At 45.1% G+C, this 144,179-nt stretch overlaps 1 protein-coding gene and 2 pseudogenes across 5 annotated transcripts; 2 read left to right on the plus strand and 1 right to left on the minus strand.

Annotated features, from left to right (window-relative positions):
- The first annotated feature begins 8,937 nt into the window (after nucleotides 1-8,937).
- Nucleotides 8,938-99,674, plus strand: FGF1 (fibroblast growth factor 1). Of its 5 annotated transcripts, XM_036314360.1 has the most exons (5): nucleotides 8,938-9,326; nucleotides 76,481-76,683; nucleotides 91,645-91,748; nucleotides 94,432-94,489; nucleotides 96,413-96,514. In XM_036314360.1, exons 2-4 carry the CDS (start codon nucleotides 76,515-76,517, stop codon nucleotides 94,444-94,446), a joined length of 288 nt encoding a protein of 95 aa, XP_036170253.1. In that variant the 5' UTR covers nucleotides 8,938-9,326; nucleotides 76,481-76,514; the 3' UTR covers nucleotides 94,447-94,489; nucleotides 96,413-96,514. The 5 variants fall into 5 exon arrangements, with proteins under 5 accessions (XP_036170253.1, XP_036170249.1, XP_036170250.1 ...); XM_036314356.1 differs by lacking the exon at nucleotides 94,432-94,489 and having other exon boundaries at nucleotides 96,413-99,674; XM_036314357.1 differs by lacking the exons at nucleotides 8,938-9,326; nucleotides 94,432-94,489 and adding an exon at nucleotides 19,125-19,352 and having other exon boundaries at nucleotides 96,413-99,674.
- On the minus strand, nucleotides 50,252-50,844 carry LOC118657885 (annotated as a pseudogene).
- Nucleotides 66,220-66,343, plus strand: LOC118659466 (annotated as a pseudogene).
- Nucleotides 99,675-144,179: the final 44,505 nt, after the last annotated feature.

The raw sequence follows: 144,179 nt of genomic DNA on the forward strand, positions 1-144,179 counted from the left end.
GCTGCCAAGGGCTGAGGGGAGGGGAGGGCTGAGAGGAGGAGTTATTATCTAATGGGCACAGAGTTTTGGTTTTGCAAAATGAAAGAATTCTGTGGATGGAGGGTGGTGACGGTGGCACAACAGTGTGAATGCATTCAATGCCCTTGAACTCTGTACTTAAAATGGCTACAACGGTAAATCTTATTTTATTTTATTTTTTTTTAATATATTTTATTGATTTTTTAGAGAGGAAAGGAGAGGGATAGAGAGTTAGAAACATCAATGAGAGAGAAACATCAATCAGCTGCCTCCTGCACACACCCTACTGGGGATGTGCCCGCAACCAAGGTACATGCCCTTGACCGGAATTGAACCTGGGACCCTTCAGTACGAAGGCCGACGCTCTATCCAGTGAGCCAAACTGGCTAGGGCTACAACGGTAAATTTTATGTTGCGTGTATTTTACCACGATTTAAAGAAAAACAATAAAAAAAAATAATGACCCAGGCCATTTAAAAGGGGCCACTTGGCTCCTTGTTCTCATCTAGGATTAGTTCTGCTCAGCTTTGCTTTCTGTAAAGGAAGCTCAACCAAAAGCAGGGCATCGAGGAGCTGGGATCTGGAAAGGTGGGCGATAGAGATGACAGTTGTGAGTACAGTAATTCCCTGGGCTCTAGGCTGTGCTTTAAGAAAGGCCAGGTCCTAGGCTCCCATCTTAACCTAAGGGGGACCACCTGCTGGCTCCTCAATAGCAGGAGGAGAATGCGAAGGAAGGAAATTCCCCCCAGACACTTTGGGAGCTGCTTGAGGGAGGAGGGGAGACAGCAGCTTCTGTCTACTTTACCCATTGCCTGAGGGTTGCTGGACTAGAACCCATGGAGTAATAAGATTGCACACTTATTACTAACTAGAGGCCCAGTGCACAAAAATTTGTGCACTCAGGGGGAAAAGGGGGTCCCTCAGCCTGGCCTGTGCCCTCTCGCAGTCTGGGACACCTCGGGAGATAACGACCTGCTGGCTTAGGTCTGCTCCCGGGTGGCAGAGGGCAGGCCCAATCCCTAGGTGCAGCCCCTGGTCGGGCTTAGAGCAGGGCCGATTGGGGAGTTGGGGCGCCGCCCCCTGTCATGCACAGAGCAGGGCGGATTGGGAGGTTGCGATGCCACCATCAGTCACGCTCAGGGTAGGGCCGATTGGGGGGTTGGGGCACCGCCCCCTGTCACACTCAAGGTAGGGTCCATAGGGAGGTTGCAGCGCCACCCCCTGTCACGCACAGAGCAGGGCCAATCCGGGGGTTGGGGAGCTCCCCCCTGTCACGCACAGAGCAGGGCCCATCAGGGGGGTTGAGGAGCTCCCCCCTGTCGCTCACAGAGTAGGGCCGATAGGGGAGTTGGGGCACCGCCCCCTGTCACACACAGAGCAGGGCGGATCAGGGGGTTGGGGCACCGCCACTCTCACACTCAGGGCAGGGCCAATGGGGAGGTTATGGCTCTACCCTGTCACACACAGAGCAGGGCCCGTGGGGGGTGGGGGGTGGGAGGGGGTTGGGGTGCCGCACCCTGTCACACACAAAGCAGGGCTGATCAGGAGGTTGGGGCGCCTTCCCCTGTCAGGAACAGAGCAGGGCGGATAGGGAGGTTGTGGCCCCACACCTTGTCACACACAGAGCCGCAGGGCGATCAGGGGGTTTGGGCACTGCCCCCTCTCACGCTGATCCCAGTGCTGGGAGGCATATTACCCTTTTACTATATAGGATAGAGGCCTGGTGCATGGGTGGGGCTGGCTGGTTTGCCCTGAAGGGTGTCCTGGATCAGGGTGGGGGTCCCCACTGGGGTGCCTGGCCAGCCTGGGTGAGGGGATGATGGCTGTTTGCAGCTGGTCACACACCCTTCAGGGTGGGGGTCCCCACTGGGGTGCCTGGCCAGTCTGGGTGAGGGGCTGAGGGCTGAAGCTCCCAACTGCTCCTTTTTTTCTTTTTTTTTTTTTTTATTCTGGGCCAGCTTTAGCTCTGGCTCCAGCTCTGAGGCCTCTGCTGCTGAAAGCAGGTATCTGGTTTGTTTGGGTTCTATAATCAAAACAATGTATAACTCCAGCTCTGAGATCCCGGCTCGCTGAAAGCAGGTTTCTGGGGTTTTGTTTAGCTTCTATATTGTAACTATGTTTCAAACTGCAGGCTCAGAGGCCGGCAAGGCAGGCGGGGAACATTGGTTTCCTCCGTCACTGAAGCAAGCAAGCCTCATGTTAGTTTCAAGCTGCCTGGCTGCCGGCCGCCATCTTGGCTGGCAATTAATTTGCATATCTCCCTGATTAGCCAATGGGAAGGGTAGTGGTCGTACGCTAATTTCCATGTTTCTCTTTTATTAGATAGGATTAGGCCCCATGACTCAGCAACACTGACTTGTTTAGAAAACCTTCTCCCAGATCTCTCCTCTCACAAGCTGGTGTAAGAGGGGCCCAACCCTTGTCTCAAAGTCAAGGGCAGGTGTGAGGATGGTGAAGCCACACCCACAACCGGCAGGGACGGGGGGGTGGGGGGGGCGGGGAGGGAGGGGATACTCTCAGGCTTGTGCTGGCACCTCCTCCATCAGACCTTGGGAAAGAAATGTATTTTGGTCGGAGAAACGCAGCATTTTAAACCTCTCTCATTATTGAGCGAGCCATAACTGTGATACTAGTGTGGAAATACTCAAGGAAGAACCTCCAGCTTGAGTCCCAAGCTTAACAGATGCTATTTTTATCAAGTGCTTTCTATTCTGCGACATGCCTTGCCTACTTGTTTTTATTAGACAAGTCAGGAAAAGTCCACATTTGATCTCTCTTCTTTCTGGCTTCTCACCCCCCATTTGTGGGAGGGGTGGTGGTTTAGACAGGGGTCCCCGTCCTTTCAACAGAGTGTAAGCTACAGCCATCTGAGAACTCACGTTGGTGCCAAAGCATCCAGAAATGGGCTCTGCCTCCTTTGCAAATGACGCCTCGTCTGGTCCTGGCTTCACCCCATCCCAGATGGCAGAGCTGAGGAGACAGGAAAAAACACATATTTCAGAGTCTTTACAGCATTGTTCCTCCCACCCCCACTTCCTGTGAAGGAGGATTTCGTCTTGGCCAGCTAACTTCTGAAGCTTTTCCGGTGCAGAATGTAGGAAAACGTGGGAAGGGATTCCGAATTGTGCAGTGCTGTGGGTGTCATGGCTTGGTGGGCCCACCAAAAAAAAAAAAAAAAAAAAAAAAAGCAGGGCGTTACCTACTAAAGCAAAATAGATCAGAAGGTGACAGACATAAGAGCCAGGGATGGGTTGAACTTGAGGGAATTCAAGAGATAAATTAAAGGGGATTGGAGTAGCCGCTGAGCTATCACGAGGAGGATATGGGAGATTTTTCAGAAATGCTGTTGGTGCTATGACTGGAATCCATCCTCCCCCTTAGCATCTTGGAAATTTCAGTAAAGAAAAAAATTGGTTTCAGTGCTATTTTTGTCTGAGGGACTGGATTTACTCTCTCATTCAAACTACTGGAGACTAAAGTTCATGATGAAGGAGAACCAACCTTCACCCCTCTTCTCCCATCAACACAGACTATAGCCAGATATTTCAAACTGGTATCTGAGGGCTGGGTTCAACATTGGTTGCCAATCGGTGGTCAGCGGACCATTGGTGGTCCATGAGGTCCGAAAGGTTCGACAGCAGATATGTCTTGTTTGGTTTATTGAGAGTAAATTTTTTTAAAGGCACCATTGAAAATTGGGATTTCACATTTTAAAAGCCTGCATTTCCTACTTCTCAAAAAATTGAAAAATCTGGCAACATAAGACTCTCATTCCCATAAGGCAAAAATAGGCTTGTGCTCTCTAGTTAACCCCGTACCCACCACCCACATCAGGTGTGCACTTGCGCATACACCTGGCCTTCTTCCTGAATTTGTATTTCCTACCATCTGGTAATGCCAGGTAAGATAATTAGGGCTTGCTCTCCTGCTGAGAACAGTAAGAAAAGCTGAACAAAAAAAATTAAAATAAAAAAGGCATCAAAAAGTTAAAAATATAATGAAAAACTTGCCCAACCAAGACCTGGGAAAAGATGGACCTTCAGGGAGGTGAGTCCAACAGCTGGGGATTCTTTTCCCTTTGGGACATTTACTGCTTCTGGAAGGACCACTAAGAAGCTAAACATCAATCAGCTGCCTCCTGCACGCCTCCTACTGGGGATGTGCCCGCAACCAAGGTACATGCCCTTGACCAGAATCGAACCTGGGACCCTTCAGTCCGCAGGCCGATGCTCTAGCCACTGAGCCAAACTGGTTAGGGCTGTTCAGGATTGTTTACCAGAAATAAATACTACAGGGTGTTCTTTAAGCAGAAGGAAAATGATGTAAGACAATAGGGTATAGCTGCAGGAAGAGAGGAAGAGCAATGCGAAGGTTGGTTTAAGGGAATTCAAAAGCATTAGACTGTAAAAAACAACATAACCATGTCCACCCAGGGTTAAAAAAATTAAAATATACACAAGTACATATAAGTCAAGGGGGGGGGGGTGAAATAAATGGAATTAAAATGTTCTAAGATCATGGTATTATTACAAAAGAAGATAAAAATACCAATTGGATTAAACTTTGATAAATCAAAGATACATATTTTGATAACTAGGATAACCTCTAAAAGAATAGTAAAAAAAAGGATACAACTTCTAAGATTATAGAGGGGAAAATAGAATATCCAACCATTCCAAAAGCAGGCAGGAAAGTAGAATAAAAAGAACACAGAGCATGTGAGATAAATAAAACATTTAACAAGATGGTAGATTTAAATCCAAATATATCAGTAATTACACTAAATGCAAGTTAACAAAATACTTCAATTAAAAGTCAAAAAGTATTAAACTGGGTAAAAGAATCTATATACTCTTTATAAGAAACATCTACAGTTTTAAAAATGCTGAAATTAAATAAATGGTGGGAAAATATATTAATATTGATAATACATGTTAATATCAAAGTAGATTTTAAGGCAAAAAGCATTACTACAGCTAATGAGGGATACATAATGATAAAAAGTTCAATTGTACATACCTTATAAGGCTGCTTTAGAAATCTGAAGCTAAGATCGACGAAAACCACAAGCAGAAGTGACCAGACAACTGAGTAAGGATGGAGATTATGAGAACAAAATTAGCAAACTTGACCTCATGGACATATATAGAATATTGCACCCAACAATCATAGAATTCACCTTCCCCACATATTTATGACTCTCCACTTTCCAAGCAAATAAGAGGATTGAAATTCTCCACCCCATTGAATGCTAGGTGTGGCCATCAAACTTGTCTTGGCCAATGAAATGTGAGTAGAGGTAACTTCCAGGTGCTGGTGTGTTAGTAAGCATATCTCCCCTTACCCTCAGCTTAGGTCCTTGATTGAGAATGACAGGGAGCAGAGCTTGCCAGCCAACCTGTCAATGGACATGTTAATGTCAATGAATGAGAAATAAATAAACCTTTGTTACTTTAAGTCACTGTCATTTGGGGATTATTTATAACCACAGTATAACCCTGTCTATCCTGATTAGCACTGGTACAAAAAGAAAAGGACTTTTTTTCCAGCCACAGAGGTGACCCAGTTTTGATAGAGTGATGTGTTCTGGTGAGTTCACTGTGGCTTAAGCTCCAGGGAGGTGAGGTGGAAACAGGGCTGGGGCAGTGAGAGCAGCGCCCAAGAAGAGCCTGTGAAGACTGCTAGATGCAAGTTTGGAAGCGCTTGGACTTAACAATGAGACATGGATATTGTGCTGGAAGTTCAAGGATTTCTAGAAGTGGTGATGAATGAATATTGGTAGTAACGGAGAGGATGAGCTGGGGAGAATCTAATCAGGCGAAAGGAAGAAGTTGGGTAGAGAGCCCATCTCAATGAACATGTTATAGGGTTTTCTTCTGCCCCCTAGAGGTAGCTGTGCTTAAGAATTTGGTGAGAATTTCTCCAGGAACTGCATGTACATGCAAACACACACACAAACCAATTTTAAAAACACAGATCAGATCAATTATATTCTATCTACTATGCTGAAATTTTTTCTATTAATAGTACTTCATGGTTATTTTCAGCAGCATCTCAAAGAGATGTGCCTCTTCCTTTTATTGGCTGTTTAGTATATCATTGTATAGCTGTACCATAATTAAGTAACCATTCCCTGTTAACAGACATTTAGGCTGTTTTCACTAGTACAAACAATGCTTCGGTAACCATTTTGTGAATGATATTAATACATTAATGTCTTCTTTCTATAGACAATAAGTCCAGTTTTGCTACCATTCTAATGGTGGAAATTTTAGGCTAGTGACAGAAACACAACTAAGACAGGCCATTTGAGGCCATGCTTTTAGTTAGGAGGTGCCTCATATGGCTGGATTAGTATCTTAAACAAAGTGGGCACTGAATAAGGATTTGTTTAATGAATGAATGAATGAATGAATGAATGAACAAATGAATCCACATCCACTGTAGACACTTGTTGGGCCTGCCCTGCCCTCATCTGTAACAGGATTTCTCAACCTAGACACTACTGACTTTTAGGGCTGGACATTTCTTCATTGTGGGACTGTCTTGTACATTGTAGAATGTTTAGCAGTATTCTGGCCCTGACCCAGTAGGCGCCACTAGTACAGTCCCAGTTACAGCAATCAGAATGTTTCCAGAAATTGCGAAGTGTCCCCTGAGGAAACATGGCTCCTGGTTGAGAACCACTGTTGTATAGGTTGTATTTGTCTAAGGGCAAAGGTCCTTTCTAAAAACATCCGACCATAAAGTTTGATCCCATTTCTACCCAATTCTCCCACATTAAAATGACCTTTCTTCATGGATGTTCACAGAGATTCCTGAATGTCTTATTCTTGGTCCAGATTTCACTTCTCTAGGGCCACCTGGCACGTCCCCCATGAGTTAGGTCAACCTCATTATACATTGTAAATCCCCATTATGCATTCTCTAATTTCCAAATACCCCTCCTTAGAAGTACTTATCAAAGTGAATTCTTACATTTATTGCAGTAATTATTAACTTATTCTGTGCCCCTCACTCAACTTCCTAGAATTTGGCATGTTACCTATCATTTTTTTTGTTCACCATTTTTATATCTAGTGCCTGAAACAATGCCTGACACATATTAGGTGCTCAGTGTGTGTTGGATGGATGGATGGCAGCCTGTAATTAGTCAGCACTAGGGTATAGCAGTCTTTACCCACTTTTGCTTCTGTGCTTTTTAAAACGTTCATCATTAAGTCCATATATATTCAAGATAACTTCCAGCATATTGTAATATTGGAATTTAAAAGTTATACTGTGACATCATTTTTAAAATGTATCTATTAATTTGTTATCCTTTCCAATATTTTCTACATTTGCTTTCATAGTACTGTTCCTCAAGTTCAAGGGATGGAAGAAACAAGGCTGTTAAATAAAAAGAAATTCCTTAAATAATTATTAAGGGGAGCTGAATTAAATTATTAAAGGAAGTTTCCAGTTTGGGGCCTAGACCTGGAGATTTTTACATTTGGTGCAATGGCAACTTGGCAAAACTTGTGAAGAGTGTGAACCCAGACACATTCTCAGGCCAGCCAGCTTGAGGGAAGAGTCCCTATAGAAATCGAGAACCTGGACGGTGATTCTCTAAAAGAATCCTTGGTGTGCCCCTTGGAAAGTCTTCAAAACCATCACCCTGGGGGTAATGCAGCCTAGTGGCCTGCAGAGGGCAGTGTTGGACAAGCCGTTGGGCTCCATCTCAGGCTCGCCCTCAGGTTAGCAGAGAGAAAGGGCAACTCACTTTGAACGCTATAGGGAGCCCAGCCTGGGCGGCCCAGCCCTGTCCTCTCCGCTGTGTGCTGTTTGCACAGTGAATTATTCACAGGAAACCGGGAGAAGGAGGCCAGAGACTCTCCATTCTGTAACTAGAATCACTGCCTGGGACTGTAAACAGATGAAAACCTCATTCACTCTTTCTCCCCTTCGAGAACTGAGTTTGGGGGGGAAACATTGAGGACTGAAGTCAAGGGACTGAGTCAACCGTGAGGTTTTTGCTTTTCCTGTAATGAGAGGAAAGTAACAGCGACATCTCAATAATGTGTTGCTTCAGGAGACAGTGAGCCAAGGGCAGAAAGCATCTGCCCTGGAGTCAGACAGAGGGAGGCTCACCTTTGGAGCCAGCCTCTGCCTCCCCGATGTCAATCAGAACAAGGCAGCCTTCCTCACGGGTTGTCGTGAGGACGAGGGGTACAGTGCAGAAAAGGGGGGCAGCATATGACGGACATGTGGCAGGAGCTCAGTAAGTAATGGTGATGATGGAGAAGGGCATGACACTCCATGGGCACTTTGCCAGGCAGGAGTGTCTCCGAACTTCCCATTCCAGTCTGAGGAGGAAGGATCGGAATCAGGCTGTTCAATAAATGTCCTACATTTTACAAGCCTATGAGTTAGAAGCAGAAACAGCCGGAGGAGGAACACAGAGTCGGGGGAGTCAACGTTGGAGCCTAGCTCCTGGACACTGTGCCTCCCAGGGCCGGGGTCCCCCACCCCGATGTTGCTAAGAGGGTCTGAGTGTCTAAAGCAGTGTGTCCGTGACGGCCCTAAGTATGTGGACTAGATGACGTGTCGCCACCTCCGACATAAAAGCAATTGCTTTGTTCACTGCACTTATCCTCTGTGAAACCTCCAAGAAGGGGGTGAACTAGTGAAAATAAAGTTAGTCATTTGGGCCAATTGCTTGGCTATATTCAAAGTAAGGCTCCGGGCGAGACCCCTCCCCACTGCCTGCCGTGGGGAAAGGTACCAGGGACTAGTTCCGAGGGGCATGGAGACAACTTGGACGAGATAACTGTCCTTTCACCTGGCAGCTGGCCAGCCCCCAAATAGCTCTCGTGTCCAGTCCAAAAATAAGATCACATGGGAGGGGGAGAAATAAATACACAAGTGCTCGTCCTTGAGCTTCCCGTGGGTGCACCAGCATCGGCCGCACTGACAGGCACCCCAGGAGGGTGACCTGGGGACCCCTCTGCCGCCTCCTCTCCAGGCTCTGACAGGGGAAAACAACCTGTAGCGGGGAGGGTGTGGCGTGTGGCTGGCACCCAGCCCATCTCTTGGGGCTCCCTTGGCTCCACTCACACCAGAGAAGGAGCAGGAGGGAGAAGACAAGCGATCCAACAGCCTCGAATCCTCCTTTTGTTGAAGGACACTCCCTTCTGATGGCGAATGGAAACTCCCTTCCTGCTGCAGCGGCCGGCCGGCCCTGGCCCTGGTAGGACAGGGCGGCCGCTGTAGACTGTTGCGGCTGCCGTGGCCCCAGAGAGAAAGTGCCCCAGAGCCAAAGCAGAGAGGTGAGTACATCCGTTTCTCCAAGGGGCTCAGACTGCCCTGGACTCTGCCTGGCTTCAGGCTTGCCTCAGCATGAATGCTCTCCCCACCCCCTCCCCCCTCTCCTCCCCGATCTGAGTCTCTGCGGCAGACTTGAGTCCGTGATGGATGCTAGAGTAAATATCCCTGGACTCCCTTTTTGCATTCGGAGGCCCATTTGCTCCCGGAAAGAATGGGGTAGGTCTAGTTCTTAGCGGGGGAAGCAGGAAGCGATTCCTACCGAGTGAATTATCTTTGCTGAGACCCACGAAGACGTTTCGCAGGAAATCGTTAGACAAATCCCATTACAGGAGAGTTAATGCTTCGTGTTTAAAAGCCCTGCATGAAGTAGGAAATGAAGGGATGCCAGCCGACTCGTGGTAATTGGGCAAAAGGGGAAAGCACGGAAATGGGGTATGTGGAGCTTCCTTTCCCCTCAGCCCCTTCTCCATCTCTTCCTGGCTTCTCAGGGCCCCGCAAAACCTACCTAACAGATCGAAGAATGCTTTTTTGTTTGAGAACAAGAGGAACAAAACCAAAGGTTTGGGGAGAATTATTCTGTCAGCAGAGTCAAAGCACCAAGAAGAGAAAGATATTTTGCAGAGTCTTGGTTTCTCCTTTTCACATCTGCTCACTCCCAAACACGTGACATGTACCTGCGCGCATTTAGGGACAAGTATAGAGGTCTCCATCACTCGTGCACAGGTACCATTATTCCTGGTCGCACACTGTCCCTCGGCTATGGACTACAAATGTCTACGCTAGGGATAGGCCAACACAATGCTGGTGGGAGCAAGACAACTGACTGAATAAGTCAGGATTCTTTTAGTAACAATGGACTGAAACCTCGCCTGTGGGGATGTAGGCAAAACAAAAAGGAAATGTTCCCCCTTGTGTGACTGAAACGGCCAGGGCTTTGGTGTGGTAAGATGCAGCTGTGCAGACAGTGGCATCTCGCATCCATCTCTCCCCATTTTTTGGCTTCGCTTCCCTGTGTCCTATTCTATTCCCAGGAAGACTTACCTATCATGGTGGCGAGATGGCTGGCAGCCAAGTCCAGGCTGACACCCTACTGGCACGGCCACTCTACAGCAGTTCTAGCTACCGTCTCGGGGGCATATTTCAATGAACTAGTGTGGGTACTGTGCCCATCCCTCCCTGGGGCTGTAGTCATCCCTGTCCCCAAACCACATGGACTGAAGGCCATGAAGGGCTGGGTCCCCACAGATGCTGAAGGTGCTGGGCCTGGAGAAGGGGGCAGGATAGCCAATGCTGTGTCTCTGCTGCTCTGTGCAATGGTCTCCATTAAGAGTCAATGCTCTTGCCCTAACCGGCTTGGGTCAGTGGATAGAGCGTCGCCTGTGGACTGAAAGGTCCTAGGTTCGATTCCGGTCAAGGGCATGTACCTTGGTTTCAGGCACATCCCCAGTGGAGGGTGAGCAGGAGGTAGCTGATCGATGTTTCTAACTCTATCCCTCTCCCTTCCTCTCTGTAAAAAAATCAATAAAATATATTTAAAATAAAATAAAATAAGAGCCAAAGCTCTCCCAACTCAACTCTTCCTCCTTTTCTCTCTTATAGCCCCACACACTTCTTAGTGGCAGAGGTTGCAATGTAAGGACAATGATCAGAATGGGTGAGCAGAAGAACCCAGGGCATGGCATTTCTTCTAGAGACCCCTGGCAGTGGGAAGTGACTGTGGCTCAGTCCTCAGATCAAACGCCATGTCCAGACCCACTGGACACCCTGTGCTCACGCAGGTCTCCCCTCCCCACTCCTGTCTCCCTCTGCTCTGCTGCTGTGAACCCATCTTGCCTTTCAAGGGCAGGGGTGCTGCCTCCCCGAGGCCTCATCGGGCCTGCCTGCCTTTTCGGCTGTCTCCCTCTCTGAGTAGGACGGCACTGACTCTCTGCATTATCTGTGCACATGTTTGTGAAGAACTTCATGCATCTAAGTCTCTCTCGCAGCTTGAATTTTACATTTCTGGGGGGAAATTAAATTCCGTCCCCAGCCCTCTCTGTGGTGTCTAACACATAGTTGGTGCCCGATTAAGGGCTTCCAATTAATTGAGCAATAGAAAACCTGCCTTACTGAACAGCTTAGAGAGGATGGCTAGGTTTCTTGAGGTCCTTAATTCTGATTTAAAAGTAATATGATAATTATAGCAAACATTGATTGAACTCTGAAGGTATGCTGGAGTCCCTATAGGCATTGTGTCAGATAATCCTCACAATGACCCTAACGGGCAATTACTGCTACTATTCCCATTTACTGGATGGGAAGACTGAGTCTGAGAGAACAGACTTGTTCTAGATCATACAGCTAGTAATTGGTGACATGGGAGTTAGAGCCCAGGCATGCCTGCCTCTCATTTCCTGTTAAATTAATCATTTACATGTTTATCAGTGGGGCTTCCTGGTGCCTGATTTTAAAGAGCAAGAGGCACAAATGATTGGTCAGGAAGCATGAGGGAGCTCAGATATTTTAGATCCCTCTTCTGCCACCTGTGCTCCCAGTGCCTCTACAAGGAGTCCTTATTAGATGTACCCAATAGTGCAGGGTCACACCCTACCCCAGAGCCACAAGAAGGTCAAGAGCACAGCGACTGTACAAAATGAGGTGCCTCCGGGGTCTGTAGAGAGCAGGTGCTTTTTAATTAGATGAGGGTAGACTAGTCTTTGGGGAACAGTAGCTGGAGCGTGGGCCTTAGAATGCAGGCTTGCCCCTCTGGCTGCCCATCATTAGGCCTGACCCTGACCTTTCTCCCGCCCCCAGACCAGGGGGCCCAGGCAGGAGGCCTTCCTCCGAGGTGGCTTGCAGGATTCTGAAAGCAGCCAAATTCTGTTCGCAAAGAAAGCCAAACTCTTGAGAAAATGGTCACTGATTTTTTATACCATCTGTGCCTCTACACCCAGACACTGGCCTCAAGGCTGGTGCAGTCACCTGTGGTGCAGGGGGTATCTGCATACTAACCTGTGGGTGAGCCTCTTCTCAAGAGCAGATCCTATCTGATTGATGTCGGGAGTCCTCACAATATCCCGTGAGAGGGTCCCAGTGCTGGTGCTCACAACTGAGTCGCCGTGAGACTGAGCCACATACAGATCACACAGGAGCGGAGAAGGGCCCGGGCTGGGGATAGAGGAGCTCTGAGTCTTTAGGATCCAAGCCTGCTTGCTTCTCCTGGGTTTTATAATAGAAAAAAGTGAAAGCCAAAAGTAAGAACAATTCTTTGGATAAATCTTTAAGAGGAAAACCACTGCTAAACCCAAGAGAAATGAAAACATGCCCACACCAAAACTTGCACACTGATGCTCATAGCAGCGCTATGCATGACAGCCAGAGGAAAGGTGCCAAATGTCCATTCACTGGTGAGTGGATAAATAAAACGTGGCCTAGCCATGCGATGAAATATTACTCAGCAATAAAAAGGAAGGACGTTTGGGTACATGATGCAACACAGATGAACCTTAAGGACATTATGCTTTTTAAGGGAAAGAAACCCAGACTGTATGATTCCATTCATCTGAAATGGCCAGGACAGACAAATCTATCAAGACAGAAAGTAGATTAGTGGTTGCCTGGGTCTGGCTGGAGCGGGGAATGGGGAATGGTTGTTAATGTGCCTGGAGTGTCTTCTGGGGATGACAAAAATCTTCTAAAACTAGTGGTGAGGGCTGTACAACTTTGTGAATATACTAAGACCATGTAGTTGTATACTTTAAATGGGCGAACTGCATGGTATATGAATTATATCACAGTGAAGATGTGAAAAACCCAAACCATGGCTAATGAGATCATGAACCCAGTGACAGGGCTTCTGAAAAGATGTGGTCTCACCCTGTTTGCCTTGACTCACCGCGTTGGCCACAGGCCACCCAGACACTTCAGGTGGAAAATATATAGATGGGAAACATCGGATCCATAGATTTCTCCACAGTCTAAACTAGGGGGAGCTTTTTCCTTCTTCTTTGTACAGATCATTTAAAATTTTATGGCCTCAGTCTCACTATTCTATTTCCATTTCTGGGTTTCCAATCATGCCTCCAAAAGCATTCCCCATTCGACAATGATAACGATGAGTTCCTCTCATGCTTTTCTGTAATGTTTTCCTTTAAGGTTTGTCTTATTATAGTTAAAGCTGCAATTCCTCGGGAATTTGAGCAACAAATGGGGGATCCAGTTTTTTTTTGTGCATGTGTAGTTGTTTCGCCAAATAGCTAACTAATGATTAGAGTGAGAATTTTAAATGTGGGCTTAAAATGAGTTTAGGGTGTCTTATAACTTTCTGAAATTAAATGTAAGAAAAAAAGTGAGTGAGAGAGAAAGTTTGTACACAGGGAAAGGGTTATAGATCTGTGAGAGTCTCAAGGGTGTTTTTGTGACTCACAAAAAGCCACCGTGCTCTCTGTATTTCATAACCTGGGGTCCAGGTAGACCAGCTGAGCACCTCCCAGCGACTGACACAGAGTCCGAGCCAACAGATCTGTTGTTAAACAATTTCAGGGGAGGCCTGATCGATGAGTCCTGGGTCAAGTTCTCTGTCACGTGTCAGGTGAGGGTCACACCACCTTTCAGTTTGACATTTTACTGAGACGGAGAACCAGAGGCAATTCTAACTGGGCCCCCGTGGACCAAACTGTAGGTTTCTAATCATCCGCTGACAAATCAATGGAGCTGAAAAAAACCTGGGGGCCTCCTATCACTAAGAATGTATAAATAAATATAAAAGTGGAAATAGAACTACAAAGTGGAAATGCCCCTACAAAGAAGGTGGCAGATCCTATGTTCAGACCCATGCCTTCGTGCAACAAATACATATGCAGCACCCATGTGTGTCTAATAGGCACTATCTAGACAGGTGGTTCCGAAGTGTGGTCCCTGGACCAGCAGCATCACCTGGGAACTCGTTAGACATGCAGATTCCCAGGCCCACCTAAGACCTACTGAATTAGATACTCTGGGGTTGGGGCCCAGCAATCCAGGTGGTTCTGATGCACATTTGAGTTTGAGAAGTACTGGTCTAGGGACTGGGACTATAATGGTGACAAGACAGATAAAATTCCTGTCTCCCTCATGAAGTTTACATCCCAGTGTGTGTGTGGTAGGGGGAGACAGAAAACGAATAACTGAATACAGTAATTTTCAGATCGTAGTAGGATCTATGAAGGAAAAGATCTATGTGAAGGACAGTGGAGGGCCAGCCATGCAAAGAATTAAGAGGTAGAAAATAAATGCATACACTTTAGACAGAGGAAACGGCAAGTGCAAAGGCCCTGAGGTAGGACCATGCTTGGCTTATATGAGGAGCAGGGTGACTGAGCACAATAAGCAAGGGGTGAGCAGGGGAGGGGCTTTGAGAGGCAGGTGGTGGTAGCAAGCTCAGCTTTTGTTCTTAGTGCAAGGGAAAGACAATGGAGAGTTTTGAGCAAGTAGGGACATGATCTGTTTACCTTTTAGCAGGATCCCTCTGGAATGAACTGTAGGGGTGAAGGGTAGAAGCAGGGAGGGCAGCTGAGAGGATATTGCAATAATTAAGACAAGGAATATTGGTGCTTGGATGCACTAGACCAATGTGCAAAGATCCATTATTAAATGAAAAACAAACAGCAATGCAGGACATTGTGCATAGGAAATTTTTTTTAAGCATACGCACATTCAGGAGTACAAAGACATATTTTTTCCTTGAAAGGATCCAGAAAAAAAAAAAAGTTAATAGTGGTTACCTTTGGGGAAAAGGGAGTTAGTGAGGGTCATTTTATACCTTTCAGTGTATTGTACATTTTTATGATGTGCACAAAGCATTACTACTCTTTAAAGATAAAATATTTTAAAATAAAGATTGAAAAACTGAGATAGAGGGAAACATAAAACAGAATAAGTGATGGGTGATCAATGTCAGAGAGAGGAAGCCCACCTCCCATGGGTGTGGCCCTTGCAAGCATCCTGCCCACAGGGTGATGGAGGGTCGGGCTGACAGAGTGGTGTGACTCCTGTTCTTGTATTATAATGGGGACAGGGCGAGGCATCTTCCCACTGGAAACCGCTGGACCCCGTGTCAGCCCTGCAGCTCCGGTGATATTTGCGGTTATGAGGTCTCCTTGGGCAACTACTACAGTTTCCCGTGGACGTCTGCTGCATTTCCCTCTGCCTGTTTGTCAGATCGCTCCCCTCCTTCTTCTTGGCAGCAGGTTCACCAGGAGGCCAGCGTGCCCTTCATCTAATTGCATGATTGGGCATAAACAGGAGAAATCCTTCGCTGGAGGGAGAGAGTGGCACGCAGCATCTGATTTCCCCTGTCAGCTGATGCGGATTTGTTGAGTCCCATCAAGGTCAAATGAGATTAGAAAGAAAATGCAGTGTGTCTGGTGTGCATTCCACCTAACTGTGTCACTTAGGTAAACAGGATGAACAAAGGAGAAATTTTACAGCAAATATTGAATGTCAGCTTTAAGATCCAAGGACAAGAAGCCAGGGCTTACATATGTTATACCTGGAGAGAAAGAAAATGTATTTGTTGGGGACATGTTGGGCCCTGCTGATTCTCTCATGCTCTGATTCTTTTTTCTTGTTGGTGCAGTTAAAAAGTGGTCCTCTGCCCCGACCAGTTTGGCTCAGTGGTTAGAGTGTTGGCCTGCAGACTGAAGGGTCTCGGTTTCTATTCCCATCAGGGGCACATACCTCGGTTGCAGGATAGATCCCCACCCGGGGCCAGTGCAGGGGAGAGGCAGGCAACCAATCGCTGTCTCTCTCTCACATCCATGTTTCTCTCTCTCTGCCTCTACCCCTCCCTTCCACTCTCTCTAAAAGTCAATGGGGGGAAATATCCTTGGGTGAGGATTAACAACAACAAAATCTAAAAATGATTGTTTTATGTCCTGATTTTCAGAGGCACTGAGCCCAGAATAAGTAAAATCGTGGAAATACCCCATCCTCTTTTATTATCCTTCTGAAGTGCTTATGAGAGGGTTAGAGCCACTTTCTAAAATAGCAGCTGTGGAAATGCTCGGGGGTGAGTCAATCTCTTAGGATGCGGAAGGACAAAGTCTCACCTTCGGCAGCGGTCACATCTCAGACATGGATGACTCGCCCAAGGCCACACCTCTGTGGATGAACCTACTGGGCTTCTACTAGGACTTTTGTTGGTCCTCCAAATCTGTCCTTTTCTTCCTGGCTCAGACCCAGCCTCTGCAGCGCTAGCAGACTTGATTATAAGGTTTTATTCACAGCAGCAAGGTCATTAAAAGTGGTCTCAGAACTTTGAGGGGAGATGGGGTTTCTGTTACATTCTGTGTATTGGGTCTAGCGTGCTGTGGGTGCCTAATACATGGCTTCCACAGCTATTATTTCAATCGACTATTTCTTGGCCCAGAGCTGGAGCTATTCTGAGTCCAGACTTTTAAACTAGGCAACCTCCATGTCCCTTCCCACACTAAATAACGGTGAGGCCAAAAAGCATTAACATATTTCATGACTCAAACCATCTGACTGTATATTATTGAAAAGATAAATCTAGATACTTGACCTGGAAGTTGAAATAAATAGGGAACCTGAGGGATGTTAAACTGCAATTTTAAGAAATTTCAACACTGAAGGGAATTCTCTTACAGTAAATACTTTAAGGACCCAAGACGCCATTCTTTCCCAGCATTTGGACAGGATCATTTCTGAACACCTGATATGCAGTAAGGAAATTCATTTTTCTCAGTAGCGAGGGGGCGATCCTTTGACCAAGAGCTGCGCAGTTTGTGTTTAACAGCATCTCGCAACTGCATGTAATGGAGAAATAAAACTGCAGTAATGACTTACACTGCCTTGCAGTTTTAAGGTGCTCTCACACTTTAGCACGTTTGATTGTCACAATAATCCTGCCAGCTTGCAGGGAAGAAGTGGTTACGAGCATCTTATTCATCTCTGTGAAGAGGGAAGAAATTCCAAGTCCTGGAGGGCTGAGTTGCCCAGGAATGGTCAACCCCATAGAGTGGGCAGGTTCAAGGGTGTTAACCTGGTTTCAGGCACAGGGAGGACTTTAACCAGGGGTGCACCCTGGGGACACTCAACCACATCTCTGGCCTCGGACTTTTAGGGTATTTCCCCATTTAAAAATCTATCATTCCACGTGGTGAGAAAGAGTTAACATACACATATACACCACATACACCAATGCAGCATAATTCTCCAATATTGAGAAGACAATTATCCAAAATATTTTTATCTTTCTATTATTCAGAAGGCCCATGGGAATCATGCAGAGACTCAGGGAGATTATTATTTTTAATACTCACCTGAGGGTATATTTTTCATTGATTCTAGAGAGAGAGGAAGGGAGAGAGAATAATCGATGTGTGAGATAAACACTGATTGGATGCCTCCCATAAGCACCCCAACCGGGGATCGAACCCACAACCTGAGTATGTGCCCTGACCGGGAATCGAACCTGCGACCTTCCAGTGCATAAGACAACGCTCCAACCAACTGAGTCACCCGGCCAGGGCAAGATTATTATTTTTCTAAGTAAACTGTCAGTACCTGACTATGTGGAAGTAATTGGCAGTTCATGGAGGTTCCAGTTAATAAAGTTTGGAGAAACAACCTTTTTCTGCTCCTTCAGGTCCCTTTTAGGAGAGCTGCTGCTCATCACGATCCGAGTCACGTGGTGGGTGTGCCTCTAGCTCTCTGTCACAGGAGGTGAGACGAACTTCTCCGAGGCTCAGCCCTGCAGAGGGCACAGGAAAGGCTCCCCGGGTGACCCTGATGAGTGTGGAGAACAAGCTTCCACCTCCAGCTTCCCCGAGGAGGGAGAGGCCAGAGAGCATGTTTCCAGTTCCAACAGGTCAAGCTGTATCTGCCTGACTCATCAGGTGGGGAGGCTTGCCCACACGCACGCACACACACAGCTCTCACACTCACACCTCCCAGGCTCACATGAACAAGGAGGGGACTCTTCATCCTGTTTCCATTTGGTCTCTTCAAAGACACTTCCAGGTCCATGCCTTTCAGCCCATCTTCAGTCCCCACCTCCTAGCCAAAGAGTGATTTGCACAGGCTGCTTCCTGCCCTTCTTACCCCATTCCTGGCCATGGCATAACGATGGTGTGCATGGTCCTCTGAAGAAATCCCCACCCCTGCAGCTGGGCTCACCTGACGGCCCGCCTGGTGCAGCAGGGACAGGCTTGACCACTGGTGCGGAATAGTCTCTCTGCAGCCCTAACCTAGATGGCCACTGCCTCGCGTGGCTTTGCAAAACATCCTCTGCAAGGCTTGGCTCTGGGAACGCCACAGACAGACAGACACACACACTCTGCCACACACAGACACCTACACCCTGTGCAGCGATGCCAGATGACAGAGCAGCCTTCTGATTCCAGAGAAGCATCTCTGAGCCGCGACCTGCTGTTTCCCTGGCAACCAAGGCCTCAAAATAAACAGGATTCTGCTCAGACGGGCCAGTAGTCCGTTCGGTGCAGCCATTTGCCCCTAGACAAACCACGCTAAAACAACACCCGGATGGTTGCTGCCACTGTCTGCTGTCTCGGCCTCCCTTCCCTGCTGGCCAATAGCTCCGCGTTCCTGGGCCTGCTGCTAGCTGTCCAGAGTGGGGAGCGCTTAGAGCTCTGTGTACGTTTCTGTGGGTGGTTGTCTAAAGGCAGGTCCCCTCTGCTGATAAACAAGGCCAGGAAGAGACCCAAAGGCTGACACCTCAGGTCCGCTCCCCCTCCCAACTGCCTCCCTGCCTCCCACACAGCCCCGTGGGCTGGTAGCCGGCTCTGTGGCATGGTGTCTGGAGGCGGACCAGCAACCCGGTGTGCATGCCACGGCCCGTTCCCTCTCCCCACACAGAACTGCGGGGAGAGAGAGGGAGAGAGAGAGAGGGAGAGAGAGAGCGAGCCGGCTTGAGCCTGCCAGGGAAGCACTGCAGCGCAGTGACAGTGACAAACACAGCAGAGGACGCCAGGCGGATTCCCTTCCCCTCGGAGGGAGAGAGGCACAGCCCTCAGCCTGCAAGCCCTCAGGTAAGAATCAGGCTTCTGTTCTGGGGAACAAGAACAGGTTATATCCAAATGTGAGGGTGTGAGTGTGCGTGTGTGTGTGTGTGTGTGTGTGTGTGTGCGCGCGCGCGTCCGAGTGCAAGTATAAGGCTCCATGGAGAGGGAAGATAAAAGGGGAAAATGAAGGCAGTACGATGTTTTAAGCAGATACCACTGCAAAGAGCATGCCTGCAGGTGAGCACCCAGGGGCTCCCCTCTGGCTGGGTGTAAACTGTGGTACAGACTGCTCTGGGGGGAGGGCCTGCCAATGGCACCGGCACATAAAACCAGCACTTGGAGTTCAGAGACTGTCAAAACGATCCTGCACCAGGCTGCCCCATTATCTCCATCCCCCCTGCTGCCAGGCCGGTGACTGGAGGGGGCGGAATGTTCTCATTTACTTAAAGTGCTGGATGCGGCCCTTGTGGTTGGCAGAGTCGAAAGCTGTGGCCTTAGCGAGTGGCTGGCATTCTCCTGGTGTGTCCCACTCACCCACTCGGGGAGCCTGGAAATTCAGCTGCCTCAGAAAGCTTGTCCACTGGGTGGGTGCCTTAGATTGTAATCAACCTGTTCCGATAAAAACTGGGCTGACATGTAGGATTACCTGCATGTGTTTCGATAGGGTGGCATTCTGAGGGCCCCACCGGGTCACCTGCATTACTTCTCACCTGGCCTTCTGATTTTCTGGGAAAATCACATCCTCATTTGAGATAGGCACTGGCAGAGAAGGAGCAGGAATGGCTAAGCCAGTGGGCACATTCTCTGGCACGTACGCCAAGCCACACCCACATCGCGATTACATGACCAAAGTATGCAAGGCTTCCAGACAGGAGCGCTCAAAAAATTCAGACCTCTGGGTGCTGGGGTGGGAATTCCAGGCATCTGACCAAGTACACATTTTTCGGAGACCCAAGAGGGCAGGCACCCCCCTGATCCCACCTCTCAGTCCAAGAGCTCTCTCTGTGCCCCAGCAGAACGCAAGCACGGTGCTTTTTCTCACTGTGTCTATCCACCCCCTGCTGTGTCTTCCTTTCTGCTTTGGTGACTAGCACTTTCCCTTCCCTTCGCTACAGGGATTGGATTGTTTATGAGTTCACTCCACAAACACCAGTGGGAGGACACGAGCGTCTGGGCAGAGGGCGAGCCAGGCTCTGCGTGGGGATGAGCCAGCCCGAGGGTGGCCAAGGGCTGAAAAGAAATGGGCTTTGCAGAGCAGTGTCTAGCGAAGGGCTGGCCAGCTGTTTACTGGGGCCATTAGTGTGAACAAGTGTGGATTTTGGTTCAGACTGTGATTCATAGTCACAAATTCCCTTTTCCTTTGTTTTCTTTGTGTTGGTCACTGAGGGCTTCCTAGGAAAGTCCCCTTCTGAGATTGTGTGTCTGAAGGCAAGATCACCAACCCTGCTGCTGAGGGCAGCTGGCGGGCTGCCCTTCTCCTGCAAGGCCTGCCTTTATTACCGGAGTAGATGGATTTGCAAATGAAGTACTTGATCAACGGCGAAGTTAACACACACAAAAAAAAAAAATGAAGGGAGAAAACACTGTGCTTCTTGTAAACTCCTAAATCTGGTGTGCACTTACCCATATGTGGCTTGCCTGGTTCAAAAAAAAAGGATTTAAGGAAGCAGAATTCAGTTAAGTGGTTTGAGTTTACGGCAGCACCAATCATGATGATCATATTTTCAGTGACGATGGTGGATGGACACCCATATGCTCCTTCTACGCCAGCAAAGGGACAGACGGACGTCTGATCCCAGGACAGAGTGTGTGCTGGTTCACTTTGCTGGCAAGCATTCTGCGGTCCCCGACTCAACTACTACAGCTCATGGAGCAGCCAGCCCTGTAGTGCTAGCTTCCGGATGAGGGGTCCTGCAGAGTGGAAGGTCCTCATCTAACAGGCATGCCTGGCAAAGGCAATATCCTCGGTTTAAGATATGGGAAAGATAATATTCAGTCGTTTCTGCCACAGACATACCCTGGTTTAGGTAAATTTAACACCTATACATGACATATAAATTGGACGGGAATGAATATCTTTTCCTCAAGAAAGGATCTGCTAATCAACAAATATTTATTTAGTACTGACAAGGTGTCCCAACTCAAGATGTGACAGCATCCAGCCCACTCAACCATAGAGAAGGGAGGGGACCTACCTGGGAGAACGAGCTGGGCTGGCAGAATGTCCAACTCAGGTGGGAAGTGAAGGTGTCCAAGATATAGGAGTAAGGACAAACACCGGGCCAGTGGCCTACAGGGAGAGAAGAGGGCGAGTGTGAATACTGATTATTTTGATTCCTAAATTTTATTATGTAAGAAAGGCAGCATAACATAGTGGCTGAGTGTGTAGATTTTGCAGCCAGATTCTCTGAGGTTCAAATTCAAATTCTGACTCTTATTAGTTTGGTGACCTCGTGCCTCAGTTTCCTCATCTGTAAAATGGGGTAATAAAATACCAACCTTGTTGTTGAAAGGACCAAATAAGTAATGCTCTTAGCACAATGCCTAGTTTATAGTGATTACTATGTATTTGTTATTATTGTTTATTGTTGTTATTACTAGAGGCCCGGTGCATGAAATTCATGCATAGGTAGGGTCCCTAGGCCCGGCCAGCGATCAGGGCCAATCTGGGCCTTCCAGGTGACGGCCAGGGCCTCCCTTCATTCTGCGCTGCTCCCTGGTGGTCAGCTCACATCATAGCAAGCGATCCGTCTACCAGTTGAACTCCCATGGGGATAATTTGCATATTAGGCTTTTATATATATAGATTATTAAAAGGTGAGCACTGAAAAGGCTGCCCACAGGTGGATTTGTTCCAAAGTCCAAAATGACACTCTGTGAGTGACCACTAGAGCCACATTTTGGGCAGCCTGGAGGTGCTGTGTGGAGATTTGCTGATTATCAGCGTTTCTTGAGCCTTTGCTTTGTGCCAAGCACTGTGCTTGACTTTACGTGTATGACCTCACCGAATTCTCATAACAACCCTATGAAATAGGGGTGTTGTAGCTGCAGGAATTAAGGCTTGTTGGGCTGGACCATTTGCCTAAGGTCACACAGTTACCAAGTGGCAGAGCCACACCTCACACCAGGCTGTGTTCCTAACCGGTATGCCATCTGTGTTCTGGGGGAATCACTGGAGGTGTCTTAAGAGGTAGGTGGAGTTTGGTGACAAGAATTCAATAGCAGATGATATTTGAAGATCTAGAAGGTAGGCCAGGATTTGAAGCCCTGCCTAGAGGTATAGGATTTGAAGCCCTACCTAGAGGTACAGGGCAGAATCGCCGCCACCTTGAGGACCTACAGTCTTTGGGACCAGGTCTTCAGGAACAAGACATGAATGCAGGCAAGGTGGCCTCAGGTCCTCCTGAACCAGACAGTGATGGTGTCCAAGAAGAGAGGAAATGGTACCTAACAAGAAACAGAGGCACAGAGGGTGCTGGGCCAGGGCTCCTTATCCCTCAGGCCTAAGGTAGGAGGTCATCTTGAGCTAAGCCTGAGGTCAAGACTGGATGACTCCAGTTATGGAGGGAGGAGAAATAGACAACCCAGAACTTAGTGTCTGGGTGCAGTGAAGTTTACACTGATGTAAATGACTTGACTTGCCAATGCAATCCCTCAAAGTAGAACATTCAAAATGTGATTTACAGAAATTTGTTTTATGCATAATTGCTCAAGACCACTTCTCTGACTCCATCAGAAAGGCGTTCCCACCTTGCACTAGGGCTGTGTAGATGTGGGGGTTTCTAGTGGACAAGACTCACCTTTGCCCCTCTAGGACCTGTGGTCCAGTCTGGGGGTTTTCAAGCTTCCATGTGCATAAGAATTATAGGGAAGCTTGCTTAAAAATTAGGTTTCTGGGTCCTGCCATAGAAGTCTTAATTCAGCTGGGTTCCCGAGGGACCCAGGGTTCTGCATTTCCTGAGTAGGGGGAGTGTCTCTGATGCTTTGGCCCACAGACCACCATTGTGGACGCCCAGGTCTGACAGTTGTTCTGGTTCCTTTGTCTTCATTACTGTTAATGAGAACACAGAGTCGTGTGGCCTGAATACATAGCAGTTTAGCCTCTTTGTTGTCATCACTTTTTCCTGAATTACCACTTTTCTTGGACTAGACCTCTACTTATAATAATAACAGTGACAGCACACCTACTGCATACTGCGTTATCATGTACCTGGCACAGCACTAAGCCCTTCACATATGCTATCCTCTCATTCCATCTTCACAACCATCCCATGAGTGAGGTGCTGTTATTATCCACATTTTACACGGGAGGGGAAAGGTCTGACTGCTAGTGACTGGCGGATTGGGAATATGAACTCAGGACTGGCAGATGACCAAGGCACAGGTGTGCAGCCCCTAGACTAGTCTCTGAGAGTAGTTTTTGTTCTTTGTCCAGTCAACTCTTCTTTCTCACTTGTGGGTGTTTCTCTGGTTCACATTCCTAACTTGTTCACCCTGGTTCCCAGACGCCCATGCAATTTCTTCAGAAGATGACGTGTCCCTGTGCTTTCCTACTTTTACTTCATTCAGGAAGTCAAAAAGGATTGGGGCAATGGGCAGTGGAAGGTAGGTATTAGGAGTTGAATGGTGTCCCCCCTCAAATTCATGTTAAAGCCCTAACCCCGCAGTATTTCCAAACGTGACCTTATTTGGAGATAAGAGGTAATCAAGTTTACATGGGGCCATTAGGGATGCCCGGTGTCTGTTTGAAAAGGGGAAATTGGGACACAGAGACACACATAGAGGGAAGATGACGTGAAAAGATGCAGGAAGAAGGTGGATCTCTGGTACTTGTTATGGCAGCCCCAGAAAACTACTACAGGAGGAACCTGGGTTCTCTCTCTAGTCCCTCACTTGGGGCGATGAAGTTGAAGGCCAATGCATTATGCCAAATTGTGGCAACTTTTCTTTTTCTTTAACTTTCAGTGCTTTTCTGTTGGCTTAAACAATGTTCTTTGGAGCTACAGGTAGGCCCAAGGCCTAGGAAGGAAGAAGGAATGAATAGAAAGGATGAAGAGGAAGGAAGGAAGGGCAAGTAAAGAAAAAAAAGGAGGCAGGAGGAGGAAGAGGAGAGAGAGTGGGGTCTGGGATACTTGAGGGCCATTAATGACCACTTCAGGTTCATTCAGCTCTTTTGTGGGCACCTCCTACATGCCAGGGAGCATGCTAAACTCTGGGCTGCAACAGAGACTGGAACTGTTAGTCCCAATCTAATGAAAGTTTGAGACCAGATGGGGTCGCCAACATCAATCACACAGTAACTCTCCTGAGTGGTCCATAGTAGCATATGCAGAAGGCCCGACCCAGTCAGGGGGTCTGAAAAGCTTTGGAGAGGAGGGGTGCGATCTGGAGGGTCAGGAGGCATCAACTGGGTGAGGGCATACTGTTTCAGGGGGAGGGACGAGCACGTGCAAAGGTTACATGGTGTGAGGAAGTGTGTCATCCCCAAGGAAGCAGGTGTGTGCGTGTGTGCATGTGTGTGTGTGTGTGTGTGGGGGGGGTAGTCAGAGCTCTAGGGGCAGGCGAGGGCCAGACCATGGCAGCTACAGCCCCCAGGACACCATGATCTGCTTAGTTATATTATTCATGCTGAGAGATGAATAACTTATTTCCAAAGAGGCCTCCTGGCAGCTTTCTCACCTTCTTGAAAATAACCTCTTCTCCAAAGTGTGGCTGATGTACATCAAAGGCAAAGAAGTGATGCCGAGAACCCAGCAGGGAGTCATTGATGTAGGGTGTTCCGGCCCTCGCACCCATGGAGGCAGACAGAGGGCTCGCCTCCGCCCCCCTCATCAGTCTGATGGGAATAGCAGAGGCAGTTGGCATTGATTAATCAATGTGTGCAAAGTGCTGCACCGATACCTCTGGGGACATAAAGAGCTTCTAGAAAATGAGGCTCTTCTTGTCCTTCCTCAGAACTTCCATCAGAATTTAGAAACTGGCAACTGGGGGAAAGCTGAGAATATTCCAGAATCACTCCCTGGAGTCTACACAGCAGGAGAACACCTCCCTGGTTGGGAGTCACAGGCGGAGTGGGCGCAGGTTTCCTGGCCTGCAGCGATAGGGCAGTGTCCACAGGAGCCAGCGTTCCTCCTAAACGCCTCCATCCGAGGGTTTTTGTGTGTGTTTGTTTCTTGATGTTCGAGGTGATAATGGAGATGCAGGTCGGCTTCAGAATACTTCTTCCCAAGGATAAAATCTCCACTAGGTTGGCCAACAAAACTTGGTGCCCTTCTCCCAAGTCGGTCCTGGATGTCGTTGCTGAGGGCTCAGGAAGCAGCAGCCAAGTTTGGAAAGAGAGCTGACAGGGGAGACCAGAAATTCTCCTGACAGTTCCAATTCTGACCCATCTCCCATTACCCTGTCATGATTTCAGAGTGACGGTCTGTGGGATGTATTGGCAGGACAGCATAGAACTGAGAGCATGGGCCCTGGGGGAAGACTGGGTTCGAATTCTGGCACTCAATAGCTCCACAGCCCTGGCCAAGCTACAAAGCCTCTCCATTTCTAGAAAATAGAGATAATATGGCACATGTATCCTAGGGTTGTTGACAGGAACAATAGGATACAGGTGTGAGTTGATACAGGGGAAGTCTATAACGCATGTCAGTGTCATGTCATCAGTGTTAGATGTTGCTATCCCACAGGGTTGGTTTAAGAATTTAGTGAGATAAGACATGTAAAGCACCCACAATGTTTTAGTACACAATGCATAGCGCATAGTATTTTATCAATAAAGTAGTAATTATCATGACTACTGTCAAGCTTTGGAGTCTGGCTAAGGTTGTTTGGAAGCCTCCATATGAATGCATTTAAAACAACAACAACAAAAACACACATAAAAAAAGATCCTGAGACATGAAGGTCACCCACTGCCCTGCTGTTCCTTGTTAGTCTTTTTTGTTCCAAGGGACAATGACCAGCCTGTGCTTTTCCAGCACTTAAAATCCTCATGTCAGGAACCTCGAACTAGCAAAACAGCAAAAGCTCCTTAAAGAGTTGAAGCGCCGAGCAGACACAGGCTCCTTGTGCAGCAGCTTTAAACTGCCGGCGTTTCCAACCACCAAGGAAAGCAGCGTGAACTTCAGCAGGCTTCTCTTACTGGGCTCACAAAAAGGCTTGGGACTCCCAGCCACCCATCCAGTGGGATGGGTGCAGCTCTTCAGGCTCTCACCCCGGCCCTAGCCCTGGGCTTTGAGTTAAATCATTTGAAAACGGACTGCCGGGATGAAAGGGATGGCCGGCTGTGGATTGTGGAAATTGCACCGACATTTAGCATGTGGGCTGCACCGTGCTCCGCCCGTCCCGAGTGAGCTTGGGTAAGGAACTGGTCCTCTGGCGCTTTGGTTCCCTTCTCTAGGGAGAGTGGAGAGCGCCTTTCCAGGGGTGGTTGTAGAGGTTCCCTAGAGGTGGTGTGAAGGCTCCAGCTGTCTCTCTCAAGGTACTTGTTTATTTCCTTCCCTCCCTTTGTGGCCCTCCTGACCGTCACATAGCTGCGGGTGTGGGGAGAACCTGGTGGTGACCACTGGTTTAGAGGCTGTGAATATTCCCTGCACCAGGTGACCATGAGCAGATCCCCTGGCTTCTAGAGCGGCACAGAGAGCTGCGTGGGCAGGGGTCCCTGTCACAGTCTGGAGAGGGGGTGCTGGCAGCCTCACACTCAGCTCTGCCCCTCCCTGCACCACCAGGGTCAGGCTCAGAAATGGGTTGTCAGCCTGCTGCTCGCCTGTCTCGCCAGACCTCTTACCAAGTAAAGTCTGAAGGTCTCCGGTTAAGGAGGTGGACCTCTTCCCGACCCATCTGACCCTTCCCAGAGCCCTCCCCACCTCCCACTGAGGCCTGAGGGTTAAGCACACAGCTGGTTCTGGGTGGGTCCGAGTACAGGCAGCGCGAGTGGGGGAGAGCGTTTCCAAGGCGATGTCCGAGTTGTTTCTGGTGACCCATTGACCCTCCCCTCCCCTCCCCGCGTTGCACTGCCCCAGAACCGAGCCAAGCCCTTGGAAGGCGGCTACACCTTGGGATGTCTGGCTGGGGCTCCACTGTGGTGGGAGGTTTGGATCCCACGCTGGGATGGACCCTGGGGAAGGTCAGGGCAGGCTGAGCCAAATCAGGCCGCGTCACCTCTGTTACCTCCAGGCCTCTCCCTCTTCTTCTGATGGCATGGCAGTCAGATGTCGGTGTAGAGGCCCCTGTTTTAGGAATTGTAAAGAACACCTTTTAAAAAAACAACACGACAACCTCTAAGCACATCTGACATTTGTCAATCGCAGCCCCAAGTCAGTACGCTCCCCCTGGTCAGGTTCCTTTCCCTTCCTGGCCAGTCCCACATCCTGCTGGGCCTGCGTTGGCCGCTCATGTTTCTCATTATCTCTCTCCCATCCTCTTTAAAGGCTTCCCACTCCAGCCAGGGTTTTATTTTTAAACTTGCACAGTAATGCTAGGGCTGAGCGGGACACACTGCCCACACTCACGGGAAACTGGGCAGCCTGGAAAAGCAGCCCCCTTTTCGGAGACTGCTTTCCTTCCTCCCTCTTTTCCTTTCATGTTTATTGGGCACCTTCTCCTTGAGGGGCCCTGCCCTGAGAATTCAAAAACACAGGACAGATATGGTCCTTGCCCTAGAGGAGCTTACATTCTACTGGGGCAGTGGAGAGGGGGCAAAGTGCGCACACACACACACACACACACACACACACACACACACACACTAAGCCAACAAGTAAATAAGTAGAAATTGTGATAAGATCTAGTCTATAAAGGTAACAAACTAGGCATTGGAACAAGAGAAGCTGTTAGAAATAGGTGGAGAGAGAGAGCCTCTCTAAGGTGACGCAGACTGAAGACCAGGATAATGAGGGGCGCCCTGCCTGCAGAGAGGAGGGGTGCAGATGATCTTCGTGGAGGGAAGAACATGTGACAATGCCCTGAAGTGGACATGAGTGTATGTCCTGGAATCCAACAGAAGGCCAGGATACCTCAAGCAGAGTGGGCAAGGCTGGGGGAAGGGGGGTCAAGATGGGGGTGAAGAGGTGTGCAAAGAGTTTGGAATGTGTTCTGAGTGCAGTGAAAAGGCATTGGGGGATTAGAATCTGGAGGGGACATGCCAGGATTGACATGTGAAGACCCTCATTTGGTCTCGGGCAGAGGGTTGACTCTAAGAGGGCAGGAGGATGGCAGAGACATGAGTTAGGAGACCTGGGAGTCATGCAGAAAGGAGGTGATGGCGGCGGAGGCTGGAGGAAGCAACGAGAAACAGGCTGGCTCTCTCAGGAATTAGCCTGCTACTAGACATTCTCCTTCCAAAGAGCTCATAGCACAGTATCTCACGCTTATAAACAGAATAGAACACTCCGGCCCAGAGTTATAGCGTTGGCCAGGATAAGCAATAGAGTGGAGCTATCCTATTGCCTGGAACTAGTCATGTTTATTAGGTTTCCAAACACAATTAAGATCTTTATCCAATGTTGGTTCCCCTGGTTTTCTAAAGGTGCATAAACACTCCAGTCTCTCTTTGAACCATGGCAGCTCTCTTTGTCCTTTATGGCTTTGGCTGGAGTATGAGGCCAAATGGCTGTGACTGAGTGATCTCACCTACGTGCAAAACTCACAGGTGACTGTATGTGCCTGAATGACCTGAAGTGGTCCCTGCTCTCCAAGAGAAATACAACTGTGCTATTGCTCTTCTGAAGGAAGGAGATGGAACATGAACTAATCCAGCAATGCAGCCATTCTACATAGAGTAATAACAATAACAACAACAACAACAACAATAATAATAATAGCAGCTAATATTGTTGTGTACTTTGAGGCACTTTACTTGAAGTAATTCATTTAATCCTCAACAAAGCTGATAAGGTAGGCACCACTCTTAATCCTTTTTACTGATGTCAGAGCTGAGGCTGAGAGGGAAGTCAATGGCATCAGTGGTGAAAGAGGCAGAGTCAGTTGGCCTCCACTGGAGCGACGCCTCACTATGTACCGGCTCGGCTGCTGTCTGCTTTCATCACTACTGTGTTTTTAAACCTGCACAGATAAGACCTGAAGGAGACCATCCAACATGTAATGACATTGTTGAGTTAATGAGTATGTGTTACTTAAAAATTATTTTACATACTTAAGTAATATTTCATTATAGGAAATGTAAGCAATGATGAAAATAAAATTGAAGAAATTTTTAAAAATGAAAATTTATCCATCAGCCAGAGATAATCGTTGTTAAAATGTTGGTAATATTGATGCCTTTCCAGTTATTCCTCTTGTGTTTTTTATGTCTGTCTGTCTGTCTACCTCCCTATCTATGCATATGTGCGTGTATACAAAAAAGTGGAATCATACTGTATTTATAGACTTTAACTTACTTCCTCACTTAGCACTATGTCATGGGTGGGCTCCATGCCTCTAAAAATTCTTCTAAGATAGAAATTTTAATGGTGGCAGCACATTCCTCTATAATGTATTTAATAAGTTCTCTGTTATTGGATATTCAGTTTGTAGTCACTATCTATAATAATAAAAGCATAATATACTAATTAGACCAGAAGTCCTTCCGAATGACCTTCCAGATGAAGCTGGGGCTGGGAGGGAAGCCAGGGTCTCGGGTGCCAGAGGGAAGCTGATGCTGGCACCCAGGGGAAGGAAGGCCTACTCTTGCATGAATTTCGTGCATCAGGCCTCTAGTTATTAATAATGCTGCATTGAATATTCTCAAATCATTTATGCATAGCTTTATCACTATGAAAGACAAAAGAACATTAAACAATATACTGAAATACAAAAAGGAGAAAGACACTTAATTTTAGGGTTCTCTTGGGTAGGCCAACTAGCATGTTTCTTGCATGTATCCTTCAGTATCACTTACATCTTAAGAGATGTCATTTAGAGTACTTCCCATTTTCCCAGGTCCTTGTCATTACTCACCTTTCAAATATATTTTTGGTGCAATTCTACCACAATGCAAGTGAGTTAAGAAAAATCCCAGTTGTGGCTAAAATACGGGTCCTGAAGTTATACAACTGGGTTTAAATTCCAATCCTACCTCTAAGCAGTGTGTGGCCCCAGGCAAGTTCATTTTTTGGAGCCTCCGTTTCCCCATGTGTAAATGGCACACATCTCAGAGGATGTAAGGAGGTAAAAACCTTACAGCTCTCCTGAGTACCTGCCCAGCACGGAACAGATGCTCAGAAACACTGATGACTATTGTTATGAAGGTGAAGGGAGATTTCCTCACAAGCACAGTGCTTTGGACAACTCCCTCCCAACCTACACTGCGAGGTCTAAGGGAAATGAATTTAAAAATCACTCAACATATGCTCTGGCTATATTACCTTTGTGTGTCTGTGTGTGTTGAAGTCTAAAGTGTTAAAAAGAAAACCAATTAAGTCTTTTTTCCCTTTCTTGCCAAGAACCAGGTTTGTTGGAGTAGAGAGACTATATTTAAATTCTGTTGTTCACAGCTGCATAAGCAATGTAGCCTTCCTTTCCATTTAGCCAGCTGTGTTTTATAACTGTCTACCCTAAAATAAAAACAAAGCAGGCAAAGAAAGCAGGACTGTCTGCATCAATTCTGAATTGCTCTCAGTTTTATATAACAAAGTAAAAAATATATAACCCCGAAAACAGAGACCACAGGAGGAACTAATCTGACTCATGTAGCATACGCCGTTTGTTAACACAGATTCCCTACTGGCACATAGTGGGGTGCTCATTGAACCATGTTGACTACATCTCTTGAATGTATGTTTTCCTTACAAACAGCAGGCTGGTGAGAAATAAATCAGTATATTCATTTAATCTCAATACTGTTGGGGCCTGTTCAGAGGGTCAGAAAAATATGATAGATGATTAAGAGAACAGATGCTCTTTGAGTTTGTAAGTTGAGTGTTGGGAAACTTTTTCCTCCTAATTCATGGCTCTTGAAATATGTGTATGATCTTAGTGGAATTGTGTAGGGATTTCTCTAAACTGCCATCATGGGGAACCTATATGAGAAAGTACTTCTGACGGCCAGGCCAGGTTTTTCCATTTCTGTCTAACTATGGAAAATGCTCAGAAAAATCTGAGTATATGTGTACAGTGTATAAAAATGGCTCTAAAAATCATAGATAACACATCATGGTAAGGCAATCCAGCATTGGCACCTGTGAATGCCAGGTGGCATGCTAAGTGCTCTACTGGAGTTGCTTCGTTGCATCCTTATGCCCTACATGTGGGGTGGGCACTGCCCCTGGCTTCATTATATAGGTGGAGTCGTTGAAGCTCAGAGAGGTGAACTGACTTTCTGGACTTATGTCTAGGAAGTATGACGTCAGAGCCCACGCTTTGGACCACAACTCCCCCTTTATTTCCTTACTGTGTCTTGTCAGGTCCCTAGTGCTGAAAGTCCTCAATAGGGGTGGCTCAGTGGAGTAATGGGGACAGTGAAGCCCAGAGCAGGCTCCTCAAGGTCATATGCAAATCGCAATTGCTGAGAGGTGGGCCGCTTGTTTCCTTACACATAATAACTAGGAAACAGAGGCACTTTTCAAAAGAAAGCTAAACATTTCAGACTGAGTCAGTGGTAAAGGATTAGATGAAGGCTAGTTGAATCCAGATTAATGTAATCTGATTTGATCTGGGTGGTGACGTGCCTCATGCACACAGCCCAGTCGGACCAGGAGTCCAAAGCAGAAAACTTTCCTTTCGCACACAGCCACTGCCTCTGCCTGCGCCTGCGAGGAGCTAGTTAATGAGGGGAACACCCTCTCTCCGCCTCACTGGACTGGACCCATTGGTTTCCTTAAGGAAGGAAAGTGGTGCGGAGCCCAGGCCCTCCCCGTGGGCCTGCCCTGCTCTGCTCCAGACAGACCTGCCTTTGTGAGCTCAGGTGGGCAGGACCTCTGTGGCATCCCAAGGAGGTAGAAGAGAGCCAGAGGGGAGAACTGAGATGGGAAGGTTGGCAAAGGGAAAGGGCTGGTTTTCCAGAGGGCTGTACCCAGGCAACCACCACCAGGCCAGCCAGGGTGCTTCCTTCATTCCTTTCTGGGCATGAACGAGGCAAGAGCTATGCCCAGAGAGCCTGTAGGAGTGATGGCCAGGTTCCAAAGCCTGACAGCATCAGGCACTCTGACCTTCCAGAGACCCCCCAGAACACACCTGTACTACAGAACATTTGGTAGTGGGAGAATGTCCACCCCTGCCATCTGATTGCTTCTCCCCAGTGACTCAGGAGGGGCAAGGAAGGGTGGCTTTTTCTTTCTTAATTTCTTCACTTGGCTGGAGTTTGGCTTGTCTTGCGATCACGTAGATATCTTTATATGCCACCTTGTCCTCCATACCCTGGCTTAAATTCCCCAGGTTATTTTCTGAATAGGTCAGAAGATATACAGACAGGCAGATGGACAGACCGATAATTAAGTAAATGTGGGGGATCTTGTCTAACATGCCATGCTTTCTACCCTGATGCAACGGTGCCACGCTGTTGCTGCTTTTCATGAAACCTTACACCACCCCATCTAGCACTTTGCATCCTGTCCTTGAGACTTTTAAGTGAGCAGAAAGGAGTTCTGAGAAGCTGAGAGTTTTTGGCACGTTCCTTCGGCCATGAGCGTCACTCTGTTGTGTTACACATCCAGCGACAAGTCCTATTTCCACATCCTCCCCAAGGGACAAGGCCCAGATGCTGCTCCTGATCCAAGCCTGTGACACCAGACCTTGAAGGTGAGCCAGCAAAGTTACTGATGAAAGTCTGGGTTGGGCTGACACTGGGCTTGATGTGGCAAGGCAGGACAGTTATGAAAGGTAGGTTGCAGAAGGGGGTCTCACCTCAGAAAAGAAAGGTTTGCCAGAGAGCCAACCTGGGGAAAAGTCGGGAGTTCCATCTTCGGTGCGATTAGCGCTCAAGGATGGTCTTGGCAGAGCCCGTTTACCCAGGAGACTCTGCAGTTTCCCCAAGCAAAGCCTGTCGCCTGTCTGCTGTGCTTGCCAAGGAAGGCTGGGCAATGCTCTCAGGACCACGGAGAGCTTTTGGAGGGAAAGACCAAGGGGAACCTGAAGAATGGCGAGGCTGTGGGTGTGTGAGTCGTTAATGTGTCAAACAGAAAGCTGAATTGATTTTGACACACAGACTTATTAGGCAGAGGTAAGAGGCTTTGAGAAAAACATGCCATTTGCATTTGGGTCACTTGTGTGTACAGGGGACTCCAGCAAGAACAGAGGCAGAGGGCTGGGGGGAGCGATCAAGGGCACCAGAGGAGACAGGAAGATGAAGGGACAGAGAAAAGCCTTGTTGGGGGAGGTCTCGGGACATTCGTTGCTTGAGAAAACCCCAGCCAGGGTTTGTGGTGGCCTTTTCCAGGGGCAGCAGCCAACCTTCTTTCCAAGGCAAATAGTTCCTGAAGGAAAGTGTCCAGAGTCCTGAGGAGGAGAGTGCTGGGCAGATGGAAAGCTAGCTCAGAAAGGAGGGTGGCAGGGAAGAGGTGGGGAGGAGAGGGGTTCAAGGGGAGGCGGGGGAGGCTGCAGTCCTAGACACCAATGAGCTCAGGAGGGCTGATTTGGGTTCTCAGGTCCCTCCCCATTGAGAGTCAGAGGTGGATATTTTATAGTGGGGCTCCTGGGGTGCCTCGGGAATAATAGTACCCCTCTTTAGGAAATGCCATCTTGTTATGTAATCTTATTGTTTATTTGTATCATCTTCATTTAATGTTTATACAATGCAGCACCATGCTAAGTAAGCAAGTTACATAACTTTATCTCATTTATCTTCACAATAACCCTATGAGTGAAGGTAACCTTGTTATCCCCCTGTGGAGGGGAGGAAAATGATGTTCTAAGAGAAAAACATGCCTTGCCTAGCTCAGGTCTCATGACAGGTAGTAGCTGAGTCAAGACTTGCCCTCAGTGGGGTTGACTCCAGGGCCCAGGCTCCTGTCCCCCAGAGAAAAGGCCCAACCAGCCTAAAGAGCAGAAGGAAACCCCAGACATGAGCCAGGAATCTAGCACAGGAAACACAACCACACAACACCTCAACCGCCACTTACTGGATGTCTACTTCCATATTTTATCAAATCTAAGACACCATACCTTATAAGATATGTAAGATACACCATTATTTTATGTGCCACTAAGGAAAAAAAATGCTGCACGTCCTGGTTTTAGAGCTGTTAAAATACCAAAAGGAAACTGCCTCGGAGGCTTGGTGAAATATTTTAAGTGCTATTCTGTGCCAAGAGGTCTGCCTCGACAATCTCATTTCCTCCCAACATCAGCCATTTCTCAACACCCCTGCGATACAGATGAGGACACAGGGCTCAGAGCAGCACAGCCTGTGCCCCAGGTCAATGAGACAGAGCTAGAGAGTTGCGAGCCTGGATCTGTCCTCGCAACCTCCTGCACCGAAATTCCTGTCCTTAACACATTGCCGTTGAAAGGGATGGGAGGACACCTTTGTCATTTGTTCCTTTTGGTGGACAGCCTGCTGGGCCAAGCAGAAACACAATGGAGGCACCTGACTCCAGAGAAAACAACCTTGCCTTGTTCCTCTTCACAGCCTCATCTGCGACTGGGTTCACTCGGAGTCTCAAGCTCCCCCTGAACTCTGGGGATGCATCTTCAGGTTACAAGTTCAGGATGATCTTTTCAGCTCTGCCCATCCACTTCCTAATTCATAAGCTTCTTCTGACCCATTTCTACCCTTTTCCAAACTGTAGTTGGTGATTTGTGCCAGATTTTGTAACATCATCCTTGACCCTGAACTTTCTTCTCCCACATCTTCCTTGCCTCCTCCCATGTCTTAACTCTTTGGCTCCACCCTGGCTTGTTTAAGAACCATCTTTGTGTATTAATCACTTCCCAGTCCTATTTCACTCTTCTTCCTCATTAAAGTTCTTCTAGCATCCTTGCTGGTTAAAATAAAAGTAAGGGGAAAACAAGGAGCTTGTATGTGTGGAAAAAGCCAACTGGACAAGTTTTCTTGCTTTAATTTTTAACCTCAATATCTCCATCATCCACTGTGTGCTCTGTATCTGCAAGCTGGCCCCTTAGTTTCCAACTTATGTCATCATCGTGTATCCCCTCGCCCTCTGTCTTGACTTCTTGGCTGTCCTTCCCATAGTTTTCCATTGTGAAGAAGGCAGTTGTATTTAACAAAATCTTCCCCATCTCTTGGAAACACCCTTGCTCCCTCCCCTCCCAGCCACTGAGTCACTCTTTCCCTTCGCGTCTCTTCTCAAAGGCTTCCCGGCACTGGAGATGAAGGATGGGACTTGGCACTTTCCTTTCCCAATATTACTCCCCACTTCAATAAGAAATTAAAATCACAGCTTGGAAATGCCTCTAAAAAGGCAAAATTATTCTATTGGGACACGCCCACTCTCTTCCCCCCACCCCCCCATGACCCCTTCTTCTCACTCCTCTTCTATCCTTCACAATCTCTCTTCTTTTTCTTTGCATGACTGTCTCAATTCAGCCTAACTTCCCACCAAGTCCCACTAAGGGGAACTTTAACAAAATTCACACTTTCAGTATCTGTAAACCCTTATTGGATGTTTCTTTTCAGTGTTTGATCAAAGTGCTAACCAGCTCAGTATAGTTTTCTTTGCTCTAAGTTCCCCCAGGGCAGATATGTCTGCTTCACTCATTCACTCCTTACACAGCAAGGCTGTTGTCATAAATATATGATCTGTGAATGAATGATTAGCAGGCACTGATGGGCTTTTGTGTCCATTTGGGATGGGAGCTCCATGAAGACACTCATTCAACAAATATTTACTGAGACCCTACTGTGTGCCAGCGCTTGGTTAAGCATGACAGATAGAATAATAAAAAAAACAAAAATTCAAGCTCTCTTAGAGCTTACTTTCTCCTACAAAATGACTGTGTAAAAAAAAAATTATTAAATTGATGTCTAGCCACCTAGTCTTGGATGCTAAATATGTTGGAGAAAATCTTGAAATGACTAAAAATTGAATTCATATTTGTCCTAGAAGCTCTAAGAAACTGGGAAGAAGAGTTGGTTAGAGAATGAGATGAGAACATGTTTTAAGAGCTTTATTGAGATATAATGTACATATCATACAATTCACCCATTTAAAGTGTGTAATTCAATGGCCTTTAATATATTCACAGAGTTGTACAAATATTGCCACTATCTGTTTTCAGGACATTTTCATCACACTAAAAAACCCCACACCCTCTAAGCCAGCGGTTCTCAACCTGTGGGTCGCGAACAATGAAAATACATCCTGCATATCAGATATTTACATGACGATTCATAACAGTAGCAAAATTATAGTTATGAAGTAGCAACGAAAATAATTTTATGGTTGTCACCACAACATGAGGAACTGTATTAAAGGGTCACAGCATTAGGAAGGTTGAGAATCACTGCAAGCAGTCATATCTCATTCCCTTCTCTCCCAGCCCCTGGCAACCACTAATTTACTTTCTGTCTCTATGGATTTGCCTATTCTGGATGCTTTATATAAATGAATCATACAATATATACTATTTTGTGACCAGCTTCGTTTACTTAGCATAATGTTTTCAAGGTTCATCCATGCTGTAGCATGTTCTTAGTAGTCCATTCCTGTTTATAGCTGAGTAATATTCCATTGTATGGATATATCACATTTTGTTTATGTATTGATGGACATTAATGTTCATAGCAACAGTATTCACATTTTTGTATGATATGTTTTCATTGTTCTAGAGCAGCCGTGGGCAAACTACGGCCCGCGGGCCGGATCCGGCCTGTTTGAAATGAATAAAACTAAAAAAAAAAAAGACCGTACCCTTTTATGTAATGATGTTTACTTTGAATTTATATTAGTTCACACAAACACTCCATCCATGCTTTTGTTCTGGCCCTCCGGTCCAGTTTAAGAACCCATTGTGGCCCTCGAGTCAAAAAGTTTGCCCACCCCTGTTCTAGAGTCTAGCCATAAGAGTCAGTTTGTTGGGTCATATGTAACTCTATGAATAATCATTTGAGGAACTCCTAAAATATTTTCCAAAGTGGCTTCACCAATTTTACATTACCACCAGCAATTCCAGGACTCTGATTTCCCTACATCCTTGCCAACACTTGTTATTATCCAGCTTTTGATTATAGCCATCCTGGTGGATGTGAAATGATATCTCACAGTTGATCTGCATTTTCCTGATGGATAATGATGCTAAACATCTTTCCATGTACAGATGACCACACCCGTATTATGCCTTATTCCCAGCCAGTGCCCGCATATCATGGACGCTCAGTAACCACTGTTGAATGAACATAACCAAGAATGAAGCCGAGAAACGTGCCCGGAAGGACATTGGTTCTATTGGCTATGACAGGCCTGGAAAGGGAATGGCTGTATGAGGGAGAACATTTTGCAAATATAAAGCAATGTATTTTGATCCCTTCCACTCTATCCAGCTGCCTTTAAACCATGTTCCATTTGGAGCCTCCCTTCCTAGAGGCTGGGCCAGGAGGCCTGTTGCCTGGAGCCGGAAAAGGAAGGGGAACATAGAATAAAGAGAGAGGACAGTTGGCTCAACCGCCCAGATTTGCGGAGACATTTGCGAAATTGCTTGAGCTCCCCTTTAGCATAGTGAGGGCGACTCTGGCAGACAGACCGTGCAGTTTCTACCACTGTATGGGGGCATTTGAGGGCAGGGCAGCTGGCCCTGCAACATGGGGAGTCCCAGAGCGTTGAGAGGGTGGATGGGTGTGATCTGGTGGCAGGTGGGTGTAGTTTGCACTCAGGGGTTCCTGCTGTTCCTGTGTGATGCGGATGCTGAGACAAGAGCCAGAGGCCAGGGGCAGACCTGGGTGGGGAGGCAGAGACCCAGCGGGGCCCACAGCCAGCAAATGCTGGTCAGCCAAGGAGCCGCCCTTGGCCCTGACCAAGCCATGAGAGACCAGGACCTCAACTTGAGCCATGAAGGCTGTGGTGGGAAGTCAAAGGGCTCCACACTAAGACCTTGGTCCCCAGAGGCCTCTGAGTGAGGGTCTCGACTCCTCCAGGGAGAGGCTGAGTTACCCCACTGCTCTTACAGCGAGATGATACTCAGAAGAGGGGCCGGGAGAGAGGTCGTAGATGGAGGGATCTCAGGGGCAGAGCAGGACTTAACAGGCTTTTTAAATTCTTGCACTGGATAAAACTGAAGCTGTTTCTCAACTACCGAGCAGGTGAGGTCTTGTGAGGAAGCCCAGATTACAGGCAAGCGAAGAGGAACTGCAGTCACGTTGTGTGAGAAAGCCGGTGGTTCACCACTGGGCCTGTTTGGGCTGGTTAACACAGCAGTGAACTAGCCCAACACAGGGCAGTGGGAGCAGGGACATGGTCGGAACCTGACCTCAGCCTGAGAGTGTGGCTGGTCTGTGTCCAATTCTAGGGCCTGCTATGGAGCCAGGGAGCATCTGGGCAAGAGAATCTCTCTTCTTTAATCAGTAAAACAGCTCAAAGTGCATTCCTTTGTCACCTTTGGCTATGATTTTTAAAAATATATTTTTATTGATTTCAGAGAGGAAGGGAGAGGGACAGAGAGAGATAGAAACATCAATGATGAGAGAGAATCATTGATCGGCTGCCTCCTACACATCCCCCACCTGGGAACAAGCCTGCAACCTGGGCATGTGACCTGACCGGGAATCAAACCATGACCTCCTGGTTCATAGGTGGATGCTCAACCACTGAGCCAAGCAGGCAGGGCTGGCTATGATTTTTTAAGAAGCGTCTGGAGGCATTTGGGTGGGCCAGGCTAGAGAAACATCACTCCTCTAACAGTGGCACCACCTGGTTTTGGAGCCCTTACTTTGTTTTAGGTGCTGTACTGACTCTTACATGTGCCAATGAATTCTCCAACAACCATTTGCTGTTAGTCATATTTCATAGACAAGGAATCAAGGGCTTGGTGAGGCTTCCAGCATCTTCTGTGGGTAAGTGGTTAGAAGTATGTGGACATGTGATCTAGCTGCTGAGGCTGTGCTCGAGGCACTGTGTACGCCGCCTCTTACTTCTCCTGCCTAAAACTTCCCCGCGGAATCGAAGCAAGAGCTGGCTAGGAGCTTTTATTGAAGAAAAATTATTAAAGGTTATTGTTCTGTATTTGTAAAAAAAAACAAACTCTCCCATTTCACAATAATAAGGATGGTTAAATAGAAACATGACATGTAACCAAAGTAGGAAACCCGAGTGAGAACTCTGCATAGCCAGTCTTCCCCAGGCACAAGCCAGCGCCAGTAAATTCAAGGCCTCAGCTTTGCTAGTTATGCAATTGTTTCCAAAGATATTGTAGTCAGCTCAGCCCAAAGCATATGTGCTTCCACTCATCCATTTGCCAACCCACCTCTCTACCCATTCATCCACCCATCCATCCACTCATCCACCCATCCATCTACTCATCCATCCATCCATCTACCCATCCATCCACTAATCCATCCATCCATCATCCATCCATCCATCTATCCATCCATTTAGTTTTTCATTTCATAATTATTGAGCTTGCCACATACCAGGCACTAGGGACCCAAATAAATCAGGCGGTTCTTTCCTTTGAGAAGTTCATACTTGGGGCAGAAGCATCCCCTTAGTACAGTATATACGGGTACTAAACATTGGTTCAGCATGCATGCAGTGAGAGTAGATAGGGAAGGGGAGTGGAGAGAGTTCAGCATGAGAAGGAGGCAATGAACTACCCCAGATCTCTCTGCACCTCTCTTCTTAAATGTCTCAACTTAAATGTTGCCTCTTCAAGGCATCTTACCTGACCATTTATTCTAAAGTTGGCTTTACTTTTTATTCCCTCTCTTGGCTCCTTGACCCTGTATTTGTCTTTCTTTGTCCTTTAATTCAGTGGTGTTGTCTGTAAAGTGCCAGGTACAATGCGGTTCCATTAGGACAGGGACCACAACTTTTTTCACAAAAATATCTCCAAGGCCTGACATAGGGTGGGCGCCCCGTTTGTTGACTGAATGAATGAAGGTTTGTACTTTGGCCTGCAGGCAGTGACGAATAATGAAGGATGTTCGAGCAAGAAAGGGACATGATCAGATTGGTGGTTTGGGAGGACAATGCTGGAGATGTTGTGGATGAGGTGAGGAGAAGAAGCTACACAGAGAAAAATTAGAAGCACTTGGCTGGGATAGGGGTCAAGATTCTGTTGGCCTGACCCAAGACATTGATGGTAGGTAGGGAAGGAAAGAAATAAAAATGTAAGGAATATTTAGGTTGAATCATTAGGAGATGCCCGTGGGCAGTGAAGGAAAGGGAATATGACTAAGGTCAGTTGTTTGGGATACTCTGTAACCACCGTCCTGTCATTAATTAAGGCAGAGGCAATTTGGGATTTGGGAGACATGGGTAGAATCTGAGGTAGACAAGGGCACCAGGGAGAGAAAGAGAGTGCACACACTGCTGAGAGGACAGGCTCTGAGGGATGCTGGACTGCAAAGGGTGGCTAAAGGGAAAGAAGCCGGGACAGGATGCCACGCAAGGGCAGTTAAAGAGACAGAAGACCCAGAAGCCAGTACTACTGTTGAAACCAGATAGAGGAGAACAGCCTAGAATGGGATTAAATGCAGGAAAGTCCATGAGGGAGGGGTGTGGAGACCCCGGTTCAGGCTGCAGCATCTCCAGCCATGAGGAAGGTGGGTGCAATGGGCCAGATATTCTGGTGGTTAAAGAGAAGCCAGACAGCGGGAGTTCTAGGCAAAATCTCCCAAATGGTAAATGTCAAATCAATTAAGAACAACCACAACCAGTGGTGGCTCCAGCAAACCAGATAGCCTCCGGCCACATCTGGCTCCCGGGTCATATGTTTACAACCCTGGTTTTGTCAGAGAACATTGCCTAGCTTTTCTAAGGAGAGTTTTGGTGGAAGGAGTATGACATACAATTTTTAGAATCAGTTAAGGGATAATTCATGCATATTATTCTAGAGCTTCTTTCCCCCCACTCGTCTGTGTACATATACATCTAGCTCTTTTTCATGGCTGCCCAGTATTTGCTTGGCTGCAGCATTCACTTTCTCATTTCATTACTGATGCCACATGGCTTCCAGGTTGTTGTTCTTGCACACAGTGCTGCAGTGAACTACATTCATTGATCTCTGGGCACTGGTGAGTCCTTCCACAGGACCAGTTCTTAACACCAGACCTGCCAGTCACAGATCTGCACACAGTGTGCTGTTTTCTCAAAGGACTTGTTGAAGTTGCTCTTCCCTCGAGCCTGGAATGAAAAATGCAGGGAAGATGTATGTGTAAGGAAGCTTGTAAATGGAAAAGAAAGCTTTAAAGGATCTCCACCTGACAAGTATACAGGGTGGGGCAAAGGTAGGTTTACAGTTGTTCATGTGGAAACTAATGCAATAATAAATAATAATACAAGAATAAACTCTGTGTTTTGCATACTCACAACTGTAAACCTACTATTGCCCCACCCTATAGAGCTTTCTTTTTAATCAAGATACCTTAATCAATAAAGAAATTTTAAAAAAAATGTTGTGGGTAGGGCTATATTTATGAATAGGTAACTCTTAGTCATGAATCAAATATCTAGAGAGAGAGAACTTTTACCTCTACCCTCCTTTGGTCATCCATCTTCTAGTCCTAGAGTCAATATTTGAAGAAGGCAGTGACTCCCTAGGGCCCAATGAAACATGTGAAAAGAGTCCTGGTGTGGGAAATTTGTTCACAGATTTCAGGGAGATCAAAGGTTAAAGTCCATTAAATTTATTTTTTTAAACATGATTATACCCCTGGGATTTGGTATTTAATCTGTGAAATCATCGGTTTAATTATATTTTCAGAAGTTCATTCTTTGCCACCTGAGAGGGGAAAACCCCTCTCTCATCCTACAGAGAACACAAAAACAGGCAGGAGAAGCTAAGAGGAGGCCTCAACAGCCTCTCTGCAGGGGCCCTGGCTTTCAGCCCCGCAGGCGGCACACTTAGCTCAGAGCGCCCTCTTCTGGACTCGGGCTCCACTGCACCTGCCCGGGCCTCGCCCACCAAGGCATGAGAAGTCTGATTTTTAGTGTCCAGAAAGCTATTCCAATTCTAACTTCAATACATCGTCTGCCTTAGCCACTGAAACCCCAAGATGGTCTTTTTCAACATTTGTGCTATCTTTTCAGGTCTCACAGAACTTGTCTCCTCTTTAAAAATGACTCCTTGGTTACTGTTTTCAAAAAATAGCCTCCTTAGATCTGAGTTAAGTCACTGGATTCCAGTTACTTTTAACTGTCGGGAATGCATTCATGATTTTGGACAGGTGGGAACTAGGTCTGGAAGCCATAGGAGAAGGGCAGATAGTTCTGGGTGTCCTCACCCAATGCATTTGAGAAAAACATGGTTAAGATTGAGGTTTTCTATTTCACTCTAGAATGCAGTCAGAACCTTCAGTCAGCCTCATATTTCCTCTATCCATTTAACAAATATTTGCTGAGCACCTATTATGTGCCAGGGAATGTGCTAGGAGCAGGATCACAGTAAGGGACAAGATGACGACAGTGTCGCTTTAATCCATCGTGTGTAATAACTAGGCAGTGTACTTATTGCAAAATGCTTGGAAATCTAAGAGCGTCATAATGGGTTATTGGAGCCTCAATAAGGTGCTTTCAAATTACGTGTTAATCTTTCTCGTCCTGCTCCTATTAAATTTAACTAGCTTACTCCTCTCAATTCAGAAATGGCTTCTTTCTAACTTCTTAAAAGGGGCTATTCAATCCTCCAAGCAACACGCTCATAATCTGTTAGGATAGGAAGGAGGAGGCAGAATGAAAGAAAACAGCTTTTCCAAACAGCTGACTGTTTTGCTTGGAGCCAGGGTGGGCAGCGCTGAGGCCGGGCCCTGTTTGGATGTGGCAGCCTTACCTGGCACAGGCTTCACAAACCCTGCTGGGGGAGCCCAGCCTGCAGCCCACAGCTCCCTCCTCATCCTGCCCATCCTCCAGGCAAGCGCGGCCCCTTCTCTCTCGAATTGGGGTGTGGGAGCCATTTCCCAGGCAGAGGGGCATCAGGTCCTGGAAAAGGCCGGCCCCAAAAAGGGGTGCTTCCTGCAACCCGACCACCACCTCTGTGGAGTTGAAGACAGCAATGACAGCTGGGGAACCCGGCAAGGGCATCCCAGACAGATAAGGGGATGACGCAAGGTCAAGGGCTGTGAAAAGTCAAGTCCCAACACAGCTCCCAATGAGATCCACTAGTTATTTATATTCTCTCTGACTTTTACTAAACTTTAGATGAACCTTGGAGAGGCAGACATCCTTTCTTCCCCGCTTCTCTTGTAATACGATGCTTCTTTGGAAAGTCATGAATCCTTCCAGCCTGCTATCCAAAGTACCCGCGAACTCGGCTTTTAAAAAAGCTAAGCTTCTCTCCAAAAACACTCCTGGTTTCCAAAGTCATGGTTCTGAACGATTGTATTTTATGGGCTCGCTCCATCAAAAGTTCTGAATTTTCAGGTGCTCTTTCCCCAGTTACACTGTTCAATTAAATCCAGTTCATTCAACTCAACTCAGCAAATATTTACTGACCTGAGCACTGTGTTAGAAAAAGACCCAGACATGCGCTCAGGAAATTCACAGACCAAGGGATGAGACGGATGAATAAATGAATCCTTTCAGCCCAGTGAGGTGAGCGCAATGACAGAATCATGTACAAGACGGCACTTGACGGCCTCCGCTCTCGTGGAGGTATGGGCTGGAAAAAGAACCAGATGAGAAATGCCACCTGAGTTTTAATGGAGCATCTGGCCAGGGGGTCCAGCAGGACATCCTTGGAGAAGTTGCAGTGATGATTGAAAGATGGATCAGGGCAAATGAGCGTCAGGGTGGAGGGAACAGTGGTCCAGGCGGGAGGGGGGGTGGGCAGGCGGGGAGGGGAGGGCATGTGCAGAGGAGCTGTGGCAGGAGGTCACAGGCTGTAATCAAGGGACCAAAGCAAAGCTGGGGCCAGAGCCTGGGACTGGAGGGGGAGAGCTGGGTGGCTGGGCCAGAGAGGTCAGCAGGGCCAATCCCATGTAAGGCCTCGTCAGCCACGGCCTTCACTTCTGTGCACTCATTTCCTATTGGTGCAAAGGGGATCAGAGCATTGTCTACCCTGTGGGAGGGACTGAATCCCTACAGCACTAAGGAGTGTGCTGTCAGTATCAGCCGTAATTATCATCCTCATCATCTCACCAGGATGAGTCTGTGAATGAGGGCCACGCTGGCCCAGGTCACATAATGAGGTCTCAGAGGCCACAGAAATTAGCATAAACTCCTATAAGAGTAACCATGGGCTTTCTGGAGACATTCTGAATGAGTGACCGGCTGGGCTGCTGACCACAAGGCTCAAAAACAACCACCAAGAGTTTATCCCCAAATACCCAGAAAAAAACGAGACAGAGGAAGGAGGACAGCGCCTCCCGAAGAAGGCTGGCTATAAATGGAAAATTACCCTGGGAGAAAACACATCTTATTTGATGTGAACCCATTTTTGACTCTGTCTGGAAATCCAGGGCAGAAGGAAGTGGAGGGGACAGGGGTGAGCAGGGGTGCCCAGGCCGAGGCTGCCTGCACAGGGACGATGAGGAAGGGTTGTAGCAGCTGCCACAGCACCCACACCTCATGCCAGATGCTGAACAGACCCTGGGCTCCTAGGCTGCTTCTGGGCTGTGACATGTGCCCAGGGCTCAATGCTGGCCCACAGCTGAGATGGGGAGCGGGAGCTGGGCTGGGAAAAGGCAACATGGGAGAAGCCGCAGGGGAGTATGGGGAGCAGGGCTGGCGTTCCTGGGCCACTTCTGTTCCCTAAAATGACTTGTCACAGCACTGAGTGAGATAACCGATCCAGTAAGCACTCAATGAATGTCAGCTTATAAATTAGTCGGGACTCTCTTCGGAGCAACTTGGAGGCTCCATTACCCTCGGCTTTTAGCGCCAGTTCTACAGCCCATTTGCTGGGTGGCACTGGGTAACTTCTGAACAAGTCAGTGCCTAATACTTCTCATTCGAAAAGAATTGTGACCTTACCATTTCAATGGCTCTACTTCAAAAATGTTAACCATAATAAAGGGCAACATTTGATGACATGTTTCACTATGTGCCAGACACTGTTAAGAACTTCCTGGGAGGTTAGAGCCCCGGTACTCAGACCTGGAGTCAGAAGTCCTGGGTTCGAATCCCAGACCAGTCCCTTCCAGGAGCTGTGGCCTTGAGCAATTCCTTAACCTCCCTGGGATTCGGTTTCTTCATCTGTGAAATGGGTTTGGTCATAGTACCCAAGTCACAGGGTCCCGGAAAGACTGGATGAGGTATAGCTCAGGAAGAGGCATCTAGTACGGCGTCCGGTACCGAGAGCGCTTACTGACCCTGCACGATGAACATTACCACGAATTCTCCCCGTCTGTACTACCCAGTACCCTGTATTACAGCCCAGGAGACTGAGGCTAAAACATGGTTACGTGTCCACACAGTGGAATATCATTCAATGATTAAAAAATAATAATAAATGCGCTCTCAAGCCATGAAAAGACATGGGAGAAATTTAAACCCATATTACTCAATGAAAGAAGGCAATCTGAGAAGGCAACATAGTGCATGACTTCACCTGTATGACATTCTGGAAACGGCGAAACTATGAAGACAGTAAAAAGATTAGTGGGTTCCGGGAAGGGGGTGGGGGCGGAGAGAAGGGGGGAAGAGGTGGAGCAAGGAGGATTTCAGGGCAGTGAAACTTCTCTGAATGATGCTAAATGGTACGCACATGTCCAAACCCTTAGAATGTACAGCACCAAGCGTGAACCCTGATGTAAAGTACGGGTGATCATGAGGTGCCAGTGTAGGTTTACCAGCTGTAACGGATGCATCCCTCTGGTGGGGATGTTGATCACGGAGAGGCTGCGCACGTGTGGGACGGGGGGCATTATGGGAAATCTCTACCTTCCTCTTAATTTTGCTGTGAGCCAAAACAGCTCTAAAAAAATAAAGTCTATTAATTTTTTAAAAATAAGGTTAAGTGGCACAGCTCCGGGAGGCGGAGCTGGGACTCGGAGCTCGCCGTGTGTGAGCTCAGCCAGGCTCCTGTCCACTCCCCTCGGCTGCGGGGACACATCAGGCTCCTGTTGGCGGAAGCAAGTCACAGGAAGGAAGCAGGTGGAGACTCAGGAAGGAAGGGCGCTGGACACCTCTGGTTATCTTGGTGTGTTCTTTGGTCTACAGGCCATCCCCGGCCCGCGCAGCAGCTTCCCCTCGCCTCTGGTCCCCTCGCCCCTCTGAGCCCGGGCCCTGCCTGAATGAGGGTGTCTGTGGGAAGGAGGTGTGGACAGTGATGCACCACGGCCCCTCCACTGACACACACTCAGCTCCCAGGGGGAATAGCTTGTGCTGTGTGCCCGCTAGGAATGAGCGTGTGTGTTCAGCTATATATTTACACTTTAAAATGTTGATCCTTCTGACTTAGCCCCCTTCACCCCCACCAACATAAGAAATTCCCATGTTCCACTTTAGTACATTTCAGAACCTGCGTCTTGTAGCTGATGGTATGTGTGGATCCTATTTTCCCATGAGAAGAATAGAGTGATTGAGGGCTACCTATTTAGGATCTCTATCAGTAATGTGATATTAAAGCAAAATCTAGTGACTATAAACCTCGGCCATAGTTTCAAATAATGAGGCTAGGAACCAAACTATAAAATGTATATGCAAGTTATGTGCCTTAAGTAATTTGATCCTCATGGAATTTTTTTGAGGTGGGTGGTATTATATCATCATTTTATAGATGAGGAAACTGAAGCTCAGAGAGGTTATGTGACTTCCCAAGGGCACACAGCCACAAACTAGTGGACTCCATAGACTGTTCACCTTTGCTGACCTTTTGAACCTTTTGCACATGTTATCTTGATAAATCCTCATGATCCTCTCCCTCCTACTTTAAATGTCATGCCTAGCACAGTGCCTGACAGTGTGGCGCTGTCAATTAATGCTACTCTCCATCCCTCCCCTTGCACACTCCTCCTCCCATCACCTATCTGCTTCCCAAACTGGAGGATGCCTAAGAGTCACCTGGGAAGATTTATTACCATGTAGATTCAGTAGGTCTGAGCCAGGGCCCAGGAATTTGCATTTTATAACCAATGTCCCACATAATTCTGATGTTGCTGTTCCCTGGATCATACTTTGAGAAACATTAATCTGTGGGCTTTAAAAGAAAATCATTTTTTTGTATTTAAATCACCTGTTAAAAAGTGAACTAAGTCAGTCAGAGAAAGACAAGTATCACATGATCACACTCATATGTAGAATCTAAGTAACAAAATAAACTGATGAACAGAGTGGATCCAGAGACATGGAAGCATGGAACAGAGTGCAGAATCTCAGACGGAAGGCAGGGGAGGGTGGGTGGGTGGGTGGGTGGGAGGTAATCCACCGAAGACCTTGAATGCCTATATGCTTAACTCATGGACACAGACAATAGGGTACTGATGGCCTGGGGCGAGGAGGAGGGGGGGATGAGGGCGGCTGGAGGGGGGACAAAGGGGGAAAAGAAGGGATATATGTAATACTTTCAACAATAAAGAATTATTTAAAATAAAATAAAATAAATGAGTATAGTAAAAAGAAAAAAAAAACAGTTCAAAAGAGTGGACAGTAAAAAGTAAGCCTCTCCATGTGCAGGGGTGTTCATGGCAGCAGTTTGGATAATAGTGAAAAGCTAAAGGCAGCATAAGTGTCCATCCCTAGAGAATGCAGGCAAATACAATGTAGGCAATTGGAATGGTCAGAACTTACATAATTTACTTATACAACAAATATTACAGATAATACATCAAAATGGATAGCCTCAGATATAATGTTGCGTGAATAAAAGCAAATTGTGGAACTATACATACAGAGCACACTGCTTGTGTGTCTTGGCCACACACACACACACACACACACACACACACACACACACACACACCATAATAGTAGTTGCCTTGGAGGAGGAGATATAAATATTATGAAAAAGAGAAACAAAGGGAACTTCAACTTTCTCTCCAATGTTCTATTTCTTTTCTATAAAAAATCTGAACTAAATTTGAGAAAACATTAACATTTGTTACATCTGGGTAGAGTGCACACAGGTGTTTCTCGCTACTTCTTTTTTGCTTTTCTTAAATAAAAGGAAAGCCGCCCCTGCCGCCCCTGGTCATCGTTTCCTTCCCTGAAGGCAGCCCGATGTTATGTTATTTGTGCCTGCCTAGGTCAGTCTGTACCTTAACAAGCATGAAAATCTAATCTGATTCTCCCCACCCTCTCCAGGACCTGGTCTTACAATTAAACTATCTTTTGATCTTCAATTGATCCAGTCCCTTTCCTGTAGGTTTCTTCTTATTGACAAACATCCTCAGGTCTCTCATTTGAGAAAATTCTCCATTCTCCAGTTCTCTCCATTCTTACTTCCTCAAGACATGATTTTCTCTTAGTGTGACTGACCACAGTCCTTCCCAGGAGGGTGGTGTGTACTCGCTGCCTCCGATTCCTCATCACTGACTAAAGCATTTCCTCCCCTCTCCTGGCTTCCCCATCCACCCATCTGTGGGAGCAGAACTCAATGATCATTTCTTGATCTTTATGTTTCTTGACTCTTCTGCAGATTCTGATACTTTCGGTCGCCCCTTTCTTGACCCTGTCTCCTGCTCTGACTTCCATAAGCATTCTTTATCAGTCTCTTTCTTTTCTTCTTTGACTCAGCTCCCCTTCTCTCACAGCCATATGGGGAGTCCCCACACCCACCAATTCTGTCCTCTTCTCTCCACTGATGACCTCACCAAGCCCCTGCTCCAACCACAATGAGCATTTTGGTGAAGATACTCATATCCTCTTGAGTTCTCTTCCTAAGTGGCTTCAGAACCACATTTCCAACTGTCTGAGGAGCACACCCACCTCAGTGTCCTGCAGATACAGCAAGCTCAGCCTGCCAAATTCAATGCACTTACTCTTCGGGAATTCTGTATTTCAGTGCGTCTCAAATTTAATAATATGCATATGGATCACCTGGGGCATCTTGCTCGCTGAAGCTTCTGGTTCTGTAGGCCTGGGGTGGGGCCTGAGATTCTGCATTTATAACAAGTACCTGGGTGATGTCTATGCTGCTGGTCCAAGGACCCCACTTTGGGTAGCAACATGCTGGAGAGATTTCCATTCTCCAGGCCAGGGGTTCTTAACTCTGCAAATCAGAACCAACTGGGGATTGTGCCAGTTATAGCATGGTTTAATAAATGTGCATATGGCCATGGAAAAAAGCGTGGCAGGTCCTGAAAATACTAAGAATAGAGTTACCATATGACCCAGCAACTCCTCTTCTTTTCTACCTGAAAAACTAAAAAATATTTATTTGCAAAGATATATGCACCCCTATGTTCATTGCAGCATTATTCACAATGGCCAAGACATGGGAACAGCCAACGTGCCCTTTGATAGATGATTGGATAAAGACGATGTAGTACATATATACTATAGAATACTATCCAGCCATAAGAAAGATGAAATACTGCCTTTTGAGACAACATGGATGGACCTTGAGAATATTAGGCTAAGTGAAATAAGTCGGTCAGAAAAAGCTAAGAACCATATGATTTCACTCATTTGTGGGATATAAAACTGAAACTCATAGACACAGACAACAGTATGGTGGTTACCAGGGGGAAGGAGGTAGGAGTAGTAAATTGTAAAGGAGGCCAAATATATGGTGATGGAAGATTATTTGGCTTTGGGTGGTGGGCACACGAGGCACTATATAGATCATGTATCATAGAAATGTACACTTGAAACCTATATGATCCTATTAACCAATGTCACCCCAATACATTTAAATTAAAAAAATAATAAAATAAAATATCACAAATAAGTATGAGGAATCATCTGGCATCTCGCTCATTCTAAAGCTAGACAACTTAGACCTTATTCATCAGGCTGCTGAACTGTTCCTTTTTCAGGAATAGAAATGCCATCCAAAACTTTTCTGATATCCTTGTTGTTAACTGTTGTGGCTTGCTGAATCAAAGCAGCTGCATTTATTCAATATTGTTTCCTTCAAGAATTAACTCATCTTTTTGGGCTTGAGTTACTGAACAAGCAATGCCTGACCTCATCCAAACCCTGTGGACATATTTTTTGCTCAAGAAATTTTTGATTTCAACAAGAGAAACATTCTCCGGGATTATGACAATGATGGGGAAGTGAGCGTACACAGACCTCACCTTGTAATGGAAGCCCAGTGTGACACCCTTGATCCTGTTCTGTACATGACTGCAGATAGTGTGAACGGTAGCCAGTTCCTTCCTATTTCCCCACCATTTGTCAACCCGGAGCCTCTTCTTTTTCTTTCCATGGAGACTAGGTTCTACATTGATGTGACTGAAGTTCCGTCACAGGGTGCCTCTGAGGCCCTTTGCAATAACTGTGTGTCCCATCCCATTTTCTGGGACGTCGACAGTTGGATTGCTGAGAGTGGTCTTCGTTCTCACAATAGATATGGTAAAGCTTACTGTCATATTTTTAAACTGACTGATTTTCTGGATGGTGTTATTTGGCATAAATAACAGAATACGGGGGGGGGGGACAAGCAAAAATGTATATAGGGTAAAAAAAAAATTTTCAAATAAATTACCTCTTTTTTCTGCCTTGTCCCAACCCAGACAAATGAATCAGAATTTCTGGGTATGTGGCCCAGGCATCTGCATTCCATAAATAACTATTGCGTTTCTGTTGGGCTAGGATTGTGCTCAAGACTAAAGAGATGGTAGTAAATAAGACAAAGCCTTATAGAACTTACATGTTAATGGAAATGGTGGTGATAAAATAGAAAAATAAACAAATACTGGAGAACATTTCCAGCAAGTGCTACGAAGGAAAATTTTGACTTCTGAGATAAAGAAAATCTGAGAAGGGGCAGCTTAATCAGAATTTCAGGAAAGATCCTTCTGCAGAGATGACATTGGAGCTGAAATATGAACCCTGAGGAGATGGACACACAAAGGTCTAAGAAAAGAGAAGCATTTCAAGCTGAGGGAACAGTGTTTAAGGCAGAAGGAACAGCAAATGCAAAAATGCTGTGGCAGGTCCATGCTTGGTGAGTTCAAGGAAGAGAAGGAAAGCCAATGATGTAGGTGCAGCACAATGAACAAGGGAGGAAACGAGTGGGAGGAGGCCATGGAGAGGCTGGAGCCTGATCATGAGCCTGTAGGACACAGTCTTCCTACGGATAGAGCAACAGGAAGTCACGAGAAGGTTTTAAGCAGCAAGGGGGTGTGATCTGACTTAAGTAATCTGCTGTAGGAGGGGAAAAAATTGAAACAAGGAGGCAGATAAGAAATAATTGTGGTTTGGAACATGGTGGCAGTCATGGAGATGATAGAGGAGGTCAGACAGGATATATTTTGGAGATAGAACTAATAGGACTTGCTGATGAATTGAATGGAGTGAGAAGGAGAGAAAAAGAATGACTTCTCCGTTTGGGGATTGAGGCACTAGGAGCATTTATTAAATTTTGAAATATTTGAGAAAGAAAAGCTGGGAAATTGAGTAGAAGGAATCAACAGTTCTGTCTGGGCCATCTTAAGTTTAAGATAATTATTGGGCATCCACGTGGAGATGTTGAGCAGGAAGTGTGTTGTAAGACCGGGCTATAAATTATCTTTCCAGCCCTACCTCCCTCTCCCATGAACTCATCATATATAAGCCATCCTCAATTCAAAGTGTACTGCTTCCTCTTCTCACCTTGCATTTCCCCAACTCTGTTCCTTGCCCATGTAGTGTCCCCTGTCCAGTGTACCTGCCAATCTTGGCCTTTTGAGACCCGAATCATGTATATGAACCATCTCAAATAACTGCTCCTCCCCTATATCTCCATCCTCAGTGCTTCGTGCCTCCTAGGAACTCCCATTCAGATGTGACGTCTTATTTGCAACATTCATCACACCTCCTCACCCAGTGTATATTTGCCTCCCCTGCTGGGCTGTAAGTTCCTGGAGGGCAGGACTGGCATCCTGCCCTTAGGATATCTTCCATGATATCCACAATTGTGCCTAGCACATGAAAGGCTATTCATTAAATGTCTTGAATAAATGAGTGACTAGGACATGTCCTGAGATGATAGTCTGAGGTTAACCTAGAAATTGGTGATCAAAGGTGGGAAGTTTTCTTAACCCTGGAGGACCTGCTGATTGCTGAGTCTCTGGGTCATTGGCATGAAACCACCTAGTGCAATGCTAGGAGCCTTGACACATGTACGTCATTGTGTATCTCCATATAGTATTGTCCATAATCTGCTTGGGGCTAAGAGTATATTACTTTTAAAAATATCTGAATCTTATTTATGAACTCACTAAAGAACTCATTATTAGAAAAGCTGGTCGTATATTCTTTCCTAAGAAAAATGCTTACAGTGTAATCAGCACCACTGCTGCTCCATGCCCAATTTTGATCAGCTGCACTTTGGTCTACTTCGCTTTCTGTTAGCGCATGTACCTTATGCCGGGGCACCGGAAACTGATGTTGAATCCTGATCATTTTACGTCCTTATGCCCCATCTGTCCATTAAAATCAGACTGATTTATTCTAGTGCATTTTGCTTCACCATGTGTCAGGTCATGGATTCTGAAGTGGGGAAGAGACAATGACAGGTCAGATATTGGGTAGTGGGGTCTTTGTACGCAAGCTGACAGGCACCTAGAACGTGAGAGAAAGACAAGATAGAAATGGAGAGTAGTGACTTTGGAAGAAGGCTGGGGTGTGACCTCAGCTCAGAGGGTGTGAAAGGGAAAGGATGAAGAAGGAAGGGTATGAAGGCTGAGTGAGATTAACAGAGTAATACAGACGGTCCCTGACTTACAATGGTTTGACTTATGACTTTTCAACTTTATGATGATGTGAAAGTGATATGCATTCAGTAGAAACTGTACTTCAAATTTTATATTTTGATCTTTTCTGGGCCCAGGGATATCCAGTACAATACTTTCTCATGATATGGGGTAGCAACAGTGAGTACAGCTCTGTCAGCCATGTGATCATGAGGGTCAACACTGATACTCCACAGCGTATTCACTGTGTGTAATGATTCTACCCAACTGTAGGCCAATGTAAGTGTCCTGAGCACATTTAAGGTAGGCTAGGCTGAGCTATGAATGTTCCGTAGATTAGGTGTATTTTCAACTTAGGATATTTTCATCTTACAATGGGTTTATCGAGGTGTAACCCCATCAGAAGTTGAGGAGCATTTGTATAAACATAAAGGATAGAGAAGTAATGGAGGCTGTTGCAGGAGGATGGTAAAAATAACATTATCAATACCAGCACTTAGGCCCTACCTGGTTTGGCTCAATGGGTAGAGCGTTGGCCTGCAGACCAAAGGGTCCAGGGTTCAATTCCAGACAAGGGCACGAACCTTGGTTGCAGGCTCCTCCCTGGCCCGGGCCCTGGTTGGAGCGAGTGCAGGAGGCAACCAATCGATGTGTTTCTCTCTCATAGATATTTCTCTCTGTCTTTCCCTCTCACTAAAAGATCAATGGAAAAATATCCTCAGGTAAGGATTAACAACAACAAAATACCAGTACTTAGCACCTTCTAAGTGTTGGTTACTTGCCAGGAATTGTGATAAGGGCTTTACACAGATTGTCTGATTCACTTTTCCCATGGCCTTATAGTAGGTACTACTATTTAATCCATTTTGCATATAAGAAACTTAGGATCAGAGAGGTTAAGTAACTTGCTCAGGGTGACGGAGCTCGTAAGTAGAAGAGCTGAGATTCAGACCCAGATCTGTTGGGTGCCAAAGTCTATGTTTATAACCATCGTTTTATGCCACCTCTGATGTTGATTCAGGGACATCATGCCTGCTGGAGGGTGAGAAACTCAATGTCTCTCAACACCCCCAGAGAGTGAGGTGCTGGGTGATGAACTAAGTCGGAGGTGTAGTTCAAAAGCCCGACCATGACTGAGCTGTCTGCCAGTCCTTCGAGCACTCAGGTCAGAGATGCTCATCACCGCTAGAGAATACTCACTCCATTGTGTCGGGCCCCACCTACATGTTTTTTTATTGTCTGCTCTTTGCCATGAGTAATGCCACTTTCCATTTTAAGCCGGGAGCTTCATGAGATGACCACGTTCTAAGCCAGGATTTAAAGCTAAGTGCTGCCTGGGGGATTACTCACCCACTTCAAGACGGGGCCAACATCACACTCTCCCACTCAGGATGCTGCTGGAATATCTTATTCCTTGCCAAAGGCTAAAGGAAATCTAGTTTCCCTGGAATCAGACTAGGAATGGTGCCAGGTTATCCAGAAGCTGGCGAGTTAACTGGTTCTCCAAGTGGAACTACTGTGGTTGTTCTGGTTCCCGCCTGTAGAGTAAGGTTTAATGGCTCATTCATTACCTTAATATTGGCACAGGGCCTACTATGTGCTAGGAACTCTGCTCCATGATGGATATACTACAGTGAGCTAAATGGCTGTGGGGGCAAACAGTCTAGGGCAGGATGAGCCGACAATTATAACAAAATGCTATAACCAGTGTAATAAATGATATGACACGGGAAGCTCAGCAAGTTTGGGGGATCAACAGCTGAAAGATTTATGCCAAAGGAGGTATGAAGGACAAGTAGGAACTGACTAGGCTAGGTTTCTTAATTATAAACAGCCAAAATTGACTTTGACTGATGTAAGCAGAAAGAGAATTTAGAGAACCTATGTTGCCCACAGAATCACTGGGAAGGCATAGTGGCCTAGCATCACACTGCAGGAATGATCCAGCCAGAACTAGACGCGCGCGCGCGCGCGCGCGCGCGTGTGTGTGTGTGTGTGTGTGTGTGTGTGTGTGTGTGTTGCAGGGGTGGGTATCCCTCAAATAGGGAAGGGGGGCTTCAGATGCTGGGCAGTCAAAGGATGACAAATGCCCAGGACAGCAGGTAGAAGTAGGGAATGTGGGGAGGCTGTCTCAGAATGACCTAAGATCTTCTGAGTCAGAGAAACCAAAAGGAACAGCTAAAAGAGAGCGCTGACTGACTGAGGCAAGCAGCTGAGGCAGGCAGCCAGCTCGCAGGGTTTCCTTGGTGAGTGAGGTTTGCTGCTCAACCAAAGACTTCGAGGCCTCTGTGGGAAACCAGCTGTGTGACAGCAGGTAAGTAGGAACAATGCTTTAAGTCCTTCCTTTCATGCTAGTGTTCCTGAGGCCTTTCTGGAAGGCCACTGTTCTCAGTATATGCCTTTACATTACAGGGCCCACCTAAATCAGAAGAGATGTTCTCCACATAATAGTGGAAAAATGTTTGGGATAATGATAATAGGCAACCTTTATGGCTGTGCTCACATGCGCTTAGATGCATTATTTCAGTTAATCCTCATAATAAGCCTGTTAGTTTACAGACAAGCAGACAGAGGCACAAAGATTAGAAATGACTTGGCCAAGATCTTAGCAAATTGTAGAGCTGGGGTGCAAATGGAGACCTACTGTATTGTAACTAAGAGTCTGATGACAGAAGACAAGAAATGAGGATCAGATTTAAAAAATGGTCATTAGAGAGGGAGAAAACTATTGTTTCTATGCTAAGTACATGATGAGGGATTGGAAGCCTAACCCCCAGCTATTACCTCTCTCATGGGCACCATTTTGAATCTTAAGGTCAGCGATTGCTCCCTACTGAGAAATTTCCAATTCTATCCAAGGAGAAAAGCCCTATTTTCCTAGAGGGAGCCTTAAGTGAGAAATTTTTAGCATTAACTCAGGCTATTGACTCCTGGACCGCAGCAAGAGGTATATATAGTATTTAACATTTATCTTTGTTGTTGAAAGTATTATAGATGTCCCTTCCCCGCACCCCACCCCCCCCAACCCTTCACAGCATTATTGTCTGTGTCTATGGGTTATACATATATGCATATAGGTTCTTCGGTTAATCTCTTCCTGCTGCCCCACCCCCTTTTCCCACTGAGATTCATCAGTCTATTGCATGCTTCCATGTCTCTGGATCTGTTTTGTTTGTCAGTTAATTTTGTTCATTGGATTCCACATATGAATGGGATCTTGTGATACTTGTCTTTCTCTGACTGGCTTATTTCACTTAGCATAATACTCTCCAGGTCCCTCCATGTAGTCTCAAAGGTCCCTCCATGTCTTTTTTACTGCTGCATAATATTCCATTGTGTAAATGTACCACAACTTTTTTATCCACTCATGTACTGATGGACACTTGGGCTGTTTCCAGATCTTAGTTATTGTAATTTTGAATGGATTTTTAAGATAAAAATGTCTCTGACTATACAAATAATATATGCCACTGGTTAAATAAACTAGGGAAATATGGAAAAATATAAAGAAGAAAATAAAAATCCTTGTAACTTTACCAGTCAATGATGGCTGTTGTCACATTTTCGGGTGCATGTTTATAATCTGCAATCTTTTTCCAATGCAGATGTATAGGTATTATCTTTTAAATTCACAGTTTTGAAGATCTTAAATAATTGTTGTTTTAATTTCATCACTTTCCTCAAGGGAGAATTTTACCACAGAATGCAATTTTGCAAATCTACTAAATGAATATCAGTAGAGTAGAGCATGATAGGGAGTGCAAGTTACTTTGTTCAAATGAGTGGGCAGGCGACATGACGCTCCCTGGGTGCACTGGAGACAGGGTATGTGCCTGGTTCTTTGAGGAGGACTTGGTTTTTCATTATTTATTAATATTTCTAGCTGGTAAACATTACCTGAAAAAATGTTTAACATAATGATAACCTAATCAAGCAATCATTTACTTATTAGGGAGAGATTTATTCCACAATCTACCATGTGGATGACATTCAACAAGTTATGCAGACAAAAGTAGAAGAGCAGTTTCTAGGACTGAGCGCCAAGTGGAATCTTGGTTCTGATCCCACTTCCCCTTCTCTGGCCTAGGGGACCGCAACTCTTTCCACATCCCGGTCAAAAGGCAGCTCAAAACCCCATGGTCCAACACACAGTGATTTGGCCTTCTCCAGAAAGAATGCAGTCTGGCCTTTACAGTCCCCTATGAACATCTCTTCTCGGAGCCCATGTGACTGAAGCCAGCACAAAGCTAGGTCTATTTGGTCACTGCTGTTGTCAACTCTTGTCACAGCCAGTGCCAGCCATCTCCTGCCATTTTCCCAGCTCATCAAAACCAAGTCCTACCAGTTCAGGAGTCCCGCGTGCTTTCCCTGTGCTGCCCAGACATCTGTTTTGTGTTGGGAGTCAGGGGCCGGTCAAGTGCTTGCACAATGCAGCTGGATTTGCTGATGTAAACAAAGTTGCTTGCATGTGAGTTTTCTGACCCTGAAAAGGCCCCAAAGAACTATACTCAGGCCTCCAGCCGGACTTTACCCTCAGTCCAAGGGGACAAGGAAAACGAACTTGAATTTAGTTAATAAGTTATAGCCAAGAGGAAAGCAAAGCACCTGGTTCCTCTCTTTCCTTCTCTGTCTCCACGTAACCCTTTTCTCACCGGGCCGTTCCTCGTCCTGAACTGAGGTGATGTCATTGCCAAGTGTATCCATGTGGTGATCCAGGAAGCCAAGGGGTAACAGTAGATGCTCTACCTCATACCCCTAGTTCAGAGCTCCTTTCTACCCTTGCTTTTTTGCTTTGTTTTTTCATTCTTCTTTAGATTTTATCTTTACTTACAAAGTAAACAGTTAAACAATACATAAGTGTCTATTATAAAAGTTAATATCTCTCCCTGGCCAGTGTGGCTCAGTTGGTTGGGCGTCGGCCCATGCACCAAAAGATTGCCAGTTCAATTCCCGGTCAGGGCACATGCCTGGGTCATAGGCTCGATCCTCATTAGGGGGTGTGCAGGAGGAAGCCAATCAATGTTGTTTCTCTCTCTCTCTCTCTCTCCCTCTCTCTCTCTCTCCCTCCCTAAAAATTAATTTAAGGATCTTTTAAAAAAAGATACACATGCTTGGGTTCAGTATGGCAATTGGCAAATTAGTATGGCTTCCCAGGCTTTGGTTCCTGAAGGGCCTTCTAACTGTAGAGCGTGTCTTTCCAGCAAAACTAATAAGCTGCACAGCATAGCACAGATCAGCACTCCCCCTGCCCACCCTGCCTTTTTTCAACAAATATTTATTAAGCACATATTATGTTCCAAGCCTGTGCAGGACACTGGAGGAAAAAAATGGACAAGGACTCTGCCCTAATGGAGCAAAGTCAAGGGGGAGAAATAGTCCAGTAATAGCTCCAGTGAAATACAGAGGGGCTAGGGGAACTTGGCTGGGGTGCTGGGCCGGACCTGGGGCCGATGGACAGGAAATTATGTCTGAGAAAATCTGAGGTGAAGTCTGAAGAAGTAGGAATATCCTGGGGGCTGGTAGGGCAGGTGGCAATGTTGGCCGAGGGAGGTCCAGGCCAAGGGAAAAGCAAGTCCAAAAGCCTGGAGGTGAGAGTGAACCTGGCACATTTGCAAACCGGAAGTTCAGTTCTGTTAGAGGCCAGGTGGATTCAATGCCAGGGAACTCTTGGGCCTTCTTACTCAATACTAAGACCAGGAGAGCTTGGAGGCAGGGTGGGCCACTGGCCGTGCCTCAGGAAATGGCTGGGATATAAGCTCCACGGCGGGAAGACTGCGGACTTTATTCACCATCTGAGAATGGGGCCAGGAACATAGACTCTTAGTAACCATTTGTTGAGTGAATGAATGAAGTGCCTTGAAGAGGACCCCAGCCATCTCTTCTGGTGTCACCAAGCCCCACCGAATCATAAGGCCAGGAGGCACACTGAGAGCCTGCTCTCCACCCCCCCCCCCTTCCTCTGAGTGTCTGACCTGCCCTCAAACCTCCCAGAGATGACACCGTCTTATAGGTAGCATGACTCGGAACTTCAGTTCTTAAGGTCAGACACATGCAGCCGAGGGACAGACGACTTGTCCAGTCATCTGGTGAGTCAGGACAGGCTGGAGAAGAGCAGGGACAAGAGTCCTTACTGCCTAGCCCGGCAGGTCAGGCAGAGAGGAACTCCAGCTCCACAGCACTATTTGTCATCTGTTAAGATGCTGGTGCTTCACTTCCAAACCTGCTATTGAAGATGAAGAAGCCCACACTCCCAAAGCAGCACTATCTCACCTGGAAATTCTATTTCCCGGCATATTTGGTGGCGGGTTTTTAAATCCCAGTTTAGCTCTTCTCCTGGGACTGTGCACTGGCTGAACGCTGCTGTATCTCTGAGAGAAGGCCACTGGGCCTGTCTACCCCAGATACCATGGCGGAGGCTGTGCAGAATGGCTAGCACATTTGGCCCACACCCACATCTACTGTCTTATCTAAGGTTCTGCTGCCTCTTACTTGGACCATTGCATCATTGCATCTAGTTTCCCTGCTTTCACTTCTCCAATACTTGCCCATGCAGCAGCCAGAGTGACTTTTTAAAAATGCATTTCTGACCAGGTCTCACCCCAGCCTGCATTGTTCAGTGGTTTTCCACTGTCCTGTAGATAAGGACCTATAGGGCTCTGCATAGGTCCCTGCCCACGTCTCCAACCACAGCCCTCTCCTCTCATCCCTGGTGGATCATTTTCAGCTCCCCAAATGAAACATGTTCTTTCTAGGCTCAGGACCTATGCACATGCTCTTCCTGATAACTGTTCCCTCTTCAGTAGGAATATAAATGTCCTTTCCTCCAGGAAGTCTTCCCATCTCCCAGGCTTTATAGGTCACCTATTATCTGGCTCCCATGATGCCCTGGACTTTACCACAGTGACATTCAGTTCACTGGGAATCCCTTTATGGTGGGTCTTCCCCACTGGCATGTGAACTTCAAGAGGGCCTCATCCAGTCTGTCCTGTTCCCCACTATATTCCTCATGCCTGGCACATAGTAGGTCTCATTAAATATGTGTCAAGTGAATGAAGGAGTAATCAGATCTTTGAAAATCTGGGAACAACTTTACCAATAAAATAAGAGGCAAAGAGAAACACAAACATAACAGAACCTCATTGAAATTCTGAGCCATGTGACCTTCCTCACCCTGGAGGCCTGATTTCATCTTATCATGGGCTTGTATATTGTGATTAGATGCCCATTGATTCTCCCAAACTGGTTTCTAGCTCAGTGTAGAGAGATTTGGGCCTTCCCATCAGGTGCCACCATAACCAGCAAACCAGAGCCTTGGAGCCACCCACCCAAATTAAGTCAAGACGCGTTGGAGTGCCTGCCAGAGGCCGGGCCTCTCGCTGCAGAGACAGGAAGCCCTCCTGCCCCTGCCTCACATGGCGGAGCAGGGCGAGGAGCACCTGGAGCCTGCACCCATGTCGCCTCACCTGTTTTCTCTTCTCTCCCCTGAGCAGGGACAAACAATAATTCAGTAAAGAAAATATGAGTAATGGAAAGAAAGAGAAAAAAATAAACATATCAAAATGGGCAGTGTCCCCTGGGCTCCTGCTTTTAAAGAAAACAAGGAGAGTAGATTTGGAGATATTTCCATGACTCTGCTTAAGGGACGAAAATAATCAAGCTGGCCCTTCCCTTCCAGGCTGAATTCCTTTCCTCTATCTTGATGGGGGGGAAAAAGGCTACCCCAGACCAGGACTCTCACACTCTGGTGTACATCAGAATCCCCCAGGAGGCGTGTTGAGGCTGCAGGTGCCAGCCCAACCCAGACCCATGTCTATAATACTGACACACAGTCCCCCGCCTAGATGCTCAATGAAAGGGGATTAATGAACATAGTTTTGCATGTCCACATAGTGTAACCCTATGCAGCCATTACAAATGGAGGTATAGATTTATGTTTATTAATAAGGAAAAATCCTAATGTATTGAGTAAAGTCAGGTTATAAATGATCAGAATATATATATATATAATGTGTGTGTGTGTGTGTGTGTGTGTGTGTGTGTGTGTGTGTGTGTGTATGAGCAATTTGCTCAGGCGGTGACCTAGGCTGTGGGGGGACAATCTCAGAACAGGATTCAGAGCATGTGCAGATAATGCTGCTGGGAGGATGACTGCAGAAGGAAGCACCTAAGAGCAGATAAAATTTCTTTGCAAGGTTTTCCCTGAGGAAGAGGCCCTTCCACAGGAGGAAGGTCAAGTCTGGTCTATTTTCGTAACGGCGTTTCAAGTGCTCAGTGGACTTATTTCCTGCGGTCCCCAGGAATCCAGCAGCAGGCTTTCAGGAGGATGTTGGTGATAGGGAGCAGGAACTTCGTGAGTGAGAATCAATAATTATCTCTATATTTGCCTCACTTTTTTTTCTATAAAAATAATCTAGTGGAAAAACACTTGCTTTAGAAGAGCAAAGTTCATTGCGACAGAGAGCAGAATGGGGCGTGGAAGTAAGTCTCTTAGTGTGTGGCAGCATCCTTAGGTCATGACTTTACAGGCTGAAGACGGATCTATTCACTCATTCCCTTCCCTCCCTCATTCATTCAACAGATAGGTGAGCAACTCCTCTGTACCAGGCATCGCTTAGGGACAGAGGAGAAGGTGATGACTAAACATGGCCCTCCGGGAACTGACAGTCTAGTGAGGGAGATAGACATCAAACAAGTAAATACATGGGTGGATATTTAATGAATTACAAATGATGGGATGTGTTGGAAAGGAAGAGAACAGGAAGGAACAAAACAGAATAATGAAGGCAGAGGGGGGACAGAACTCAGGTCAGGAGGTGAGGGGAGACCTGAGGAGGTGGTGCGTCAGCTGCTATCTGAAAGGCGAGTAGGAGCCAAGGCAGTGGACCGTGTTGGGGAAAGGCATTGCTGGAAGGCGAGCAATTTGTATGAAGGCAGCGTGTGGAGAAGACCACACTGGGTCAAGGATCCCAGGGAAGACAGCAGTGGCTGGTATGCAGTGGGCAAAGGGAGGGAGTGGCAGGAGGTAAGGCCAGACCAAACGGTGTCTTGTAGGCCATGGTAAGGGTTCATGAAAATGGAAAGGCACAGCAGGTTTAGAAAGAGGGAGTGGCCAATCTGATGTAGGCTTCTTAAAAATCCCTCTGGCTTTATGTATAGAAATGATCAGAGGAGCCAAGAACAAAAGAGGGGGCCGTTTCAGAAGTTCAGACAGGAGCTGATGGTGAACTGCACAGGGTGGATAATAAGTACCTAAATTTGCTAACTCCACTAGAGTCGAAGGGCTCAATATTGAGAGGTTAGAGACACTTAGACTTGTTAAAAGGGCTGGGACTAGGGTGAGATGAGGGAGGTACTTGCTTCAGGTGCAAAATTTACTCAGAAATGGTATTTCAATGCAATATTTTTAAAAAGTCAAATTTCATGCGGAAAAAAAAAAAACAACCCATGACGAACAAATATCAAATTTAAAAAAAAAAAAAAAAAAAAAGACAGGCTCAGTAACAGTGCTGGGCCAAGTCAAACAATGAGCCTGAGGAAAAAGGAAAAATATCAGTAGTAGGCATTGTGTCTTTATTCGAAACTCTCCTCACTCTTGTCCTTGGCTAGCTGACCCTCCCGACCTGTAAAATGAAGAGGCCGCCATATCACCCTCTGCTCTGAAAACAGATATTACGGAAAGAAAGCTGATGACATAAAACACCACAAGCCCCTGGTGATTTAGACATTATCTTTTCTCCTTATTCTGGAGAGTCTGAAACAGAAGGTGCATAAGAGTTGCTCCATCAATATTTCTGATGATAATGTTAATGGCTAGCATTTTCCATGTTCTTAATATGTCAGGTACTTTGCCAAGAACTGTTAAATACAATGATTTCATTTGATCCTCACAGCAATCCATGAGGTAGGTATACTATTACCCCTATTTTACTATGCCTGGCATATACTTGAGTAACATTTAGTAAATATAGGAAGAAAGAAAGGATGGATAAAAAGGGGGGGAAAGTGGCAGGCCTCACACTATTCCTTCTCCCCACTATATGGATAACCAGTGATTCCGACCCCCTCCTCTGTAAACACAATTCTCAGACAAACACTATTCACCAAACCGAAAAGGATCTGCAGAAAAGGGAAACTAACCTTAATTTTTTCCCTTTTCCATAGGGATTAATTTTTGGTAAATTACTTTTTAAAAACCCAACAGCTTTTTGAGAACAGACTTTTTAAATTCATTTGTTCCCAATTATTTATCGAGCAATTACTATGTGTCGGGCTACAGATCTAGGTGGTGACATATAATGTGAGCAAAACAAACCTGATTTGGGTCCTCGTGAGGCTTACAGATCTGTGTGTGTGTGTGTGTGTGTGTGTGTGTGTAGTGTTGTGGAGCGAGACAAACAGTAACAAGTAAACAAACACATAAGTGGAATCATAAATGTTACACAAGATACAATTTGGGTCTGAGGTAGAGGATGGGGAAATGATGAGAACTATCCTAGATACGGTGGGTCCGACATAGACTCAGGGAAGCTCATCATAGTCACACTGCTGAAAATTCAGTGCTAAACATTTTTGAACATCAAATCAATTAAACTCGCTACAGAATGTGAAATTTCACAACTCCTATGGAGGGCAACTTTGAAGTACAACACCTATTTATTTATTTAATGAACAGACCTATAGAAAAGTGATTTACACCACTGAGGGTTCAAGAATACAGCACCACGAAAAACATTAGGAAATGTCCTGCCTTCTGTCTGCCCTACCCCACGGGCCCATCTAAATGTCTAGGTTTATCAAATTCCAGAGGAGCCCTCTGAACTAAGGAGGAGCCCAGGAATGTAGAATCTTTAAAAGCTGAGAGCAGTTATGTGCAAAAGCATGGCAGAAGTCACCCTGACATTCCTCCTGACTTTTGTTGCCTAATCTGCTTTCGAAGGCCAATAACGTAAAAATTCGCCATTTTTCAAACAACCCCACCCAATATAGTGGTGCTTTGATATAAAAGACATGAGAGAGGAGGAGTGGACAGTGGGGAATATAAATGGCTTGGAAAGGTCAGTGAGAAGAAAGAAATAAACCAGGAGGGAAATCACGAGGAGTTGAAACCATGTTTGGAGCACCCTGCCAAAACGAAGGAAAACTCCCTTGAGAGGCCAAGTTTGACAGATGAGTGTGCTGTCATGGTTATCGGCATCTACCAATCCCAGTGATTTTTCTGATAAGTGTCATCTTGTCTGCAATGTGCACCACCCTGGAGATGCTAGATGCCCAAGGCAGATGTATTTCTTATTTAGCTTCTTGGATACAAGATTTCAGCTCATCCCTTATCAGACACCATCTCCTTCCCATAAACCCACCTGGTTCCTGCCTACAGCTGGGTTGTGTGCGGAGCCGTGTGTGGACTACCAGTGACGTGGCCACGGGACCACGTGAGCCATCGGGCGTGCTGAAACAGGGCAAACAGTGCGGATGGAAGAATAGCCGCTTTTGGACTTTTCATGTGAGATCAGAGAGAGTTGGCAAGTAAAACCTCTAAAATTAGCCAGAGTCCTTAAAAAGAAAAAATGTGAAAGGAAGCAAGGTTTACACTAGTCTAATGTAGACGCTCCAGAAACGAGTCACTAGAAGGCTGGCTCTGGGGCAGGTGACCGTTTTCTTCCTGCCCTTTGGCTGTGGCTCTCACTGGGTCCCTTTGCAACCCTGGGCCCTGCCCCGCTGGAGTCCTGCTCTGCGTGCTGCTAAATGCCTCTGCAGGACTGTGGCTCCCGGGCCGAAGCGGGGCCTCTGGGCCCACTTTCAAGAACCAGAATAGACTCTGACATGTGAGATGAGCTCTGTGGAGTTTACATTCCTTCTCTGTATCCAAGCACCTTAAAACCCGAAACCGCACACCAGGACTGCTAACCATTCTTCCAGAGACGGCTGGATATCATCTGTCTGGCAGAAATGTGAGTTCTGTCCTCTTTCTTTTTTAATGTTTTGGTGAGCCTGGGGCTCCTGGAAATGGGGCCGCCCTACAGAGGGCGACACAACAACCTGATGTCTCAGGGCTGAGGGTTTCATTCGCAGCTAAACCACAGACTTGCCCAGCCTCTATGCTGACAGTTCTCTCGGCTGGAGCAAAGGGAACGTGTGCATCTACCCGTATGCCAGAAGGAGCAGCAAATACAAAATGATTATAAAGCGCTTAATGTAGTGTCTACACAACAGGCACCCGCAGATGCTTGTTTACTCACATAAAATGCTGTGTAAAAGCCCAATTACTATCAAAACGTCAATATTCAACACACTGATACTTCAACAACAATTCCTTCTATTTCCCAGACGCTGTCTGTATGCAGGGCCCTTCCTGGGCCTGCCTCATTCTTTCCTCATGGCCTGTGATCACATCAGTACTCGTAGCAGCTTCCTTTGACAGATGAGGCCGCAGAGGGTCAGAAATATTAAATGACTTGCCTGGTCACACAAGGAGTTAATGAAACAGCAGAAGCCAAAACCCAAGTCTATGACTCTCAGGTTGTGAGAACTTGCCTTTTTCATGGTGTCTCCAACCTAGTAGGACCATTCACATAGTACCTCCCACCACCACCTCCTCCAGTGGTCCCTGGCCTGGCCCCAGCTCTTTAATGATCAGTGGCAAGTGACTCTAGTGTGACAAAGGTCAAGATGGACTCGGGTGACGCTGGGTCGTTCAGGGGAAGCAAGAGAGTGACAATCAAGAGGTCACTGTACGGCTGTGAAAGAGGATGGTTGTGTGCCAAGGTAGGAACATGCAGACTCCGTTCAACGACAACAAGTATCTCCTTTAGAACACCGTCAACAGGACTGTGCGAGTTATGGAGGCTGGTGGGGCAAAAAGCATAGAGAAGCTAAGGATTACTCAGTCCAATGGACTTTCTCTTCTCTTTCCCACATTCCTTGCCAATTAAAATCATGGACTCCAGAGTCAGAAAACCCTCCCTTTAGATCTCGGCTCTAACATTCATTTTGCTGTGTACCTTAGGGAAATGGTTGAAGTTCTCTGCGCCGCTGGTCCTGAGCTGCAGAGTGGGGGCTGAGAAAGCAAAGGCCTCAAGTTCAGTTCAGGGCAGCATCTCTGTTCTGTTCACTACACGATGGGACATTGAACCAGCTAGGGTAGGTGACTGAATAGAAAATTTTATTCTATTCATTTACCTCCCAGCCTAAAAAAAAAAAAAAAAAAAAAAAAAAAAAAAAAGTGGAAGAAATTTTTTAAAAAAGCAATGTTTAATTAACAGAATTTATTTGAGAATTAAAATAATGTATGAGAACATAGTAAATGTTGGAGAAAAAGGCTACTATCTCATTATTTATGGGCATATTTTATTATTCTGGTATGTCCAAAGCGGGCTCTTGGGAAACATAAAGAACAACAAGCTCTTGGCATTTTCAGAGAGATAACAAACACATACTTCAAAAGACTGAGTTTGGAGAAGCCAACATTTCTGGGTCAGGAGATAAGAAAAATATGAAAGACCCAGCAAACTGACCATCTTCCTATGAGCTGAAAGGTCTGCCGACTCCAAGAAAGAAATGTCCTTGCTGAGCTGGTTCTGGAGATTGTAACCTGGACAACAGATTCAAAAGATTGTTGGAGCCACATCAGTAAGAGAGGTTGTGAGAAGGGGCGAGTGCTGCTAGCGCCTCTGCAGAATCACTTTGCATTTGGCTCGAGGCCCCGAGGCAGGAAGCATCGGTCTGCAGGAAGGATATTTCCATTAAGATGTGTGCAGCTCTTCAGGATGGTGGAGAGCCTGCAGGACGCTCTGGAAGGGGGGGGGGGGGGGGGGGCGGTGAGCATTAAAGTTCAGACAGAACAGAGCACGCACACCACTGCCAGGGAGTGCACCATTTTTCCTCGGAGTGGAGGCTGTTTTCCCTAAGCACTTGGAAGAATTCCTGACCTCAGATTGAACAATGCTCGAAGGGGAGAAGTGCTTTGGGAGTAGATAAGCCAGACTGCAGAGAATTAAAGATGCAGAATCAAGGGAGGAAATTCAGGGTATTAGAGAGCCTTAGGGGTGGCAGTTGTCTGCTCAGATTTTCTGCTCTTCATTACGGGGTGTGAGAGCTAAGGGTAGGAGAGCTGCTGGGTGCTACAGTTGGATTATAACCAACCCCACTCCTGCCAGCTACTTGGCCCAGGCTTCTATGTCCCTCTTTTCTGAAGCATGTCTTGATGAATCTCGTATGGCCAGAGGGTAAACTCCTTCAAGGCAGACACTGTGATTTCTGCTACAGGTCCAGAATCCCTTTATCTGAAAAGCCTTGGGGGGTAGGTCTATTTTCGAATCAGAATTTTGGAGATTTTAGAAAGGCAGTATGGTACACACATTGTATATTATGGAACAACTCCAGTGAGGTTTGGGACAGTGCGCTATAATCAATCAAACATGTTACAAATTCTGCACTGGATTACAGAAATATTAACACAAAGTGGAATACAGATTTTAGTCGGAGGAGAGTTTGGGTCATGTTTTGCCACAATTTGAGTTAGGAAAGAACTTCTAGTGTTCAGAGCCTTTTGCATATTATAATTGTGGACTAGGGATTTCAGGCCTTCCTTTTTCCTTTTCTTTCTTTTCTTTTTTAAGTTTTTAAGTTCCAGGACATCTGCAGGATTCTACCCATGGCAGGTACTGAATAAAAGTTGTTGGCATTCTAGAGTATGACACCTTGATCTCCCTCAAATAATATTTGATTCTGGAAGCCAGGGCACAGTTTATCAGTGACTTGGGATTCTTTAGAATTAAAAGGATCTGAAATTAAAGAACAGACAAGAAAGACTATTGAACCTTAGGTTCTCTGTCATCCTGGACAGTAACACACAAAACCTGATGAAATATCGTTTTTCCTAGGATATCCTAGTTAGCACCCAAGCAAATGAGAAGAGACCATCATTACATATAAGTCATAATGAAAATTTCTAACCTATACATAGAAAATGATATTTTTTAAATATTGCCAAAATATTACTCAACGTTTAAAATCAAGTCTGTTCAATCCAAAATGAATAGTGCAGATTGACAAAACTAAACAATATGATACGTGGAGTATGGTAACCAAACTACCATCTATGGAATGCTTGCAGGTTTTCAAGTATAGGGCTCAGCACTTTTTGTGTATTATCACTTAACAATTAAAGCAATTCTGTGCAATAGCTGCTGTTATGAAATCTCCTTCTGCAGATGAGGAAACTGAGACTGGAAAACTGAGTAATTTGCTAGCAAGTGTCTGGCCAGGACTCAAACCCAAGTTCAGTAGTATGTTGGTAAACCAGCTACCAGAGGAAATAAAGAAGGGGGGTGGTGGAGGAGGGTAGGGGGACTAACAGAAGGGAAAGAAAGGATAGAAATAGAGAAGGGGAAAAAAAGGCCCTGATTTGTAGTATTTTCCAATTTTTGTGGTGTAAATAGTCTCACCAGGGCTGATATCAAGCTACTAATGGTTTAACAACTGGCTCGCAAAAATTCCTGAATATTTAATAATTGGCTTTTACAAACTTGCACACCACTATCAAGTCCATCCCAGGCCACATCCATGGTTTACTGCCAACTTTGGAAGATGAGGTTTCAGCTCGGGGAACAGAACTGGCTTGGGGACAGCACGCTGAGATGCTATCCCAGGCCACTCAGCCATGGTATGTTCCTACCTCAGACCTGGTACAGATTACGGAGGGTGGAGTAGAGGAAAAAGAGAAAGAAGAACACACTGTCGCCCCCTCTTCAGGCAGACTTTCCTTCACCAGAGGGTGTACAGTGGGTCCCTGCCAGCCTGACACTCCCTGGCAAAAACAGTAAAACCAGACCACACAGACATTCGCTGGGTCAGATAAGAAGGTTAGACTTGAGACCAAAAGTCTGAAATCTTCCTTTAGATTCTTAATTTCCATAATACTTCTTTTTGAAGATGTCAGGAAGTGTCTTCTACAAGACGGGAACCAGGGTTGTGCCTATTTTTAACCGAGGATGGGATATTCTAGCCTAATTTTAACCCAATTAAAATGCATTTAGGCTCTTGGCTTAGTTTTTCTATTAATACCTGAGGATTAAGTCTCCTGATAGCATGCTTCCACTAGGACCCTGAGAAGGAACTGGCCTGGTATTCAGTCACCCACAGGACACTGATTCTGTGCAGGCATTTGCTAAGTGCTGGGTCTGGGGGGGCGGGGGGGGGGGGGTATAGCCCAAGGTCTTAGAGACGAATGAAGGAGACAGTCAAGTACACATAATTAAATTATATTCATTCACTCATTCAACAAATATTTATCAAGTGCCTATTAGACACCAGGCATTTTGCCAGACACTGGGATACCATAGTGAGCAAGACATTGATTTATACTATCATGGAACTGACAAGCCCGACGTAAAGGGAGACATTCATTAAATAACGAAAAGAATGAATGTGTAATTAAAAACTGAAGTAAGAGCTCTGAGGAGGTGTTAAATGGTCTTATGAGAACTGGAGGAACCTGACCCAGTTAAGGAAAGTCAGGAAAAGCTTCCTCGAGGATTTTGGCAATTGAACTAAGACTTGAAGAAAAGTAGGAGTTAACAGGGTGAGTGGGGTAGAGAGAAGATGAAGAGGAACAGTGCTCTAGAGAGAGGGAAGAGCATGGGTAAGGGTTAGGGAGCAGAGGGAGGCAGTGATTTCAAGGAAATGAAAGGCTAATTTAGAAAGCGAGTGTGGTGGAAGGTGAGGCAGGGGAGGAAGCCAGGGCTGGCTCTCCCAGAGCCCTGCAGGCCTTGTTGGGGTACCACTAAAGAATGTAAACAGGGACTCTGCATGGCAACTGCAACCAGTGCTGTACGAGAGTAAATGCAGTGTGGCTATGGAAGCATTAGGGAATAAACGCATCTAAACTGGTACGTGTGGTGTGGAGGGAGAGCAGGGAGGTTAGGTGGGGGGGACGTGTCAGACAGGCTTTCTGGAGGAGAGAATACCTGAAATAAATTTTTGAAGGGTGAGTATGACTTAGCCAGGCCATGGTTGAAGGGGGGAGGAAGGGAGAGAGAAAGAATGCTGTTGGTGTGAGGCTGTGGGGGCACTAGTAGGAAAACAGGTCAGTAAGAGAAAAGGCAGCGGGGTTAGGCAAGGAGCAGATGATGAAAGCTTCACACGTCATGATGGGGTCTGGGTTATACTTATCCTGACGGTGGCAGGGAACCCACGGACACAGTCAGAGATCTTTAGCAAGAGACGGATGGTCAGATTCTTGTGTTAAAAGGCCACTAGCAGCAGGGTCAAAGGGCACTGAAAGAGAGCCGTGCTGAAGAAGGGGACCACTGCTGCTTGTCTCAGCAGCCCAGGTGAGAGAAGGTGTTGCATCTGAACTAAAGCAGCCACAGTGGGACTGAGGAAGATGATTTTAGGAGACATTAAAAAGGTACAAAAGAAAGGGTTTTGTCACCAATAGGAGGGGTGTGAGCGATTTCCACTCCACCCAAAGAATAGTATGGACACAATGGATTCTTCTATTTGTGTTGAGTCTTGCCTTATGACCTGATACATGATCAATTTTTACAAATGCTTCAGTGGCCTTGAGAAGAATGGTGTTCATTAATTTTGGGGTGCAGAGTTCTCTCATGTTCATTCAATTGGGCTTGTTGTATATTTCAATCTTCTATATCCTTAATATTTTTTGTCTGTTTGCTCTATAATTTATAAGAGAAATATATTAAAATCTTCCACCGCCATTGTGGATTTGTCAACTTCTCCTTATGTATTTGTCAATTTTTGTTTATGTAGTTTCAGGCTCTGTCATTATCCCACAAGCTTAGGCTTTCTTATATCTTTCTGTTGATTATTCTACTTATCTCTATGCAGTGATGCCTTTTATCCTTAATCATTCTTTTGGTCTTAGACCTACTTTATATGATATTACTATCGCCATATCAACTTTTAATTTTGTTAACATTTGGTATCTACTTTTCATCCTTTTGTTTTTAACTTTTCTGTATCGTTGTGTCTTAAATATGTCTCCTGAAATCAGTGTAGATGAATTTTTTAAAAATCCAGTAGCTAGTAAATTTAGCCCATTTACATTTATTGTGATCATAATACATTTGGATTAATTTCTACCACCTAATCTTGAGCAATTTTTCTATTTCTTTCCCTGGATTCTTTTGAATAAGTACAGTTTTATTTATTTTGTTTCATTTCCCTTATCCTTGCCAGTTGCTGGTTGGAATTAATGAATTCTATTTCTTTTCTTTTCTTTAGTAATTACCTTTAATATTTGATATTAACTTTAATATTAGCTCACATTCTGAGTTAATAAGATCTAGGTTCATTAATATCTATAAGAAATAGTTAAGATATGAGGTGATGCCATTCATAGAGATAGGGAGGGAAGACTTAAAGTGTATTTGGAACCAAAGGTGAGGCCTGTTTTACATATGCTGGGTTTGCGGACACATCCAATTACCACCTTAACAGATGCCTGTGCATCTACCTTTAGTGGCTTTATATATTTTGCAAAATATCTCCCTTCATGGGTATTCTGCATGTGTAAGCAGTGACAGGGGATAAAAACAAAAATAAAAAATCAGCATTTGTTTTCCCTTGATTCTTAGAACTGTGAGTATTCCCTTCCAGCTTAGTGGCCAGGGTCAAACTGAACACAAATGTCTTGTTCCCATAGCAGGCTTCACAAAGGTCACCTCAATAACTGTGGGCAAACTGAGGATTGAGCCTGAAATGGTGACCGGGATTCTGCCACACATAACACTGCTTTCCCTTTGCCTCCTTCATTTCTCTGCTATCTTGGTGGCTTAAATGATTGGGGGGGTGGCGGGGGGGGGGGGGGTTGGGGAGCTTAGCTAATTTCTGCCAAATATGAGAGGGACTAAAAAATTATAGTTTCATACCAGTTTAAAAATTACTTTAAATTAAGCAGTCAGGGCTGACCTAGACCACATCAAGCCTTGACTGGTTCAACATAACCAGTTACTCATATCTTTTACCGGTCCGGTCATAGTTCTATTCTTTCCAAGTGCTGTCATGACTATTGAGCCCAGGCAGGGTGGGGAATGTTAGGGGACACATCTGGGAAGGGGTGAATGACTCGCCCAGGTTCCCAGAGCCGATTAGTGCATCGAAGGGGCTGTACGGTGTTGCTCACTGTACCACATTGAAAAAGTGACTGTGTATTCGTGGGCAAGGGTGTACACTTAGCATCCTGTTCGTGTGTGAGAGTCCACGCTCTCCTCCAAAAGCTACAGCTGACAAAATATGTCAGCCTTTAACACGGATGTTCCAAAGGCTTGGTGTTCTCTTCACTTTGGTGTCACTAATAAGAAAATCTTCAGGTTTTCCCAAAATCTCACTAGTGCCCCAAATTTCAAAGGGCTGGGCTTAGCACACAACAATGGCATGAAGTCCACTTGATCTTTGACATCTCCCAACACACACACACACACACACACACACACACACACGCACACGCACACACACACACACACGCACATGCACCCACAGAAGGACAGAGAGGAAGAGAGGGAGAGGGAGAGAGAGACATAACTCCTTCCCCCAACAGCCAACAAGAAGATAGTAATAACAAGAAGCAGAGCTTATAAATTTCCATTATGCTTAATGCCTGATATCATGGAGTTAATGGATTCATTTATTAGAGCAATTCGTGTAAATCCCCAAGGGCTTGCTAAGGCTGCTGCCTAATGGTTTTATCACCTCATAGACTTCCTTTATTCCTATCCTCTAACAAATACTGGATTGGCAAGGAACTGTGGACCAACCACTGCTTAAAATATTGGTAAACTGTAATAAGGCAAAAAAGGGGGGGCTTTTCATGTCTCTGGGGTTTCCTTCAGCAACAAAAAGGATGTCATTTTTTTTAAGTGTCAGCTGATTCACAAATGCTGCTTCCACAGTCTATCAATTTCATGTTGACTCAAGGCTTATTTTCAGGAGTCAGCAGGTCCCCATCGGGTTTCCAGGTATGGATCTGCACTGAGGGGTGATGGGAGCAATCTGAAGCCAGTAAACCACCCCATTACTGACCCTCCTCCTGGGGGAGCAGGCAGAGAGCAGAGTCTCAGCCTGGTATAACCGTGGGCTGCCCTGTAATCAGGAAGGAGGGGTGCCTGCTGGCCCCTGCAGAGGTGGTTTAGCTGGAGAGAGCTCCGCAGTGATGAAGTCCGGGAGGGGGAGCATTAGTACAGTCCTTGGACAGAGCTGGTGCCTCCAACCTCAATCCGCCTTCTGTGCATCTGTTCCCCTTCATCCCAATGGGATGGAAGCAAGAATGCAAATAGAGCCAAATCCATGCCCAACACTTAGAACATGTCCTAATGGAGACTCTCCATGGCTGCTGGATGCAGAAGGGCGGCCTCCTTAACACGCACAATCAGGGGCACGTGGGACTTCCATTTGAGAAAACCCAGGCACAACAAGAAACAAAAGTCTGCCCACTGAAGACTGACATTACAAGTGGCTATTTGTACAGTTAAATGGCAACACTAACATATAATTATTATCTCCTGCCACAAATTAAGGACATAACTTAGTAAGTGCTTGGGAAAAAATTGATAAAACAAAGAATATTAATGATCTCTTAGCTGTATTTGAAGAAAGGGGCTTCTTGTAATTATTCTATGCTAATAGGGAGGTGATGGGTGAAGAGGGCCATGTTTGGAAGAAACAAATTGTTTCATATCAGAAGGGATCCAGAAGCAAGTGGAGTGAGAGGGAGATGAAGAGGCTGGGTGGGAAAAGGGCTGAGAGAGAGACTGAGAGAGAGAGAAAAAAAAAAAAAACAGAGGTGGACACAGAGACGTAGAGGTCTGTGGATGAAAGAAAAGGGTCTGAAAGAAAGAATGAGGGTTTGAGAAGGAAATGCAACGTGCTGTGCAAGGTAAAATCTGCCGTCTTCTCTGTGGAATCAATGTAAACAAAATTAAGTTTCTATCTGTTATTGTACTATGTGAAAGGGCTGGACAGAGTTTTACCATATGTGAAGAGCATATTTGGGATGGTCTGACTTTAAATATATGTTTATATGGTATATGCAAAATTCTCTTTGGGGGTTTGTGGAGGGACATCAAACTATTAACTGAAAGTGGGGCTAGTGTGACTGGCCCATGTGGCTGCAGATAGCAGGAGATGTACCAGAAACACTAAAATGCTTAGAGCAGAGAAACAAATGGACGCTTCCCAAATGATCCCTAATTCCAAAGTCACCAGGACAAACTATCCCAACTGTTGCCTCCATTTACAGTGGAATTAATTTCTGTGGAGTAGCTCCGTGAGGCTGTTCTAGGGATGGGTGGATGGATGGCGAGTGTGGAGAATGCAGGGGGCTGGCTGGCTTTCTGTGACATTCCCAGGGCTCCTTAACACCTAGTGATGTGGGTTCCACTGGGGAATGAGCGGCAGCGGGAGTCCCACTGCAAGGTTGGCATGGGGGCGAAAGCCGAGACTGTTGGTGATGGTGATAGCCAACGTAAATAATTTTTGCCTGAAACCACAGACAGCACCACACCTTATACCTGTATACTAGGTTTTCCTACATATACATACCTGTGATAAAGTGTAATCTCTAAATTGGGCACAGTAAGAGACGAACAACAATAATGAATAATAATATAGAGCAGTTACACCAATATACTGTAGTGGAAGTTAGGTGAACGGCCATCACGTAAGGGTGACTTGAACACAAACACTATGAGACCACAACAATCGGTCTGATAACTAAGACGGCCACTAAGAGACAACAGGTGGGCGTGTATCCAGCATGACTATGCTGGCCAAAGGGAGATTCATGTCCTGGGAGGGACGGAGCGGGACAGTGTGAGATTTCATCAGGCGACTCCGAGCGCTGCACAATCGAAAACTTAGGAAATGTTTTATTTCTGGAGTTTTTCAGTTAATATTTTTAGACCAGGGTTGACCGTGGGTAACTGAAACCACAGAGAGGGAAACCGTGGAGGGGGCGGGATGACTAGAACACCGCAGTATCAGTGAGGTCACTGAACCTTTTCCTGGTGAGTAAGGGCACATTAGGGCTTTGTTTCAAGAGCCCCGTCTGGAGGCTCAGAGACACCACGTACCAGCTGTTGACCTTGGACAGACCACTGAACATCTCTACGTTTTGGCTACATTTTATTTATAAAATGGGGGGAGATTAGTGTCTGTTTCAAAGGGTGGTGGTGAGAATTATATGAGTCAGCTTGTAGCCCAGAATACAATGCTAATGATGATGATCATTATTATGATAAGGCCACCTGATAACCAATGTGTACGACCAGCATCTACTCACACCTACAAAGGTTCCATGTCAGGGTCCTGGTCTCTTCGCCTCTGCCTTGTACAGTCCTTGAGTCACCGGTACGTCATTCTCCTAAATGGTGGGGACAAGTAGATGCTGTAAAATTCTAGTGTTTGTTGGCTTTGCTTTTTAATCCTCAGAGGCATAATTGATACATTTTTACACTAATATATTACAAATTTGTGGATAGTGGGCATGGAGGACATTAGAGGATTATAATATGCAATATGGTGGTTTCTGTGTCATCATAAGTATGTCTCATTAGACAGTAATTAGGATGAAGATGGCCTTTGCACAAGGGACACCCTCTCTGTGTGTCATGAGGATGCGTGGAGAGCTGTGGAAGCAGGCAATAACTGGCATAGCCTTCATAACGATCTGTCTCAAAAAACTTCCCTTGGCACAGTGTTTGCCCTTTAAAAACCCCATGTAACACCCCCACATACGGCTCCCCCACCGGCAAACCCAGAATTTTCCTTTACACATTAACCCTCGGCTGTCACTATTGTGGGAGGCCGCCACGCGAGTCCTCCAGGTCTCGAGCCTGGGCTCTCTGCTATCTCTGCACCTGGGCCTGGCGGTGCCCAGTCAAAACCGTGGGAGGATAGAGGGCAAAACCTCAGCGCCGGCCTCTCGGCTTTTGTGGGTTCCAGCCAGACCCTGGGGGTTATTTTAGTGCAACTTCGGTATTTAATTTGAGGATGTGTGTGGATCAGAAGGAGGGACCAACACATTATTTTCTTTTCCCTTGGCCAAATGATTAAATTTAAAGTTCTAAAAATCACACAGCTTGATCCAAAGCCGTGTCCAATTGGAAGTGAGAAATGGCCAGACAATCCCTCCCCTGCCAGGACTATCCTTCCTTAGCCGCCGGCCACCACACGGGCCCATTACTGTGGGCATCACCTGGCCAGTCTGTGGTTCCCAGCCGACCAGAGCCCTGCCCCCCAGGCTCCCTTTCCCTGCCTGTACGTTGTACCTTTGCTGGAAGAGCGTTCTACAGGTTTGTTCAATTTCTTACAGCCCTGAGAGCACCCTAACCGGCAGCGGCTGAGCCATGGCTGAGGGGGAAGTCACCACGTTCACGGCCCTGACCGAGAGGTTCAATCTGCCTCTGGAGAACTACAAGAAGCCCAAGCTTCTCTACTGCAGCAACGGGGGCCACTTCCTGCGGATCCTCCCAGACGGCACCGTGGACGGGACGAGGGACAGGAGCGACCAGCACAGTAAGCACCCAGGCATCCTTCTGGGAGCCCCTCCCCTTTCTGGTGTCTTCCTTAGTCAAAGGTGGGGGAAGGGAGGACATCTAAAGATTGGTACCTTCTTTTCCAGGCATGACACTCTCAAAGGCAGGGCAATAGAAATGTGGGAAGGGTCTGGGTGTGGAAACTAGAGTTGTGAGGGCCACAGCCTGCCTAAAGGAAACTCTCTGTTGACTTACACAACTGCCTTGAGCTCAGATGTGGCGGCCAGTGTTCAGATGTTCAGATTTCTGTAAGTAGTGAGAGGTCTGTTCCTCCAGGCTGGTCAGGGTCCTGTTTGCTCCATGCGGGGAAGAGCCGCATGGGGCAGGGTGGGTAAACCTCGCACGAAGACATGGGCTCAGGTTCAAGTTTACCGACTCTCCGCGTTACCTTCCCACTGGGATTGGTTTGTGAAATCCTGGTGTGAATCATAGCTTGCACATCATAAATTATGCAGCTTCCGCTCTGCATATCTTGCAGATGTGGTTGGGTAACGGGAGGGGTAAAGTCATTCTCCAGACCTTATAGAAACTAGAGAGCCGGAGAGATTCGAGCCAAAAGCTGAGCATCTCTTCCGGGCTTTCCTGCCAGCCCAGCTCTCAGACGGTATTGATAAATGGAGTTATAACTCCGGAGAAAAGAATCTTCTTGACTATCTAAGAATAAAAATGTCTTCCTTCTGCTTGAGTAGTTCAGGTGTTGGTGTGTGTTGATATTAGGTGTCGGGGTCCTCTGTGATGTAATTGGGAATTCCCTGAGTTACCACTGAAGCATTCGATGTTGCAGAGAAGGCAAAAGTCAGATCTGGTCCCTGCAAAGAGGGTCAACAGGGCCAAACGTGTCACGAATCAGGAGAAGGAAAGTCTGGATGAAATTAGGAGACACGGAATATAGCACAGGCGGAGAGTAATGTTCCATAGGATGGCTTTTACATGGAATGCACAGGTTGAGCCGCTGTGGCTCGATTGGTTGGCCGTTGTCCTGTGCACTGAAAAGTTGCCGGTTAGACTTCTGGTCAGGGCACACGCCGGAGTTGCTCAATCCCCGGTAGCAGGGTGTTCAGGAGGCAGCTGATTAATGTTTCTCTCTCACATTGATGTGTCTCTTCTCTCCCTTCCTTTCTCCCTAAAAATCAATTAAAAATCTTTAAGAGGAAAAAAAATTTTTTTAATGGAATACACATCACTGGTTTTGATGTGATGGTTTATATATCAGATATTCTTCATTATTCATGGAAAATGCCTCATGCAGCAGGATATGAGTACAAATGACCACTGCACTGTGCTCGCTCTCTACCCTCAGATGAGTAGGCAGTGGGGAGGGAAGCTGGCATTTATGAACCAATTGGCATTGTCCCTTCCCTCCCAGCCACCTTGAGGTGAGGAGCAGGAAGGCTGAGGTTGGGGCTTGCAGCTGCAGAGTTAGATGTATTGGGCCTTGTTTTGATGGCTTGTCTTCAAATGGGCCTTCTGAATGCCTGATCCTCAATGAAAAATAGGCACCAGAGTGGGGCGAAAACAACTCTGTTTAGTATGCCAACTGTACAGAAGCAACATTTACTGACAATAAGTAGACTTAGACTGGAATCTGTGGTGTAAGGCAAGTTACACAATTTGTGTGATCTGCCCCACTCAACATAAGGGGAATGAGCTTTAATTCTCTAAGGTTTTAACATTTCTAATAAGTTTTACTAGTTTTCTGAACCAATGGAAATGCTCTCTGGTCCTCAGACTCTCAGGGGAAAGATAACCTTGGTGAAGCAGTCCTCTGGGTTAAGCTGGCTGCTTCGGGAAACCTTGAATTCTGAGAGGTGACAATGACAACTTCCACGTGCTGGAATTTCTGTGCAAATGGCATATGTCCTCATTGTTGTCATTCCATCATCCACATAGGGACTGCACTCTGAGTGGGTAGTACCGGGACTTCTGAATAGTGCTGAGGATCCAGGTGCCTCACCTAAGATGCCAGGGCCCTTGGAATGCAGCATAAGGGAGCCTTAAGGTGTGAATGAGGAGGTCTGCCTACAAGTAATGCTGGGTTAACTATTTGGCAAGTGAACATGGGCAAGTGACTTGACCTTTCTGCCTCAGTCTGCTCACTTATAAAATAATATTTCTTGCCTCACAGGTTTCTTGAGAGGATTAAATGAGATAATGTGGTGAAAATTCTTGGCACAGTCCCTTGGCCGAGAGTAAGCACATGTTGGTTAATATTGCTATTGTTGTCATCATCATCGAGATTTACGTATATCTGACCCAGCATGTGGAAATCCAGTGTAATACTTAGGGCCTTCCCTCGTTTTTTTCTCTTCAAACATACTGCCTTCCAGGAAGGCCAGGGGGTCTAATTTCAGGTTTCGATTCAATGCCTTTCTGGCAACATGCAGAGTTGATGTGTTGGCCTATTTACTGATTCTAGGACTAAGAACAAAGGTCAAGGAGGACAGAAATCGGAGTCGGTGGGGCGAGTGGTTCTGTACCTGTCAGTGCCGGGAGAACTGGATAATCTACACACCCTTGGCAGAGCCGGGGGCCTGGGATTAACAGTCAGAAAGCTGAGTTCACATTCCTGCGTTGCCCCTTAACTGGAGCAGCACTGGGCAGTTACCGTTCTCTCCATTTTGCATCAAGTGCTCTGCAAAGGCAGCTTTGAGCCCCCAACCCCATGACCCTTCCAAACATCCCCTCCCATCTGGAACTGTGGATATCTTCGGTGTTTTCAGCTGTCTGACCTTGTGGAACATATTGAGACTCAGTCTCCCCACCTATGGGAATCATAACACTGCCGTGTGTACTTGACAAGGCTGAAAACTCATGAGATCCAGCAGCCCAGAGGACTCCCTGGCTTGAATGCACCTGCTGAATGTGGTTACGTCGCCCTCTTCTGCCCAGTGGCGGTACTGCCACAACCCTTGTGAATTTCAAGGATTATTATTCAGAAACATAATTAATCTGGACAGGCATGGAGTGGATGATCCCTGACTAACTGATTAGCACAGTCTAGTGAGGGGATGATTAATAACCCTTGGTCATTAGTTTGAGCATGACTAGAGTCACAGGTAGAGTCACAGTCTAAGACTTCCCTCAGGAAGAATGATTTCTAAAAGCCAATCAAATATTTAAATAAATCTACATAAATCATGCAAGATAGAACTGTAGGCCTGCCAGCTCTCCAATGTAAAAAATAACTCCTTTCACAGCTTCTCTTTGTCCCCAACCAGCGGATCTGCCTTGGGCAAAATTGGGAAGTTTTCAAAATTGGTCTTCTACCTCCAGGAGGAGAATAAGTCCCCAAGAACTCACACAGGGCCCCTCCTGGAGTGGCATGACCCTACAAGGGGTGCTTGTGCACAGGCCTTTGTAATGCAGCCCTGAGTGGAATGTCTCCACTGGTGGGGATCTCGGGCCTGTAGAGAAGACGTTTTGGTTTGCCCCTTTACAACTCCTCACGTTACATGGTGGGCAGGTACCCCTATGGGTTGTGAGCACTGGTGCCATTACCATATTCCAAATGCCAGGAAAATGCAGAGAGCAAGAACTGCCCACTGTGAGAAGGGGCATGGGTGCTGGTTGTCAGAAAATTCATGTTGACTCCCAGGACTTTCCTTTGGGAGATGGGTAAATGGAGATGTCACCAGGAGAGGGAGGATCCTGGAAGAAGAACAGGTGCAGGGAAAGACATCGGAGAGTGCCTTGTGCACCAGGCAGCTCTCCTTAGAGTTGTAATTCCGCATTTAACTGTGTGACTATTTAATGGTTTTCTCCCCCATGTGGATGAGGACTTAGAGTCCAACAATGCAATTTCAGTGGCTAGCACATTGTCTGACAGTTAATATAATGTCCAATAAACATTAATTTGATTAGTGAATGAACTGCATTGGAGGTAGATAGATCCAAATTCCACAATATCTATATAATAAAAGGCTAATGTGCTAAGTGTCCCTACTACGGCCTGACTGGTCATGAGGATATGCACTGACCACCAGGGGGCAGATGCTCAACGCAGGAGCTGCCATGATGTGCACTAGCCAGCACCATGCATCTGGCACAGACAAACCAACACTCAGCTTCCCCTAAGTGGGACACAGGCCCCACCACCACCCCAGAGCGACACTCCACCAAATTGCAGCCAATGCTGCCAAGACCCCATGGCACAAAATGCGGCCCCCAGCCCAGCCCAGAAATGGTCACTGTGGGCTCCAGGTAATGACATCACGTAGCAACGCCCAGCTTCCTCTACCTAGCAACTAGCCTCCTTGCAGTTTCCTCAGCTCACAAACACGACTTGCTTTATAGCCAGGTGGAAACATTTTACACTTTAACCTAATGTCTGTGAAGCGTTTTCATGTGCCTCATCTCATTTGATCCTCACAGAAGTCCTGGAGTAGGTAGACAGGAGACTCAGTGGAATCCTATTTTCATTAGCCAGAAAACAGAGATTTAGAAAGCTTAGAAACTTCACCTGACTGAAAAGAAGTAAGACATGGTGGACCTTGAAAATGACTTCAGGTTTTCTCACTGTGCAGAATATAGTCAAACACTGCTGCAGTTAAATATTTTACCCTTTGTTCTCCCTGCATGATCTACAATAATAATCTGCTTTGTGATGATATTTACTGCTGTGTTGCTGACAGTTACCTGAAAGAGAAGTTGGGGTGCTTCACTGGGCTGGAAAAAGTTTAGCTAAATCAGAAAGCAGGTCTAATTAAGCAAGTTTATTCTATATCTATAAAAGGCTAAGTTGACTCGCACATGCATGATACATATAAAGCTCTCACTGGCGCCATTTGCACGTGTGTGTTTCAATCTGTCATTGTTGATTGTGAATTTAGTTGACACTTCTATTCAAGAGAAAGGGCGAATAGTGATATTAAAACATTCTTCTAATTAATTTCCTTTCAATGTGCATGACTTCATGCACCGGGCCACTAGCATTCTATAAATGCCAACTGAGCACCTGGAAGGGCCAGGCTCTGCACTAGATTCTTTTGTTTCTGCCTAGCTAGAAGCCCGTGAGGTTACAAATTATCATCATTCGGTGAACGAACACAGAGCTAACAGGGCCCGTGACCCGCAAGTAACTGGGAAAGCTCCACACAGAATCCCCAGCTTCTTTATGATTAAGGCTCTCTCCATATGCCACTGCTGCCCCGACATCAATACCATGACACTGGTCTTGCCCCACAAACATATTAAATAAACATAATGGATTCATAGAGCCTGTCATGTGGGTCAGATGGATGTAGGTGCAGGTCCCATCACCACTTACTAGTTCCATGTCACCTTGAGGATGTCACCTCCTCTCCATGTTCATCAGTTTCCTTATTTTAAAAACAAGGATGACAAAACCATCATCAAAACTAAAAGACAACCCACTGAACAGGAGAATATATTCACTAATAATATATCTGATAAGGGTATATATCCAAAATAAATAAGAAACTCATATAACTCAATAACAAAAAATAAACAATCTGATTTAAAAACAAATGGGCAGAGGACACGAATAGACATTTCTCCAAAGAAGACATGTAGATGGCCAACAGACATATGAAAAGAAGCTCGACATCACTAATCACCAGAAAAATGCAAATTAAAACCACAATGAGGTGTCATTTCACACCAGTCAGAATGGCTGTAATCAAAAAGTCAACAAATAACATGCATTAGCAAGGATGTAAAGAAAAGAGAACCCTTATGCACTATTGGTGGTGTAAATTGGTGCAGCCACTATGGAAAAGTATTGAGATTCCTCAAAAAACTAAAAATAGATATACCATATGACCCAGCAATTTCATTTCCAGATTTTTATCCAAAGGAAAACAAAAGCACTAATTCAAAAAGATACATGCACCTCCATGTTCACTGCAGCGTTATTCACCATAGCCAAGGTATGGAGGCAACCTAGGTGCCCATAGATAGATGAATGGATAAAGATATGGTACATATATACAATGGAATATTACATAGCAATAAAAAAAAAAGAATGAAACCTTGCCATTTGTGACAACATAGATGGATCTAGAAAGTACCATGCTAAGTGAAATAAGTCAGACAAGGACAGGCAAATACTGTAGGGTTTCACTTATATGTGGAATCAACAAAACAAAACAAATGAACAAACAAAGCAAAAACAGACTCATTGAAAAAGAGAGGAAAGGGATGGTTACCAGAAAAGAGGGGGATGGCAGGATGGGTGAAAAAGGTAAAGGGAAGTATAATCAATACTATTGTGATAAGCTTATACAGTGCCAGATGACCACTAGAATTAGTGGAGTGATCACACTGTAAGGTATAAAAATGTCACATCACTATATTGTACACCTCAAAATAATATACCTAATGTAATATTGTATAGGAACTATACTTAAATTAACAAATTTAAATTTTAAAGTAACAAGGATGACAAGGGTACCCATCTCATAAGAAAGTAGGAATTTTAAGTGTGATAATGTTTGTAAAAGTGTGTACACACTCCTCGTCCTCATCCCTGAGGGCCCCTGGCCTTCCTCCTCCCACCATCTGATCTTTGAAGACTGTTAAGTGAATAACTGCTATGCTTGCTCGCTAGACCGAGGGTGACTCTTCCTCTCAGTGTCTCTGAGACTGTCGAGGTTTGGCACTCCCAAGGCCTGGCATGTGGGTCTCATGTGCCCAGACTGACCCAGCAAGCCCTGCTCGGGTACCCTCTCCCACAGAGCAAGCACCTCCGTGAAAGCAGCGACAGCTCCGTGTCTGATTCCACTCCTCCTGCTAGAGTTTCCTGCCTGGTGACGGGGACCATGACTTCGTCCTGGATGGGACTCCTAAGGGGAACGCTCACTGGAGATCCTAAGCTCACGAGAGTCCCAAAGCCTCCGCCTCCGCCTGCAGCCTGCACCCCTCGCCTCCCGAGCACGGCGGAGGCTGCGTGGGGAGCAGGCTTACCGGCACCGCTCGCCACACAGATGGAAATGTTCTGAGCAAAGTGTGTGCCAATCAAATATTTATAAATCAAACCACATCCTAAAGGCACTAGGGTAGTTGGCAGGTCCAAAGAATGCTACTTTACTGTGCAGCCCTTTCCAAAGGGCAGACTCCCTCTCTCCGGTGAAATCCGCCCGCCCCTCGTTTTCCAGGCAGCCAGACTTCCTTCCTCGGGCTTGCCGGGACGGCACCTACCGGGAAAGGCACTTCGCTGGCCACCAGATCCGGCTGGAAATCAAGGTAGCTTTTCACGTGACCAACGCGGACACAGCGACCCCCTGCCAGGTAGAGAGCTCTCCCAGCGGGGTTCTCACCTTGGTCGATGTGATGCCAGAAGGCTCCCTGCCCCTCCTCCCCGTGCACCCCTTATCTGGTTACGCGGGAGGGATTTTTCTAGATAAACTTCTTTTTTTTAATATCTCACAGTCCATGGACTGTAACAAAATTTTCCAGGCACCCCTTTCAGACCCTAAAGGGGAAGCAGACGCCTTGACACACTAAGAAAAGCCTTTTTCAGATATATATGCATTCCAAACCACTGGAATTTTTTTCCCATAAACTCCATTTTTTCTTCTTCTTCACCGTCTTTCTCTAATGTTTTGCGGAGCCCGGCTTGCGGCTACGCTTTAATTATAAATGCCACTGACATAAAACAACCTCACAGAGCTCTGAAGGAGGCTGACCTCACTTTGGGTAAACATGGCAAAGGACAGGAAGTCTCAACCCAGAATAAACCAGGCACATAATCTCTTTTGGACTCTCTTTGGAGAGAAGTGGAAAGCGGGCTCACAGGCCACGGAGCTGCAGAAGCAACACTTCCCTCGGCGCGTTTGTCTCACTAACGGCACCAGTTGTGATCTCATTTTTTAAAATTTCTAGAACGGGGCAGGAAGGTGAGGGTGAGGGCGGCCTGGGGCTGAGACACCAGGTGCAGGGTCCCAAGAACTCACTTCTTTAGGCGCTGACAGGCTCCTAACACCTTTTCCTTTCTGTCCTTGGAAAGTAGGAGTCACACATCTTACTGCAAATAAACTATCGCTAAGAGCTAATGGAAGGCTCTGGGGAGCAGAAGAGAGAACCACAGAGACAGGCTTACGGTTGCTCGGTTGCTTGGAAGAAAAGGTAGAACACCTCGTTAGGGGCCGGCATCTCCACTCAAAGGCTCGGCTCCCCTTTCCGTAGGTTCCTCTAAGTAAAGACCCGTGAAGCGGTTCCAACGATGCGAAGGGGACAGGGAGGGGCACGATCCACAAGGCGATCTTGCACATTGCAGCCGATTGACATTTATTTTTGACAGACAGGCCATTCCCACGCCTGCACACCCTCATGTATTTATTCCTAGCAAGGGAGCAGGACTTTGGATTCTATTGACGATACGGTCACAAATCCACCAAGCAAACATCTCCCACCTTCTTACAGCCCATTTTTGCAACGCTTTGTAAACTGGATTCCTTTAAGAAATTTATGTCTCACACAAGAGTACCTTTTCAAACAGTGCTTTGCAGGTCTCCAGCTAAGTCAAAGTCGCGGTCCCCAGGTCAGAACTGGGGAACAATAAGGACTCAGTGACGTATCATTTTTCAAAAAGTACTCGCCCCTTCAGGCTCGGGGTGCTTTAGAGCCACCGACCTTCCTGCGCACAGATAGCAAGTCCTAGCTCCCCCGATGGGATGAAGAGGAGTGGCTCCTCCCAGCTCTGGTGCTAACCTGGTGGAAGGTGCTGGAAAAGGAAACTGAGCAGAAAGGTGTGGCTTCGGTGGTCCCTCACCCCTGTCCAGCCTCACCAGCCTTCCTGGGCCCTGACTGCCTGCAGAAGACTCCCCTTTATGGATTCCTTTAGAACTAGATGGTCCCTGGGGTCAAGCCTGAGCTGGGTCCTGGAGCATCACAGGGGTCATCGGGAGCAAGAAATGCAAGTGTTGGCCAGCGCTCAGTGTTTGCCCATTGACTGAGAACTGGGCTTTCTATGTGAATCATCCCCTCAAAAGTACAAAGGAGAATTCTACCAACACCCACAGCCCCATCGCCCAGAGTTAACCAGTGTTACCAGCTGGCTGTTCTTGCCTCAGAATTGTGTTTTTAAAGAAATGAAGAGCTAGGCCCTGGTCAGTTTGGCTCAGTGGCTAGAGCTTTGGCCAAAGGACTGAAGGGTCTTGGGTTCAATTCTGGTCAAGAGCACATGCCTCGGTTGTAGGCTCAATCCCTGGCCCCTGTCCAGGCAACCAATCGATGTGTTTCTCTCACATTGATGTTTTTCTCTCTCTGTCTCTTCCCCTCTCTTCCCCTCTTTCTAAAAAATCAATGGAAAAATATCCTTGGGTGAGGATTAATAAGCAAACAAACAAAAGAAATGAAGAGTTAGGATGAAAGGGAAGTTCCCTCTACTCCTCTCCCCAGTCTTATCCTTCCCAGAGCTGCTGCTTATATGAACTTGATCTGTATCTGGGGCACATTTTTCTATTTTACTCCATATATATTCATGAGCTATGCACATTTTGTATTTTTCATAAAATTTTCATTAAGGATGTACTATAAATATTATTTTTAAAAATATTTTTATTGATTTTAGAGAGAGAGGATGGGAGAGGGAGAGAGAGAAAAACACCAATTTGAGAGCAAAACATCAATTGGCTGCCTCCTGCATGCTCCCTACCAGGGATTGAGCCGCAGCAACTTGGGCATGTGCCCTAACTGGGAATTGAACTGGAAACCTTTTGATGCATGGAAAAACGCCCAACCAACTGATCCACACTAACCAGGGCTAAATATTATTTTGTAATTTGCTCTTTTCACTGTATATTATTTTCTGCTTCTCCTTGGAAGAAAATTATATCCTATATAATAAATGGGTAATATGCAAATTGTCTCTTCAAACGGGAGTTTGACCAGAGTTTGACCAGGGGGAGGGGCTGGCCCCACCCCCGATCGCCCCCCCTCCACCCTGATCAGGGGCAGGGCTGGCCAGCCGGCCAACCTCCCGCATCTCCTCCTCCTGGCCAGCCTGGCCCAGTCAGCCCCAATCAGGGCCGGGCCAGCTGGGCCCCACCCATACATGAATTCATGCACCGGGCCTCTAGTATATATATATAAATGAGAGAATAGGGGAGAGTTTTTGTTGTAGTTGCCGTACTTTTGTTTGCTTTTAGCTCAAAAACAAGTGGGGTTTTTTTTTTTTGCCATTGTGTTGTTTTATCATTCATAGGATCATCTGTACCCCTAACTGGGCATCAGCTCCTGAAGGCAGGGCCATTGTCCGGCATTGAGCTCAGTTCCCAGCACACCACAGAAGGTTAATGAATTCGTGTTAACTGAATGGCTTTCCCCTTGGCTCCAAGAGGGAGGAGCTCCGGTTGGCTACAGCCAGGCTGTGTGGCCAGCTCCTCCCTCTTTCTGAGCCCCTTTCTCATGCTCTCTCCTTCCCACTCTTCCTTGGCAGCAACTGCAGGAGGATGTAGGCTTGGAAAACTGGAATGAAGTCACACTAGGGAGCTGGACACCTAGTCGGTTACACGAGTAGCTTGGGCTGGGTGTTACTCCTTCCTGCCAGCCCTACTTGCAGAAGGATATATGTTTAGGAAACTTAGCCAGAAAGAAATTCAGTGAAAATGAGCTATGAAACTTGGACATCCTGGAGAAATAATATTTACAGAGGAAACTCTTGAGACGAACTCTCACCAGTGTAACAACCCTGGTGCTGGGGCTCATGGCCGAGAACTGGCTCATGTGCCAAGCAGCGCTGGCTCCTGCTCTGTGAGGCCTTCACACAGCCAGAAGGGGACTCCACAGACGGCAAAGTCAACTCGCTCACCCCACAGCAAGATGAATGGGAACTATTTAAGGCATAGAACAGAAATGAACTAGGAAATCAAGAGCTTTATAAAAATCTTCCTAGGTGATAACAATGTGTCAATGCAGGTTCATCCGTCATGACAAATGTGCCACTCTGGTGGGGAATGCTGATCGTGGTGGAGGCTATGCATTTGCGGGGCAGGGAGTATATGGGAAATCTTCTGATCAATTTTGCTGTGAACATAACACTTCTCTGAAAGATAAGGTCTATTTTTAAGAAAACATCTTCTTTGATTACCTAAAAGGATTTGCCCCTTGGGGTTTCTGTTGCACCTATATAATACCGACTAAATACCGACAAATGGGGATGCTCGATGGAAAAAAGTCCCAGGGGCTAATGTCACTCCATATGTTATGGCTACAAAAGGGATCATGGATGACCACCGCCATCTTGCACATGTCTGACCTTGAACACAAGGGAGTCCATGAGGGGAGTGAGTACAGCTTCATTTGGACAAATGTTTCCCAGACCTGAAGCTCAATGTGTTTTATGAAAGAGAGGATAAAACAGGCTACTTGGAATGCTTAGACATGGTTCATGGTTTTACCCCTGATTGTAAGTATCACATTGGATAAACCATGCTGTCACCAAGCTTAAGTCTTCTCACCTGTAGGACAGAGCCAGTGCCACCTTCCTCCAGGGGATGCTGTGAGGAGCGATGACGTCACCTAAGCACGGTGAAAACGATAGTTAGTCCTGGGCACTTTCCATGCATTGGATCATTTCATCCTCACAACTCCATGAAGCAGGTGCTATCATTATAGATAAGGAAACAGAGGTAAATACCTTGCCCCATGATCACACAGCTAACACACAGCTGAGCCAGAATTTAAATCCATGCAGTTTGACTATGGAGCCTACACTCTAATTTGACACTATCTATACCAAGAGAGAAACTAGGATGCTCGCTGCCTGGGACCTTGTAGCTGTAATAAATGGTAATCCCCCTCCATTGGTCTCTCTTAAACATACAGGATTATGTTGAGAAATTGATAGCAAGCTCTCTGAAAACCATAAATGAAAACACAGAGGAATTTATTTAAATGCTTTATTGAGATTAAACTCACATACCATATAATTCACCCATTTAACGTGAACAATTCAGTTGTTTTTCTGACATTCAGAGTATTCAACCATCTCCACAATCAATTTGAGAACATTTTTGTCACTTCAGAAATAAGCCCTTTACCTCCTAACCATAATTCTCCTTTCTCTCTCCCCACTACCCTCCCCAGTCCCTAGCTACCATTATTTACTTCCTGTCTCTATGGGTTTGCCTATTCTGGAGATTTCATTTACATGGAATCACAAAATCTGTGGTCCTTTGTGATTGGCTTCTTTCACTTAGCATGTTTTCAAGGTTCATCCACGTTGTGGCATGCATCAGTACTTTGTTCCTTTTTATTGCCAATAATATCCTATTGTATACAGTATTGCTATCAACCATATTTACTTGCTTCATAGACTGTTAGAGCTAGGAAAACTGTAGAGACTGAGTCCATATGGAGACTGTGGCCTAGAGGTTAAATAGCTTAGCCAAGGTCACACGGAGGGTGGGTGGTAGAAGCCTTGAGCCTCACAACTCTCAACTTGGTCCCATCTTACTTCACTCTGCAAGGTGTTGTTGGAAACATAATTCAAAGCTCACAGCTTATTGGTGATGGACCAACAGAGTCATCTCTGCAAATATTAGCAAAACATTATTCATTCAACAAATATATACTAGCTGTCCCCAGAGGGCAGGGCACTGCGTGAGGTGCTGGAGACCTCATTGGGAACAGGACAGACAAGATCCCTGCCCTTTCTCCCAGACAAGATTTCTGCACATTCTCCTGGGGAGGCAGAAATAAATGAGTAACCCTCTAAGTGATTTAAAAAAAATGTACTTTGTATAAAGTATCATGGAAAAACAAACAAACAAGGGGCAGAAAAAGATGATGTGGGGACCAACATGGCAGTGGCAGTGGCAGGAATGGTGAGGTGGGGTGTGGGAAGGGTATCATAGCGTGTCATAGGCTATTTGGGTGGGAAAGCCCTCTCTGAGGAGAGGGGGTTAGGCTGAGGCCTGGAAGAGAAGAAGGGCCAACTTTACGAGTATCAGGGCGAAGAAGGTGCCAGACATAGGGTAGAGCACGTGCAGAGATCCTGAAGTGGCAAAGAGCTGGGTGTGTTGAAGGAGTTGCTGGATGAAACGAGTGGTGTGATCTGAAGCTAGAATAGGGAGGGCCCAGGTCACAAGGAGACCCTTTGGCCTGTTCTCTCAGAGCAACTGAAGTTAGGAGGACCTGAGGGAAAGAAGGTCGGTGGCTTCCATTTTCCTTCCTATGAATCAGATAAACTACATTTACCTGAGTCTCTGTAGCAAGGACTTTCAAGGACAAGAAAATTGCATCTTCGGTAGGGTAATGTAACTGTATCCCCCCTTGAAGTGAAAACAGGGAAATGAGAAAATACAGGCATATTAATAGGGAAGTGGTTTAATGATCATAGTATAGCCACATAATGGGACACAATTCAACTGGTAAAAAAGAGTGAGGTTAAATCCTTCAGTAATGAAATGGAAAGATTTCCAATTAGTTGTTAAGCCGAAAATCAACCAACCAACCAAACAAACAAAAACCCAACCTGCAGAACTGTGCGTCTAGTATCTTACCACTTGTGTAAAAAAACAAAAAAACAAAAAAGCAGGAGGCAAAACATGTATTTGCTCACATATGCACCAAATTTGAGTAGAAGGATTCACCTAAAATATACCTCAGAGGGGTTTCCTTGTTGTCTTTGTCTCCCCAGGAGAAGGTTCTGGGAGGAAGGACAAGGGTCTCATCTGTCCTGTTTACTGCTGTATCCCCATTGGTTGCAAATGGGAGGCTAAGATGGGGTGAGGGAGACTTTTCACGGTCTCCTCTTATATTGCTTCTAGATTTGAAACATGGGAATATAATTCTTATTCAAAGAAATTAAATAAAAAGAGAAAATAAAAAGTCATAAGGGGTCTACATGGGCCAACCAAAGCCCTGTGTTCTTTCCAGCTTCCCCGGCCCCTTGGCCTCTGACAAAGCTGAGCCTCAGAGAGGCCAACTCATCCTCTGGTGCAACCACTGAGTGCTCACTGGTCCCTGGTCTAGACTCCACTCCTAGTCATAGAGATGGTTTTGATGACCAAAGAATTGTCCAGAAGAGTCCAAAATTGATTCTGATTCCCAAGTGTGAACCATCACAGCCACCATGGACAAATGAATAATTATCAGATGACACTGGACTCCATTTAGGTACCCAGCAGTGGGCAGTTGGTGTAAATGGGGAGAGAGTAACTCAGGGAAATTCACATCCCTGCCCTCAACCTTGAGGTTTCTCAACCTTGGCACTAGTGACTTTTGGGGCTGAATAATTCCTTATTGTGAAGGGCTTCCCTATGCATTGTGGGATGCTGCTAAACTTCTGCCTTCTGGATGCTAATAGTACCATCCCACTCCAGGTGGGACAATCAAAAAGGTCTCCACAGATGGCCAAATGTCCCCTGAATACCAAAATTGCCCCCAGGTAAGAACCACTGTTTTGTATCCCTGCAATTCCAGGTAAGTGGGTCATTCTCCCAATGAGAAGCCAGGGTTTCCCTCTGCCTCTACCCAGCTGGGTTGCCTCAGAGGATGGAGGGTTGACTCAACCTGTCCACAAGAAGCTCCTATTCCTAGAAGGCCCAGGCTGTAAAAAGACACCCCCAAAGCAGGCTGACAACTGAGGTGGAACACACTCAGGCTGCCCAGTGGCCCACTCTACAGCACCCCGCGTCGCTTCCTCCCATGGTTATCTCCCTCCAGGTGACAAAGACAGAGCAAGGAGTGAGGCTCCGTGAAAAGTGCACCCCAGGTGGTTTTGTAACAAACGGGGATGGGTGGGCGCCCCTGCTTCATCTCTCCTTCTCTCAAGAACATGATTCCCAGTGGACCGCTTTCTTTGGAGGGCAAAGAAAAAGGAACTGTATTTCTATGTTTTGATTAATCTGAGGCTCATCCTTAAGGCTCTGAAATGAATGAGCAGAATTTTCCGTGGCTAACTGTCCTGGCCGCCAGGCCCTGTTGGCAAAGGCCTGGTGTTTATTTACTTTTGCTTGTGTTATTTTTATTCCAGTTCAGCTGCAGCTCAGTGCGGAAAGCGTGGGGGAGGTGTATATAAAGAGCACCGAGAGTGGCCAGTACTTGGCCATGGACTCCGACGGGCTTTTGTACGGCTCAGTAAGTATGAGGCTGACAAGCTTCCAGACTCTGCCAAGGTTTGAGGTTTCCAGAAATCTTGTTATGTTGAGTGATACACACTATAAAGCACCAATTAGTCTCTGTTTGTTATTTTTTTTCCAGTAGGATTCCCGCCCTCTACCCTGCCTTATTTTAGGCACAAGCATAAAAGAGTTTCTTGCGGTATTCTCTCAAAATACTCAAACGTATTATCACATAGAGGAGACATTGATTGAAATTTTGGTAAGTCATCCATCACTCATCTCAGAATACCTAGTTCCACTTCACTCATGCATTCCAAAAATCTTTCTTGAGTCCCCACTACATGTTATAGGCGTGTCCCCTGTGCTTTTTATAAGAACTGCAGAGCCCAGATCCTAGTAGTGACCATGTCACACACAACACTTTGAAAGGGTCTCCTAAATAAAACATTTAATAGCCCAATTGTACAAACACTTATCAAATGCCTCCTGTGTCTAAGTACAGTTAGGTACCGGCAGGGATGTGAAAGTGAATGAACCACAACACTGCCCTCGAGAGACACAAAGAATTTATTCAGTAGCTAACATCCTCTGCATCGCCTTCTCCATCCCTCTTCTGGTTAGTGCTTTATATAGGTTTGACTCTGTTAATGGTGGTCTTTGTGAGAAAAGAACAGAAACAGAGGAAATCTGATTTTTCCCTTACTGGAATCTCTGGTAAAAGATTTGATGAGAGCTCTAATTGGTTTGGCTCAGTGGATAGAGCATCGGCTTGCGGACTGGAAGGTCCCAGGTTTGATTCCCTTCAAGGGCATGTACCTTGGTTGCGGGCACATCCCCAGTAGGGGGTGTGCAGGAGGCAGCTGATCGATGTTTCTCTTTCATCGATGTTTCTAACTCTCTATCCCCCTCCCTTCCTCTCTGTAAAAAATCAATAAAACATATTTAAAAAAAAAAAAAGATTTGATGAGAAAGAGAGCTGCAGCCAATGGCCCCAGGTCTTGAAATTATTTCTGGATTTCAATGACCCTTTCTCTCTATCCTAACAACTGATAATTAAGGCTTGGCTGTAACTAATAGCCCAAGCCAAACTCCTTTCTTCCTTTTTATTAAGATTAGCATGTCTACAGGAAGGCAGCCAGGAGGGGGGTTGGGGGGGGGGGATTAGTCTGGGGCTCCCTTTAACTTATATTGAATTGTCAAGAGGCAGTGGGCACGGCAAACCCTCTCTTGAAGCCATCATCAGCCAGAATTTGGGATGTGAATGCAGTTCAGCTTTTTACATGTTCCCCTAGGGGTCAGGAGATGGGATCATCAGTTACAGGTAGCCTCTACTAAGCTGTTTACTGAAATACAGGTCAAGTGGGACAGCTTTAAAGGGTTTGGAGCCAGGCAGTGACTGCTACATAGGGAGTAGGTGGTGTGTGTTTTAAGGTAGTTCTTCCAATTGGTAATAAAATCAATTGACCAATCGGTCATTCACTTGCAAGCTCATAATTGAAACTCACGCCTCTGCCACTTTGGCAAGTTACTCCCCTTTTGAGCCTTGTCTAAGATGAGGACAGTAATGGACAGTACCCACCCGAATATAGGGCTGAGAGGCTGCAGGGAGACAATGAACAGACCCACCCACCAGCGTGACTGGCTCACGGGAGACGCTCTGTCAATAGTGGCTATGAAACATTCAGTTTATACATCCCTTGCCCTCATTATTTCATAGGTTATATGTTAGTTTTATGGCTTTTTCCTCCTTTAAATCAGTTTTGATGTTTATAACTTTCTGTTACTCATATAAAAATATTGGGGGAGACTCCTCAAATCGATTTTCTCTAGGCTCCAAACACCCCCTACCCCGCCCCCCCCCCCCCCCATCATCCTGGCCGTCACTGTAATTCACCTAAAATATTCAGACGGTGATCTTAATATATGAGGCATCAACATTTTTATATTCCCATTGATAAGGACAAGTTCTAACCTATCTCAGAGCTCTGCCTCGTACTCTTAACCGATTTTTGGCATCAGTCCATCCTGATCCAAATTTATGTGCGTGTGGAAAGGACATAGTTATTTTAAAAAATAACTTCAAAAGGCTATATCCCAAAACATTCCTTCACTTATCTCTGGAGGTGGTAAAGGCTAACTTTATAACATGTGAATGCCTTCCTGTGTTTTCCAAATTTTCTCCAGTGGGTATATGTCACCTATGTAAATGGGAGGAAAGCGTGCTAAATATAAAAAAGAAAATAATGAAAACAATGGCCATGAATCAGCTGTCACTCCCCAGGCCCTCGGCATTGCTCCAGATGCATAACGAGCACTGACAAATCCTGTTGGGAGACCAGAGGCAGCACCTCTGATTTGGCCTGCTGACTCAGCCTCTGACTCAGCCATTCTCTGTGTGTCTACTGCTGTGGTGGAATAGAGACATCAGGTGGGGGGTGTGGCCGTCCTCTACTTTGTCACAGAACAGGGGCCTGATGCCCACTGAGGGGTGTCATGGGGTGAGCCCTCCCTACGGGGGAGTGGGCAACCCACACAGGTCCCAAACTGCCAACCTCCTCCCACCCCTGACAATGTGCATCAAACACCAATGTCTGGGTAAGTTCCTTTCGAGGCATCAGAGTCACCCAATTAGCTATTACGTCTATGTCCCACCTTGTTCTAAAATGCTCCAGTGTCTCTCCTCGTTGTCATTGCTCTAGACTGCAGATGAATAAGCAGCTGCGTGCTTCCTGCTGTGGAGTACCTTGCTAATCAGAGGTAACTTTCCCAAGGCCTCTACCTGATCTCAGGAGTCCAATTCAAAGCACCACCTCATTGGCGAGCACCTATTACTTGCCAGGTTCTAAGTCTGGCTGCAGGCAGAGGGCTGACAAGGTCCCATCTCTTCCCTCAGGAGGGCTTGCAGTCTAATAGGCAAATGTGCCCACAAACAGAGAACACTGCACGACAGAAAGGGGCTCCCCAACCACTGTGGGTGAGGAGACAATAGAGACCATGCGACTCGGAATTGGAGCCAAGTCAATATACAGCATTAGTGTTTTGGCTCACCTAACTGGTTTCTGTCCAAATATCATAAATGTTTTCTACAATCGTGACAAATAGGAAGTTCAGATAACTGGGGTTCCTCCCACTCCCTAACAGATGCATTCCAAGTGGAAAAATAATTATTGATAATAACTGCCCTATTGAATATGTTGGAACTCTTTTCCACCTTAATAAATTTACAACTGAATTGGATTCCACTGTATATATGTGCCACTACCTACTTAACCAATCACCTTTCTATGCATATTTAGGTTGCTTCCAATTTGTTACCATTATATCCAATGAACACCCTTGAAAATATAGTTTTACACTTTCTAACTCTCTCCTAACTGTTCCTAGGAGTGAAATTGCTGGGTCAAAGGTCGTGCATATTGAAACCTTTGATACACATTGCCAAACTACCCTCGGGAAGTCTCCACCAACGCGTCTCACCAAAGCGCAGGAGAGTGCATGTTTCCTACACTCTCACCGACACTCAGACGCGTCTTTTTTGTCCTTGCAGATATCATTGCCAACATGTTAAATCATTTTTTAAACTTGCATTTTCTTGCTAGTGAGATTGAATGTTTTCATAGGCTTATTGCCAGCTTTTGAAACAGCAGACATAGTGTGCCATTTTGATAGCATCCTAAGTCTATATCCATCTGGTCTTATCTACTCTCTGTGCGTACGTACATAACGATGCAAGGAAGGATGCTTATCACCTGTTAACCGTTGTCTATATCTGGGTGGGTGGGCTCTGGGCAGTTTTTTCTTTTCTTCTTTCTTTCTTTTAAGTAAAAAAAACATTTTTTTAATCTTCATTGTTGAAAGTATTACATATGTCCCTCTTTCCCCCCATTGACCTCTCCCATCCTGTCCCCACCCCCCACCCCAGGCCTTCACCACCCCATTGTCTGTGACCATGGGTTATGCATATACACATATGAGTTCATTGGTTGATCACTCCCCACACACACACACCCTCCCCTTAAGTAAAATTTTGTTTTAAAAAGTGCAATTCTTTTTATAAATATTAGAAGATAAAACTACTTCCATTTTTTTTTAAAAAAAACACGTTAAGTTCCAGGATATGTTTTGGGCTTTGGGCACATTTTGTGCAAGCGCTGATGGTCTTAACAATGCTAAGGTACTATCCTGCTATTGTTAATGAAAATCACCAGGATGAAAAATTATATTAGTAGTTTTTCATTTATTCGTTAAGTCCAAACTTAACAGCCCTCACTGCATCACCATCTGCTTTCACCTGCTTTAGACGTTTTTCATGGCCAAGCCTATCTAGGTGCCAGGCCTCTACAGAGACAAAAGCCCAGCCCCCCCCCCCCCCTTGGGGTGCCTACAGTCATTCAGGATCTCCCCAGGGGCAGACTTTAGGGTCCAGAGAACAAGAAATGTAAGGGGACCTTACAATAATAGCAGGTGTACATTGAAGGCTCATTATGTGCTGGGTCCTGTTTTAAGTCCTCATTACCATCCCCAGAGATAGGCTCCACTATTATCCCAATGTTACTGAAGAAGAAACTGCGGCACAGAAAGCCTGAGTAATTTGCCCCAGGTCACACAGCTTTAAGCAGAGGAGCCCTGCCTAAAACCACTCGCTCACAGCCCTCCTCTCTTTCGGTTGTATCTTTGTAGCAAACACCCAATGAGGAATGCTTGTTCCTGGAAAGGCTGGAGGAGAACCACTACAACACCTACACGTCCAAGAAGCACGCAGAAAAGAATTGGTTCGTTGGGCTCAAGAAGAACGGAAGCTGCAAGCGTGGTCCTCGGACGCATTATGGCCAGAAAGCAATCTTGTTTCTCCCCCTGCCAGTCTCCTCTGATTAAAGAGGTCTGTTCTGGGTGCTGACCACTCCAGAGGAGCCTGAAGGGGTCCTCGTCGGCTGACCCCAGATTGTTCCCTTGACCATTGGCTGCGCTAACCCCGGGCCCACAGAGCCTGACTTTGTAAGCAACGCGCTTCTAAAATGCCCAGTTCGTTTTCTTGCAGAGCCCTTTACCCCAACACAGTTTGGAACAGAGGGGACCAAATTGCTTCTAGGGGCCAATCGGCTGGCCAGCCTGGGTCTGGTGTGGAGGTCCAGTTGCCTCTGGGCACCTGCTGCAGGCTGAGCCTCTCAAGGCAAAGGTGGGGCCATAAAAAGTGTGTTCCGGGGGCTGCCGAGTGGGTCTTTCAGTAACTGCATCCAGTTCCCTCTACCGAGTAAAGTTCCCCCAAACAGCGGGCAGGACACCCTTTGTCTTTCCGACCCCCCAAGATTATTAGAGAGAAGCTATGGCTAGGTTAGAGGGAGGCAGCGTTCCCTGAGTAGAAACAGGGATGAAGAAGTCCTTTCACGAGGACGGAAGGGATCACACTGGCAAGGGGGGACTGCATGCTGGTGGCGGCTGAGAAGGAAGGGATCTCAGTGCGGAATCGATGGAGGATGGGAGGCTCAGGCCCGGGAAAGCAGATGAACGCAGCGCCTTGGAAGTCCTTACGATGCCCTGACTTTCCGAAGGTTACCAGGCAACAGGGAGCCAGCCGCTGGGTGATGTCAGGTGGCCAGCATGAGAAGTGGGTTCTTGATTCAAGGGCATCGGATGCTGGTAAATTCATTTGGGTCCTGGGAGCGGGTGTGGGAGTGATGAGAAAGAAAGGGAAACCGGGCCGAGGGCTGGTTGTCCTCTGAAGAGGATGATTCTAGAAGCGAGAAAGAAAAAGTGATGTGTGCTTGGCCACCCGGAGGCAGAGGCTTTGGGGTCCCAGGGCAGTGCTCACGCACCGTATGGGGGAGCTTGTTTGAATGTAGATTCTGGTTCAGTGGGACTGGGGTGCGGTTTTGGCATTTCTAGCAAGCTCCCCATGCGTCGATGCTGCTGCGGACTCCCACCATTCGTTCAGTTGTGGTCCTGAGAGGATGTCAGTCAAATGAAGGTGGCTCAACCTTCCCACCCCACCCCTCTCCTCATGCTTAACAACACTGTAGCATTCAGGCACATCGGCCCGGTTATGCCTGTGTGAAGGAGCATGTATTTAAGGCGCTTTGGCCCATTGCCTATAAAATGCCCATTTAGAAGATAAACAAAAGTATACTTCAAAAATGTTAAACCCACACCAACAGCTTTTCCCAAGAGACCATTTGTGTTACGATTACTTGTATAAATATGCTTCCTGCTTAACGTAAACCTGACCCAAGTGGCTAGCAAATTAGAAACACCATTCATCTTTGACATATGATACCGTTGCCCTGTAAATGCCTTTAATAAGCCATTTAAATTTACTATGAGACTGTATGTTTTAATCACATTTAAAAATATATAGCGCAAAGGCAGTTAAACTGATTAGCATCCAGCCACTGAGAATGAAAATAATAGGATACGATGTATAAGCTACTCAATTATCCACCACTTATACTCCATTACCTGTAAAATGAGATTTTCCTTTATTTCCCACTGTGCTGTTAGACATTTTTCTTTGAAAATGGGGATTTCTTACGCAATGATGTGACAATTGTGGATGAAAACCGATGAGAGTGTTACCTCATGTTTTATAAGGAGTGGAAGTGATTATTAATTGAAAAACAATTCCGTCATATGGAGAATGGAAGGAAAATGACAATCTGTGAAGGTTCGAAGCAATAGTGGAATTGAGAACTGAACCGGGTTAAAACGATTGTGAATAATACCATCCTGCGTTTGTTTCTACAGCAAAACCATTGCATAACTTCTTTTTGTTTGTTTTTGTAACTTGGATAAGACGATTCCATTTCATATTAGTAAATCTTTGCAGGCAAGTTGGGGATAGTACAGTGTGGCTTAACATCTATTTACTATGAAGATTTGGCCAGAAAAAGGTACCCAGAGAGGAAATCCAAGATATTTATAACGGTCCATAATTTTTAGTATGTGACTCAAATTCAAGTATAACGTTGGCCAAGAAAATGTAAATACTGTTGCTAACAGGTGAGGCAGATGTCTGTGGCTTCAGAGACCCAACGCATTGTAGAAGAGACACTACTGTGACCTCGCCCCCCAAGGCCAGTCATCACTCGTGTGTTCGTTCAATGAATACTTATTAAGTGCCACTGTGTGCCCGGCACTGTACAGAGTACTGAGGCCTCAAAGAACCTTGTCTGCCTGGTTTGCTGCTGTATTCTCTCCAGGGCATTAGATGTATGATGAAAGATGCTATGGATTCATTTCATCCATCAAGTAAAAACAGACTTTTGTAGGTTCCTGCTGAATAAAGAGTTAGTCCCAGAAACCCAGGTTTGGGAAGAATTAGCAACCCCAGCATGAGATAAGCCCCTAGCAAAGTATCAGAGGACATGGCAAGGTAAACCTACTATTTGCACCTGTAGAACCATGTCAGGCAAAAAGCCTGTCAGATCTGGTAGGAAGCGAGCGGTTAGAAGTTCCTCACTCCGTCGGAACATGCTCTCGTTCCTTAAACACGGAGCATCCCTGCTGCTCTCTTCCTGGAGTCAGTCGTGTGGCCACTGCCTGTCACGTGCCTCTCGTGTGGGTTCACCTTCAGGCCAACTCTTACAAGTTGCCTGACATTCTGTACAAAGCATCAGGAGTGTGTGTGCTTTGGGTTGTTTTCAATGTGCTGGTGGAGGGAGAGGTGGTGGTGATCTGTTTCCTTGGAAGGGATGATAGCCAAGCCTCCTATGGCCAACAGTGTGCACTTACAAACACTGATCAGAGCATCTTGTATTACTGAAGACCAGGTACTTGCTCTGCATCGGAGGCGATGGAGCCCAAGTCCTCAGCCTTGTAGAACACGACGCTGAGACCAACCATGCTCCTGGGCTGCAAAGCAGACCTCTGAGGAAGATGCCTGTCATTTTACATCACTGCCTCTCTTTTTTTGCACCTTATACATATTAATAAACGTTCTAGTATGTAATAATGTCTCTGAGTTTCTCTGCATCATGGTGTCTCACCTCCCTGTGGGAGGACTTCCCTGGCATCCCTGAGGTGTGGCTGCTCTTTCCTAAGGCTGATAGGAAAAGGTAAGGCAGCAACATTTTTCATTTTGTTTGGAAACCTAAGGCAATATTGGTGCTTCCCTAGGGACCCACTAGAGAAATATATTCAGGAAATTTGCCCCCTGAAGAGCCAAGCACCATAAGTAAGTCATTTGACACTTTAGTTTCATAGTATAAATCATGCAAAATTATGCTCCTACCTATTGTAGAGTTGACCAGCTTATGCTTAGGCAAAGGTACTGTGACCTGAAAAAAAAAAAATGCAAAGACATACTTACAATTTTAAGTCAATGGTCAGAGGTGCATCTCAAGAGCCTTGATGTGAGACCATCGATCCCCTCAGCAGATTTTCTGAAATTATCATACTAAGCAATATCTCCTTAAACTTCTGAATCATATAACTCCTTATTATTAGGAGAAAGTTCAGTTGCTTAACATCATGGCAGAATCAGATCACACACATGCACACTCACTCACATGTATATACAGGCACATACACACTCGCACTTACACATGTGCACACGCACCCATACGCACACATGCATGTGAACCAATAAAAGAAAGGTGAGCAGCCCTAGCCGGCTTGGCTAAGTGGGTAAGAGCATTGGCCCACGGACTGAAGGACTGCCGGGTTCGATTCCAGTCAAAGGCATGTACCTCAGCTACAGGCTTGATCCCCCGCCCTGGTTAGGGTGCGTGTGGGAGGCAACCAATTGATGTGTCTCTCTGACATTGATGTTTCTCTCTCTGTCTTTCCCCCTCCCTTCCACTCTCTCTAAAAATCAAGGGAAAAATATCCTCAGGTGAGGATTAACAATAAAAGATGAACAGTGTTTGCCCACTCTGCTAATTACACACCATAATCAATCCCTCTGTTCCTTTTTAAAGTTGCCTAAAGCAGTATTTTTCTCCCTTTTAGAGCTTGATCCACACTATGAATGACTTTTTCTATCACAACCCAGCACATACATACTCTTGTACATACATACAACTGAAACAAAAATGTCACAAAGCTACATATATGAGATGCACTCAGATTTTTCTATTACATTCCACTAAAATATGCTGGTCAAGATGAATTAAATTGGGACACAACAGTATGGGTCACAATGAAAGTTTGAAACATGGCTTCAAGTAAACATTCTCCTTCCCAAAGACAATGAGACTCAATTAGAATCCTATGTGATGATGTTAGTGTTTTCAAAGACACGGTTTGTTCTTGAAAAAACAAGACAAGGAAACCTCCTGCTACCCAGAAACCATCTGTCCTAAGGGTTCGGTGAATTCTCTTAGCTGGTTTGCTACGAATCATGCAAAATGAATGCACTGTTGCAGATTCCACAGGCACAGGCACCCGCTGCTGCCTCCACTGCTGATCCTGGCAGATTTCTGCTCTCACAGCCCTGGGGACTTGAACTCTCCTTTGGAACTGTCATCACTTTGGGCCATTCCCTCCCTAATTCCCCTAATCTTCACGTCATTCATTTATTTTGCCCCCAAAATTCCTACTTCACAATCATTTCTAAATAAGACATGAAAAGTAGACTGAGCCAGAAAAAAAGCTAGAAAACCAGCCTCCGTCACCTTCTGGAAATTACCTTTTTATCTCCCCTATTATCTACCCAAAGAAGAGGTTTTACCATCCATGACTCAGTCATAAGATAAATGCCATTACTGCTGGACTGTATCTTAGCCAGCCAGGGATTTAAAAATTATCATCTTTGCTCAATCAACTAAAAAGAGTAACTCCAGGCCCTAAATGTTTGAGAGGCTTAGGGTAGCTGAACATTGGCCTCTTATGGGTGAGTTGGACCACAAAGACAAAAATAGAAATGAAGTCATCACTTTTCAGATCTGTCTGGGAGATGTCCTGTCAGCCATGGGGTGGGCAGGGGAGGACAATCCTGAACCCTTAGCACTTAGGATTGATATATTAACAAGTATGGGAATAATGACATGTCAAACAAAGATGTGCCTTCAACTACATGTTCACAAATTAACAGAAATTATTTTCAGGAATGCTTTAGCCCAACCAAGCAGTGGGATTTGTATGTTCTCCATTTCAAAATTCCTAGGCGTTTGACAGCTGTTCAAATTAAAATGACGGCTCATAAAAAGTGGTGCTCACCCTTCCTATTCTGCTCCTTGAACTTGTCCTCCACCCCTAGAAAGAAACTCCCTTTGCCATTGTACTTAAAATTGACTCTAAAATCTCAAGAACCCAGAACCTGCGGTGTGGGGATCTGACAGCAGGCACCCTAGATCCCAGGGATTCACCCAACGTTCTCTCAAGTTACAAGGGAAATTTACTTAACGACTATGGAATCCTTCTGTAATATTGTACCCACTTTGCGGTTGACATATTGACCGTGATACACTACACTGTTAGCTTGCTGCGCTGGTTAAAAAATTAAAAAGAGGAACCAGGTCACACGTGGCCTGCAGCTAGGGGGTGGTTTTGCTTTATGAAATGCATATATTGCAGGATCTGGTTTTGGGGTCTTCTGATGGGTCTGAGGATGTTTGTGACGTGAGGAGGAGGTATTTCCCAAATTGCTTCCTTCTCCCTTCGCTTCCCACTATCACACAGGCTTCACATTCAGCAGCTAAACATTGGTGTCTGTCTTATTACATAAACAAGCAAAACCTCACCGTGTCTTTGAAGTGCTTTTCTAACAACCTTAATGAAGGGTTGGGCATTCCCTGTGTGGAACTGTGTTCAATTTCAGGATTGGGTCACTTGGCTGCTGTGTTTGGTGGCGGGGGCGGGGGGGGGGGGCGATAGCTGTAGGCAGGCGATTTGTGCAAATCATCACAGAAACACACTTCATTGTGATTTTCATATTTCATGTTTTCCTGTCTTAGGAAAACTTTTTTTTTTGGTCTGACGCAGAGACACATAAGGGCAAGATGTTAGATTATTTTTACTAATATGCCTTCGCCCAAAACTTTTTCTCCAAAGTAAGTTACAGGAATGTTGTTCTATACTAACTTGTTTTGTGAGCATTGTAAAAGTAGGACTATCTGTAGCCTGGGAATGTCAACTGTTAAGAATCCAGCAATTTCCTGTAGAAATGAACAGTAAAATCTATGGCTTTCTCAAAATAGAATACCTGCATTAGAAACCTTGACTCTGACCTGCGAAGTGGTGCAGGTTTTAGGGCTGGCCAGATTGTTTCTCCTAATATGGGACAAAATCCCAAATCCAGGACAGCTGTGCAGAGAGGAAAAATGAGAGGAATTTATAGATTTTATAGATTGCTTAAAAATGTGTAACTCCCAAGCAACCTGAACATCTGGGAAGAGTCCAGCAGGGCAGAGGGCTACCCTGAACAGACTAAGCCTCCAGAATAGTCAGCATCAATAAAGTGAAAACGAAGCCTCTTTCCTCAGTTCCCTCACTGACTCATCCATCCATTCATCATTTATCGAGTGTCTACCATTGTGCCAGTCAGGGTCCAATCAGGAGATAGAAACCACACCAACAATTTGAATGGGGAAATTTTTTGTGAGTATATGTGTGTCAATCCTCACTTAAGGGTACTCTTTTTCCATTGATTTTTAGAGAGAGTTGAAGGGAGGAATGAAGAAAACTGGGGGAGGGGGGTGGAGAGAGAAAAAAAATATATTGATGTTGCTTCCTGCATCCAGGGGGGGCAGGGATGAAACCTGCAACCCAGGTACATGCCCTTGACCGGGAATCAAACCTGCAATCCTTTGGACCACGGGCCGACACTCTAACCATTGAACAAAAAAACTGGCCAGGGCAGTGAGTGGAGAAACTTTAAGGGGAAGAATGGTTAACTACTAAGAGGGGTAAAGAGATCTCTAAAGATTCTTGGAACAGCAGGTGTAGGGAAGCAGGTATCATCCCCAAGGCTTAGGAAAGCACTCAAGGAAGGAACAAACTTGCAAGCTGGTCTCCTCTCGAGGATGAGATGCAGACTTCATGGGAGAAGGTGTGGCTGTGGCCCACAGGCCAGGGGAGGATCTCACTGCAGTGCTTCCAGGAGCTTCCCACCGCAGCACCAGCGGAACTCTCCGGAAGCAGCCTGCTGGGGCTGTGGACCACTAGGTCTCCCACAGGAACCGCCCCCGGCCACTGTGTCATAGGAGCAAGAAGAAAAGCACCAGAGCCCCAGAGAAAAGCCCCTTCCTCTCGCGGTGTCCCTCCAGTGCCCGCTACTGACAAACCTGACGTTGCATCAGCTGGCCAAGGAGGGTCCAGCTCCAGTGTCAGAATGTGGCAAAGAAGAACGGGTTTGGAGCATTGGCAATACACCGATAACTGGCGTAACCATGATTTAGTTACTCTGCTAGACACAGTATTAAAAGATGAATACATGTGGTCCTTTCCCTTTAAAAGCTTATTATCATGGTGAAGAAAGTCTCTACATGAAATTTAGGACCAAGTTTTTTTTTTTGTTTTGTTTCCTTTTTTAAAAAGCGACTGTCTTTCTAAGCCCTCCGAGCTTCTCTGAAAACCACCATGTATGTTCAAGAACATATTGCTAAGTCATTCCCTGATTTAAATGAACCCAAATCCATGTAATATACATATACGGAAGAAGATAGCCCTGGAGCCGCACTGGCCGAGTTGAAATCCTGGTTCTGCCACTTACTGATCTTGTAACTTTGGGCAAGTTACTTAGTCTATCTGCCCTCCATTTTCTCCTCTATAGAATAAGGATACAAATAGTCCCAACCCCACAGGGTTATTGGGAGCATCAAATGAAATGATAGTATGCAAGTATTTTTTAATATATTTTTATTGATTTCAGAGAGGAAGGCAAAGGGAGAGAGAGAGAGAAACATCAATAATAAGAGAGAATCATTGATCGACTGCCTCCTGCACGCCCCTTACGGGGGATCGAGCCCAGAACCTGGGCATGTGCCCTTGACTGGCATTGAACACAAGACCTTTCAGGACCTTTCAGGCCGATGCTCTATCCACTGAGCGAAACCAGCTACGGCAAGATGCAAGTATTTTTAGCACAATATCTGGCATGTGATAAGGGTTAACTAAACATTTGCTATTTTTTAGAAAAAATAATTATGCATATTATATAATAAGTTATGGCTAACAATGATCTTTTAGATTTTCCATTTAGGTTCCCAATGATCAATTTTATGAATCCATATTTGGAGAGATCTTGCTTCACAGCAATTCCTTTGAAAGAGGTAAAAGAATCTTGGTTGACTCCAAGCTCCCTTCTATAAGGCACAGATTGTGGGATGTAATTGCCCTCCTGTAGTTTGAGTTGGCCAGGCCTCATATGGGCCATTGTATCTCATTCTAGATTTTGCCTATTAAATGAAGTTTTACAAATTAAGAAAAATGTTATGTGGAGGGTAACAGATGAATAGTAAGGTGCAGAAAAACATATACACAAAACAAACAACTGAAGAAACTGGGTGTGTTTAGTTCAGAGAAAATTTTAAATGAGATACCAGAGCTCTCTTCAGATAGCTCAAGAGTCACGCTGTTTTTCTTGCTCTGGTAGTCAAAATGAGTATAGGTATTTGGAACTTGTCAAGGCAATATTTTTTGGTTCAATATGAAGAAAAAAATATTTCTAACAACTAGAGCATTCCAACTGGTGGGAGCCCTGCCACAGGTAGTGTGATTGGGAGTTTTTCATACAGAGCCTGAGAGGACACCTGTGGTAGACTCTGTGATGTGTCCCCAGCTCCCCCTTCAGAAGTGACCCTCCCAGCTGCTGAGAGTACTACCTGCAACGGCCTTTGCCATCAGCACCCTTCAGTGATGGCCTTGGTCAGGACAGCTGCACGCCCCTCTGGGGTAGCCTGCATAGGTGCATTACAGCCTGGTCCCTTCGCCTCAGCTTTGGACAGTTCTAAGGCTCTTTCCAGTTTCAGAATTTCTCATAATGTCCACTGAGGCCTCTATTAAAATTGCCTCAACTTCTCTTTCTGCCCCATCCTGCTTCCTTCCCTTCCACAGGTGTCATCTCAAGATTTCTAATAAACATCCTGCATGCTAATCTTCATCTCAGAGTCTGCTTCCCGAGGAGTCTAGCCTGTGACAATGCCTGTCGGGGATGCTGGAGGCACTGCTCTGAGCAGGATAACTGCAAAGGTCCCCTACGGCCTTGAGATTCCACAAAGTCTTTGGGTATCTGGAGCTGCATGTTCTAAGTCTACAAAATTCCAACCTGTCTCTACTGTGTGCAATCCATGTGGAGGATCCTCAAAAGAAACCGTATCCTTCGTTCTAATGATCTGATCTATGACTGGCCTGGTGTCACTTGCGAGGGGGCCTTGTTGCATCATTAGACTGTTTATCAATCACTTGTCCAGTCTTTCAACAAATATTTATTAAGGCCCAAATATGTACAAGGCCTAGTGGGTAGAATGGTGCACAAAAAAGCTCTTTCCTGGAGCTTACAATCAAGTAAAGGGAAATATATGAACATATTATTTCCCAAGTTTCAGTCATTTTCATATTGCCTCTAAAATGTTTGCCTATATTCCCATTGCCTGACCATGGTACTTCTAATTCACATGGCTTATGGAAGGCAGATGCACAGTTTTACCGACTTTAGGCCCATTGTAAGTAAAAATGGTCACAAAAGGATAGGCTACTTACTCTATAAATATTTTTTCTAATACCCATTAAAATAAACATATAACTTTAAAATAATAAAAAAAAAACAATGAACACCTGCATATTATCTGTGTCATATACATATACTACCCTTTGGAAGCAATTTACACAAAGGATCCCATAGAGAAATGTAAAGCTGCAAGTGTGACAGGTGCTTACAAAAGAGAAGTATCCAGCATCCTCAAAATATATAATAGGGGATTGAACTCACTCAAGGGCTTCCTGAAGGAAATGAGCTGATATCTGAAGGAAGAGGAAGAGTTGGCTAGTAGAGAGGTGACTGTGGATTGTGAAGAGCATTCTGGATAGAGGCAGTAGCATATGCTCAGGCCCTATAGCAGGAAGAAACACAATACCAGTGAGACTCAAGTGTGGAGAGCAAGGGGTGGGGGGCAGGATGTGAACTGAGGCCAAACAGCAAGGCGGAGGCCAGTGATGGATGAGGGAAGTTAGGTGGAGTCCATTCTCCAACAGCTATAGATAACCAGGTGGAAGCTATATATACATAATCACTCTCTCTCCCCATGTAACTGAATTATAACACTTTCCTAAACCCTCTGCCAAAGGACACAAATAATCAGTATCAACATGCATGTTTTTGGCTTGGGTTCAAATCTGAGACTATGAAATGTATTCCAGACTTGAAACTTTGGGGGCTGAGGTTATATTCGCTAAATATTTAGATCTCTCCCCGAGGCTTTCATTCATTCCATCCAGCAGGTGGAGTACAGGAAAATGCTTTTTGTTCCCAGTAAATCCCTTATACCCAAAAGGAAAAGCAAGGTTTGCCAGCATAGTCAAGGGTGAGAGATAAAACAAGGAAGCAGTGGTTGTGCATTTGAGTCTCATTCAGATGGAAAGCCTGAACTCAGTAGCTTCTTATTTCTGTGCTTCCAGAAATTCTGATATTGCTGTCCAAGTTTGGGTAGCTATGCTATTAATCAGCCCAAAAACACATGAAGCGGCTTAAAAAGAATCACACAACCAAAACCACATTCTTCACAAGATAGAAAAACAGAAAGGCATCTTGGACACTCTTCTGAGATGGTGCCCTTCTCAGGGTTTGGGGAGGGATCTTCCTGGCTGGAAATGTCTTCATCTGGCTATGAAAGAGATAATATAAACATGTTTACACAGATCTAATGAGAAAAACTCAGTAGCCCACATTGCCCTGCAGTTACTGACTCCTTTTTAAAAAATATATATTTTATTGATTTTTTACAGAGAGGAAGGGAGAGGGATAGAGAGTTAGAAACATCGATAAGAGAGAAACATCAATCAGCTGCCTCCTGCACATCCCCCTACTGGGGATGTGCCCGCAACCAAGGTACATGCCCTTGACCGGAATCGAACCTGGGACTCTTCAGTCCATAGGCCAACGCTCTAGCCACTGAGCCAAACTGGTTAGGGCAGTTACTGACTTCTTAAAGTCCTGTGGTCAAAATTGACCTCCTAGAAAGAACAAAGAAACCGAAGAGACAGAAAGCAAATAGAGATAGAATAGATTATTTTTAGTGTTCTGAATTCTGTAAGAAACATGACTGATGCCATCTGACAGCCACTCTGAATTAACCTCACTCCCTTTTCTAGAAGGCACAGGGACTTGCCTTCCTGACAACCAAACAAAGGAGATAGTTCCTGAATCCCGCTGTGGAGGAGGGACTGTAATCCAACTCCTGAGAATAGAGAACGAAAGGGCTCTATTGAGGAGTCCACAGCATAGCTGGGGAGCAAGGCATATAAACAAATCATTAAACTGCAGCATAGGAGAGCGCCAAAAATCCACACAGGAGCATAGGTGGGAGGGGTGCTTATTATTACTCCAACCAGCGGAGACAGCGCACGTCAGAATGCAGAAGAGCCAAGAAGAATGGTGTGTTTAAAGGATAGTGAGCTGCTCTGGAAAATTTGTAAGGTTCCTTATGACAGAATTAGGCTTAAACTCTGCCTTTGGGCAAGAAGAAACCAATGGAGACTTTAACCAGGGAAGTCACAACTCCACATTCATATTAAACTCAGATAGCACTGGCTGTAGTGGAAAGATGAGAAAACCAGCCAGCAGGCTATGGTTAGAGCTTGATTTTAAGATAATAAGAGCCTGCATTGGTGGTGATGGTGATGGTGGTGGTGGTGGTGGTGGTGGTGGTGATGGTGGTGATGGTGATGGTGGTGGTGGTATGGTGGTGGTGGTGATGGTGGTGATGGTGATGGTGGTGGTGGTGGTGGTGGTGGTGGTGGTGATGGTGGTGGTGGTGGTGATGGTGGTGGTGGTGGTGGTGGTGGTGGTGGTGATGGTGGTGGTGGTGGTGGTGGTGGTGGTGTGGTGGTGGTGGTGGTGGTGGTGGTGGTGGTGATGGTGGTGGTGGTGGTGGTGGTGGTATGGTGGTGGTGGTGGTGGTGGTGGTGGTGGTGGTGGTGGTGGTGGTGGTATGGTGGTGGTGGTGGTGGTGGTGGTGGTGGTGGTGGTGGTGGTGGTAGTGGTGGTGGTGGTGGTGTAGTGGTGGTAGTGATGATGTTTTTTTAGTGTGGGAATTTTCTGGTAAAATTTATTGGATAATTCTCTCCTTTCCATTTATTTAGTTCAGTTTCACCCTTATTTCTCTCTCTCTCTCTCACACACACATAATCGGTTCTATTTCTCTGGAAAATCGTATTTGTTAAATATGAAAACAGTAATACTTTGTTTTTTAAAAAAGCTTCATTTTTTGATACTACATGTTAAAGTATTTAGGAGTTAAATGTCATGATGTATATAATTTACTTTACAATGGTTCAACAAACACACATACACGGAGAGATAAAGCAGCTGTGGCAAAATGCCAATAACTAATAAATGTAGAGTATGGGTGTATGGGTGTGTATGATACTTTTCTTTTTACCTTCATGTTCAGAATTTCCCAGAATAAAGAGTCAAATGAAATGAGAAAATGAAAAATCAGAGCAGTAAGTGAGAACTGGCAGATTTAGCGTTCACCTCATTTCTCATGGTAATCATTAAATGAGATTTTGAAAGCTCCGGGGTGCAGGAGACAAAGTCTTGAGTTGGAGGGTAAGTATGAACTATAATTGAGACTACTGTTAACCAGGATTTTCAAAGAGCTACACTGTCGGTGAAGGGATGGAACAGGGGTGTGTATAGGGGAGGGGGGGGTCTACCATTGGTCTAGGGCAGCGGTTCTCAACCTGTGGGTCGTGACCCCTTTGGTGGTTGAATGACCCTTTCACAGGGGTCGCCTAAGACCATCCTGCATATCAGATATTTACATTACGATTCATAACAGTAGCAACATTACAGTTATGAAGTAGCAACGAAAATAATTTTATGATTGGGTTACAACATGAGGAACTGTATTTAAAGGGCCAGAAGGTTGAGAACCACTGGTCTAGGGATATGGCTATCCTCATCACTTTATCATGGAAAGGAAAGGAAAGGTTTCTCTCTAAGAATGTATAATCATGAATCTGTCCTCGAGTAGAATTGGGCTATAAATTTATATTACCTTCCTGGCCTAGGAACCCCTAGCCTTAGAAATTAATAAAAGACAATGGTCTCTGATATTCTTTGGACACCAGGTAAAGCAAACAAACACCTCTCTGCAGATTCAACCTCCCAAATTAGGAAGTATGGTTTTTCCATATTTAATGCACTCATAATCCCAAAATTACTTGCATGAGAAGAGTTAGCAGATACAATACATGGTACCACTGAACACCTAAGAAATTCACATACTGAAATTATTAAATATTAACTGAACATAGACTGTAAAATAAGTATATTTAAGGTAATCAAATAAATTTTTCAAAATTAACTTATGTGAGCAATAAAAAGACTATTATGAACACAAAGCACATTTAATCAGAAAGGAATTAAACAGAACTTCAAATGAAAAACAGAAATATTTAAATTAAAAACCTAATGGGTAAACTACTTCCAAAAATGTCAGAGGAGTGAAGTGGTCATGAAACCCTCCCAGAGAAAACAATGACAAAAAACAAGATTTTTAAAAGGTGGGTTTTTTTTTGTTGTTGCTGGTTTTGGGGTTTTTTTGTTTTGTTTTTTAAAGAATAGCTATTGAAAGACTCTGGAGAAGGTCCAAACTCATACAGAAGCAGAAGGAAAGTTTAATCTCAAAAATCTGCCACAGGAAGGAGTAAGAATTGAGTTTATGTCTTCCTGGCCTGACAGTGATGCCCAACTCTTACAGCCATTGCTATAAAAATAATAGCAGTGGAAAACCACAGCCTTACCAGCCAAGATACCAGATATCAGAGTTCAAGGCTGAAAACATATCTAAAAATCTACAGGAAAAGTACCAGCAGCAGAAAACCCACAGAAAGAATATTAAACCCTGAGTATAAACTTTACCCAAATCTTAGGCCAAAGCTAAACTACACAGGCGTGGGAGGAGGCCATAGCAGGCTTGGTGGAAAAGTGGGCAGAAATTAGAAAGAAATCAGCTATTGAATAACAGAGTTATGTGTTGCCCTATTTGTGAATTCACTGCTTTTTTTGTTTTAATCCTCACCTGCTAAGTTTTTTTAAAATTGATTTTTAGGGAGGGAGAGAGAGATAGAGAGATTGGTTGTCTCCTATATGTGCCCTGACCAAAAATCAAGCCTGCAACCTAGGAATTGAACCCACAACCTTTTGGTGAATGGAACATTCCAACCACCTGAACACTCCAACCAACTGAGCCACCACCCAGGGTGCCTTGTTTGTTTGTTTTTAAGCCGAGTAAACTTTCCAACCATGCACAAGTCAGGTGCCAGAAAGTTTCATCTTACAGGCTTGAAATGTCAAAGACAGAACTCAAAATCAAACAGCTAAAAATTAGGGAGAGGGGAATCTCTAGAAACAAAACAAAACAAAAAAATAAAAAAAGAGTGCTTTTCATCTCTGTTAAAATCCTTGAATAACCACCAGATTACACAAAAACAGGGAAAGCTCCCATAGGGCCAGGTTAAAAAAAAAAAAAAAGGTAGCAATAGGACACCATAGGACAGATTATTAGCTGCTGCATATCAAAGTTTGCAATTAGAGTCCAGTTAATTATATATGGAACAAAGAAACAATGAAGGAGATAGAAGAATCTAGAGTTGCCATATGTATTATCCACATGGCCCAATTTTCAACCAGAAAATTAAAGTGTGGTCTACACTCAGGTGAAAAGGCAGCCAATAGAAACTGACTGACTGGGTCTAGATGTTGGATTTATCAAAGAGTTTAAAGCAGTTATTATAAATATGTTCAGAGAATTAAAGAAAAATATGGCATTGTTTTGAATGAACAGTTAGGAACTTTCAATAGATAAATGAAAACTAACATTTAAAATAGAAATTCTAGAGCTGACAAGTACAAAACTAAAACTTAAAAGTTCACTAGATGGGCTCAATGACATGTTGTATATGGCAGAAGAAAGAAGCAGTGAACTTGAAGACAGAGCTATAGAAATGTCCAATCCAAACAAGAGACAGAATAAAGACTGAGGGAAAATGAGGAGAACCTCAGAAACCTGGGGGAACAATATCCAAATGTTCAATACACACATAATTGGAGTTCCAGAGGCAGAGGAGAAAAATAAAAATATATATATTTGAAGAAATAATTACTGAAAATTTCTCAAAAGGACAAAAGAAAACTCTTAAGAGTGATGAAAAGTTTTGTATCTTAACTGTGGTTTCAAGCATGTATACATTCATCAAATCACATCTAATTATATAATTTAAATGGGTGTGCTTTGGTTAAAATAGAAAGATGAAATACACCCATCCCTTCCACTAAAAATACCTTGATGGATGGGTTAAATATTATATTGGATATATCTAAAGAGAGAATAAGGGTAACCAGAAACTTTAACTGAAAGAAATTAACCAGAGTGTACCATGGTACAAGCAGTGAGAGGTCAAGAAACACACACAAAATAGAATGAGAGGAGTTGTAATATAAAAAAAGAGCAGAAATGTGGACCAATGGTGTTGGGAAAATTTTTCAGTAAGAATTTTTCAGTTTTGATGAAAGACATGTACACTAAAGTTCGGGAAGTACAGAGAGTTCTATGTAGTATAAATTACACTGTATCTACATCTAGACACACAGTTTTGAGGATGGAGAATGCCATAGAGACTATCTTAAAAATAGCTGAAGAAAGAGAACAAAAACACTAATTCAAAAATACATGTGCACCTCTATATTCATTGCAGCATTACTAGTAATAGCCAAGATATGGAAGCAACCTGGTTGTCCAACAATAGATGAATGGATAAAGAAGATGTGGTATATGCAATGTTATTCAGGAATAAAATAGAATGAAATCTTGCCACTTGGAACAACATGGGTGGACCTAGAGAGCATTATGCCAAGTGAAGTAAGTCAGGCAAAGACAAACACTGTATGATTTCGCTTACATATGGAATCTAAAAAACAAACAAAACAAAACAGAAACAGACCCACAGATACAGAAAACAAGATGTTTGCCAAAGGGGAGGGGAGTGGGGAATGGGAATTTTTTAAAAAAAGAGCAGTTAACCTTTAAAATGGCCTTTATACTGGCAGCAGACTTTTCAACCCAATAGTGGGCAAGAGAGAGTAGAATCTGGTCTTCAAAGTGTTCCTATAAAGTAAATGTCAACTGCTCCCTATTGGTATCTCATAACCAGTGGCAGAGCCATTACTGAACAGCGCTTTCTGTTTTGAGACTTCCTATTACCTCGTCATTCCCAGTCTATCAAAATATGTCCAGTCTCTTAAACTATTAAGGGATTTTATTTAAAGTAAACAGTGTTAATGTGTTGAGGGTGTTAATGACTTAATACTGTGGACTGCCAGTGTTGACCTAAGCCATTTTAATTATAATATTACGTAAATATGCACAAATATATAAAACTAGGTATAAATGCTTATAGTTCTCATACAACTATTAAACCAAAACAAATTTATTTATATGTACATATAATTTACTTATAAAAAAATTAAAAACAAAATTACTATAAAATAAAATACAAAATATTGATATAAATGTGACAGATGATGCTATTTTGCTGAGGTTAAATGACTGCAATTGTGCTTAATAGCAGAAAGATGTAGGTATATGTCTTCTGTTTCACAGGGCGGAGGCTCAGACAGATGCGTTTGGAGTCAGACTTCCTGGGTTGAAATCCCACTGTGTGATTTTGGCAAGTGACTTAGCCTCTCTAAGTCTCCAGCCCTCCTCTGTAAAATAAAGATAGTGAGTACCTCCTTGTAGGGACGTTGTGAGGATGAAGTGCAGCAATGCAAGGAAAGTACTTAGCCCAGTGCTCCAGCACATAAAAAGGGCTTTATATGTTGTTGTTGTTATAAGTTGTCCCTTTTGATAAACTTCATTTCTATTCCATTATTTTGAAAGGCTAATCAATTTGATGAGGTACCCCCAAATATAATATCACAAAAGTTCCATTTAAGAAAAAAAATCCTAATGAACTTGGGACCTACAAAGCTAACCCTCTGTTGCGTCTTCACGAGCAATGAAAAAGGCGCCCATCACACCAGGCTTTTGCGTTTGGAATGCCTCTGTCAGTGGGAGCCCCCTATGACTCAATTGGCACACCGTGTTTTCTCTTCATTCTGCTCTGCAGTGGATGGCAATGGCCTTCCCTAGGCCCCAGAGTGAGCATCAACTCCCATGCAAACCTGGGAACTAAGAGTGAGGCCAGACTGAGTCATGGGGTTGTTAGATTTAACAACTTCCTGGAAATGTGAAGGGTTTTAAGCCAAAGGGGTTACTCCCGGGGTGAGAATTAACTGAGTGGCAGGCTGTGGAAGGAAGCGGGTGAAGGGTAGAGCTTGTCAACCTTTAGGAACCACAGAATGCTTTTAACATTTTTTTTAAAATCCACTATATGTTCAGTCTACAAAGAGGGCAAGCCAGTCTGTACAGAATAAAACCTTATTAGTTTTATGGGATGGCAATTTAGGATCAGAAAGGTTGGGCTGAACTATCTCTACAACTTATATCAAGAGAAATTTAATAAACAAATGAGCAACACCAAAGGAGAAACTTTTCACTGCCTAAACATACAACCATTTTTAAATGACGTTAGCCCCTACTGTGTACAAAGGCAGCTACTTAGAAATAAATCTGAGGTATCTCTTAATGAAGGAGAGTCTATTAAGCTCTTGGTCCCAAAGGTGTATCCTTGAAAATAATCATAAATTTGTTATAGTTCAGACTCATCTTATTTCCAATTATTCTAAGTGGGTGAGAGATCAGCTGGGTTGCCTGAGTCTGGGTAGGTTTGGGCATGTCCTATATAATAAAAATCTAATATGCAAATTGACTGAACAGCAGGACGACTGGTCGCAATGATCAGTCGCTATGATGCGCAATGACCACCAAGGGACAGATGCTCAATGCAGGAGCTGCCCCCAGCCTGCAGGTCCTGACTGGTGACAGTGGTGGAGGTCAGGGCCATCAAGGGACGGCACCAAGCCAGCCAAGGCGGGTGCCAGTAGGGGCTCCCCTGATGGCCCGCCAGTTGCCTTCCACTGTGGGGCAACTGGTGGGGTGATCAGGGGACCCTCACTGGCAGCGCCAGGCCAGCCAAGGTGGGTGCCAGTGGGGGTGCCCCAGTCACCCTGCCGGTTGCCCCGCAGATTGGCCCTGATCACTGGCCAGGCCGAGGGACCTTATCTGTGCATGAATTTTGTGCACTGGGCCTCTAGTTCTACAAATAAAAGCAGATCCTGCCGAGTGAGAAAGTTGCTTCTCACTTGCTAATTTTTGCCCCTATCCTTAAGTCTTCGCCTGATGGCACAGCAAGCTCTGTGGTGAAATGTGGCAAAGGCCAGGTAAAGCAGACCATGTGAAATACCAAAGACTACTCCAACCCAAGCAAGCCATTCCACCACACCCTGAGAAAGCTGCACGCACAGAGGATAGCTCCACAGATGGGCCTAGCCCACTCGGAGCGCACTTTCCCCATTCCCGAATTGTGACTGCCTTTCTCCTTCTCCCGGGATACCGAGGAGACTAATAAACAAAAAACTGGTGGGATTCCTCAAATCTCAACGAGCATCAAGTACGAAGAACAATGACCAGATTCGGACAAAATACCAGATTCTTAGAAAATGGAATTTCCAGGCGCATATCCTCCCCCGCCCCCACCCCACCCCGCCCAATCAATTTAACTTAAAAAGGGAAGGTGGCCAAAAGCTTGAAAGCAGGGGCTCAGATACTTGCACACCGTGTTCATAGTGGTATTATTCGCATTAGCCAAAAAGCGGAAGCAACCCAAGCGAGTGGATAAACACAGCGTGGCACGTACATACCCTGGGCACGTGCTATTCGGCCATGGAAAGGAACAAAGTGCTGACGCAGGCTACGGCACTTGGAAACACTGTACAAAGTGAAATAATCCAGACACGACAGGACAAATATGGTCTGCTTTCATTCTTACGAGATGTCTGGAATAGCCAAAGCCATAGAGACAGGAAGTAGATTAGAAGTTACGGGGGGCTCGAGGGAATGCCGCGTCATTGCTTCGTGGCTACACAGTTTCTGTGTATAGTGACTGAACACGCTGGAAACGGATCGTAGTGAGGGCTGCACAGCATTGTGAATGTAATTCACACAATGGAACTATACACTTAAAATGGTGAGTGTGGCAACTTTTATCTTATACATATTTTACGGCAATTCTTTAAAATGATGTACTGAAATCCCTAGAAACAACACAAATGTCCTTTAACAAATGATGGTGTGGTGCATCCATATGTTGGAATGAAATGGAGCAAACTATTGACACATAGAACAACCTGGATTAATCCCGAGGGCATTATGCTGAGTGAAAGAAGCCAGCCTCCAAAGGTGACATACTGTATGATTGTATTTATATGACATTCTCCAAAGGACAAAACTATAGGGATGGAGAGCAGATGAGTAGTTGCTAGGGGTTGGGGTGCAGGGGAGGATGTGCTTATACAGAGACAGCACACGGGGCTTTTGGGGGTGCTGGGGCCATTCTGTACCTTGATTGTGCTGGTGGTTACATTAATCCGTACCTATGTCAAACTCCGGAACTAATCAAAATTCCTGAAAGTCAAAGATAGGGGGAGGGGAGAAACGGCACTAAGGCTACCACTGCTCTTGTCACCACTGGTCACATCTTCCTCTCTTAGGCCCCCTTGTGTTTCCCATGGATTTCTCTGGCTCTTAAAATGTCCAAAGATCAGTCTGCAAAACATGTTTTTATAAAATGATAAAGAAAGGTCCATATTTCTATTCCTAGGAGGGCTTCTTTTCCCTGCACTTCATCCATGCACATATAATCACTCTGGGTGTCTTTTTAGCCTTGCTGCCTTTCCTGGAAAAACCTTGACTCACTTGGGAAAAAGAAACCTGGCCCTGTCCCAGTGATAACGTCCGTGGGGTCCTGGGAATTATGAGAACACACATCCATCACAGCACAATGAGGGGAACACTCAGAGTGCTTCCTCTGAGGAATACACTTGGCAAAATGTGTGTCCTCCCAGTGAAAGTCCCCTCGGTCGTTTAATAATAATGGCCCCAGAAAACCTTCTGGTTTCATGCCTGTGAGTACCTGGAAGTAGCCAGTCCCACAAAGGTCCAAATGCAAGGCCTCATCGAATGAACACACAATTACTCTGTGGGGAAACTCTGGATCTAAACCAATGGTCTGCAGGAGAAAAATGGTGAGCTCCCAGCTATCTCATGTTTCCATGGTAATTCCTGTCACACTGGCAGCTGTGGCCTTTGAAAGCCTCTGGAAGCCCCCAGGATATTATTTATGGCAGCTCCAGGTCATGGACAAACTTGGGAGAAAGCAGACATAGATGGACGGCCCTGCTTTATCTCATCATGTATTTCCTCACCTCTCCTTGCTGCGCAAGGGTGGGGGTGGGGGGTGATGGGGGGAAGGGGGTGTCAGCCAGTGAAAGAAAGAATATTTTATAAGCGAGCCATTCATCAGGACTCCTAATTAATAAGTTGAAAGGCGTAGCACTGGAGCTGGTTTTGCCATCTTCTGACACCTCGTTAACCTCATCACTGTTCTTCTGTTGAAGGCAGGAGTCTCAGGAATTACCACATAGGGTGTGTCCTGAACCCTCAAGCAGAAAAAAGAGATAGCAACTTTGCGCCTGAAAGTACCCCACCCCACCCCCATCTGACCTCAAGAGTTGTGCCAGATCACGAACAAAACAGGAAGGACATGACAAGGAGAAGATCTACTTAGACTTACTAAATTTAGGAATATGCACCTTTACCCAGAGGAAAATGCAGTAGGAATAATAAGCAAGCTATTTTCATAGGCCTTTCTAGTAAAGGGGAAGATGTTACCCAACTTCTCCCTGAAGGAGACAGCTTAGGATTTAAACCATCCTGTGTACCCCAAACTGCACATTTTTTGAATTTTGAACTGAGTCCAAGTATTCCTTTTATTTTTGACTCAAGGGCAGACTAAACTTATTTTATATGCATAAATAAACCCTAGGGGTACAGTTCCAACTAAAACCATGTCCATTTATTTCTCCTGACTGTTGAACTGAAATATAAAAAGATTCACCCAACCAAACCAATATTTCTATGTGTTTGAGTCTGCCGGTATCGTGGAGATTGGAAGCAAATACTTGGCTCTATTGGAGCAAGGCATCCAACTCCATCTTGTTCCTGGTAGAATCTGTTGAGACTTAGGGACATTGTCTCAATGGGTCTCACAAAGGCCAAGAGCAGGACCTAGGTCATATCTGAATCTCTGACATTCTCACCTGATCACAAGAACCAGAATCTCTGCCTTTGTTGCTTCCCTACGAGAAGAAAGTTATAGCCCAGCTGGCATGGCTCATTGGTTGAGTGACGGTCGGCCTATGAACTGGAAGTGTTCCATTCCCCATCAGGGCACATGCCCAGATTGTGGGCTCGATAGCCAGTGTGGGGCATGCAGGAGGCAGCCAATCAATGATTCTCTCTCATCATTGATGTTTCTCTCTCCCTCTTCCTTCCTCTCTGAAATCAATAAAAAATATATTTTTTTTTAAAAAAAAGAAGGAAGTTACAGAGCCCATTTGTTCCAATCACAATAAAAAATTAAGAGTCCAAAAGATAGATTCTAATGCTTACCTATTATCTTTGGCCTAGAGCAAGTTACCAGGGCTGTCCAGTCACTTGGATCCCTTCCAAAAGGTCTAATGGGTACCTTTCAATCTGCACAGGACAGAAAGATGCTAAATGTGGCCAACACAGCAAGGCCAGATATTTATCTCACCTCATTAGCAATTAATGGTGCATGTGGACAGATTGCTAGACAAGCAGGGACACTAATATATCCTGGAGACACTGACATCCTAGACACAAAATATCAAGAACTGGTGACTGTGGAACAAACAGAGGGCACCCGAGTGAGCCAGAGGCTGACTCCTCAGAGAGTAAAGGACAGTGACCCAGGCCTGGCCCACAGCCCTGGCCATCTTTTGCAATCTCTTTTGGCTGTTTTTTTCTCCTCTTCTCTTGCATGAGGGTCTGCTCTTGGCTTCTTCCATTCTCCTTGGGTCACTACAGCTGTTCCCTCGCTTTACAAGAGAGCCTGCTCCCTGATGACTCCCAGGATGTGTCTGCACTTCTGTTGGGCTCTATGGGTCAGTAAGTTCAACTGCCCACTGGATATTGCCAGGTGGATGATCGGCAAACATCCTGAAAGTCATCAGCTGTCCCTTCCTCAGACCCAAATCCATTCCTCCTCTTGTATTCACGTATGAAAATTCTGAGCTCTGAAGGAAAAATTACTCAAGAATGATTCCTGGGATGCTGTCTCAGTCTCAAAACAAACAGATTTCCAGCAAGAAGGTGACCAGAGGGTGGCCGCCTTGTGTTAGATATGCTTGCTCTCCCTGAGGCTAGGCGGACGGGTGTAGGGAGGAAAGGGGAACAGGGGTTGGGAGCAGTTCCCAGGAGACAGATGTGATTCCCTGAAAGTTGGGGAGGTTGATGGAATGATATATTGCAAACTCTAAGAGCTGTCAATATTTCCGTTCAGTATAATTGTTTATAGGACCTACCTTATTGGTTATAGGATAAGGAAAATTACGCTTACGTGGAATTTGCTTAAGTCTTGGGATATATAGCTTTCTTCAGTAAAGTCACCGTATGCTTAAATAAAACACAAAATCTTCTAAAGAAAGTGAGAAAAATCCTCCAGATGAAATGAATGTGGAGCAGTCTCTGACTCTTGCCCCCTCTTTGAGGGTCTTCTGCTGTTCACGGCCCCTGCCTCTAATTGAAGCTTAGACAAAATTCTCCTTCCTTTGTTTCCACTTATAACATTTCAAACCAGCTGACAACTTTATAAAGAAAATTATAAAACAAACAAGCAAACAATAATAAAGAGCACATGTCCTCACATACAGTCTTAGGACTTGAAATCTAGACATACTCTAATCACCAACCTCTTTAACTTTCTTTTTCTAAATGAGGAAACGCATGCCCAGCGAGACTAAGTGGAGAAGGCCCAAGGCCACAAAACTGCAGTGTGGCAAAGGCTGGCCTGAACTTGGTCACTTTCCTCCCCATCTTATGTACTTTTCATTCTCTCAAGCTACTGCTATTAAAAAGAAGGCCTTGTTCCTTCCCTCCATCCTAAGGTTCATGGCTCCTGAGCTCCCTACTACATGGCCTCCCAGCACCATCTTGGTTCCTTGGTTCCTGAGAACTGGTTCATTCAAATATCTTGCTATATTCACAATCAGATGTCACCCCCTCTAACAAACCAATGTATCTGATACACTTCCGCTCAGTTCTGGCTTCCTATCTAAGCAGCATGCCTGGTGTTCAGTGGAGTTACCTGGTAATGGGGACTGGCATCCTTGAGTCTATGAATGGCCACGGTTCAGGTAACTTGTTCCGGCCTCTGTAGGAGTCTAAGGTGAGTCTCCCAAACAACATTCTCAAGAAACTTATGCCTTAATCATATGCACATGGATGTGTGTTTATACACACACAAACTCACACAATAAGAATTGCAACCTGCCCTGGCCAGTGTGGCTCAGTTGGTTGGGCGTCATCCCACGCACCAAAAGATGGCTGGTTCAATTCTTGGTGAGGGCACATGCCCGAGTTATGGGCTCCATCCCCAACAGGGGGCATGCAGGAGGCAGCCGATGGATGTTTTGCTCTCACATGGATGTTTCTCTCTTTCTCTCTCTCTCTCTCTCTCCTTCCCTTTCTCTATCTCTCAAAAAAAATCAATAAAAAATCTTGAAAAAGAAAAAGAATTAGAGCTTATATATTGAGGATGATGACTCTTACTGTAATATTTGGCCAAAAATATCAACAAAGGCACTTGAAGATCATGGGCTTTTGCACAGCATGATGCAGTAAACTCCATCCTGGGCTGGAAGTCATCATAATGTGTTCCTTGTCCTGATTTTGTTAGGCAGGCTCAGAGCCCGATCTGCATGCCAGCTCAGGATATCTGGGGAATCGGCCTAGGTCAGCAGGAATTTTATTTGCCTAGAGCCCCCAATACCTCATAAAACAGGAGTTCAAATATCTCTGGCTATGTCTGAGGGATGGAGATGAGGGACAGCCTCCACATTTGTAAAGAATAAATGTCTGAGGAGGGACATTATATGATACGTAAAATTCCTTTCCTGGAAGTTTATATAGGGATCTAAATTTTCCTTGGTTTGACAGAGAATGTTTCAGAGGAGGAGTAACTTTTTCTTGAATTTTTGCTTCTGGGTACTTACAATGGAGTATTAAGTGTCTCCTTTCCCCATTACTCTCAGTCCAGGCCTGGACTTGTTTCTTTATTTTATTTTTTAATCCTCACCCAAGGATATGTTTTTATTGATTGTTAGAGAGAGAAGAAGGGAGAGACAGAGAGAAACATCAATCAGTTGCTACCCGTATACACCCTGACTGGGGATCAAACCTGAAACTTTTGGTGTAGGGGACAGTGCTCCAACCGAGACACTTGGCCAGGGCCTGGATTTGTTTCTTAAAAGTGTGAGCATCCTATCCCTCTCCTCATCCTTTCCCACTCCCCTCCCCTCTCTCTCACTCTTCCTCTTACAAAGAAACTGCTTTTTCTATTTAGGAGGACTGTATTCGATGGAGGCCTCTGCCTTGTACCAGAGAAGCGGAAGCTGAAGCAGCCAGACTCGAGGGTGGCTGAAATCCTTTGGAAGGTCAGGGTTTTTGAGATTTGGTGTTGGACCATCTGTGCCCTACTGACGTGCCGTACCCCAAACAGGAATGAAGAACCGCGGCTAAGCCACAAAACTCCGAGAGCCCTCCCTGTCGAAGGACTTCTCTGGACCTCTTGGGGGAACAATGCCCAAAAATGGACAAGAAAAGCCATCTGGAAATAGCAACAAAATGTCCCAAATACTCCCCAACTCAATTTATGAGACCAGTATTACTTTGATACCAAAACCAGACCTTTAAGAAAATTACAGACCAGGGCCAGGCCAGTGTGGCTCAGTGGTTGAGGTTCAACCCATGAACCAGGAGGTCCACATATATGACCTTGTTTAATTCTCATAACTGTGCCCTTTATAGGTGGAGAAATGCTTGCTTAGAGAGGTTAAATAATTTGTTCAAGACCACACAAGATGGGGGTGGCAGAGCTGGGGCTTGAACTCAGGTCTGCCTGAGACCAACTCAAGACTCTTAGCCACTTCACCACATGGGCTCTCAAGACTAATTAGCTAAATATAAGTAGGTTCCTCATCTGAAAAGTAGGGATAATACTAAGCAGGAGAGTTTGGAGCTTGAAGAGGAGCATCAGTCCCTTCAACATTACGGCTTTAGAGTCATCAATTTCTACCAGGAGAATCCCATATTTTCTGAAGTGGAGAAAAGTATGTCATTGGTCATTTGATGGAGTTTTCTCCGCTCCTTCCAACTTAGTTGACAAGGACTTGTCATTTTAAAAGATATGAGAGCATTTATATAAGGTCTGATCAACAGATTACATCTTTAAATGAAAATCATTTAGTGTTTTGTTGTTGCTGCTGTAATTGCATTCAGTGTTTAGATCTTTAAGCCAGTGACTCCAAGAGTTAAGGCGCCTCCTTCAATGTTTAGTTTCTTACCCAGCAGTGTCTTCAGCACTAAGAAAAGGGGAGAATAAAGTACTGTAAATGTTGAACTGTGAATTATCACTGAATAAAAACATTTCCAGGCCTTTCAGTGTAAGTTTGTTCTAATATGCTACAACCTGAGCAGAAACAGCCAGGCACCATGATTTTAAAAAGAGACTGCCCATCAAAACAGTACAAAGTAGACAAGTTTTCATTTATTTTCTTTGGAACGGTCCTGTTGGCAACCGCGCCCATTTGGTTAATGGAATATTTCTGACTCATTAAACAGATTCATTTAGGGAAAGGAGCCACGGGGCCTGGGGTAGCCTGAGGAGACACCCTTGCTCTCCCGTGGAACACTCTCCAAAAGTGGTGCCTTTCTGACGACTCTCAAAGACAATTTGTTGGCATGATGGTATTAGCATCACGATGAAAGACATCAGAGAAAGCAGCAAGAAAACAAGACTGCGAGTCTCCGTGGCAAGGAAGTTAAAGGGCAGAGGCTCTTTTACACCCTGGCCCAGAACGTTGAGGTCGGGGATGGGGGCAGTGAGGTCCCACCTCCGGGCTGACCACTTTCACACTAGGACAGCGGTTCTCAACCTGTGGGTTGCGACCCCTTTGGCAGTCGAACGGCCCTTTCACAGGGGTCGCCTAAGACCATCCTGCCTATCAGATATTTATATTACAATTCATAACAGTAGCAACATTACAGTTATGAAGTAGCAATGAAAATAATTTTATGGTTGGGTCACAACATGAGGAACTGTATTTAAAGGGCCAGAAGGTTGAGAACCACTGCTCTAGGACCTGGCCTTACCTCCACATACCTCACCTGCCCCAACTGCTTATTCCAAAAGCAAGCATAGCTCATCCTCCAGGACCCGTAGGTCCCCAGTCTCGCTCCTAGTGCTATGTAAGAAGTACAGCAGGCTCAAGAGTAGGAAAGCAGCTCAAACACTTCTTCTCAGAGCCCTGCAAAGGGGCTGTGGCCAGGAATTGTGCCTGTCAACAATTTGCTACGTGACTTCATGCCACGCCTCTCAATCTGTGCCCCGCATCTCTGCAATGAGAACTAGGCAATTCTTCATGTTATTGTAAAACCTTGGAGAGATGTGTGAATTTTAACAAAGCTGTGTTGGCAGGAGTTTTTGGTTCCACATAGAACAAATCTCAATATAGTAATACAACTGCAACAGACATAATCCCCAGCTCTTCCCAGGACCCACTCATTTCTGGCAATATTTAATACCATGTAACTCTAGTACCACCCAGAAGTCTAATAATCCCTTGGAGTTTTTAAATGTTAGGTTTGACCTATTAATACTGAGGAGAAAAACTCTGAAGTCAGATATTGAATAATTTTAACGCATTATTCTCATCAATGACTGATAATTGTATAGCACTTTGAGACATTTAATATCAAGACCTACTTCTCTTTTAAATACCACTATGATCATTTGTTATTTACATGCCATCTCTCTGCTCCTCTATCTTGATAGCTGATCCATCCCAAAATGGCATCTCTTGGCTCAAAGACTCTTGTAAAAAAATCTCTGGGTAACAGATGTTAACGAGATTTATTGTGGCGATCACTTCACAATATGCACAAATATCAAATCATTATGTTGTACATCTAATATAATGTTATATGTCGATTGTACCTCAATTTTTAAAAGTGAATTTATGGTATATAAATTATACCTCAATAAAGCTGTTCAAAACTTTTCTTAAGTCTCTGAAATCCACTTTGGGAAGGACTGTCTGACTCCAGGGATATCTCTTTACTCTGGGTTTGGTTAAGTAAAAAGCTCTGCTGGAACAGATTAGCCCTGCAGCTATGACAGAACCCCAGTGAGAAGATCAAGTCAGGCATGTGTGTGTGAGTGCACAAGGAAGAGCTTTAAATAATTCAGTTCCACCAGTTCTAAGATCCATCCCAAGACTTTACACAAACACAGGCAAGAAAATTTCCCAACTTGAGGTAGAAACAATAAAGTTAACTGAAAAGTGATAAGGAAAGAATGAGTTTTTCCAAAACTAATCAGCTTCCATAAATATGAACACAAACAACTCTGCTCAAGAGAAAACAACCTTTCCTTTCCCTTCCTACATGGGAGTTTTGCCCCACAGTATCATAAACAAAAAAGGCCAGCCATCCACAAGGAAGGAGGACAAACGCTGTAGACTTTGCCATTCCCCTGTCTTGTTTATTCCACCCCAGAAAGAGGGCCATGAAGTCGCATCAAGTCCTATACCCGAGGGGCTAACACTTTTTTAAAATTGTATTCTATGTTAAATAAACAAACTTTCTAAATCGCTGCCATTTGTTGGAGAAGAATGTAAATCTGGACTTAATGGGCCTCAGATGTGTTTCAGGGCTGTCTGAACACGGCCTGGATGGAGAAGTACTAAGCCCCAGAAGGTAGTAGTGCTCATGGCTGTGGGTCTGCTCAATTGGAGACTTCCTTCTTTCTTTAGAGACCCATTCTGCCCTCTGCACACCTACAACTGAAAGGGAATAGCTGTAGGACTATCCAAGAGGGGCAAAGGCAGGAATGGGGTGGGGTGGGGTTGGGGGAAGTGATGGTGGACAGAGCTTCGGACATTGTCCAGGACATAACAGAAATAAGAAGCAAGAGTTACCAGTTACCAAGCTTACCACAAGTACATCAGTGTTCCCCAGGGACTCTCCATTTTGGCCACATATCTCCATTCTGCCCTCCACCGGTATACAGAGCCTATCTGCACGTGGAGTCTGCGCAGAGGGTCTCCTCCAAGGCAGGCGTGCACCTTCAGAGGAAGGACCGGTTCACCTCCTCTGATCAGTGTTCTCTGCTCTTGTCTGTGGGCTCAAAACACTCTGGAGAGAGGAGAATGGTATGGATTGTTCTACTTCTACCCACAGAAAAAAGTCCAGGACTCATTCCTTAAAACCGTGCTCATAAAAAGCAAGAAAACACTGAGAAACTCTGAGACCAGAGGAGCCTGGGGAGACATGACAACTGAAGGCAGTGTGATAGCCTGGGCTGGATTCTGGAGTTCAGTTCACAGTAATGTACCGATGTCTTAGTTTTGACAAAGGCACCTTGGTAATGTAAGATTTAAAAATGAAGGAAACGATGGTAATGGGTCTACAAAAGTTCTCTGTACTTCTTTGTGACTTTTCTTTAAACCTACAATTATACCAGAATAAAATGCGTTAAAAATGCAAATCTGAAAAAAAGAAAACCCATGATGATGGCACAGCATCAAAACCTAATAGCGGACCTTTAGCAAGCATGTATATGTTAGGCACTGAGCCAAGCCCTTGACTGACAGTAGGCATCAAATCCTCTCAACAACTCTCTGACATGAATCCCAATTTCATCCCCATTTCTTTGATGAGAAAACTGAAGCTTAGAAAGGCTAGGTAACTAGTCCAATCACAAAACTGGTAGGAGCAGGGGTAGACTCAGACCTAGACAGAGTAACTCCAAAGACTGTTTCTTACTTGCCATACCATAGCACCTACTGTTCCACCATTTCTTCTCCTCACAATATGGGGAAACACTTACTTGAACACTAACTCAAAGAGGTAAAACAGCATCTAATAAAGGAGTAAAAATATTAGAGCTCATTTAGAAAGGGAGATGGAGAGAAAGGCTCTGTTCCCCCCTTTCCAAGTTATCATAACTTATATTCATATTTTAAATTATAAAAGTAATAACTGAACATGGTAAAACTATAAAGAAGGACCTAAAATGAAAATAAAAACCCTCCCTGAATATACAACCTCTAGTTCTAATGATCAGAGTAAGAAGGGCTATGTTTAAGGTGCATAAAAATCGGAGTTAATGTTCAGCCCAGCCGGCGTGGCTCTGTGGCTGAGCGTCAATCTATGAACCAGGAGGTCATGGTTCGATTCCCAGTCAGGGCACATGCCCAGGTTGCAGGTTCAATCCCCAGTGGGGGGCATGCAAGAGGCAGCCCATCACTGATTCTCTCTCATCATTGATGCTTCTATCTCTCTTCCTCTCCCTTCCTCTCTGAAATCAATAGAAATATTTTTTTAAAAAAACCAAGTGTTGCCGAAACCGGTTTGGCTCAGTGGATAGAGCGTCGGCCTGCGGACTGAAAGGTCCCAGGTTCGATTCCGGTCAAGGGCATGTACCTGGGTTGCGGGCACATCCCCAGTAGGAGATGTGCAGGAGGCAGCTGATCGATGTTTCTCTCTCATCGATGTTTCTAACTCTCTATCTCTCTCCCTTCCTCTCTGTAAAAAATCAATAAAATATATTAAAAAAAAAAAAAACAAAAACAAGTGTTAATGTACAGAGAGAATATAGATTTGTTCATCAAATCCTTGAACTTGAGAACCCCAATGGCCTTAGAACTTTTTTGGAGTAGTTTTATAAATAAACAAAAGCCATACTCTACTTAGCACAAAGTGAACTCCTAAAACTCTCTCTCGGGGGAGTTGGCATGAACAGAACAGGTAAAAGGACTCGGGAAAGTTGAAGATGAATTCTTGGCGGATGAGTACCAGCAGGCTGTGGAGGGAAGCTGGAGAGGTTTCAGCAGCATCCCAGTGCTTTGAAATTGACATGAGCCAGGGCAGCCATGCTTTCCCTGGGAATCAGTATAGTTTAGTGAAGGAAATAATGAAGTTCATATTAGTTGGGAATGTTTTCCACGGCAAATAACAGAAAACCTAATAAACAATGGCAGAATCACCATAAGGACATTTTTTTCTTAACAAAAAGTCTGGAAATGGATGATCTCAGGATACATTCAGCAACTGAGCAATTTTGTGAAGGTTGCAGGTCTTTCCATCCATCTGTTTACTCATACCCAGCACAGAGGCATTTTATGCACTCTTTTCCCCACTTCATGATCACAAGACAGCTGCCACAGCACCAGGCATCAGCATCCTAAACTGAAGAGGCGGCAGGGCCTGTGGATCTGGGAAGAAAATCCATCCGAGTAGCACTCAGTTTAAATCTCCTCTCAGGTTTCAATGGCCAAACTAGGTTAGGTTCCTGTTATGAACTGAATGGTGTCTGCCCTGCCCTCCCAAATTCATATGTTGAAGCCTTAAAACTCCAGTACCTCAGGATGTCATTATATTTTGAGACATGGGGATTAAGTTGAAATGATGCCATTAGGGTGTGCCCTGATCCAATGTGACTTGTGTCCTTCTAAGAGGAAATGTGGACACAGAGAGAAACACCGGGGATACATGCACACAGAGGACAGACCCTGTGAGGACACCGCAAGAAAGCCACCATCCGTAAGCCAAGGGACAGGCCTCGGGAGAAGACAATCCTGAGGACACCTGGAGAAAGAGCTAGATCACAGTTCTACCTCTGCTGCTTAGGAGTGGGGGAAATACAGAGCTTTGGTTCAGTAAAATGGGGATAATAATGCATAGTGATTCTCCTTCCTTTCCCCCTACTCCGAGATTCTAACCCTGAGGGGTGCTCTCCTCAGAAGGACTTTGTTTCTAAGACACATGGAAACATTTTCAAGGCCCCAGGAAGCAGGGCACATCGAAGAGTTGTTAATGCCTCCACAAAGCAAAAGGCCTTCGGTTTCCCAATTAGATTATAAACTCCCTGAGGGCAAGTCTTGTTTATAATCATTTCTGAGATCCATAGGTCACTGCACACAGAGGCCGTGAGAGCTTCTTGCCTGAGTGAATGGAAAACGGCCTCCGGAATCCATCTCATGATTCATGCATTTCCCAAAGACATGTCAAACACCAGCAATTAATTTCTGCTTCTTTCTGGAAGATGGGCCTCAGCATCTTTCAAGTCAGTCGAGGATCACATCACTTTCTTCTCTAAAGAGCTTCACAGAGTGGGAAAGCCATCGTGGTAAGTGTTTTGTTTATGTTAAGAAGTTTCTTTCTTTCTTTCTTTCTTTCTTTCTTTCTTTCTTTCTTTCTTTCTTTCTTTCTTTCTTTCTTTCTTTCTTCTTTCTTTCTTTCCTTCCTTCCTTCCTTCCTTCCTTCCTTCCTTCCTTCCTTCCTTCCTTCCTCCCTCCCTCCTTCCTTCCTTTTTCCTTCCTTCCTTCCTTCCTTCCTTCCTTCCTTCCTTCCTTCCTTCCTTCCTTCCTTCCTTCCTTCCTTCCTCTCTTTCTTTCTTGTTAATTCTTACTTGAGGATATTTTTCCCATTGATTTTTAAAGAGAGAGAGAAACATTGATGTGAGAGAGACACATCTATTGGCTGCCTCCCAAATGAGCCCCAACCAGGGACGGGATCGAACCTGCAACCCAGGTACATACCCTTGACTGGGAGTCAAACCTGAGACCCTTCAGTACACAGGCCAACACTCTAACCACTGAACAACACTGGCCAGGGCAAGAAGTTTCATTTTTTAAAGTATCTAGAAAAGATGCACTAGTTAATAAACAGTATGAGGACAATTGATTAGGTGAGAAATAAAGTTGACCTCTATTGCATGATCTATTCTTCCGCCCAAATTTTAGTTGGATTAAATATTTAAATATAAAAAATAGAAAACATGGGTCACTTAAAAAACAAAAACAAAAAACAATTAGTTTATGGGAGACTTTCTAAGCATGTCCAGAAGCAAAGAAAGAGTGAGAGAAAGAGAGAGAGAGAGAGGGAAACAAATTTGCTATTAAAATAAAATTTCAAACATTATATGGAAAGAATATCATAAATAAAACCAAATGACAAGTGATAAAGTGGGGAACTACAGAAAATACCTATAACAGAAAAGGGCTCTTTTCCTTTATATATAAAGAGATTTTCAAATCTATAAGACATAGGTAAATAATACAATCGAAAAATGGTTACATGTACATGAATAGAAAGTTTACAGAAAAAAATAGTGATTATTTGAGAATAAGATTGAAAGCTCACTCTTAAGGAAATATTAATCTAAATAATAATAGAATCCATTTGTTTTAAGCTTGGCAAAGTTAAAGTTTGGTTGTACAGGTATGTGTGATGGTGTGCAAAACCAGGCATTCGCCCACATTCCCTCTGGAGTTTAAAATGACATAAACTTTTTGAAGGACAATCTGACAACATCTGTCAAACTGTTAACTTCCCAGGTTCTTTAATCCAAAAATATATATAGCTCTAAGTGGAAGTTATTTTAAAAATATAATATATAGATGTAGATTTAGGGTATTTGTTGTAGCATTGTTTATAATAAAGCAAAACAACCTAAATATTCATTAATAGCAGACTGGTGAAATACGTTAGTACAGTCACACAACTGATTACTACACAGCACTTTTTAAAAGGAGTAAATCTAGATTCATTGAAATCTACATTGGATGAAAACATCCAAAATGTACTAAGTGAAAACAGCAAGTTGTAGAACAAGATGTCCAATATGTTCTCATTTGTGTAAATATATATATATATATATATATATATATATATATATGTGTGTGTGTGTGTGTGTGTGTGTACACATATATATATACATTTTTATGCTTGTATGTGCCTAGAACATTTCTGAAAGGATATACAAAATTCTGTTAACTGTGGTTTCCTCTGGAAATGATTCCGTTTGAAATTTTTATCATGATTGTGTATTGCTATAGTAATAAAAAAAATATAGTTAAAATACAAAAGGCCCCGTGCTACTTCCTCTGAAATTCCACAAATGGGGAAAATTAAGTTAAAAATGTTAGGACATTTCACTTCCTCTTAAGGGCTTTTGGAGAGAAAGGAAAATGCCATAAGGAGAGGAATCTCCTGTGTGAAATCGTACAGAGCTCAGTTTGGAAGGAAATATTCCGCAAGTCTCTGCACTGGGCGTGGAAGGGACTCTGAGGGGCTGAGGCAGGGCGCCCGGTGCACCTGGGGCCTGAGCGCCGGGCTGGAGAGGAAGAGCAGCGGGACCCAACGCCCTAATCTCTTCCTGACTTCAGAATTAAAACCAGCTCAGGAGGGACGGAGGAGGGGTGGGTGCGGGAAGGCCCCCTGGGAAAGACATCAAACAGAATGGAAGCATCTCTGACCTCCGGGTCACAAGCCACTTAGAACAAACGCTGCCCTCTCCCCCGGCCCACCCTGGGCGCCAGCGCTGGAAGCCGATCCTGAGTGATTTAGGAAATCGCCCGGCCCCAGGGCTGGGGCGGGCAGGAAAGGAGCGATTAAGGGCGAGAGGGAGAAGTGAGGCTTCCTCGGGAATGAGCACATTTGGAAGCGAGGCGGGAAGGGGGCAGGAAGCTGCTCTCATAAAACAATCTGACAATTATGTGTCAGTCTCCGAGAAGGGCTCTGGAAATTATGGGGCTGCCGCTGCACTCCCAAGCCCTGCCCCGCGGCGACTTCCTCGGGGGGGGGGGGGGGGGGCTGCAATGAGAGGCAGGAGGAAATTATATTTGGGGCCAGGTGTTTGTTCCTCTGTTTGGGTTCAATTTGGGACTGCGAAATTTTGCGCTCCCGTGCGTGCGGGGCTGTAAAGCACGGGGGCGGCCCTGATTGCAACTGGCCCGGCACACTGGCATTGCTGTTACCACACCCGGCATCTACCAAATGCTCACTCCAGCCAGGTGCCTCACCTGCGTTAACTCACAGCACCCTACCGTGGATACTGAGACCTGGGGAGACAGGTTCACCGGCTTGCCACAGAAAAAGAGCTAGGAGTGGCTGGAATTCTATCTCCAGAGCCTCAAACTCAAAGTCCAATTGATAACATGTTTTATGGAGATTTTTCATAAGAGCAACCAGAACCATTATTTTATATTTGTATCTGGAAAAAAGGGGGTGCCTAAATCGATTCCTACCCAAATGCAGGGGCTGCCTTCGCTTTGTCCATCATTCATTTGTTTGTCCTTGTATATTTATTAAGTACTGATGGTGCGACCAGCAGAATTAGATACTTTGAAATTACAAGACCCATCCCTGCTTCTGAAGACAAGAGGTCACATTTTACAGACAGAGAGTCCAAATATATTTGCAGCCTTTTCCTGGGCCTTGACATGGTTCTTCCAGGCCCATTCTGGGTTAGCCTGGAGCAGACACATGCCTTCAGACCCTCAGGCACACTTAGAGCCTTTCCCTGCACACACCTTTGCAGAATCCTGGAAGACCCCAGCCCTCTTCTTGCCCCCCACCCACTCAAAGGGGAACCCCTGGGAGGTGGTGGGACATTTACATAGGGGCCCATGGGACCATCTGGCTTTTCCGACTGGCCTGCGAGAGTTTGGCTCTTAGAAGCTCCCCCATGGCACCTGAGAAGAGTCCAGGGGAGCAGGGGTCAAGTGCCCTGACTCCACCCATCACTAGCTGTGTGACCCTGGGCAAGTAGCCTCACCTTTCTGAGCCTCTTCTGTAAGGTGAGGTTGTCGTGGGGATTAAATGCAACAATCAGGTTTCATTTTGAGTGAGGGAACTTCCTGAACACAGGAAGCATTCATTAAGTCTTGGCCATGACCCTGAAGGTCTGGGCTCTGCTTTGTTAGAGTAACCCAACCCTGCTCTCAGAGCCTCTTCTGTTAACAAAACATTCCCAAGGCACCAGAACTGCTTTACTTCCTTCCTTGCTCAATTTCGTGATGCCCAAGTCACATTAATCTTTATGAAATAAACTATATTTGATAACATGGTTATTTCCTTAGTTGCACATTTATTAATTTCTTACAAATACCGAGGCAGACAATTTGCACATGGATATGAACAAGGGCTCTAGAGCTGGGTCTCCAGCTTCAGATCTTACCCCTGCCATTTTGCAAGTTACTGAACATCTTTGAACTGTCATTTCCCCGTATGTAAAAATAGGAATACTAAAGCTAGCTCTTATCCCAGCAGGTAATTGTGAGTGTCAGGTGAAAGAATGTAAAATTATTATGTGCCTGGCTTCAGGTAGGGACTAAGTGACCGATATTATAATTATTTTTTGTTGTTGCATTGAAAATTGAACAAGCAAAACAGACTTAAATCATCCTTAACTTATAAGATAAACAATGCCCATGGTCTTCATCATGTAGACGGAGTTAAATAAAGCAGAATTTATATTCCATCTGGAATAAATGTTTGGATGAAACAGAAACTAGAATAGAATACTGAATAGAATTGGGAAGGTAGCATTAACATATCTTAGTTTTCTGCAAATTTCATTGAGAAAAAAAATGCCTGGTGAAAAAAAGACTGTAGAAGTTGGTGATAGAGGTGTCCTAAAAGCTTTAAATTTGTAGTTTTAGGTTAACTGGTTCAATAAAAGAACCTTCCAAGACATCTATTTCCAGAAACTACTTCTTAGAGGAAAGGAATTAGCCCAACCTTTTGGGCAACTCCTATCCTAGTATCTGCCACTACCTCACTGCTCTAGGATTTCTGCTTTATGTACAGTCCCTTTAGCATTATTGTTGTCTTGTAATTGTTTAAAATAGTATTTTGTGTGCATTTAGTTATTCATCCTCCATATTCCTTATCAATACTGACTACAAGCTTTTCTTTCCTTTCATTCACACCCCTGCCCTGTTGTCCTGCTCATAGTAAGTACTCAAGTAAGTTCTTGCTCCCCAATAAGTCTTACTTGGAATCTTCAACTTGATTCCTTTGGATTGGCAAATGGATCAGTGCAGCATTCAAATAAAAAAACAGAAGGGGCCAGGAGGGGGCAGTGATGGGGCAGAGCTTGCCAGAGAAAGGGAAATGCTGCTTATTATCCTATGATTTCAGAACAAACAGAAAACATTTGGATTTAGCCCAGGAGAGGGTGCTACCTCCTTCCAAGACAGGCTCGCCAAGAATGCCGGGCAGGGCCTGTCCTCTGAAATGAGGCTGGGGTTTGAGCTTCTGAGCAGCCCTTTCGCCATTGCAGGGAAAATGTTCCAACTTCCCAAGCCCTCCTTTGATACAAGGAACTCTTCTTTTAAATTAAACCGACAACAGGCGGGAAACTAGGGAGCATGAACGTAGCAGAACCGATGCAAAGTTTCTTGTGTTCTAAGTACTTATCCAAGCAGCTCACTGGCCACTGGAGATAATGTGAGAAAAACCTCCATCACCCTACTACCAGTGTGTACTCTAAGGTTGTTTTTTAAAGATTCTGAGAAAAGAGGGGAAGTGTTAAATGTAGGGATGGATGGGTAGTTAGAGATCACAGGATACTGAATAAGCCCTCAACTGGGACCTTTTCCAGGCCCTTACATAAGGTATCTCTCTGTTTCCAATGATATTCAAAGTTCCTTCTGTCTTGATGGTGGAATAGCTGCTCTGGAGCCTGGGATCTACAAGACTGGCCTTTGTAATTCCTAATTGCATCCCCGATCCTTTCCCCGCAAAGCTCTCCAGCTAGCTCCTTCGTTTCTTGAGCGCCCATATGCCCATACCTTAAATAAGAATAAGCACCAGCACCTTTTCAGCAATAAGGCGGGACTTTTGCTCAGAATGCAGCTTGAACAATACACAGTTTTATACTGAAGCAGCTCATCTGCTTCTCATTTGTTTTTTAAAGAGTCAGATGCCGCGCTTTCTCTGAACAGAAGAAGCCCAAATAGCCAAAGTCATAAGTGAGTAGGAAAAGAAGTGGATGTCAAATTGTGGCTCCTGATGGGAACCTGAGTATGAAAAGCAGCCTTGATACCGTTGGTGAGAGTGTAAATGACCATGTACATAGCAATAAGCATATCATTTCATCCAGCAATTCCCACTCTATGAACTACTCCTACAGATCGATTGGTACATGTGCACAAAGATATATGTGCAAGTGAATCTGTTGCAGTAACATTTATAATAGCAAGACTCTGGAAACAACTGTCTATTCACAGGAGACTGGTTAAATTCGTTACGGTACATCAACTGTACAATGGGATACTATGCATCAGACAGAAGTTAATGTGTATAAGCTCTTGGGAAAGATGTTGAGAATTATTATTACATTTAAAATATATACTTATATATTTATACTTAAAAAAATTAAAGAGAGGCTATGCACATGGAAAAACTCTAGAAGGATGTCCCAAAAGCTGTTGACATAGTGAGTTCTAGGGAGAACATATTTTCCCTTATATAGTTTTGTACTGTTTGAATTTTTTACATGTATAACTTCTGTAACAATAAAAACCAGTGTCAAGGAGTAGTAGGCACTCCTCCCAGCTGCATTTAGAAACTTTGTTGGCTTTAGATCCCAAGTGCTAGAAACGCAAAAGTAGAAGACAATGGTGTGTGTTGGGACCAGTCTCTGTGGCTGAGGGGACATGTAAGCTCAATCACCTTAGATATGAAACCATTCTTTTCATTCTTTGATACTCAGGTAATAAGCGATGCTTTTATGAATGAACTTGACAGCATAGTGCACTGTCTTGGAGTGACTAAAGATTCCATGACTTGTCGGCAAGAACGGGCACGTTGTTCTCATCAGCTGAGAATGCCACTGTGAGGCACACCCCTGAGTGCTGTATTTAGAGGAAATTTTAGCTAGTTGTATTAGCTGTGATCACAAGCAAACTTCAAATAACAGTGTCTTAAATAAAAGTTATTCGCCTGGCCGGTATGGCTCAGTGGTTGAGCATCAACCCATGAACCCAGGAAGTCAAGGTTTGATTTACCTGATCAGGGGACATGTCCAGGTTATGGGTTCGATCCCCAGTAGGAGGCAGCCAATTGATGATTCTCTCATCATTGATGTTTCTATCTCTTTCTCTGTCTTCCTTCCTTTCTCTGAAATCAATAAAAACATTTTTTTTAAAAAGTTATTTACTCCCATATAAAAGGCCTCAGAGATAGGGTATGATGTGATACATCCTCTCTGCTCTATCAAGCATGGCTTCAGCCTCGTGGTCTAGGACGGAGGAAGCAGGATGGAGGAAGACATGAAGAAAAAGGAGCAAAGTATATGCACATAATGTCTCTTAAGTGGAGTTTCTAGGATCTGCCACTAGGTACTTTCACCTACTTACATTGGTCAGAACTCAGTCTTATGTCCTGCCTAACTGCAAGGGAAGCTGGAAAATGTAGTCATAATGCCAACTGGCTATAGACACAGCTTAAAATTGGGGTTCTGTGTTATTACCATAGAAGAAGGGAAGGTTAGATATTGGGAGATGACCAGTGGTTTCTGCCACACTGACCTAATCTACTTCCCCCATTCCAGCTACTTTCCAATGATAAATTTGTTTATCATCTCAGCAGATGGCATAGATAAGGAAAAGCATTCTGTTTTGCCATATACCCACCTTTATGAGCTTAGGAAGACATTTCTAGGAAAGTTTTGCTAATTTTTTATCATTGAAAGGATGGTGAGACATCTATAATTTCACTCGCCTATGTTTTTCCCCTCTCTGCCTCCAGCTCTAGAATCCTAAACATGGATAGCATATACTAGCCACTGGGGACAGGAACCGTGTCATTCCCATAATAGTTCCACAATAAACGTCAGCAGAATACAGAACTGGCCTGTGATGTCATTCAGAGACTATTTCCTGTGAGCGGGACAATATGTACCGGAATAGAATTCTATTTATGCTATGGGAAAGGCCCGTGGGGCTTCAGATTTAGGTTCAAGGAAAAAGGAATTCACCAGCTGATTACACTGGATCCCTGGGGATCAAGGATAGTAGTTTAACAGTAATAAAGGAATTGGGACTTCCAAGACTCCCAAGATGAGGAAGGACTGAATCCTTTTCCGGAGAAATGCTCTCTGAGCATTTCTACTGGACTCCCACCTTTGGAACCACTAAAGACGGCAGTTCAGTAAGTCTCTGCAAAGAGGAGACCTAAAGCCTTCCTGTCCCTGCCACACATCACTTACCGCAGGTTCCCGGACACAGGACGGCTCTTCATTGGGAGTTAGAATGAGGGCGCTTCTATGTGTTCCAGCCTGCAGGTCACCATGTAACTGTATGAAGCCAAATGTTTAGACCCTAAAGTTAACCTACATATTGTGGTCTTCTGTCTTGTGAAAAACAAGTCACTTTATGGTGCTTTGATCAGTAAATCGTATAAGGATTTAGAGATAAAGGAACAGAACATTAACATGAAAGCAACAGACTCAACAAGGCCCTGCAGATGACTCAGAGAGGTGGGAGTTCAGAGGCTCCTCGACAGAATTTCCTGGTAACTATGAAGGTCCATTGCTCCGGATGTGAGGACTTCGTTTCAGCACCGGTGGGGAGCTTGACATTGACCCCAACCTTGGCCCCGTCCTCCCGGGCCCTTGACTAGTGGGGACTCAGTGGTCATCATGCCCATGAAGGCCCAAGCTAGGAATCCTGCCTCCTAATGCAACTGTGCACTTGGCCTCTCCCCTACAGGTCCTACCAAGCTGTTCAAATTACAGTGCAACTCTAATCCACTCTTGAGTGCTCCCCAAACCTGTGGCTCCCAGCCTTGTCCCTCCAACTAAATGGCCAGTGTATTCTGCTGAGTACAGAGTCTGAAAGCCTTGAAGCCTTCCCTGGCTCCCTCTCTCACATCCCATCTCCAAGCCACGAGCAAATCCTATCAGCCCTGCCTTCAAAGCATATCCAGAACTGACTATTTCTCACCACTTTCACTGGTCCAGGTGGCCATTCCCTCACCTGGGTTATTATAAATTCTCGTAATCGGTCTCACTGCTCTCCTCTCAACAACACACTCACCCCATTCTCTCCACCTTTGAAAACCAAAGCTGAGTCCAAGCACCCCTTGGTTCCAGACCCTCTGGGGACCTCCCTACATAACAGAGTCACAGCCCAAGTCCATCCCAGGGCTCCAAGCCCTCAGTGACATGTCCTGGCTCCCCCACCTCACTTCCTGTGCTTTCCCCCCCATGCTCTGCTCCAGCCTCCGGCCAATCCACAAGGGAGACAAGAGCTGAACACCGCCCACACTGCTCTTCCTCCAGCTATCTGCAAGGTCTGCTCCTTCACTTCCTTCACGTCGCTCTCAAATGCCCCCTGATAAGAAACCTTCCCTGCCCATCCCTAGATCCTACTTTACTTTTTTAAAAAATATATATATATTACTGATTTTTTTTTTTTTTTTTTTTTTACAGAGAGGAAGGGAGAGGGATAGAGAGTTAGAAACAGCAATGAGAGAGAAACATCGATCAGCTGCCTCCTGCACACTCCCTACTGGGGATGTGCCTGCAACCAAGGTACATGCCCTTGACCGGAATCGAACCTGGGACCCTTGAGTCCGCAGGCCGACGCTCTATCCACTGAGCCAAACCAGTTAGGGCATCCTACTTTACTTTTATTTGTAATACTTATCCCCACTTCACAGAGTATGTATGTATTTTGTACTGTTTGCCTCTCCCCACTAGGGTAGGAAGTAACTTCCATGGATATAGGAGTCTTTCTCCTGAGAACACAGCAGACAGGTATTTTAAAAACAAATGATGTTACACATTGCCCAGTTAGTGTGCAGCATAAGGCAAAACAAACAGCCACGAGTACAACAGAAAACAGTCAGCTATTCAGATATGTGTAATGTCTTTTTTTTGTGACCGAACTATCATTTAGTTTTTTCATAGCTAACCTATTAAAAATTAAAAGAGAAGAAAAGTTTTTATTTGTTGGGTGAATGAGGAGGAAAATCATTTATTGAACATCTACTATGTCTCAGGCACTATTCTAGCTCTGGAGGTACAGCATGAAAAAAGGCATGCACCGTTTTGTGCAACTTATGTTACAGGGAGAACATGGGGGTACAGATGGAAGTGGAAGGAGCTACGAAGAATATCATAAATAAGCACACAGATAAATGAACAAGATAGTTTCAGGAGAAGCCAAGATGGCGGCATAGGTAAACACCAGAAATTGCTGCCTCGCATAACCACTTCAAAAATACAACTAAAAGACAAAAAGGACATCATCCAGAACCACAGGAAGGCTGGCTGAGTGGAAATTCTACAACTAGAAGAAAAGAGAAAAGCACACTGAGACTCAGAGGAGGTACAGAAGTAAAGTGCAGAGGTATGGAGATGCACGTGGAAAGGGCTGGCAACTGAGGACGCGGTTGTCTTTTTCAATCGGGAGGAAGACACAAGCTCCCGACTGCTCTGAACTCCAGTTCTGGGTGAGTCTCTGGGGACCCAGACTCATATGGGGAGAAACTGGACTGTCTGGCATCGGCGGAACTCAAGCGCGGCTTTCTCTCAGAGGTGCTGGCAGCGATTACCGCGGGACACTGAGACCCGGGACCTCTTAGGGCAGGGATGAGGATCAGCCATAGCTGTTTGCTCCACCCTGTTGATTCCCTGAGACCCCTCCCCACCCAAGCTGTGCTTGGAAGCTTTTGCATATGAATGGCCTGGCCCTTTGCAATCTAAAATTACCTAATAAACTGCAGCTGGGTCAGAGAGACCCAGAACATCCAAAAGAAGGCCCAAGGTCCCACAGCAGCTTGCATTGCTTCACAGCTGGGCCTCATCTGGGCACCTCCAAACTCCAAACAAAGAAGAGGAATCTGCAGATCTCTCCATAGCTCCTGCTGGGTAGCCTCAGGCAGAGGCTAAATTAGCACCTCTTTAGATCCAAGAGCCAGTGTACCCAGTGGTCAGAGTGGGACCATCCAGATTACAACTCCTCAAATCCATAAGGGACACACTCAGGGGGCAGACTCAGTGAGCACCAAAGCCCCACTGAAGCAAGTCTTGCCCCATAAGGGTGTCTCCAGCACAGAAGTGCTCCCAATGTAGACACAGCTGATTCTCATAGCCAATTGGCCTGTAAGTCAATTCCTCCCAGTGATACCTACAACAATCAAGGCTTAACTACAACAAGACTGTGCACAAAGCCCACAAAGGGGTGCACCAAGAGTGTCCACCTCAGGTTATTGGGGAAGCTGAGCCACTGGGCCCTATAAGACACCTAGCACAGAAAGCCACTCTATCAACACAAGGCAGCATAAAATATGTGGAGACAAAGAAACAGGTCACAAATGACAGAAATGGAGGAAAGCAAACGACTGGATATAGAGTTCAAAACCACGGTTGTAAGGTTTTTCAAGAATTTTCTAGAAACTGCCGATAAATTTAGTGAGACCCTCAAGAAATCTAGTGAGACCCTTGAGTTTATGAAAAAGAACCAACTAGAAATTAAGCATACACTAACTGAAATAAAGAATATTATACAGAGTTCCAACAGCAGACTAGAGGATCGCAAGAATCAAGTCAAAGATTTGAAATACGAAGAGGCAAAAAACACCCAACTGGAAAAACAAAAAGAAAAAAGAATCCAAAAATATGAAGATAGTGTAAGGAGCCTCTGGGACAACTTCAAGCGTACCAACATCTGAATTATGGGGGTGCCAGAGGAAGAGAGAGACCAAGATATTGAAAACCTATTTGAAGAAATAATGCCAGAAAACTTCCCCCACCTGGTGAAAGAAATAGACTTACAAGTCCAGGAAGCACAGAGAACCCCAAACAAAAGGAATCCAAAGAGGACCACACCAAGACACATCATAATTAAAATGCCAAGAGCAAAGGACAAAGAGAGAATCTTAAAAGCAGCAATAGAAAAACAGTCAGTTACCTACAAGGGAGTACCCATACAACTGTCAGCTGATTTCTCAACAGAAACTATGCAAGCCAGAAGGGAGTGACAAGAAATATTCAAAGTGATGAATGCCAAGAACCTACAACCAAGATTACTTTATCCAGCAAAGCTATCATTCAGAATTGAAGATCAGATAAAGAGCTTCACAGATAAGAAAAAGCTAAAGGAGTTCATCACCACAAAACCAGTATTATATGAAATGCTGAAAGGTATCCTTTAAGAAGAGGAAGAAGAAGAAAAAGGTAAAGATACAAATTATGAAAAACAAATACACATCTATCAAGTGAATCTAAAAATCAAGTGAATAAATAATCTAATGAATAGAATTAACTGGTGAATATAATAGAATCAGGGGCATAGAAAGGGAGTGAACTGACTATTCTCGGGGGGGGGGGGGAAGGGGTGTGGGGGTGCGGGAAGAGACAGGACAAAAATCGTGCACCTATGGATGAGGACAGTGTAGAGGGGGTGGTGGTAAGGGCAGAGGGTGGGATGGGAACTGAGTGGAGGGAAGCTATGGGGGGTGGGGGAGGAACAACTGTAATAATCTGAACAATAAAGATTTAATTAAAAAAAAAGAGAGTTTCAAATAGTTCCTAATAATATATACTTTCAAGAAATCTTACTGAGAATTACCAACAAAAATATACCTCTTTTATGCATGGTGATTTACTTATGAGTCTCTTTCCCCACCCCCACCCCCAAAATCCTGTACTATAAATAAAAAATATTTATTTATATTTCACATATATTAAGCTAATACAATTTATTTTACATCTTCTTTTACATGATGAAGTTTACTATGTCAAAGGCAGTATCTCTCATGTATGGATTTAGCAATTAATATTGTACTCTGCCCAGTGCCTAGAAGATACCCATTGAAAATTAGTTGGTGATTTCTCACAGATCTTTGAAAGTGGATGTCTGCAAACCTCTCCGACCTATCCTTAAATCTTCATGGCTATTTCAGTGCACTGCTGGGAAGTTGCATGCTTTTAATTTAGTGAAGTTGGTGAAAATTCCATATGGATTCCTCTGTTCACAAAACTAAATGGAAACCCAGAACCCCTTAAAATAAAAATAGATGTGTTTGGAAATCACATGGGAAATGTTACTTATTCTCTGAGCGTTGAGCTTTTGCTATCCCTGGTGGTGGGAATCTACACTGCCATTACAATTTCATATAAACTTGGCAGGACGCTGTGTCCATTTGGAATTGTAATAGCCTGGATTTCAGTGTGGGGAGAAAGGAAGGAGTCATTGCATTCCACCGAAGAGTCCTCCAGCTGAATCTCAAGAAGCCAGAGCTTAAATGTCAATGTTCTCCCAAAGGAACATGGGGGCTCCATCTAATGCGTTTACCTGGTTAACGCTCCATAACCCGTTCTGGAGGGTTCGTTTTGCTTGTCTTTCTTGGGTAATGTTGCTTGTTGCAGAATATTCTGGTTCTTTTATAAGGTGTTTTTGGTTCGGTTTGGTTTTGTAATTGTACAGCAATTTTTCATGCTAAATACCCTAAGGCATTTCAGGCCCAAAGTTCCATCCCCACTCCTGCATGCTTCCAGATTTAGAATGTGGGAACTGCAAGGAAGGCCGCCTCTAATCTACTGTCACAGCAGACAAAGGCGGCCGGAAACCCATTGGGGGTGGGGGAGGGAAACCCTCAGCCCGGGTGGGAGGCAGGAGATACCTCTCATGGGCTTTGAAGTGGTCCAGGTGAGAGAGGCTGCCGTGGGGAGTGGGAAAAGGCAGAGGCTTGCTGATTGCTGATCAAGCCCTCAGTCTGTGGCTCCTACTTCCCTTTCCCTCACTCTTGGTTCCAAATAAATGACTTGCGTGCAAACAGTTACATTCCACAAACAAGCCATTTCCTCTTCCTTGGGGGAAGGCAATGGAGAGGACTGAGAGGAAGAAGCACACACCTCTTTAGAAAACTAGGATCGCATTCAAGCCTGCGTAGGCGCTTGGCCTTTGTCTGAGAGTTCCACTCTTTCCCTACTTGATGCAAACATACTACAGAACACTAACATCCCACGCTAAAGATGCATGCTTCTTTTCCTGGTCAAATTATGAGAGGATTTTTAAATGTTGCTTTTAAAATTATTTGGCTCCAAAGAACTGATGGATAAACAATGTGTGGGAAATGAGAATATTTAACTTCCAAATTGTTTTCAAATGATATAAACTTTAATTAACACTAAACTTATGACTGAGTTGACAAGATGTTGGCCATTGGAGCCATGTCACTAGACATTTATGAATTTAAATTTTGTGGGGGTTTTCAGATGTTGAAATATATATTTTGCTCTCTATATAGAGGGTGTCCCAAAATATGTACACACACTTTAACAGCTGATAGGCAATTTTGAAAATGAAATGTAATTTTAATAAACACTGCCTTTATAATTATTCAAAGTGTGTGCATACATTTGGGGGGGCACCCTATATATCCTATACATGATTATAAATATACTATATATGTAATTTTTTTCAACGTTAAATATTGCCATAGGCCCTTAAAATCCTGTGAGTTCTAAGGCCCAGGCCTACTGAGCCTGGTAGACAGCAGAGTGGGAGGTAAATAGTACTCTCTATAGCAAAGAAAAAATATGAATGTAAAAAGTTATTTCAAACCCAGGTTAGTGAAATGAAATTATATGACCAGCAGGCCAATTCTGTTGAGGTTCCCTTGCCCTCCCAAAGGCTCTGCTAGAAGCCCTGATTTTTACACCCACTCTCCTCCAGTCTTGCCATCGGAAGCAGTAATCCCACCACAGAGGTTTCTATTTCAGACCCCACTCGGCCCCTTGGGACGCTCCTCCAGGCTGTCCTTCCTAAACCACTTGAATCTCATTTCTCCTGCAGCTGATTTTTTTTTCAAGATGTTAATTTCTGTGGAACCATCTGGATGTTATTAAGAAAGTGTCCCAGGTCCTCTGAGGCAGCTGGCTGCGGCCTCTTGCCTTATTTCCTGTGTCCTGGATGTCTAAGTTGACTTTCATAAGAAATTTGGAATATTAGCTTAAAAAAAGAAACAGTCAATATTTTTTAGGCGTTGAGCTCTCGCAGCCTAAATTTCCCCAGCTGGGACTTTGCATTTTGAGTTCCCATCCTTGGCCCTTGCTCTGGGAAAGATGAAGCACGTCTGTTTAAAAACAGAAGGCGCTGATGGTCAGGGTGAACCAGAAATCCAGTTGCTCTCCCCAGTTAGAGTCACAAAAACCTCTTCATGTTGCTGCCACCGCTCAGCCATTTCCACACCCAAACCCCTGCTCCAAACTGAGACCCTGATCTCGGTTCAAAATTAAACACCAGTTAGTTCAACTCTATCAGATTCTCTCTCTCCTCGAATCCTTAAGGGAAAACTAATGAAATGAAGACACACACCCCTCCCCGCCCGCCCCCCCCCCAAAAAAAATGAGGCTGGGCAGATGACCATGATTTCTTGCTTGAGAGAAGTAACCTGAGTAGGTGGGACAACAGAGGACACGAAATAGCCCCTTTTCTAACCACCCGTAGGAGTAGCTGGGGCCAGAACAAGGAAGCGCCCAAGGATCAATTTTGCTATTCAGCATCTACACATGGGCCTGGGGAATTGGCTCACCTCACTTCCTGTCTGTTACTCAATACTCAGCGGGTCAAGCTTTGGTTGCTGGCCTTGACCATTCATCTTCCCCAATAGAGGAGTCCATGTTCATCCCTTTTTTCCTTCTTGTTCCTAGCTCTTCACCCCCTACCGACTTGTATCTCATCACCCTTTGGATTTCACCAGTGAAGTTAACACTAGCTCTCTGGAAAATTTCAAGACACTCCCCCCACCCCCACCCCCGCCCCGAAATGCTATCATGTCAGACAACACAGTGGGGCACTCACTTTACCTATGAAACCCAAGTAGAGAAGGACTTTCCTGGGAGACAGACAGCCTGACCATCTGTCTCTGATGCTGATGGGACCATGAGAAGTTTTAAAAGGAAGCACAGAATTCACTCTCCATTGAGGATTCGCTCGGAAAGGAGGAAGGGTCATATGTCAACACTCCTAATTTCCTTGTCCCAGTCCACAGGAATCTATCACTCCCTATCTAGAGTATAAAAAACACTCACTAAATGCCCTTGCACCTTTCAGTCTGAAAAATTCAAGCTATAAGAAAGAATAATACAACAAACCCATGTATCTCCTTTACACAGACCACCAATTGTTACAATATTACCACATTTGCTTTCTTCCAATACCTTTTTTCTGGTTCATACAAAA

Source organism: Myotis myotis, unplaced genomic scaffold, assembly GCF_014108235.1.
Source record: "Myotis myotis isolate mMyoMyo1 unplaced genomic scaffold, mMyoMyo1.p scaffold_m19_p_6, whole genome shotgun sequence".
Classification (NCBI taxonomy): Eukaryota; Metazoa; Chordata; class Mammalia; order Chiroptera; family Vespertilionidae; genus Myotis; species Myotis myotis.

Bases quoted from the DNA above. Each gene is read 5' to 3' on its own strand.
- FGF1 (XM_036314356.1), top strand. From the start codon at position 76,515: ATGGCTGAGGGGGAAGTCACCACGTTCACGGCCCTGACCGAGAGGTTC. The intron at 76,684-91,644 runs GTAAGCACCCAG...TTTTTATTCCAG, and splicing joins GGACAGGAGCGACCAGCACA to TTCAGCTGCAGCTCAGTGCG. The intron at 91,749-96,412 runs GTAAGTATGAGG...GTATCTTTGTAG, and splicing joins ACGGGCTTTTGTACGGCTCA to CAAACACCCAATGAGGAATG.